The sequence below is a fragment of the Platalea leucorodia genome, assembly GCF_965183815.1.
Source record: "Platalea leucorodia genome assembly, contig: HAP1_HAP1_SCAFFOLD_136, whole genome shotgun sequence".
In the NCBI taxonomy this organism is placed as follows: domain Eukaryota; kingdom Metazoa; phylum Chordata; class Aves; order Pelecaniformes; family Threskiornithidae; genus Platalea; species Platalea leucorodia.
Genome location: NW_028121404.1, coordinates 145,114 through 267,137, shown reverse-complemented (window position 1 = coordinate 267,137; position 122,024 = coordinate 145,114). Strand labels below are relative to the sequence as shown.

At 52.1% G+C, this 122,024-nt stretch overlaps 1 pseudogene across 1 annotated transcript; it reads right to left on the bottom strand.

Moving 5' to 3' along the window:
* Positions 1-58,541: 58,541 nt before the first annotated feature.
* LOC309603586 lies at positions 58,542-119,516 on the bottom strand (annotated as a pseudogene). Its single transcript has 8 exons — positions 119,452-119,516; positions 70,848-70,979; positions 70,633-70,700; positions 70,382-70,452; positions 69,844-69,918; positions 65,981-65,987; positions 60,687-60,774; positions 58,542-60,045 (listed from the first exon to the last, which is right to left on the bottom strand). The product of its transcript is annotated as an uncharacterized misc_RNA (transcript).
* Positions 119,517-122,024: the final 2,508 nt, after the last annotated feature.

Genomic DNA, 122,024 nt, shown 5'->3' with positions numbered 1-122,024 from the left:
AATCTGCAGAGGGTCCAGGTGATTAGAAATCAGAAGTTAAGTTAGATTAGGATCCAGGTCATTAGAAATCATAAGTTAAGTTGTATTATAAATTCTGTATTACGCTACTTATAAATTGTACTACATTGATTCTGCTCGTAGAAATCCTGTGCTATTCTAATCATAAGTTTGGTGCTATGCTAATCAAAGTATCCTGTTAAGAAAATAAAGCTGAATTTTAACTACAATTTAGTGCCGTAAGCATTCTGCCAAATATCCCTAAAAGAACCTGGCTGTCCCGTTGCTCTCAGGTGACACTCTTGCACACAGGTATCCACAACAGGCCACGGGAAGGAGGTGGCTCATGATCGTAGCTTGTAGTTCAGCGGCTCCACCTTGACATCATCTGCAAGGAGGAGGAACGTCATCACTGCCACAGCAGGCCAAATTTCCATGCAAGATTCATAGCAAAATTCTAGCGAAAAGGTCGTTTATAGAATCAGCTCTTGGGGAGTCATTTGTGTTGGGGGAGCTCAAGCTGTCCCCTGACCTTTGGCAGCAAATGTCTACTTCTCCCAGCCCTTTGCAAGGAACAGGGGGCATGCAACCCATGATCCCCTAGAGCTGGAGGGGAAAGCGGAGGGTGGCTGTTGCCTTCTCACCAGGGATAATCCCTGTGGGGAACACAAGCTCCCGCAGCCATAACTCGTCAATGTCCAGCTGGAAGATGGATCTGCAAGCAGCAAACACCACTCCTTTGCTGTGGAATCACTCTTGGACCATAGCAAAGGTCCTGAGTCCTGCAACCAGGACACCCCGCCCAGGGAAAAGACAAAAGGGCTGATGAATGACTACTTTAGAGAGAGGAAAAGTGAAAGCTTTGGTAAAAAAACCCCATGTTCTCCATTTTTTTACTTCCCCTCCTCAAAACATTTGCAACCGTCTCTTGGCTAGAGATGATCCCAGGCATTTCCAGCACAAGGAATACCCCTGGGATTTATTCCCAGGGATTATCCGTGGCACAGACCCAGGACAGAATCACAGAATCATAGAATCGTCAAGGTTAGAAAAGACCCTTAAGACCATCGAGTCCAACCGTTAACCTAACACTGCCAAGTCCATCTGTACCATGTCCTTGAGCACCGTATCTATCTGTTCTTGAAGTACCTCCAGAGATGGAGACTCAACCACTTCCCTGGGCAGCCTGTTCCAATGCTTGACCACCCTTTCGGTGAAGAAGTTTTTCCTAATGTCTAACCTAAACCTCCCCTGGCGCAGCTTGAGGCTGTTTCCTCTCATCCTATGGCTTGTTACTAGGGAGAAGAGACCAACCCCCACCTCACTACAACCTCCTTTCAGGTAGTTGTAGAGAGCAGTAAGGTCTCCCCTCAGCCTCCTCTTCTCCAGACTAAACAACCCCAGTTCCCTCAGCCGCTCCTCAGAAGAGGACCTTGTTCTCTAAACCCTTCACCAGCTTCATTGCCCTTCTTTGGACACTCTCCAGCACCTCGATGTCCTTCTTGTAGTGAGGGGCTGTCCCGATCCAATGTCGGGAGAGGTTTCGATACGATCCCAAGGACGAGATTAAGACGCAAACGAGGTCAAATGCCGTACAACCTTTTGACTTTATTTTGGCAAACGAAGGGGTGAGGACCGGGTAGGGAGATGGGGGGGAAAAAAAAGAAAAAAGAAAAAAAAGAGAGAGAGGAAAAGAGAGAAAAATAGAAAGAGCGTGCTCAGGTGGGTGAGAAAAGAGCCACGTAGGGGAACTAGCTACCGCCACTCCGAGTCCGGCGTTGTCCCGTCGATCAAAGGTCCAGTCGGTCCAGTCTCTGTGTCCGCAGGAGCAGCTTCCAAGGAGGTGCGCGGTGAAGGATGAGAAGAGAAAAAGAGGGGGAGAGCACCTCAAAAGGTGCACGCGGTCCTTTTATAGGGCCATGCACATGCGCAGAACAGGTCTGCATACATGCAGTTTGCGCTTCTGCTTTTCGCGCCCTGGTCTCTGCGCAGGCGTGCGTGCAGTCCATGGCCCCGCCTTCCGCGCCCTGGCCTCTGCCTTTCACGCCCTGGTCTCTGTGCAGGCGTGCGTGCAAGTTCATGGTCCTGGCTTTCCTGTCCTGGTCTCTGCATGGGCATCCATCCTGTGGTGGTTTCGTCGGGGGCTGGATGTCGGACCCAGAAGATGGCGGTAGAACGGCAGTGTCGAGACAATACTGGTTAGTCCTCGACACCACCCCGTGGCTCGACATTGCAGTCTTCACAGTGGTAGGAGAGGTGGGAAGGGAAAAAGGGAGAGAGAGAGAGCGAGAGGACAGAGCAGAGGTGGAGACAGAAGCAGAGAAAAAGGGGAGCTGTAGAGGAGAAAGGTGACATGGGACATGGCAAGAGCGTTCAATTGCAAACAAACAGGAACATTGTCTAATGTAAACACTCTTTTTCCTTAATCTTTCTAAGTTTAACAATGTTCAACTTTATAGAACAACCCTGAGAAATCCATTGCGCGAGGTAGTTCACCATTATAAGAAGTATAGAACAACTAGTGAGTATGACATGGGTAGGAATATGCAATTTTTATTGTTTGAGGTCTAAACAATGGTTATTGTGGTGGGTTCTACCCGGTGAACGGCACGGATTTGTTTTATGCCCTCGGGTGAGGTGGTAGGTACGAACTGCATATTAGATACCACATGTCGTATTAGCTGAACAAAACAGGGGATTATAAAGGGTAAAAACATTAAAGTGGCAAACGCACGTAGCAAATATAACAGCAGCTGTTTCATCCAGGGTGCCCCCGGCAGCCAGGACCATAAATTACCATTCCAACCGTTCCATGTCTGGACGGGGACGTGGGCTATTTTTCTAATGTCTTTGCTTAATTGGAGGACTACTTCGCCTATGTCGTCTATTTCTAAACAACAGTTAGAGACATTTAATTTCCCACATACCCCTCCTTCTTCAGCCAGTAAATAATCTAAAACCATATGGTGTTGAAGGATTGCCGTGCGCATTTGTTGAGACTGTTGAGTTAAAAGATCTATAGCATTGGCGGTTTTATTGGTAACAATTTCTAAAACCGCTTGTAATCGGATTATACGGTTCAAATTATAGATTGGTTCCCTTGCCCCTGATATCGGTTCACTGGGGTTCCAGGTGGCAGGCCCGTAATGTTGGATTATTCTTTCAGGAGGCCACTCATTTTCCTCCCATTTTTGTGTTCCACCTATGTTCACCTCAACAGCTCGCTTGCGGCGGGCAATCTTTCCATCTTCCAGATTATCGTACAATCTTATCCCCAACTGAGAGCCACCTGTTTGTGGAAGAAGGAAGAATAAAGGCCGGATAATTCCCACATAACAGACCCCTGACCAATGCGCTGGCAGTCGTTTATAGGCAGTATGTCCACAAATCCAATAATGGCCCCTTTTAGCTGTGGCCCCGTTGGCGAATGGTCCCGCTGCATCCCCGGGGAACTGGAAATACATTGTTTTGTCGTTGCCCACAGGGCTAAAAAAGACGGTTGGGTTATTATTCATCCGGCCGGTGCAATACCAGGCCCCAAAGCTGCTTTTCCATTCACAGGTTTGCTTGTAAGCGTGGTCCCTAGATTGTTGGAAAATTAAAGTTTCATTTTTATTTGCCCAGTACCCTTTGAACCCTCGACTGCGTCCGGCACTATCAAGCCATGCCCATATGGAGATACCCCTATCTGCATTTACCAACTTGTTCGTAAGTGTCCATTGGCACTTGCTTTCTCCCACATAGACCCCTCCCTTTTGAGTACGATTTAAACAATATTGCCCCACAGCAGGAAATTGAACTGGCCATGTTCCACTATCACCCCAAGTGTCATTCGTGGTTTCACTATAATTACTCACAATTCGGGCTGGGGTGAGGGGTGTGGACGTCCACGGCCAACTCGACAGCCCCAGAGGTCCCCCGCAAACCCAGCAATGACTTAAATTAAAAGCTCGGCTTATAGCTTTGGCTAATACTACAAATTCATTGTCCTTGAAGGGATCAAACAGGTCAGGGGAGGGTGAAGGAATTAGCTCTCCGCCACTGTTATAGGTACATTTCCAAACTAGTACAGCCACCAGTAACGCGCGCATCCTGATTAAGCAGCATTCGGCGTCTGTCTAGTCTCCGTCGGGTGGTGCGTGTCCAGGTCAGCTGCTTCCTCCTGGAAAACAAAAATAGAAGCAAACTCGCTTCTCGGGTCAGAAGGAAGGGACAATCCATTTAGCATGAATTTTGTGGATCTTTCCACAAGCGCCTTTTGCCTTCCACGTGTATTTATTCACTGGGGTGTCTAATGTTAGTGGTACTGCTCCCACGGTGGGGAGTTCAACTAAGACGGGTTGTCCGGGGAAACAGGATGGGTTAACGGAGTGGTCAGGGCCAGGTGAGGTGGGCATGATTGTCGGCGCTAGTGGGCAAAACGCCGTAATTTTTGGGCATCCGTTTGTTCCCCAACGGCTATTGACGCTAGTCACTGCATCTCCTACCCGCTCAGCCCACCCCGGTTTGTGTGGTTTCAGGAAGCGCTTCAGCAAGCCGTTGGTTCTCTCCACAATCCCATTTGCTTGAGGGTAGTATGGAGTGTGGAATACCCATGAAATCCCCTCCCGAGCCGCCCATTCCTGGACCATCTTGGCTGTGCAGTGTGCACCATTGTCAGATTGAAGCAACTGCGGTTTAGGGAAGGTCCCAAACCATTCTTTCAGGGCCTTCACCGTATTCTCCCCTGTTGCCTTAGCGCAGGCTTTAGCCTGTGCTAGGCCAGATACTATTTCAACACCCACTAATACATAGCACTTCCCTTCTGATTTACGGAACGGACCAATGTAATCAACCTGCCAGGCCTCCCACAAACCTTTTCCCTCTCTCAAATGTAGGGGACTGTCTTCCAGGGGGTGCCTGTCTAAGCGGATGCGACATTGCTCACAGGCCGAAATGCAAGTTTTGCAATTTTCTCGGGTAACCGGCCAGCCTCTGGCCTGAGCCTCTCGGTAGAGGTCTTGGGCTCCAGTGTGTCCTCTCTTAAGGTGCAACCATTCCAGGAGTCGCTCCCAATCCTCCGCTACTGGATCACTTTGCAAGGGGGCGAGGCGGGCCAGCTCATCAACCCTATTGTTCCAATGACCAGACAGATCTTCTCCCGTCTGATGGGAGGCTACCCATCCTACCGCAAAGTTCCCCTGTCTGGCAATGGTTAAAATATCTTGCCACTTTTCCTTTTGCCGTACAGGTATTCTGTTAACCTCCCACCCATTTTGTTCCCAAAAGGGGAGCCACTCTGTACACCCCTTAAAGACAGCAAAGGAGTCAGTGTAGATATAGATTGGAGAGGCAGATTGGGCTTCATGTTGAAAGACACTCCATACAGCCACTAATTCCCCTACTTGAGCGCTGCCTTCTCCTTCGGTAATTATTTTTTGGTCGGTCCTTATCTGTAGGGTGACAGCACGGTATTTCCAAGTTCTGCCCTCTCGTTTAGCAGAGGCATCAGTGAACCAAGCGTTCTGTAATTGTTCTGAAAATGGGGGGGCTACCTGCACAGCAGAAGGGGGCACGTCACCTTCCCGGTCTGGGGCCACTCCCTCTTGGATAACTAAATTTTTGGCAGCGCCCTCAGAAACTTCAAAAATACCACAATAATGTTCTATTTGCGCATACCATTTCCGCACCGAAGCTCTTTGTGCCACCCCGTCAGGGGGAGGTGTCCCAGTTAAAACTGGCTTAATCACTTTGAAAGGACCTCTGAGCACTATTGGTTGCTGGCGAATGGTGCGCTCTGCTTCTCGTAAAGCCAGGCTGACTACAAACAGCCCCTTTTCCCACGTGGTGTACCGTTTTTCTGCATCCTTGAAACTCCGAGAATAAAAGCCAATGGGCCGGATGGGCCCTGCCGGCCCCCGTTGCCACAAATGAATCGATAGCCCGGTTGCGGCAAACCCCCACTCGATCTGCACCGGGTCTGTCGGGTGGATAGGCCCCAGGGCTTGGTATGCATTTGCCTCGAACACCAACAGCCGTAGCACCTCATCGTGGACTGGGGTCCACTCCCATTGCGCCCTTTTCCGTAGTAAATCATATAGGGGTCTCGTGATAATTGAGAAATCAGGGATATGCTTTCTCCAGAACACAAGCAGCCCTAACGCATGCTGTAAGTCTTTTTTTGATTCTGGTATCTTAATTTGGTCGAGGGAGGAAAGGGTGTCTGGTGGGATACATGTCATCCCTCCCTTCCACCTAAATTCCTAAAAATTTCACCTCACTTGAAGGGGTTTGTATTTTCTCAGGTGGGATTGTCAATCCTATGCTCTCTAGATGGGTGATGATGTCCTTCTGGACTTCCCCAACCTCTTCCACCTGATTTCCCCCTATGAGTAATCGTCTATATATTGGTAAACTTTCACCCCCGCCCTTATGGGAATTGCTTCCAGCTCCTGTGCTAGAGCGTGGTGGGCTAAGGTGGGGGAGGGCTTGTATCCCTGAGGGAGCCGTGTAAAGGTGTACTGTTGCCCCGCCCAGGTAAAAGCAAAGCGGTCCTGGTCCTGCGGCTGCAGGGGGACCATAAAGAACATGTCTTTAACGTCAATAGTCGCCATAATAGGGTGTGATTGCTCTTGAATGGTGGCTATAAGCTCGGCAATGTTCGGTACGGCAGCTGTTAATGGGCCTGTGTTGGCATTCAGCCTCCGGTAATCTACTGTCAACCTCCACTTGCCGTTTGGTTTTCGGACAGGCCATACCGGGGAGTTACAGGGGGAGTGGGTAGGGACTATAATCCCCCTCCCCTTTAAGTCCTCCAGCACCGGCACGATTCCATCTCTTGCTCCTATCGGTAGCGGGTAGGGTTTCACGTTTGTCAGTTTGGAAGGGGGGAGGGCAGGCGCCGCTTGCAACAGGCGCACCCCCACGCCGGGGGCTTCGGCCAGCCGCCTGATCTGCGGGACGCCAAAAGACCACGAATTTCCCTGGGCGTCGCGCCACTGTCTGCCCTTTAAAACGTCTATGCCCAAGAGGTTCATTTGAAAGGGTCCTATGGCTGCCATGGTGTTCACCGGACTCTCATCTCCTGGTAGCCATAAGGTTACCGGGGTCATGGGCACAGATTGGGTTTTCCCTAGGGCGTTTAATACTATCAGGCGCTTAGAAGGAGTTGAGATGCCACACCGTTCTGCCTCGCTTTGTTTTATTGCTGTAATTTGGGCCCCTGTATCAATTAAAAAGGTCATGGGCCTCTTCCTCGGCCCTACTGCGACGGTAATGAGGAGGTCCCCTTTATAGTTGCAGGTGAGTTGTCTAATAAACATCCACCCCCCACTTCCCCCCTCACCCTGAGGGGGCGGAGGTCTTAGTTTCCCGCCACCCTTTCATCCCCCTTGAACCCCTCCTCCTTATCCAGTGCCGGCACGGAGGGCGCGTTTGGTTTGGGAGAGGGTCCTTGCCCGGACCACCTCCGCACCAGGAGCTCTAATTTTTTGGTGGGGAGCCCATCCATTAGGTCTCGGGGCACCCCCTTTTGCAGTCCCTTCTGCCACAATTCTTGTCGGAGCAGGGGTTTTTCCCTTTTGGTTGGGTCGGGGCTTGTCCCCGAAAAAGCCAGTGGTTTATTTGCCGGCTCCGCTGCCCGCACGGCCCTAGTTTCCACCTTGTGGTAAGTTCTGCCTACTGGCCCGTATTTCCTCCCATAGTTTATCAGTTCCTGAGCTATCTCCCCCTAGGTCCACACCTTCCTCCCCCGCTGCCGCTGTTCGGGGGTTACCGTTCCCTCCAGGGCAGCTGCAATTCGCTCTTCACGAGGCACATTTTGGATTCTCCCCTGTAATTGGATCCCGATAGGTTTTAACGAGTCGGGGAGTCCTCTTATTAGCGGCGTCAGCCGCTCGGGGTCTACCGGTAACAACATCGGAGAGCTTAAATTTGGTTTAAGTTCCCGGTCATACATCATTTGCAGGCATGCTGCCTTTTGTACGTTTTCTAGCAGTGGCTCAACCGAACCAGTTATAGCTAGGGGATCCCCCCTTTCTAATGGGTTCAGCCCCCCCCGCCCAATATGCTGCCCTCTGGGTCAGAGACCATGGGGCTCGGCGATCGCCCGTGGTGAGGAAGACGCCGGGGCCCCAATACCCCTCTGCTTCTTTTTCCGATAGCATGATCCCGTCCCCCCCCGACAGGGATATCCTCCACACATATTCGGTTTCGGACTCCCTTGCCGTCCTAGCAAAATCCTTTCGGAGTTTAGCCAGTTCGGTGGTGGTAAAAGGGATTTCTTTGGTTACAACTTGGGGACGGTTGTCGCTATCGTCCTCATATATGTATTCCGTCTTTACCAGCGGGCACATATGGGGGGGGTTATCCACAGTCTCCCTTAATTGCTTTAAATCTTTCTGGGGGTAGATTTGGCGTACCCCTTTCTCCTCCAGCATTACCTCCGCCTCAGCGAGGGTGTCTGCCTCCCTCAGGAGCTGAACCCTCAGCTCCTCCTTCAAAATCATATTTTGGCGCTTCTCCTCCTCTAGCGCCCGTTTGGTCTCTAGTAGTTGCTCTCGCAGCGGCGCTATCACTGCTTGCAACGCAGCGGCCACAGCCTCTGATTGGCAGGGCGCTCGTTTCTTGTCCTCCACCGCCGCTGCCAGACACGCTCCTAACACAGCACAAACAATAGCCTTCCCTTTCCCCTTCTTCGCTCTAGCTTCTTTATGCAAAACCGCTATTCGGTCCATAACACTTTGCAGTTGGAACCAGTGGTCCCGTGCCCAATCTCGTCCCGGGGGTGAGGGGTGAGAGCAGTATGTTTCTAAAAACTCATATAATTTCTTTGTCTCTTCACAAAAATCGCCTGCCTTTTGGGCGGCCATATCCTACAAAGGGGAGTTCGTCCTGGGAGGGTCAAACCTTAGAAAAACCACGTTTCCCCTATACGCTCCCGGGAGGCCAGTCCGCACACTACTACAAGACAGAGACGAGCCTACAAAGGGGATATCGTCCTGAGGGGGTCACACCGTACAATCCAAGCTTCCCCTATACTCCCCCAGGAGGCCAGACCATAAACTAGTGTGAGACAGAGCAGAGCCTACAAAGGGGATATCCTCCTGAGGGGGTCATGCCATCAATTCAAGTTTCCCCTATACACCCTCAGGAGCTCAAATCACAAACTGCTACGCGCGTTTCAGTGCAAAGGTCTCAACACCCACTCCGTCCTTGCGCTTCGTTCGTCTCCGGCTGCTTCCCTCACGGGACAGCAGAACCGCGGATCGGAACTCCGCACTCGCTTCGTACTTATTTGTACGTCTCGTTCACACACACTCGCTCAGCACACCGTAAGGTTGTATGACACTCTCGTCTCAAGGGATCCTGTCCGTGACGCCAATTAAATGTCCCGATCCAATGTCGGGGGAGGTTTCGATACGATCCCAAGGACGAGATTAAGACGCTGGAATCGGTCAGATGTCGTACAACCTTTCACTTTTATTGGAGGGGAGAAGAGAACGGAGAGAGGAGGGAGGGCAGGGGAGGAGAGGAAAAGAACAGGGGAGAGAGAGTTAGAAAGAGAAGGAGAAGGAGGAGTTTGTCACCACCACTTCGAGTCCGGTGATCTTCCGCAGGGTCTTCGGTGGCCTCAGGCTTCGTCGGGGACCGAAGCGGGGGGAGGGGTGGTGAGCCTTGAGGGTGCAGGAACGGAAGGAGTGGTCTCGCGCGTGCCGCCGCCCCCGCCGAGGGGCACGTGTGCTCCTTATATAGGGGCTCCCACGCATGCGCAGATCACAAATGTGTACGTGCAGTTCGCCACGGACGTGCTGCCCCCGCCTCTGCTCTTTTCACGCCTTTTTGTTCCCGCCTCAGCTCTTTTCACGCCTTTAGTCCCTGCGCAGGCGCACGAGGTTGTTTTTCTCAAAACTGTGGAGAAGATGGTCTTTTCGAAGCGCGACGCTGGATGGTGCTACAGCGGCAATGTCGAGACAAAACCACATTTGGTACTGGTTCTCTACAACACCATTGCAGGTGCAGACGCCATTGCAGGTGCAGATACCACTGTAGGAGCAATTCCAGAAGCTCTTAGCAATGTGTATGCCGTTGCACATTCCATTACAGACGCAGATACCACAGCAGGTGCAGATGCCATTGCAGATGGCATTGCAGAATGAATTAGCATTGCAGACACCCTTGCAGATGGCATTGCTGAGGCACAATGCATTCCTCAGAACATCACAGATGGAGATAGCAATGCAAATGGCATCGCAGAGGCACATGCCATTGCAGACAGTGTTGCAGATGCAGCTAGAGTGGCAGAAGAACATCTGATTGCACGAGGATACCATCGAAGACACCATTGCAGATGCTACTGCAGGCGCAGATATGACCACAGATGCCATTGCGGATGCATGCAAAAATTCAGAGAGAAATGCCATTCCACATGCAGACACCATTGCAGATGCTGTTGCAGATGCAGATACCATTGCAGATCCAATACTGCATTCCAGGTGGCACTGAAGAATTGCAGGCACCATTGCAGATGCAGTAACGGGCCGAAGGACAGGCACAGCTACAGACGCCATTCGAGACACGCATGCTGGCACCATTAGAAATGCAGGTACCAGTACCACCACAGCGACCGACAGAATTACAGACACAGATTCACACTGAACTGCCGATACAATTGCAAATACAGGCACAGAACAGACACCATTCCAGATAAAGGTACAATTACACACACAACTGACGATACAAGGACGGTCTCACATGCAAGTGCACATTCAGTTACACCAACAAGAGCAGCTACAGCAAGTGATGCCACTGCCGACAGAGGTACCGTGACAGACAAAGGAACCCTTACACATAAAGACACTGGTACAACTGCAGCTGCCGTTACACACAGATGTGCTGTTACGGGCCGAGGTACAGAGAAATATACAGATAACTACACAGCCAGTCACCGACAGGGAGGTGGATGAGGATGCTGACATGGATACAAATACAATGATGGACACGGGTGCAGTTACAGAGACGGACACCAATACCCACAGAGGTACAAGCAGAGAGAACTCCAGCTCCAGACTCCGCAACGCACACAGACACAATTGCTGATCCAGAGACAGCTGGAGGTACGGATACAATTACACTTACAGACAGCATTACACATGCAGCTACCACTACACGTACCGATAGACAGAGAGAAGGTGCCACTGAACATACCACTGCAGGTGGCACTGCAGGTTCCAACACCAGGGCAGGCACCATTTCAGATGCACGTACCGCTGCTGATAACCCTGCAGATGCCATTGGCAAATAACGCTTCAGGTGCAGGTGCCACTGGCATTGAAGAAACCATTGCTGGTGCCACTGCAGATGCAGAGGCCATTGCAGATACAAGTGCACATTCAATTGCTCAAAAAAAAGCAGATACAGAAGTGACACCATTGCCCACTGAGAATCCACAACAGACCAGGAGGAACCATTACACGTGAAGACATTGACAGAAACACAGCTACCTGTCGTGGTTTAACCCCAGCCAGCAACTAAGCACCACACAGCCGCTCGCTCACTCCCCACCAGTGGGATGGGGGAGAGAATCAGAAGGGTAAAAGGCAGAAAACTCGTGGGTTGAGATAAGAACAGTTTAATAATCGAAGTAAAAAACTAGAACAGTTAAATAGGCAAAGCAAAAACCGTGCACGCAAACAAAGCAAAGCAAGGAATTCATTCACTCCTTCCCATGGGCAGGCAGGTGTTCAGCCATCTCCAGGAAAGCAGGGCTCCACCACGTGTAACGGTTACTTGGGAAGACATCATGCCCAATGTCCCCCCCCTTCCTTGTTCTTCCCCCAGCATATATACTGAGCGTGACGTCATATGGTATGGAATAGCCCTTGGGCCAGTCTGGGTCAGCACTCCCCCTGGCTGTGCCCCCTCCCAGCTTCTTGTGCACCCAGCAGAGCAGGGGAAGCTGAAAAGTCCTTGACCAGTGTGAACGCCACTTAGCACCTATTTAGCAACAGCTTAGCACTACTTAGCAAGAACCAAAGCATCAGTGTATCATCGACATTGTTCTCATCCTAAACCCAAAACACAGCCCCATACCAGCTACCAAGACGAAAATTAACTCTATCCCAGCTGAAACCAGGACACTACCAACAGCAGCCCCGGGGACCCCGAGGCTGGTCGGCCTCACCTTGCTCCCTGGGAGAATCAAGAACCATGTCCTCCACTGTCACCTTCCTGGGCACATTTCTGAGAAGGGGACTGAGAAAAAGAGAGCACGGACTGACCACCAAAGATGCCACTGAAGACGCAGCAGCCCAGGCAGAGGCAGATCCCATTGCAGAGACCATTCCAGAGAACACTGCAGGCGTAGATGAAATTTCCGATGGAACTGCAGATGGAGATGCCATTGAAGATGCTGGTGCCATTGTAGGTGCTACTGCAAATGCAGATCTCTTGGAGAGTGCTGATAGCCAAGAGCAATGCGAATCCCATGGCAGAGTCCATTTCAGACGCAGCTGCCATAGCAGATGCAGAGACCATTGCCTACGGCATTGCAGAATGAATTGGCATTGCAGAGGCCACGGCAGATGCCTTTGCAGATGCAGATGCTGTTCCACAACTAAATACTTCTGAAGAAGCCGACACCACTGCAAATGCAGGTACCATGGCAGACACCTTTCAAGGTGGCGGCGCCGTTGCAGGCAGCCTTGCAGATGCAGTGTCATTGCAGATACCCCTGCAGATGAATATAGCATTGCGGGTACCGCTTTATACTCAAGTACCATTGCTTGCACCGCTGCAGATAGCGGTGCAGAGAGCTGCAGGTAGCATAATCTCAGCACACATCACCACCTCCACTGATGCCATTGCAGATGCTCACATCGTAGCACAAGCAGATGCAGTATCAACGCAGATGCTGTGGCAGATAGCATTGCAGATGCAGGGACCGAGGCAGATGCAAAGGACATTACAGATGCTGTTGCATTTCACCTACCTGCACATAGACCATTGCAGATGCCATTCCAGGTGCAAATACGATTGCAGATAGCATTGCAGGTGAACATACGATTGCAGATGGAGATGCAGATGCCATTGCAGCAGAAGGTATCATTGCAAAGGCTATTGATGATGCAGGGAGCACTGCTGATGCCAGAGCAGTTACAGATACCATTGCAGATGTAGGTACCATTTCAGATGCAGATACCATTGCAAATGGCATTGCAGATTAAAATACCATTGCAGAAACCATTGCATAGACCTTTGCAGATGCACATCACATTCCTGATAATGCGGCAGGTGCAGACACCAAAGCAAACACCATTGCAGATGCAGACGCCATTTCAGATGCAGATACCACTGTAGAAACCATTGCAGAAACCATTGCTGATGCAAAGTCAGGTGAAGACAAAAGAGGGGATGCCGACGCCGTTGCAGATGCAGGTATCGCTGAAGATGCAGAGGCTACAGCAGACACTCACAGCATTACAAATGCCGTTGCAGCTGCAGATACCTTTGCAGCTGCAGATAGCATTGCAGATGCAGAGGCCGTTGCAGATGCCGTTGCAGGTGACACTGCAGATACCATCGACAATGCCATTTCGGATACACCTACAGATACCAATACCATTAGAAAGGTACTGATGCAATTACAGATACAATTGCCGATACAGTGGCACATACAGACAGAACTGCACATGCGATCACAGATGCAAGATGAGCCACAGACACAAGTACACATTCAGTTACACCTATAGATACACGTACAGCCACTGATCTCATTCCTGGTAGGGGTACCGTTACACATACAGAAACCAAATACACAGACACCTACAGAAACCATTGCGAGTCCACGTGCAGGTACAGGTACCATTCCCTATGCAGGTACACTTACAGGCACAGTTACAGGCACAGACAGAGATAGCATCAGAGGCACAGATACTACTGGCACCATCACCACCACAGGTACCAGCACCATCACCCATACCACTGCATAAAGCAGTATAATTACAGATACAGATGCCCATGGAATTTCAGATACAATTGCAGATACAGGCACAAAGTCCATAAAGTTCCAGATACAACGGCAGATAAAGATATAATTAAACAGTACAGGAGTGCACTCCCGGGCACCATTACACGAATACCACCGCAGATGCAAGTACAAGTACAGATACAGTTACACACAGAAGTACAGATACAATGAGAGTCCATTCTCCAAGGGACAGAGTTACCATTCCAAGTTAAGCTATTGATACAAATACAGTTGTAGACATTGAGACAAAGACAATTGTAGATTCAGATACAGGTACTATTACACAGGCAGGTACTCGTACAGTTACCATTACAGACACCGGTACTAACACAGAGACACCAATACCCACACCTGCAATTGCATCTGAAATGGTATCTGCATCTGCCATTGTAACTGCAATGGAATCTGCATCTCTTCTGGCATCTGCAACAGCACCTGCAGTTGTCCCTGCATCTGCAGTGCTTCCTGCAATGGCACCCGCTTCTGAAATACTACCTGCATCTGCAATGTTATCTGCAAGGACATCCGAACCTTCGATCGTATCTGCATCTGCAACGCTATCTGCAATGGTATCTGCACCTGCAACGCCATCTGCACTGGAGAGTTGCAGACAACAGTACGGTTGCACACACAGCATTCCAGATGCAGATACCTTCGTAGATGCCATGGCAGATTCAAATACCATTGCAGATGCAGAGGCCGTTGCAGATACTGATCCCGTTGCAGATATCGACAGCATTCCACACGCCGATGCAGATACCAACACCATTACAGATACACACACAGCACACCGGGGCATTATCCCCCTGCTCAGCACTGCTCAGACGACATATGTGACACCGTGCCACATACGGGGCTTCCTCCCTCCACACCCACACGTCCCCCCCATCCCGATACAGGACAGACATCCACCAGCTGCAGCCAGGACGCGGGAGCACTCCCCACCCAGGGAGAGGCCGAGGGCACGGGGCAGCTCAGCCCGGGCAGGAGAGGGCTCCAGGGCTCGTCACAGCCCGCCAGGACCTTCAGCCAGGCTCTTCGTCCTGCTAGGGGGCAGGAGGAGAAGACACCACGGCCACAGTGGAGAGGAGAGACCCGGCAATGCCCCTGCAGCCTGCTGCCGGCCTAGCAGCAGCTCCAGCTGAAGGGACCTCACAAACACCCACCCAGCCACAAGCCGGCTGCTGGCCTATCACCTGCAGGGACAGAAGTGACCTCATAAGCAACTTCCAAGCCACGGGCCTGCTCCTACCCTATCAGCATGTCCGGCAGAAGTGACCTCACCAGCCCCTGCCCCAGCCCTCCCCTCGCTGCTGGCCCCTTGCCTGCCCCCCAACCGGCCTCTCCTCTGCCCCCCAGCTCCCTCCTCTCTGCGCTGTCACTGGCAGGCACTGAGCACCTCACTGCCACCTGCTGCTCCTGACCAATCAGCTTCCTCCCACGCAAGTGACCTCACCGCACCCCAGCAATGTCACCTTCCACCCCGCTCCCCCATCCCCTCTCCTGGCCTCTGCCTCCGGCTCTCACAGTCCCTGCCCTCCTCCTGCCTCCCCAGGGGCCCAGGAGCTCAGAGCTGGGGGAAGGGGGCACAGCGCTGCTCAAGAAACCTTCTGCTGGGCATTCGCAGGTTGGGTCCTGCTCGTACAGGAGGCACGCTCGTCTCTGTGAGGAAGAAAACACCCTCCTGACCACTGCAACACTCTTACTCCCAGCCCACACTGCCTTTGTTGGGGAGGGACCAAAGAAATCCCTTCATTGCCTCCGACACTCAAATGGCTCCAACACGGACCCGACTAGAGTTGCCCCAACCCTGTTGCAGAAGCGGGTAAGGAGCCACCAACAACCGCAGCGTCTGTATCTCCAGACCCCGCTGCAGAACACGCTCTGCCCTGGCTCTTTGCAGAGACGCCGCTTCCTCAGCAGCGGGGGACGGGCGTGAGCCAGGCAACGCAGAAAACAGTAAAAGCAGGGGCAGGCCAGTGCTATTGGTCAGCATGCTCCCGCTGCCCCAGCGGCTGGGAAATGGAGCAGCCAGAGCATACAGGTGTGTCTGATTGCAAAAATCAAAAGTAAAAAGAAAAAAAGCCCAACTTTGGCAATCTGAAGTTCTGGTGAAAATGACACCTTCTCTCTTAATCCAAAATAACCCCGTCCATTTTTGCTGTCTTCCAAAAAGGCCAAATAAAATATGAAAAATAAATAACTAAAAAGAAGCCAAGAATATTATGCAGTGCAGGTTATATTCCAAGATTTAGTACCTTGTAACTTGTAGGCAGATGCAGATGCCACTGCAGATGCAGATACCATTGCAGCTACCATTGGAGATGTAGATACCATCTGAGACGCCATTTCAGCTGCAGATACCATTACAGATTAAGGTTACGCGGCAGAGGTAAATGCCACTGCAGGTGCAGATACAATTGCAGAGGCAGGTAATAATGAAAACGGCCAGGCTAACTGCTTGACTTGCGACCGCACCAGGTACAGAAGGAAAGTGCTGCCAGGTTTGTCCTCTTCACCAGACATCTAACCACGCAGGGTGACCAGAGCAGGACTGCTTCCAGGAAAGATACCTGGGGTTTGCTGCTCACCTGGATGCTATTGCTGCTCACATCCCCCTTCCCAACTCCTCTCCGGCTGCATCCTACTTCGATAGGGCACAGCATTGCTCAACATGGTCATTTTGAGCTGAAAGAGGCACAAGCCATGCCTAAAAAGAAGCAGCCTTGCTAGTTTCACAGGTAATGTCACAGCAGACTGCGGAGCAGTTCCTATGTGCGTCTACCCTGGTTTTGCATCAGAAAGTGATTTTGCACACGCGATGCCTTGCAACAGGGCTTTGGAGCCTGGCTTTGCCTCATACCTCTCCTTCTGCTTGCTGGCCAGGGCTCCTCCTGACTCTGCCAGGGTGGAGAGTAAAGCAGGGGTCTCTTAGGAGGAGCATCTGTCTGGCATCCACCTCTACTCCACACTCTCCAAGCTCTTCTGAGTGCAGCTATGGAAAGCAAAAGCACGAGGAATGACACGTGTTGGGGTTGGCTGAGCTTTAAAAGTCATGCCTACACCTGATGATTCAGTGGGGTAAACTTGATCCAAAGGATGTGCAGCAACATGGGGACTTCTGTGAAGTAAACAAGGAAAAACTACACCCCAACAGAAAATGGACATCGGTTGTCTCCATTGGCCCTCTGAGGTCATGTGCTCTGCGACCCCTGCTGCCCTCCTTGGGAAGGACTCCTAAAATGGCATGCCCCTCAGAAGATGTCAGACCACCAGGTCTCCACATGAAGAAGAACAAACGGTTCCTGGTTGAGTCAGTGGTGACAAGGCAAATGCAATAGAAAGACACTGCCAGCCTAGCTGCCAGCCATCCATGATGAAAACACGTCTCTTTCTTCATCACCTGATCCTCCTCAGAGGGAAAACCACAAGAGGGAACACAGAATCTCCTGGGTCAGGATAACCATGGTCTCTTTCTACCCCTGCCAGAAGTGCCCTTGAAGAAACAGCGCATCTGAAACACAGCTACTTGATTTGCATTGTACCCATCTCCTGCAGCAGAGCTAAGAAACCTTCCTCAGAAAAATCACAGAACCATAAAGCAAGGGCTACTGAGTACACAAGGTGATCTGCACTTGTCAGTGGGAAGGGCATGAGACCGAGACTTCCACACCAGACGAGGTCCAGTGCTATGTCAGTGCCGTGGAGAAAAGCCTCTGTGCAGCTGGGCAGCAGCGTGGGAATGCTCACAAACCTCAGGTCATGTCTGATGAGCATCTAAAAGGAGTAAAGCAGCTCTGGCTTGTCTCCCAAACTGTGTGCTGAAACCTGAGGAAAAGTCACTGAACCCCTAGAAAAAGGTCACCCTCCTCAGCCACGTTTATTAGTGTTCAAAGTGACAAATTAGAGGGTGTTATAAGGGCAAGGATTAGAGGACTTTAACCAGAGGTGATGCTCCAAACTGCATCAGAAATTGAAGGTAGTAGGTGCGGCTGCATCCACGAGTTACTGATTGTAGATGCAATTAAAACCTCTTCAGCATCCTACCTGTCTGCACATCATAGAATCATAGAAGACCTTGATATGGAAGGGACCCATAAGGATCATTGAGTCCAAATCCCTGCTCCTGTACCTGCAAGGTACAGAGCATGGACCTGCCTCCAGCATTGATATAACTCCTCGGGTGGATTCCCTGGAGGACGCTGGGGCTGCCCCCTGTGACATTCTGTGGTCTCCAGGGGAGGCCAAAACATTGCAGATCTGCCTGCAAGAGGTGCAGAAGAGCTACCAGGCATGGACCTGCCCCCAACATACACAATGCTCTTCAGGTAGCTACTCTAGAAAAGTCTGGGGCTACTGCCTGGGACTTCATCTTTCTGCAGAGCAAACCAAAATGCTCCTGAGCTGCCTGGGAGGAGTATCGGGCAGCTACCAGGCATGGACCTGCCTCCAACGTTGACAAAACGCCTCAGGGAGCTTCCTTGGAGGAGTCGGGGGTTGCTACCTGGGAATTCCTCCTTCTCCAGAGGAGGCCAAGACACCCCTGGAGAATCATAGAATCGTTTAGGTTGGAAAAGACCTTTAAGATCATCAAGTCCAACCATTGACCTACCACTGCCAAGTCCACCACCATCCAGGAGATGCCTGGGAAGAGTCCTGGGGAGCTACTGGGCATGGACTTTCCCCCAACATACACACTGCTGTTCAGGTAGCTACCTTAGAATAGTCTGGGGCTGCTACCAGGGAATTCTCTGGTCTCCAGAAGAAACCAAAGTGCTCCTGGAGATGCCGGAAAGGAGTCCTGGGGAGCTGCAGGGCATGGACCTGCCTTCAATGTGAAGAAAGCTCTTCAAGTAACTAACCAGGAGGACTCAGGGGCTGCTACAGAGCATGACCGGCCTCCAACATACACAATGCTCAGTAGCATAGCTACCTTTGAAGAGTCTCGGGCTCCTGCTGGAGAATTCATCCATCTCCAGAGGAGGCCAAAACACTTGTGCAGATGCCTGGGAGGAGTCCCGGGGAGCTACCAGGCACGCACCCGAGTCCTACATGAAGAAAACTTTTCAGGTAACTATTGAGGAGGAGTCTGTGGCTGCTACCCAGAAAATTCAGCCATCTCTAGGGAACGAAAAAACACTCCCAGGCTGCTTCGCAGGAGTCTCAGCAAGGTACAGAGCATGGACCTGCCTCCAACATTGAGAAAACTCCTCGAGTGGATTCCCTGGAGGAGTCTGGGGCTGCTACCAGCGAAATTCCCCAGCCTGCAGGGGAGGCCAAAACATTCCGGAGCTGCCTGAGAGGAGTCCGAAGGAGCTGCGGGGCATGGACCTTCCCCCAGCATACACAGTGCTCTTTGGGTAGCTACTTGCAGAAGAGTCTGGGGCTGCTACCTGGGAATTCAGCTTTCTCCAGCACAGGCCAACACAATCCTGGAGATACCTGGGTGGAGTCACAGGGAGCTACCAGACACGGACCTGCCTTCACCAGGAACAAGACTATTCAACAAAATACCTAGGAGGGTTACTGGGCTACTACTCAAGACTTCAGCCATCTCCAGAGGAAGTGAACACAGTCTTGGTGATGCCTAGGAGGAATCCTGGGGAGCTGCCAGGCATGGACCTGCCTCCAACATGGACAAAAAATTGAATTAGCAGCCTAGGAGGAGTTTGGGGCTACTACCCATGACTTCAGCTGGCTCCAGATGAAGCCAAAACACTCTTGGAGATGCCTGGGAGGAGTTCCAGAGAGATATCGGCCATTGACCTGCCTTCAATATGAAGAAAGCTCTTGGCGTAAGTAACCAGGAGGACTCGAGCTGCTACCCGAGACTTCAGCTATATGCAGGGAAGGCCAAAAAACTCCTAAGCTGCCTGGGAGGACTCCCAGAAAGCTACAGGGTGTGGACCATCCCTCAACAGTGAAAACACCCCTTGAGTGGATTCCTTGGAGGAGTCAGGGGCTGCTACCTGTGAAATTCAGCTCTCTCCAAGGAAGACCAACAAATTCTGCAGCTGCCTGGGAGGAGTCCCAGGGAGCTACCGGGCTTGCACCTGCCTCCAACATGGACAAAACGCTTCGGGTAGCTACCGTGCAGGAGTCTGGGGCTGCTGCCTGGGACTTCAGCTTTCCCCAGAGGAGGCCAAGACAATCCTGAACGTGCCTGGGAGAATTCCCACGCAGCTACTGAGCACAGACCTTGCCCCAACATACACAATGCTCTTTGCGTAGCTACCTTCAAAGAGCCTGGGGCTGCTGCAGGGAATTCACCTGTCTCCAGACGAAGCTAAAACAGTCTTAGGTTTTCCTGGAAGGGGTCTCAGGGAGCTTCTGGGAATGGACCTTCCTCACACATGAAGAAAACTCTTCAGGTAACTACCTAGGGCGAGGCTGCGGCTGTTACTGAGGACTTCAGCTGTCTCCAGGTAAAGTCCAAACACTCCAAAGCTGCCTGGGAGGAGTCTCAGAGAGCTATAGGGCATGGAACTGCCTCCATCAGAGGCAAAACTCTTTGTGTAGCTTCCTTGGGGGAGTCTGGGGCTGCTACCTTCAAAATTCTGCCATCTCCAGGGGAGGCCAAAACATTGCAGAGCTGCTTGGGAGTCCCTGGGAAGCTACCAGGCATGGACCTGCCTTCAAGTCTAAGAAAACTCCTCAACTAACAACCTTGCAGCGTCTGGGTCTGCTACTTGCAAAATTCAGCTGTCCCCAGGGAGGCCAACACAGTCCTAGAGATGACTGGGAGAATTCCCAGGGAGCTACCAGGCACGGGCCTGCCCCCAACATGAACAAAACCTTTCAGGCGTCATATGCGTCTTCTATCCAGGACTTCAGCTGGCTCCACGGAAAGGCAAAACACTCCCATGCTGCCTTGGAGGAGTCCCAGAGGTCTACCGAGCATGGACCTGCCTCCAGCATACACAAAACACCTTGGGGAGCTACCTTGGACAAGTCTGGGACGGCTACCTGCTAAATTCAGCTGTCTCCAGGGGAGGCCAAAACATTCTGGAGATTCCTCCGAGGATTCCTGAGGAGCTATCGGGCATGGCCTGCCTCCAAGACAAAGAAAACTCTGCCACTAACTAGGAAAATTGTGGTGCATCTACCTGGGACTTCAGCTGTGTGTAAAGAAAATGAAAACACTCCCTTAGATATATGGGAAAAGTCCTGAAGTAAAAACAGGAATGGACCTGCCCCCAAGATGCACAATGCTCTTTGGGTAGCCACCTTAGAAGATTCTGGGGCGGCTACCTGGGAATTCACTTGTCTCCAGAGGAAACCAAAAGACTCCGGGAAATCCCTGCGAGGAGTTCCAGAGTGCCTCCGACATGCACCAAACTCTTCAGGTATCTCCCCTGGTGCAGTCTGGGGCTGCTACCCAGGACTTCAGCTCCCTCCACAGCAGGACAAAACACTGGGGCAGATGCCTGGGAGGAGTCCTGGGGAGCTCCAGGGCATGGACCTGCTTCCCATTCCTATCGGCAATCAATGGCAGAGCATCAATCAATAGGATGGCAGCAGTCAGTAAAAGCAGCAAGCAATCGTATAGCAACAACCAATCCTTTAGGAATAAGCAACAGAACAGCAACAACCAGGTTACTACAAAGCTGTCACTCGGGAGGGAACTTATCCTCCAAACATCAGCAGATATACTGATGATGGATTACTTGTATGGAGATCTAATACTGGTATAAAGTGAATTAGATTTCAGAAAGGGCCAAAGCACCCCAGAGGGGAGGACAAAGCGATCCCAGAGGGGACCCAGCCATCCCAGAGGTGGGTGGATAAACCTAACCGACTCCAAAAGTGAGCCCAAAGGGGGAACAATAACGTAACAGACAGAGTCTCACTTCTGAGATGATCTGGAGGTGCCTGGATTCTCGGTCCCCAGCTGTGCTGCAAAGCGCCCAGCTGCACGTTTCAGGGATGCTTCTGATCGCCAGGATCACAGCTCCCGGCCTCGCAGGAACGTTCTTCTGCTCGGGCATTTCCCTTTCTAAGCAGTCACCTTTATGGCTGCTCACACCTGCACAAGCTCCTGCCCTATCAGCTCCTCAGGCACCAGTGACCTCACTAGCAGCTGCACAAGCCAGGGGCCTGCTCCTGCCCTATCAGCTCCTCAGGCACCAGTGACATCACAAGCACCTGCACAGCAGAAGCGTCCTCACTGCCAACGCCCTGGCTTTTTCCCTCCATCTCCATCTCTGTCTCCCATCTCCCCCTGCTCTCCCCTCTCCCAGGCACCTTCCTCCCCCACTCCACCACCTCCCACTGCCTCTGCCTGCCTCTGGGTTCGGGGGGCAGATGTTACCTCGCAAGCATTGTCCCAGACGGGTCACCTGCATCTCCTTCTCATCTCCTTCTGCTCTCATCATCACTGCACCAGTTGTTTGATGCGCTTTTGGACATCATGGGCCCTTTCGTCCTGCCTCCCTCCTGCTGTTAAATGTTGTTCCTGCAAGAGAAGTGACCATCAGTCCATGTCCCCTCTCTGCCATCTTACCTGCATCTCTCTGACCTGGACAGCTGCTGGGAGCTGTCACCATCAGCCCCGGCTCTGCTTCAAGGCTTCTCCTGGCACAGGCGCAGCTCTGGCTGTGCTTGGTGCGGGCCATGCTTCTGGAGGGAGAACAGCAACCCTCACAGTTACTCCTGGGCAATGTCCTGCTGGGAAGAGCTGATCTGAAGGCTGGTTTGCCACAGGTCCTGAGGCTGGTTCAGGGGTGCTCCCTGTCCCCCAGCTCGGCCACAGGTCCCACATCTGGCTCCTTCCAGCAGGATTTTGGAAAGCCCATTCCCAGCTGGCAGCACCAGGCCAAGGGCACGGGGCAGAAACAGCTCCCAGCCCCAAGGGCCCCAGTCCCCAACTGGCCTCTGCCCCCAAACTACTAAAACTACCAAACAGGCTCTGCCTTTAACCGAATTCTCTCCAGTTTTAGGAAGAAAACCCTGTATACTTCCACATTCAGTAGTGTAAGACTTCTAGAGGGCAACTTGGGCTTCAATTCCAGAACAAAAGAATTTCCATCACAGAATCTCAGCCACCACCTCCACGATCGTCTTGTCAGTGACCCACAAATGCTGCCTTGCCAAAAGTGACACCACCGGCTCAGCCAGAATGACTGTCAGTGGCACAAGAGGCCTTGTGTCCAAAAACACTCGGCACGTCCCTGATCCCATGAGATCAAAGATTCTTTCCTTTTTCCTTCCTTAATCAGTTGAGGCCCTTCTAGGCATCTTTAAAAGATCCTGACCTTAAAATGGCAACAATTCGGGCACAGCAGATGATGGGTCAGGTCATTTGTTTTAGTGTTCTCATAAAACCTGAGGCATGTGTTTTAGCTATTCCTCAACTCTTTTTCTCTTTTCTTCATATTCCTCCCCAAAAAGAGAAGAAAAAGCCAAGGAGTAACAGCATCCGGACATTTGGAATGCTCTGCTAATACAGGAGGTTTCCAACAAGCGTGCCAGGGGAATAGGCGCAGCCAGCTGCAAGCTGCAAGGCACACACCAGCAGTGTGCAACGAGGCATGGCCAGTGCCCATGGGCACCCTTGTTCTGACAGATGGCCATCACTGAAGACAAGGCTGCTCAGTCAGAGCAAAAAATGACAGGCCGGATCCTAAAAATGCCACTTTGGAGGCTGAAAATGAGGCTTTGGAAAGTAAAAATGTGTCTTTGGACTCCAAAAAGGAGACTTCGCAAACTAAAACTGAGCCTCTGGACCACAGAAATGAGGCTTTCCGCCCTAAAAATGAGGCTTTCTGCCCTAAAAATCATAGAATCATAGAATGCTTTGGGATGGAAGGGACCTTTAAAGGTCATCTAGTCCATCCCCCCTGCAATGGGCAGGGACATCTTCAACTAGATGAGGTTGCTCAGAGCCCCATCCAGCCCGTCCTTGAACGTTTCCAAGGATGGGGCATCTACCACCTCTCTGGGCAACCTGTTCCAGTGTTTCACCACCCTCATCATGAAAAATTTGTTTCTGGTCTTTAGTCTAAATCTACCCTCCTTTAGTTTAAAACCGTTCCCCCTTGTCCTCTCGCAGCAGACCTTTCTAAAAAGACCATCCCCATCTTACTTGCAGGCCCCCCTTAAGTATTGAAAGGCTGCTATAAGGTCTCCCCACAGCCTTCTCTTTGCCAGGCTGAACAGCCCCAGCTCTTTCAGCCTTTCCTCATAGCAGAGGTGTTCCGCTCTCTGATCAGTTTTGGGGCCTCCTCTGGACCCGCTCCAACAGGTCCATGTCCTTCCCGTGCTGAGGACTCCAGAGCTGGATGCAGTAAAAAATGAGGCTTTAGACCCTCAAAATTGAACTGTGAGCCCTGAAGAAAGCCTATGGGTAAGGAAAGAGAGGTTTGGACCCTAAACAAGGAGGATTTGGGCCCTCAAAATGAGGCTTTGGGGACCATAAGGGGCTCAAAGCGTTACAGTAAATGGGCTTACATCAGGCTGGTGGACAGTCACCAGTGGGGTTCCCCAGGGCTCCATTTTAGGGCCAGCGCTCTTTCATGTTTTTAGCAATGATCCAGACACAGGAGTTGAATGTACATGAAGTAAATTTGCTGACGATCCTAAAGTAGGAGGAGCTGTGGACTCCCTCGAGGCTAGAGAGGCCTTCCAGAGAGATCTGGATAGACTCAAGAGCTGGGCAATCACCAACCATGGGAAGTTTATCAAGAGCAAGTGCTGGATTCTCCCCTGGGACGGGGTAATCCTGGTTATCCATACAAACGGGGGGACGAGAGGCTGGCGAGCAGCCCTGTGGAAAGAGATCTGGGGGTTTGGGTTGATGGCAAGTTGAACAGGAGTCAACAGTGTGCCCTGGCAGCCAAAGGGGCCAGCCGTGTCCTGGGGTGCATCAAGCACAGCACCGCTAGCCGGTCGAGGGAGGCGAGTGTCCCACTCTACACTGCCCTGGTGCGGCCCCACCTCCAGCGCTGGGTGCAGTTTTGGGCGCCTCAATATAAGAAGGACATCAAACTAGGAGTGTGTCCAGAGGAGGGCAACCAAGATGGTGAAGGGTCTCGGGGGCAAGACTTACGAGGAGCGGCTGAGGTCGCTTGGTGTGTTCAGCTTGGAGAAGAGAAGGCTGAGGGGTGACCTCATTGCAGTCTACAGCTTCCTGGGGGGGAGCAGCGGAGCGGGAGGTGCTGATCTCCTCTCTCTGGTGACCAGCGACAGGACATGAGGCAACGGAATGAATGGAATGCGTCAGGGGAAGTTCAGATTGGACATTAGGAAAAGGTTCTTCACTGAGAGGGTGGTCGGTCCCTGCAACAGGCTCCCCAGGGAAGTGCTCACAGCACCAAGCCTGTCAGAGTTCAAGGAGCGTCTGGACGACGCCCTTAGTCATATGGTTTAGTGTTAGGTAGACCGGGGAGGAGCAGGGAGTTGGACTCGATGATCCTCAGGGCTCCCTTCCAACCTGACATATTCTGTGGTGCTGTCATTCTAAGGCAGCGGCCTGCTCCTGCTCTGAAACCTCCGCAAGCACCTGTGGAAGCCACCTGCATGCTCCTGCCCTAATGCCTAGAGAAACACCACTTACCCCACAAGGACCCTCGCAGGCCAGGTGAATTCTCCTGCCCTATCAGCTCCTTGGCCACCAGTGACAACGTAAGCAGCAGCACAAACCAGGTGCCTGCTTGTTCAGCCACCAGTGACATCACAAGCACCTGCAGAAGCCAGGCGCATACTCCCACCCTAAGAGCTGCAGAGCCACCCCTGACATCACAAGCACCTGCACCAGCCAGGTGTCTGTTCATACCCAATCAGCTACTTAGGCACCAGTGACATCACAACCAGCTGTACAAGCCAGGTGCCAGTTCCTAACCTATCACCTACTCAACCACATATGACGTCACAAGCACCTGCACAAGCCAACTGCCTCCTCCTGCCCTATCCCATAGGCAGGGAACTATGACAGCACAAGCACCGTTACAAACCAGGCGTCCCTTCGTTCCCAGTCCCATACTCAGACAACAGCTACCTCACAAGCACCTGCACCAGCTTTACAGTATTAATTCAGCTCCCTTTCTGCCTTCTATTTCTTCTTTTAGGTCCTCCTCCTTTTTATTGTTATTCTTCCTATCCTGAGGCTTCTAAACAGGTACCTAGCATTTTGCAAATAATTCCTTTCCCTTTTCCATCCCGTTGGGCCAAGGGGTTCAGAGTGGACCCCCGTGCTTTCTAAACTCCCTTTGGAGCCTAGGACTGGATGGATCCAGTCTTAGTCTCAGATTTGGTAAACGGTTGATGTCTAACAGAATTATTTATACAAAGTTTATAAAAAGATTGAGTAGCTCCATGGATTAGTAATGTTTCATAGTATTAATTCATCATGCTGTCAGTCACTTACTGAGGATCTGTCACAGATAAGGGATCTCTCCACCTTGGGTAAGGAAGGATCTCTTAGTCTCAGGTAAGTGAAGTAGTTGGCTGCTAGTCAATAGTACACACAAGATAGATAGATGTCTTTGGTTTAGCTTTGGTATCTTGTTCAGTACTTTGGTCAGCTTGCACTTTTGGGTGTCAAAACCAACTTTTGAAATATTTTTCAAGACACCTTCACTCACTTGTACGTGAGTCAGGGCCATTGCAGCTTGCAAGGTCACCCCAAGGACGTAAGGCCTGCTGCTCCTTAGTCAGCCTGAACCAAAGTACAGCTAGGAGTCACTTTTACCTGTCCCACCTGTTCTGTGGAAGGACAGTTGTGAACAATTAAAAAAGTCAACACCCTTTTGCAGCTTCTCCTTTGTGCTTTTATTCATCTCTTTCCCAAGCTCCTGGGGTCCCAAAGACAGATGGGTTTCTGCAAAAGAAGACAGACTCTTGTAAAACAATCCCGCAGGTTTTGGGAGCTCCTTGCCCACACGCAGACCCCCTGGATGGCTTCAGGTCAGCACACTGAGGGGAGGGCAGCTGTTTCTCTCCCTCCCTTTACCCCTTCTCTGCAGCCTCCCCAGCAGCAGCGCTTTGCTCCCAAGCTGTGCCAGACCCACCCAAAAAGCCTTTCTCTTCCCACCGGGCATCTAAAGGAGCAACGAGCTAGGAAGAAACAGTCCGCTGCTCCGGCCTAGAGCAGCCTTGCCGTCAGTTAGGCCTTCCTAACATGGCCAAAGAACATGGCCTTGTGTGTTTCCTGAGGCTAGAGAAGAGAGGCCACCCCTGGAAAAGGAGTACCTCGCCCCCGGGGATGGAAGAGCCCAAGGTGGCAGCTTAGCCATGACGTCCGGCAGAACCAAGGGCTCTTTGAAGAGTCCCCACAGTCCCTCTAGCTCTGCATTTCGACAAGGAAATAGCACCCGAGAACGACGCAGATTCGAATCACGTACCTCTTTTGCCACCTCGCGTGGTGCTGCCTCTGCTCCGGGCACCCCAAGCCCTGATCACTCTGGCCTGGGCCACTCCGTCCTGGGCAGCCCTGATCTTCCCTTCTGGTAGTAGCATCGCATTGACCCCTCGTCCATCGGTGGCATCAGAAAGGAGGTGTCATAGAGGGGCTCCTCTACTGGGCTGGCCTCCGAGCTTGATGGTGAAAGCAGGGATATTAGGGGTGGTAGAGGCAGGGTCTGGGCTCCGCAGCTGTGGAAGGTCTTGCCTTTGGCCATCTTCAGCACTCCATCTTCATGGGTCTCCTTCTCCTCTCCTTCTCCCTTTCTCCTGCACCTCCCAGGTTTTGCTGCCTGTGCTCGGCCCGGCTCTGGTGCTCGGCTGTTGGCCATGGATTTGCCCTTGGGTTGGGCGGTCACAGGCTGCTTTTTGGCAAAGGAGGTCCCTGGCATTGCTGGCAGCCGCCTGGAAGGACAGAGTGGGAGGAGTCTGCCTGAGGACGCGATGGGTTTGGGGCCACATCCCATCCCACATGCCACGTGCCCCTTTGCACAGCCACCGGCAGCTCAGCCGAAGGCTGCGCTCAGCTCGGGAGAGGAAACCCCCTGAGCCGGGACCCTCGGCTGACACACGGCTGTCCCTATGCACAGCTCAGGAGGCCACGCAGGGGCTCTCCTGAAGGGCCGGAGAGGAAGCAGCCCTGGGAAATGGGGGCTCCCAGCAGCCCCATCCCGCCCCTCCGGGCTCTGCCTTCACCACTGTTGGGCAGTGATGAACGGCAAGTGTTTGGGGCTGGGGAATGGGTTCTTGCAGGCTCAGAAAATGACCCCATGCAGATGCCAGCCCCCAACGTCCAGCCTCACCTGACACGAGAGTTGTTCCTTATCTCCATCGCCTTCTTATCCCAGAGCTGCTCGCGGTCGTTATTAGTCAAGCTCGAATGAGCAGGCAAGGGCACTTCAGGAAACCTCACTGGAAGCAGGAAGGAGAGAGCTTGTCAGAAGAGCATCGTTCTGACGCTGCTGACCCCAGTGACACACAGGGGTGCTCAGGCCTCTTCCCAAAACATCCAAGAGGCTGTTCTGCTCCCCTCGCAGCTGCCAGAGGCCTCGCACCCTCCCCATCACGAGCTCTTTCCCAACTTCTCATTTCCTGCGGCGCAATGTGGTTTTGCCACCACGCTGTCGGTGGCAGATTTGGGAAAGAGGAGCTGGTGCTCTTGAGGTGACAGTCTCTTTTGGAGATCTAAGTCCTCAAGGGGGGGACAGGGCCTTGGATTGCATCACCCCACCCTACCCTTGGACACATCCCACCCCAGGGCTCTGTTTTGATGAAGCCAACCAGTCGTTAGGAGACAAGGCTCTGCCGAGCTGGCGTGAAGCTTTAACGCAAGGCAGAGCCTTTTGACAATCCTCACCAGGGATTTTCCCAGCAGGTCACAGAAGCTGGTTGCCCGCACTATGGAAACGAGCTGGGAGCTGCTTTACCTTCCATGTCTCGCCCGAGAGGTGGCAAACCCCCTTTTTTCTTCCACTTGTCCTCACCAGGGACTTTTCTCAAGGCCTTCAGAGGGTGCCTGGCCCTTGGTTTGGGCACAACCTCCAGTTCAAAGCTGGAGACAAAGAGACAGCACCGGCATGAGCCACGGCACCACCAGCCCTTGCCACTTGCTCACAGGCAGATTTTGATACTGTTGTAAAGGCCGTTGCTTTCTCAAGTCAACTATCCCCCACCCCTGAGGACCGTCCTAGTAAATGGGGTCACCTGGCCAAGAAGTCCAGGTCACCTGGCAAATAAGTCCAGGCCCCCTAAATTCCTCTACCTTTCCCATCAGATCTGCCTTCCAGGCTGGGGAGAGGAATGATAATCACTGCCCGTGTCCCCGTGGGAGGACCCCCGTGTTCTCAAGGAGCAAATGCTACCAAAGTGCAGCCGAGCAGCTGCGTCAGCTGCAAACATACTCACTCAGGAAAGATGGTAACACGGCCAGAGAAAGTCAGGGAAGCAATGGGTACCACCGGGGACACCACCGTTTTGAGCAGCTGGGGGGCCTGCAACGGGTGAGCATGAAGATGGCAGGAAATCCTCAACGTGACCGAGGCAGTCAAGTTAGGAGGACTCCAGGGCAGCGAGAGATGTTGATACCAAAGCTCTCACTGGTCACGAGTGGCTGGCCATGTCCTGGCAGGCTGCACGCAAGCAGTGCTGGGGACCCGCTGTGGGTCTGCCCAAGTAGTGGGGAAACCAGAACGCTCACCTTGAATGCAACGCTTTCTAGGATCCTCTTCCCAGTCATCCTCTCCAGGAAGTCATAGTAGAACCTCATTTGCACCCTCCTGCCTTCGATGAGGAGCACCCCCACGTCCCTCAGGACAAGGGCGACGTTCTCCCCCTTCCCCAGGCAGTGAGAGAGGAGGGACGTGGTGCCTAGGATGCAGCCATCCACTTTTTGCCGGGACACAGAGGCATCCATGGCCACCTTGGCATATTTCAGAGGCTCCAGCACCTTATTGCCTGGAAAACCACACGAGAGGGATGGAGGCGCTCACCCACTGGCCTTTCCACAGGCGTTTCCCAAGGGCTGCTTATTGCAGTCGTCGCCCAGAAAGGCCCTGTGTTTGGACCTGCTCCGCAGAGGGGGCAGTTTGCTTTCAGAAAAGGGATGCGATACCCCCCTTCACCGCGACCGTGCAGCCAGCCAGTGTTTAACATGCCGTCTTACCTGGCAGGTCGTCCCTATTCTCCATGAGATTGTGGACAACTGCAAGGTTCCTGGCCAGGCGAAACACGGGCCTCTGGAGAATCACGACCTTGTTCCGAACCTGGGTCCGAGTGGGGAGCACATCGAAGCAGCCGAGGGTGGGAATTCGCACCCCCTGTGAGTGGAAGAGAAGGGAAGAGCTGAAGCAGGAGGACTGGCTGGAGGGAAGAGCTGGGGGTGGCCCTGACCAGGGATGGTGCTTTGGCCCAGCCCCTGCCAGCTCCTGCTCTTCAGAGACATGAGCCAGGCCAGTGGGGAGAGCTTTAAGGAGGAGCTGCTGAGTCCTCTCCCTCTGCCTTCCCCCTCGAAAGGAGCAGTGCTGGAGTCAGGCAAGAGGCAGCCCGTGGGCATCCAGGGGTCTCCAGTGACCGGGATCAGCCCTGTGGTCCAATGCCACCTCCCAGAGGTGATCCCAGCCTTGCCCGAGCCCACTTTCTCCATTGGTGGGGACATTTGGGGTGGGATTCCTGCATTCCAGGGAGGGGAAGAGTAACTGCAGGCCATGCCCCAGGGCCATGGGGACTCCCCACTCCTCTGGGTGGGTGAGGAGGATGCGGGTGTCGCCCCACCTTGTGCAGCAGGAGCTGTTCTTGCACGTAGCCAGCCACCGCGTCCCAGACGGCTGTTTGCTCTGGAAAGCAAAGGAAAATCAGGTCACGCTCTGTGCCTGCCGGCTCTCAACCCACCAGCTTCCCCTGAGCTGTGGCGCAGAGGCAGATGCAAAGCGTCATTGCTGTCCCCAGCCCCACATGGAGACACCCCTGAGATGGCTGCAGTGCTGAGTCTCGCCCACGCAACCCTGCGCCTGTTGGTCCTGACAACGCTCCTGGAGTGCCTGGGGATGCCTGTACCTTCTGCGGTGATGCTGGGCATCATGAAGGTGTGCTCCATGCCATCCCAGAGGTGCATCTTGGTGCGCCTCACACTGGTGAGTTGCTTCTTAGTGGCGACAGCCATGTGGGAGCTCATCCCTGCGTTCGTCCTCTGGACGCTTCGCCAGGGTGCGGGACCCACCGCCCCGCGTCCCCTTTTGTACCCCTGTGCAGCCATGTCACAGACCCAGTGTGACATCACGATGACGTGGCCAGTGCTGACTCTGCTGCCCACTCTGACACAGCAGTGACCTGCTGCCCACTGTGACATGGTCAGAAGTGACCTGCTGCTCTGACATCCATCACCTTCCTCCTGCCGTGACATTGCCACAACTTTAAATGTTCTCCCAACTCCTGTTCAGGTTTTGGCTGGACACGCAGCTCATTCTGAGGCCTGGCGTGCGCTGGGAGCAGGGCCATTAGGTTAATGCCTGGGTGAGACATTCGCAGGACACGATGGACAAGGCAGGGTGATGGCTGTTCTGCAGCCCTTAAAACCTGCAGCTCACTTCAGTCATGGAGAGCCTTTTTGTTTCCCCACTGCTTGCGCAGACCCTCGGCGGATCCCCCAGCACTGCTTGCCTGTGGTTTTGTAGCATTTGCTCCTTGAGAACACGGGGGTCCTCCCACGGGGACGCGGGCAGTGATTATCATTCCTCTCCCCAGCCTGGAAGGCAGATCTGATGGGAAAGGTAGAGGAATTTAGGGGGCCTGGACTTATTTGCCAGGTGACCTGGACTTCTTGGCCAGGTGACCCCATTTACTAGGACGGTCCTCAGGGGTGGGGGATAGTTGACTTGAGAAAGCAACGGCCTTTACAACAGTATCAAAATCTGCCTGTGAGCAAGTGGCAAGGGCTGGTGGTGCCGTGGCTCATGCTGGTGCTGTCTCTTTGTCTCCAGCTTTGAACTGGAGGTTGTGCCCAAAGGGCCAGGCACCCTCTGAAGGCCTTGAGAAAAGTCCCTGGTGAGGACAAGTGGAAGAAAAAAGGGGGTTTGCCACCTCTCGGGCGAGACATGGAAGGTAAAGCAGCTCCCAGCTCTTTTCCATAGTGCGGGCAAGCAGCTTCTGTGACCTGCTGGGAAAATCCCTGGTGTGGATTGTCAAAAGGCTCTGCCTTGCGTTAAAGCTTCACGCCAGCTCCGCAGAGCCTTGTCTCCTAACGACTCGTTGGCTTCATCAAAACAGAGCCCTGGGGTGGGATGTGCCCAAGGGTAGGGTGGGATGATGCAATCCAAGACCCTGTCCCCCCCTTGAGGACTTAGATCTCCAAAAGAGACTGTCACCTCAAGAGCACCAGCTCCTCTTTTCCAAATCTGCCACCGACAGCGTGGTGGCAAAACCACATTGTGTCACAGGAAAGGAGGAGCTGGCAAAGGCCTCATGTTGGGGATAGCACGGGGCCTCTGGCAGCTGCGAGGGGAGCAGAACAGCCTCTCGGATGTTTTGGGAAGAGGCCTGAGCACCCCTGTGTGTCACTGGGGTCAGCAGCGTCTGTGTCATTGCTGTCCCCAGCCCCACATGGAGACACCCCTGAGATGGCTGCAGTGCCGAGTCTCACCCACGCAACCCTGCGCCTGTTGGTCCTGACAACGCTCCTGGAGTGCCTGGGGATGCCTGTACCTTCTGCGGTGATGCTGGGCATCATGAAGTTGTGCTCCATGCCGTCCCAAAGGTGCATCCTGGTGCGCCTCACGCTGGCGGGTTGCTCCTTAGTGGCGACAGCCATGTGGGAGCTCATCCCTGCGTTTGTCCTCTGGACGCTCCGCCAGGGTGCAGGACCCACTGCCCCGTGTCCCCTTTTGTAGCCTCGGGCGGCCGTGTCACCCACTGGGACCCTGCAGTGACACGGCCACTCTGGACTCTGCTGCCCACTATGACACGGCCACCAGCAACCTGCTCCCTGCTGTGACACGGCCACCACTCCCTGGCTGATCCTGGTGACGTGGCACCTACTGACCTGCTGCCCTCTGTGATGGGGCTGCCACCGCCCCGGTGTCAAGTGCCCGGTGGTGACGTGGGGCCCAGCCCATGGCTCCTTCCTCCGTGTCTGGTGTCCAGCTGACGCACACCTGCGCTGGCTCAGCCCCGTCATCCTGTGCATTCTCCTGAAACCAGCAGACAGCACATAGGGAAAATGCGTGCTCTTGTAGATCAGCCCGGCGGCATACGCTCGGCCCTCTCACAAGTGTTGTGCAAAACACTTCTTTTTGTCACAGTTGCCACAAACACCGGTGGCTCGGTCTGCAGACCCTTCGCTCCCACCTGCATGCTCCGAGTGGGATGAGCCGTCGGTGGCTGAATTGCAGTGCTCCCAGCAAGGTCCCCCAGGGCCTCTTCAATACCCAGCAGGGATAAGTTGGGACAGGGCAAATTCTGACTGCATCGAAGGCAAACAAGATGTGTCCTATGAGGATGGTGACATGTTCCGAGAGGACGCGTGATCTCCATGATGGACATGTTGGAGGCGCAGCCAGAGCCAGCCTGTGCCACTGGCTCCAAGCAGAGCAGAGCTGGACTGGAGAGCTCCGGATCGCAGGGATTTTGCTCTTTCCTGTGTCTTTGCTGATAGAAACGGGCGGTCAGGCGTGGGGGTTTTGGAGAAAGAGGCACACATCAGTATTGCCGTCCCAGCCCTGCATCAGCACATCAGTCTTCCTCACGCCTCCTGTGCGAAAACCCTGGCAAACAGGCATTCAGCCCCTCTCTGCCCCCAGAGTTGCCCTGCACAAATCGAGGCTGTTTCTTGCTCAGTGAAGCTTAGTTTCTCTTCTAGTCAAAGTCTTTCTTTCGCTTCTGTTTCTGTTCCTGCAGGGGGAGGAGAGCAGGAGGCCCCTGGGGAGCCCTGGCAGCACCAGAGGGAAACCCTGAAAACGCAATCAAGGCCAATCAAACTCTTTGCTCACACCCAGGGCCTGTGCGTGGCTTCAGCTCCCAGCACTGCAGCAGCAAAAGGAGAACCAGCAACAGCCCTCTCCACATCCCACCTGGTGCAGCAGAAGCTGTTCTTGAACGTAGCCAGCCACTGCGTCCCAGACGGCTGTTTGCTCTGGAAAGCAAAGGAAAACCAGGTCACGCTCTATGTCTGCCGGCTCTCAACCTTCCAGCTTCCCCTGAGCCGTGGTTCAGTAGCAGATGCAAAGTGTCATTGCTGTCCGCAGCCCCAAATGGAAACACCCTGGCAGGAGGCGACAGGAGCTATGGGGCACAGATCTTCCTAGAATGGAGAAGAGACTCCTTGGGCAGCTCCCTTGCAGGAGTCTGGGGCTGCTACCCAGCATTTTTCCTCCCTCCACTGGAGTCCAAAAGTCTCCAGGCAACGCCTGGGAGAAATTCCTGAGGGCTGCCAGGCACAGACCTGCCGTCTACCTATAAAAATCCTCTGGTGGCTTCCTTGGAGGAGTCTTGGGCTGCTACCTGGGACTTCGGTTCCCTCCACAGGAGGCCAGAAGACTCCGGGAGATTGCTGGAAGCAGCCTCGGGGAGCTACCGGGCATGGACCTGATCCATCGTACGCAGAACTCCTCCGGTAGCTGCCTTGGATGAGGCTGGTGCTGCCTACCGAGACTGCAGCTATCTCTACGGGATGATGCCAGAAGACTCCGGGAGAGTCCTGCGAAGAGACCCGGGGAGCTACCGGGCATGGCTCTGCCTCCAGCACATACAAAAGTCCTCGGGTAGCTGCCTTGGGGGGTCTGGGGCTGCTCCTGGGACTTCGGCTCCCTTTGACAGGAGGCCAAAAGTCTCCCGGAGATGCCTGGCAGGAGCCCCGGGCAGCTGCCAGGCATGGGCCTGCCTGCAGCGCCTCCCTCCCCTCAGGGCTTTCCCGCCTCTCTGAGGTGGGAAAATTCCCAGAGTCAGGAAAATTCCCTTCCCGAACTATCCTATCAGCCAGTCTTTATAGTACGAGAGCGTGTTCCCTTTGTGCACATATCTCTTGGTCGACAGCATGGGCTGCAGTGTCGCGAGGCCCTGGAATGTGGCTGCAGGCTCGGGGGTTGTTGGTGCTGAAGGAAAACAAAGGAAAGGCCAGCCCGGCCCTGGAAAGAAGGACTGTGCTTCGTGGAAGCTGAGAGCTGACCAGGAAGGATAAAGGAGAGCCCTGGATGATGCCACCAGCGCCATCCAAAGCACCCGCAGAAGCCAGAGGCCTGACCCTGCCCTCTCAGCTGCGCTGAAAGGCAGGATGCTAACTGCAATCCAACTTGCTTAGGAGCACGAACACGGCCTAAGACGAGGATCAGGCTTCGGACCATCTCAATATGCCCTTGTAGCCTCGGAACAAGTAGTTAGGCTTTAAAAATGAGGATTTAGAGACCCCAAATGAGGCTACGGGCCCTAAAGATGATGGTTTGGACCTGACAAAAGAGGCTTTAAATCCTCACCAATAACGAGCCCCTGCAATGAGGCTTCCAGCCCTTCAAAGTAGGCCTGAGGCCTGAAAGAGTTAAACCCCAAAATGAATATCTGGACCATAAAAATGAGTATTTGGACACTCCAAATGAGGCTCTGGCCCTTAGAAATGTGTCTTTGTACTCTCCAAATAAACCTGGGGGCCCTAAAACTGAGGATTTGCTCTTTCAGGCAGGGCTTAGACTCTCCAAATGAGCATTTAGGCCATCAAAATGAGGCTTGAGACCCTTAAAATGAGGGCAGAGGTCCTAAAAATGAGACTTTGGACCCTCAAAATTTGGGATCTGAAACAAGAAACAAGGATTTGGACAAGAAAATGAGATTTTGGGCTCTCAGAGAAAGATCTGGGTCTTGTCACTGAGGCTTTGGAGCCTCCAGATAAAGCTTTGGACCCTGAAGGCGAGCCTTTGTTCCCTAAAAAGAGGGTTTAGAGCCTACGAATCAGTATTTGGCCCCTCCAAATGAGGTTTGGGGCCTTCAAAATGAGGCTTTGGACCACATCAATGAGACTTTGGTAACGTAATACGAGAGTCTGGATCTAAAAATGAGGATTTGGACTCTGAAAAAGAGAGTTTGGATCGTACAAGGGAGGCTTTGCACAGTCACTTGTGGCTTTGCAGCCTAAAAACGAGGCTTTGTCCTGGGAAATTAGGGTTTGTGTCCTATGAGAAAGATTTAAACCCTGTAAATGCAGCTATGGATCCTAAGCATGAGGGGCTGCGTCATAGAAATGGGAGCTTTGACTCTCAAAACCTGACTTTGTAAACTGAAACTGAGGCTTTGGACCCTAAAAATGAGTCTTGGTAGCCAAACATGAGGGCTGCGACCTTACAAGATGAAGCTTTGGACCCTAGAAAGGAGGGTCCCTCTGAGCCCTGTAACGGAGGGTTTAGAAACTAAATGAGGCTTTGTACTGTGAAATGAGCTTTTGTGTCTTAACAGGATGTTTGGACTCTAAAAATGAGACTTTGCAAACTGAAACTGAGGCTTTGGCCCTGCAACCTCGGTGTCAGGCCGCATTTCAGGCTTTTGACCTAAAATGAAGGTTCAGACCCTAAAAATGAGGCTTTGAAATCTATAAATGAGAGTTCGGGCCCTCAAAATTCAGGTTTGGCAAACAAAAATGAGGCTTTGGACCTTCAAAAGGAGGCTTTGGTCATTAAAAAGTCAATGCCCCAAGCCGGTCAGTGTTTAAGACGCATTTCCACAATGCCCTTAGTAATATGCTTTACCTTGGTCAGCCCTGAATGGGTCAGGCAGTTGGACTAGATGATCGTTGTAGGTCCCTTCCAACTGAAACAGTCTCATCTCGTCTCATCTCTTCCCTTCTCTTCTCTTCTGAAAAAATGAGGCTTTGAGAGCTAAACTGAGGGCTTGGAGCCAAACCTGAGGCTTTGGACCCTAAAAATGAGGCTTTGGACCTTCAAAATGAGACTTGGGGCATTCAAAATGATGCTTTGGCCCCTTTGAGTCTTTGAAGCTTTGAAATGGGGTTTGGAGCTTCTAAATGAGGGTTTGTATGCTAAAAATGAGGGTTTAGACCTTCAAAATGACTATTGGGACCCCCCAATGAAGGCTTTGGGCCCTAAAAATGAGGCTGGCATCTTGAAAATGAGTGTTTGGGCTTTAAAACCGTGTGGTTGGATCTTAAAAATGAGTCTTTTGACACGAAAACGAAGCTTTGGACCCTGACAATGATGATTTAGGCTCTAAAGGGAGGCTTTGGGGCCCTGAAGTAGGTTTCTGTGCCTTCAAGATGCAGCTTTGGACTCTAAGAAATGAGGCTTTGTGCCCTAAACATGGGGGCTGGGACTCCACAAAGAGAATCTGGGCCTTAGAAAGGAGGGCTTTTTCACCCAAAGAGTGGACGGATGTTGTAGCCAGAGGGGCAAGACTTTGGGGGTGTTCATACCTCAGTTGGGCATGTCCTTGAGCGGCCTGATGGGACCTGCTCTGAGCACAGGCTTGGGCTGGAAACCTCTCGATGTCCCCTCCCCGACCAGAACTATTCCATGATTTGATCATTGCCCGCAGCAGAAAGACCTGATTTCACAAGCTCAGCTGGACAGGGTGCCACGCTACAGACTCCCCGGTGAGACACAACTCAGCCCAACACTGAGCTCCTGGTTCTGAGTGGATCTCTCCATTTTGGCCCATCAGCAAGATACTCAAATTCCCAGCCTGGCACCCTCGGATCTCTTGCATACTGCTAAATAATAATAACAACAACAACAATAATAACAATGATGACAAGAACAATAATAATAATGATGATGACGATGCTAAAATAATAGACAAAATAAGTGATGGGCAATGCAATTGCTCACCACCCGCCGACCAATGCCCAGACAGTTCCCAAGCACCGGCCCCTCGGCCAGCTTTCCCCAAGTTTTATGCTGAGCGCGACATCCTACGGCATGGAGTAGCCCTGTGGCCAGTTTGGGTCAGCGGTCCTGCCTGTGCCCCCTCCCAGCTTCTTGGGCATCTCCAGCCTTCTCAGTTGGTAAAGCAGAAGCAGCTGAAAAATCCTGGATTTACTCGAAGCACTACTTAGCAACAACTAACACATCGGTGTGTTATCAACATTATTCTCATCCTAAATCCAAACCACGGCACTATACCAGCTCCCAGGAAGAAAATGCACTCCGTCCCAGCCAAAACCAGGGCAGCCAGATGCTCCCTCCCTTCCGGGGCAGGAACAGACACCTGAGCCCTCAGTGCGGCCTCTGGGAGAGGGAAAGAACCGTGGTTACCACCGCTGGGTGCCTGGAGAGGGACAGGAGCAGGACAGAAGAAGGAGGAGACAGACAGAGGGACAGGAGAGGGACAGAGGGAGGAGGAGAACGGGCTGGGGCTGGGCAGGGAGTGGAGGAAGAAAAAATACTGGTGAGGAGCCTGCAGAGGGATGGAGCGGGAAAGAGCTGGAGGGGAAGGGCCAGTGGGGTGCAGGAGGAAAAACAGGGATAAGCAGCGGGAGAGAGGGACAGAGGGAGAAGAAGGGCAGGAAGGAGGACAGAGGGACGGACAGACAGAGGCAGGGTGAGGGAGCGGGACAGAGGGGCAGAGAGACACAAAAGGCAGCGGGGGAGCGGAGTGACAGAGAAATGGCCTCCAGGGTGGAGACGGAGGAAGAGCAAAAGGGGCTGGGGAGCAGGAGGGAGGCCCAGAGAGAAGCCCAGCCAACAGGCAGGGAAGAGGGGACAGCCTGCAGGAGAGAGAGGAAAACTAAGGCCAGGAAGCAGGACACGGCGACAGAAAAAAGAGAAGGCCAGGGAGCGAGAGAGAGGCGTAGAGAAAGGAACAAATGGCAAGAGGCTACAGGACAGGCAGGGAGGAATTCCAAACTAGAGAGAGGAGGCCAGAGAGAGAAAGAAAGAGAAAGAAAGAAATGGTGATGGGCTAAAGACAGAGAGGGAGGAATGAAAACCTGGGGGCAGGCAGCGCGACAGAGAGCAATGGGGAGAGACCAAACCCAGCAACTGTGGGCAACTGCCCCATTTCTTGAGCCCTCCCCAGGAACTCCGTTACCAGGAGCCTCAAGAAATGGGCTGCCAGCAAAAGCCCTGCCCTGGGCCCAGTGCTGGGCAAACCCGAATCATCACCAAAGCCTCACATTGCTGATGAACGTCACCTTGCAGCTGGCCGAGGGGCCGGTGCTTGGGAACTGTCTGGGCATTGGTCGGCGGGTGGTGAGCAATTGCATTGCCCATCACTTATTTTGTCTATTATTTTAGCATCGTCATCATCAGGTGACCAGGACCAAAGAAAAAAAGCCCAGCTGGGAGGAAAACAATCACCCAGCTGTTTTTTGGTTTGTTTGCTTGCTTTTTGGTTTTGATTTAAAAAAAAAAAAAAAAATCTGTTGAAGCTCTAAATCGAACCTGCAAGGCAAAAGGAACCAGGCGTACCAGGCTGGACACATTTAAAGCCCAAACACATTCAACAGCCGCACAAACCACCGCTCGCTCTCGCTGCGCACGCTCCACCGCCTGCCTGCAGGTACCGGCAGCTGCCCTGTTTCTCGAGCGCTCCCCCAGAGTGGCACCACAAAAAGTGTGCTGCTGGCAAAACCTTGAGCACAGCTGAATTCCAGGCAGCCTTCCCACTTTTTAGGCCTGGGGAGGGGCATGTGTGAGTCACAGGACTCGTCTGTGCTCCAAAGCCTCATCTTTATGCTCCAAAGCCTCATTTTAGGGTACAAACTCCTCACTTAGGGCTCAAAGCCTCATTTTCTTAATGTCCAAAGCCTCATTTTGAGCATCCAAAGCCCCATCTTTAGGGCCCAAAGCCCCGTTTTTAGGGCCCAAATCCTCATTTTTAGAGTCCAAGCCTGTCTTTTAGTAGCCATAGCCTTTTTCTAGGACCCACAGCTTCCCTTTTAGGCTCCAAACCCTCATTGTTCGGGTCCAAAGCCTCATTTATACGTTTCAAGGTTTACGATTTTAGGGTTCAAAGACTCATTTTAAAGGCCCAGAGCACCATTTTTAAGGCTCGAAGCCTGATTTGGAAGGTCCAAAGCCTCGTTTGTGAAGTCCAAAGCCTAATGTATAGGTTCCAAACCCTCATTTTTACTTTCCAAAGTCTTTTTTTTCACCTCTAAAGACTCATGTTAGGCTCCAAAGCCTCATCTAGAGGTGGCCGTGGCCGAGGCAGCTGTGGGAGCCACAAGGGCACCTTGGGCTGCACCGAGGGGAACGCCTTAGGGCAGGAGGACGCAGCAGGCACTGGGGCTCCAGGACACAAGGAGCCCTTCTAACTCTAATGGCTTTTCCCACACTCCTGTCAAACACATACCAGTGACCAAAATACAACATACCAGTGACCCATCGTTTTATGGTTTGTCTCTATGGAAAGGCCCGGCTTGACAACCTCAGCACGACGGGGTGACACTACAGACATCCCACTGAGACACAACTCACCCCAACACTGAGCTCCTGCTTCTGGGGAAGTCCCTCCATTCCGGCACTTCAACACCACGTTCCAATTCCCAGCCTGGCCCCCTCGGATCTCTTGCAAACTGGCGCAGTGCAGAAAGAGCCGCCCCTGCAAAGTGGAATTCAGCTTTCCAGACACTCATCGCTCGCTCGCGCTGTTCTCCTCAGGAACAACCTTTGCTCCAGGTCAGGGCTTGAATGTTTAGGGCGGCATCAGGGTGGCCCCCTCCCCCAGATGCTGGAGGGGGTCCTAAGCAGAAGCTTCCCGTAAGGACGGTTTGCTTCCTGGGTTGAAGAGGATGGATTTGGGCAAGGAGGAAAATGCCAGGTAACAGGAGGCTACCTGAGTGCCATGGTGCTGGGACTGGAGAGGGACCTTGTGGCCCTGGGGGAAAGCTCGGGCGGCCTCCACTGCCCCTGCGTGTCGGGGCCCTCCGTGCCTCCCCAGCTGCACTCGCAGCCTCGCCTTTCCCCTCCAGGGACATTCCCTTCTTCACAACATTGCTCCAAGTGCCTGCTTGCCCTCTCTTGCCCCAGAAAGCAGGTTCCTTTCCATAGCGGCCATGGAAAAGGTCCCTTGCATGGAAAAGTTCCCCAGGGGAGGTCCCGCAGATGGCCCCACGTCCAGGACCATGCTGGGCTGATCTCGGAGCCATCGCCAATGGTAAAAGACCCTTCCCCCCCATTCCGGTGAAGGGCTGTTACGAGCAATTTAAAAAGTCAACACCCTTTTGCAGCTTCTCCTTTGTGCTTTTATTCATCTCTTTCCCGAGCTCCTGGGGTCCCAAAGACAGATGGGTTTCTGCAAAAGAAGACAGACTCTTGTAAAACAATCCCGCAGGTTTTGGGAGCTCCTTGCCCACACGCAGACCCCCTGGATGGCTTCAGGTCAGCACACTGAGGGGAGGGCAGCTGTTTCTCTCCCTCCCTTTACCCCTTCTCTGCAGCCTCCCCAGCAGCAGCGCTTTGCTCCCAGGCTGTGCCAGACCCACCCAAAAAGCCTTTCTCTTCCCACCGGGCATCTAAAAGAGCAACGAGCTAGGAAGAAACAGTCCGCTGTTCTGGCCCAGAGCTGCCTTGCCGTCAGTTAGGCCTTCCCAACATGGCCAAAGAACATGGCCTTGTGTGTTTCCTGAGGCTAGAGAAGAGAGGCCACCCCTGGAAAAGGAGTACCTCGCCCCTGGGGATGGAAGAGCCCAAGGTGGCAGCTTAGCCATGACGTCCGGCAGAACCAAGGGCTCTTTGAAGAGTCCCCATGGTCCCTCTAGCTCTGCATTTCGACAAGGAAATAGCACCCGAGAACAACGCAGATTCGAATCACGTACCTCTTTTGCCACCTCGCGTGGTGCTGCCTCTGCTCCGGGCACCCCAAGCCCTGATCACTCTGGCGGGGGCCACTCCGTCCTGGAGACCACTGATGCATTGGTGGCACCAAAAGGGAGGGCTCAAAGATGTATCCCGCTAATATGGTCTTCTGTGGTTCTTGCAGCACTGACCAGAACATCTCAGGCCTTGATTTTAGCAATTGTGCTGTCTCAGGTCCTGGTGGCTGGGGAATGTAGACCTTGTAGGTGGGCTCCTCAGGCATCCTGGCCTCAGAGCTCCTTGACGGTAATTTGCTTCTGACAGGAAGTTTTTCTCCTCCTTCTTCTCTTCCTCTGCGCCTCCGAGGTTTCGCTGCCTGTGCTCGCCTCTGCTTTGATGCTCGGCCTTTGGGTGCGGGTTTGCCCTTGGGTTGGCTGGTCACAGGCTGCTTTTTTCCAGAGGAGGCCTCAGAGATTGCTGGTAGCCAGCTGAAAGGACACAGTGGGAAGGGTCTGCGTGGGGACACGGTGGGTTTGGGGCTGCCTCCTGCCCCTATGAGCCATGGGCTTGTTTATGCAGCCACCGGCAGCTGACACAAGGGACCCTCGGCTGACACACGGCTGTCCCGATGCACAGCTCAGGAGGCCACGCAGGGGCTCTCCTGAAGGGCCTGAGAGGAAGCAGCCCTGGGAAACGGGGGCTCCCAGCAGCCCCATCCCGCCCCTCCGGGCTCTGCCTTCACCACTGCTGGGCAGTGATGAACGGCAAGTGTTTGGGGCTGGGGAATGGGTTCTTGCAGGCTCAGAAAATGACCCCATGCAGATGCCAGCCCTGAACCTTCAGCCTCACCAGTCCACAGGCTTATTCCTCATTTTCACCTACTTCTGTTCCTGGAGCTCCTCGTGTTCCTCACTGGTCAAACTGGAACGGGCAGGCAAGGGCAGTTCAGCAAACCCCACTGGAAGCAGGAAAGGAGAGACCTTGTCAGAAGAGCATCGCTGTGACGCTGCCGGCCTCAGTGACACACAGGGGTGCTCAGACCTCTGCCCAAAACATCTGAGAGGGCCGTTCTGCTCCCCTCGCAGCCACTATTTACCCTCCCCAACATGGGTGCTTGACGGACTCCTCTGCAAATGCCTTAATAGTGGCAGGATTTGGCAGGAGGAGCTGGGTAATGCCGGTGAGGAGACAGAGGCTCTTTGCGGAGCGAGGACAGCCCCTTGCATCCACACCCCCCTGCTGTACCCAGGGATGGGCGTCATGGGCACATCCCGTCCTAGGGCTCAGTTCTTGTGAAGCCAGCCTTAGAAGAAAAGGCTCTGCCCAGCTGGTGGGAAGCTTTGACGCAAGGCAGAGCCTTCTGACAATCCCCACCAGGGATTTTCCCAGCAGGTCACAGAAGCTGCTTGCCCGTGCTGTGGAAATGAGCTGGGAGCTGCTTTACCTTCCACGTCTTGCCCAAGAGGTGGCAAACCCTCGTTTTTCTTCCACTTGTCCTCACCAGGGACTTTTCTCAAGGCCTTCAGAGGGCGCCTGGCCCTTGGTTTAGGCACAACCTCCAGTTCAAACCTGGAGACAAAGAGACAGCACCAGCATGAGCCACGGCACCACCAGCCCTTGCCACTTGCTCACAGGCAGATTTTGGCACTGTTGTAAAGGCCGTTGTTTTCCCCAACCGACTCTGCCTCATCCCCAAGGACTGTCCGGGGCAATGGGGTCACCCAGAGAAGGAGTCCTGGCCATGACGGGGAAGAAAGTGTTGCCTAAAATCCACCATCTGCCCCATCAGGTCTGCTCACAGGAATGACTCCAGGCCAGACACAACCGACTCACTGCTTGGTGTCCCCGCAGCAGGACTTCCCGTGCTCACAAGGACAAACGCTGCCAAACTGCAGCTGAGCAGCCGCCTTGGCCAGAGGCTAACGCTGCCAATGTACTCACTCACTCGGGAAAGACGATGACGCGGCCAGTGAAAGTCAGGGAAGCAATGGGCACCATCGGAGACAGCACCATGTCCAGCAGCTGGGGAAGCTGCAATGGAAGAACATGGAGACGGCAGGACACGCTCAACGTGACCAAGGCACTCAACAGTGGAGGAGTTCAGGGCAGCAAGAGCTGGGGGAATCGTGCTCTCGCCTGGCCTGAGCAGCAGGCCATGTCGCGGTGGGCCACACGCAAGCAGTGCTGGGGAACCGCTGTGGGTCTGCCCAAGCTGTGGGGAAACCAAAACGCTCACCTTGAATGCAACGCTTTCTAGGACCTTCTTCCCAGTCATCCTCTCCAGGAAGTCATAGTAGAACCTCATTTGCACCCTCCTGCCTTCGATGAGGAGCACCCCCACGTCCCTCAGGACAAGGGCGACGTTCTCCCCCTTCCCCAGGCAGTGAGAGAGGAGGGACGTGGTGCCTAGGATGCAGCCATCCACTTTTTGCCGGGACACAGAGGCATCCATGGCCACCTTGGCATATTTCAGAGGCTCCAGCACCTTATTGCCTGGAAAACCACACGAGAGGGATGGAGGCGCTCACCCACTGGCCTTTCCACAGGCGTTTCCCAAGGGCTGCTTATTGCAGTCGTCGCCCAGAAAGGCCCTGTGTTTGGACCTGCTCCGCAGAGGGGGCAGTTTGCTTTCAGAAAAGGGATGCGATACCCCCCTTCACCGCGACCGTGCAGCCAGCCAGTGTTTAACGTGCCGTCTTACCTGGCAGGTCGTCCCTATTCTCCATGAGATTGTGGACAACTGCAAGGTTCCTGGCCAGGCGAAACACGGGCCTCTGGAGAATCACGACCTTGTTCCGAACCTGGGTCCGAGTGGGGAGCACATCGAAGCAGCCAAGGCTGGGAATTCGCACCCCCTGTGAGTGGAAGAGAAGGGAAGAGCTGAAGCAGGAGGACTGGCTGGAGGGAAGAGCTGGGGGTGGCCCTGACCAGGGACGGTGCTTTGGCCCAGCCCCTGCCAGCTCCTGCTCTTCAGAGACATGAGCCAGGCCAGTGGGGAGAGCTTTAAGGAGGAGCTGCTGAGTCCTCTCCCTCTGCCTTCCCCCTCGAAAGGAGCAGTGCTGGAGTCAGGCAAGAGGCAGCCCACAGGCATGCCGGGGTCTCCAGTGACCGGGATCAGCCCTGTGGTCCAATGCCACCTCCCAGAGGTGATCCCAGCCTTGCCCAAGCCCACTTTCTCCATTGGTGGGGACTTTTGGGGTGGGATTCCTGCATTCCAGGGAGGGGAAGAGTAACTGCAGGCCATGCCCCAGGGCCTTAGGGACTCCCCACTTCTCTGGGTGGGTGAGGAGGATGCGGGTGTCGCCCCACCTTGTGCAGCAGGAGCTGTTCTTGCACGTAGCCAGCCACCGCGTCCCAGACGGCTGTTTGCTCTGGAAAGCAAAGGAAAATCAGGTCACGCTCTGTGCCTGCCGGCTCTCAACCCACCAGCTTCCCCTGAGCTGTGGCACAGAGGCAGATGCAAAGCGTCATTGCTGTCCCCAGCCCCACATGGAGACACCCCTGAGACGGCTGCAGTGCTGAGTCTCGCCCACACAACCCTGCGCCTGTTGGTCCTGACAATGCTCCTGGAGTGCCTGGGGATGCCTGTACCTTCTGCGGTGATGCTGGGCATCATGAAGGTGTGCTCCATGCCGTCCCAGAGGTGCATCTTAGTGCGCCTCACGCTGGTGAGTTGCTCCTTAGTGGCGACAGCCATATGGGAGCTCATCCCTGCGTTCGTCCTCTGGATGCTCCGCCAGGGTGCGGGACCCACCGCCCCGCATCCCCCTTTGTACCCCTGTGCAGCCATGTCACAGACCCAGTGTGACATCACGATGACGTGGCCAGTGCTGACTCTGCTGCCCACTCTGACACAGCAGTGACCTGCTGCCCACTGTGACATGGTCAAAAGTGACCTGCTGCTCTGACATCCATCACCTTCCTCCTGCCGTGACATTGCCACAACTTTAAATGTTCTCCCAACTCCTGTTCAGGTTTTGGCTGGACACGCAGCTCATTCTGAGGCCTGGCGTGCGCTGGGAGCAGGGCCATTAGGTTAATGCCTGGGTGAGACATTCGCAGGACACGATGGACAAGACAGTTGTTTTTGCTCCCTCGAGTTGGGGGCCTGCTGCTTCATTGCAAACATGGTGCACGTTGACAGCGAGCACTTGCAGAGCCTCTGCCCCAGCAGTGCCGGGGTTTCTCCTCCAAACACTCCTCTCCCAACCCTGAGGGAACAGTGGGCCGTGGTGAGCTTGCCACACTGGCCCCAGAGCCCCAAAGTGTTCAGGCTCCCCTCCTCCCCCAGCAGCCCCGGCCAAGCCCCTTCCTCCCATGCCCTCTCCTCACCTCACCGGGTCGCACTGACGCACACCTGGAGCCCAGCAGCCCTTTATCCAGGCCTTGGCGATGAGTCACAGTTTCTGCTGTGACATTGCCACCACCCATCTGCGTGTGCCCCCAGTATGGGCAAGGGCGCCTTTGGCTACCTGTCACCCCCTGTGGCACGGCCACCTCGGCACCCGAGTCAGGGGGGCGGCTGCTCTTGCACCCGTACGGGGCTGCAGTGCTGGCACAGGTCGCCCAGAGAGGCCGTGGGGTCTCCAGCCTTGGAGACAGGCCCAACCCGGCTGGAGAAGGGCCTGGGCAGCCTGCTCCAGGGGACCCTGCTTGAGCAGGCGCTTGCACTAGATGGTCTCCAGAGATACCTAGCAAGAGTTTATCTAAACTAGTTGCCTCATTACAGAAAAGCCCTAGAGACTTCACCCTACCACACGAGATGGAAAAACTCCTGGCCATCCTTGGGGCTGGGATCCCACTGAAGTAGGACTCCTAAAATCCGTAAGAATGAAATCCCACAAACTAAGGAGGGGCCCCCACCTTCACTCACACCATACCCGTTATCGCATGAGGCCACTGAAGGGTTATTGCCCCTAATCCAAAGGTTTTTACTCCAAGGGATATTAAAAGAATACCAATCCCCATGTAACACCCCTATTCTACCCCTTAAAAAAACCTAAACCAGGCCCCCAGGGGAAACCTGTCTGCCGATTTGTACAGGATCTAAGAGCCATCAATGACTGCATAGAAATGCCCCACCCAATAGTGCTCGATCCATCAATTAGTATTACCTTAATCCGCCACATTCCAAATTTCATGCTGCAATTGATTCATGCGCAGCATTTTTTAGCATCCCCATTCATCCGGATTCCCAATCTATTTTTGCCTTTACTTGGATGTCAGGGTAACTCACCTGGAACTGAACTCAACTTTATCCCCAGATCACGTCCAAGCAATCCAAAATATTCCCTGGGCACAAAAAATGAAAAACAGACGCCAGCCTTTTTAGGAGCTGCAGGATTTTGTAGACCATGGGTTGCTGCTGTAGGAGAGTTAGTGAAGCCCCTCCTCAACAGCAGACATCAAGACCAAGCAGAACCTTTGCAATGGAGTGCGGACCAGATGGCTGCCTTGGAAAAACTGAAACGAGCCTTCTTGACAGCCCCTGCTCTTGGCCTCCCAATGATGGTAAACCTTTTACCTTATACATACATGAAAGAGAAGGAACCGCCTCTGCGGTACTGACACAAGACCTGGGGGGCAACAAAGGCCTGCAGCATATTACTCTCTGCAATTAGATCCAGTCCTGTCAGGATCTATCCCTTGCATGCGGGCCGTGGCTGCTGCAGCTGCTTTAACAGACAAAGTGAAAAATACAGTACCAGGACACCCCCTAGACGTTCAAGTACCCTGTGAAGTGGAGACAATCTTGACAAATCACATAAATCAAGCTTTGGCGCCTCAACACCTTCATGAATATGAAGCAACACTCTTAACAGCTGACCACATTCCTCTGAAACATTGCAACGTTCTCAGGAGGGAACAGGACGAGGAGAAGGAGGAGGCAAGAGGAGGCAAGAGAAGAAAGAGGAGGGAGGAGGAGGGAGAAGGGGAAGAGGCAACAGGAGGTAAGAGGAAGAAAGAGGAGAAGGAGCCAACAGGAAACAAAAGGAGGAAGAGGAGGAGGCAGCAGGAGGAGGAGGAGGAAGGAGAGGAGGAAGAGGAGGCAACAGGAGGAAAAGAAGGAGGAGGAGAAAGAGGAGGCAAGAGGATGCAGGAAGAGGCAAGAGGAAGCAAGAAAAGGCTACCGAAGGCAACAGGAGGAGGAGGCAACAAGAAGCAACAGGAGGCATTAGGACGAAACAGGATGAAAGAGGAGGAGGAGAAGGCAAGAGGAGGCAACAGGAGGAGGAGGAGGAGGCCAGAGGAGGGAAGGGGAGGTGTTGGCAACAAGAGGCAACAGGAGGAGGAGGAGGAGGCCAGAGGAGGGAAGGGGAGGTGTTGGCAACAAGAGGCAACAGGAGGAGGAAGAGGAGGGGGAGGCAACAGGAAGCAACAGGAGGAGGCAAGAGGAAGAGGAGGAAGGGGAGAAGGAGCGGGAAACACTCCCCTATTCCTTCTAGATTTTAAGCACATCAAAAGTCAGGGATGGAGCACCTGTCATGTCCGCTTGTCTTCAGCGACTCAGAAAGTCCAAGCCTAGTGCTGAAGTCGTTACTGACAGCAGTCATTCCACATCACGACCATCGCTCCTCTCGGGAACAGAGGGAAACCTCTGGATGACAAAGGACGTCGGGATGCGCTCCAGAAAGAGAAGATCAGTCCAAGAAGATCCCCGCCACCTAACTGCAAAGAAATAATCCTAGCTCAATGAAATGAGGACCCAAAACGAAACACACCCAACAGAGCTGCAGCCTGATGGCCTTGCCGTCACTGTCACAGGGCCCCACTTCACAGCAATTACCAAGGCCCTTTTGAAAGACTCTAATGCGTGTCACCTCCTCTGAAGAGGACCTGCTGCTTACCCATTGCCAGCGTTAGCAGCAGAACCCTCTGGCTCTCCAGCCCACACTTTCCCACCTCGTGTGCAGGAGCTGCTGTCAAACAGGAGCTCTGCCCACAGCCCGTATCTATCCAGCCTACAGCTCTGAAGGTCTAGACCAGCCTATACTTACATCCTCTATTTACCTGCTCTATCATCTCTGCAGAAAGTCAAGTCAAAATGACGTTTCATAGAGTGTGGATCTGGGGGAAGGGGGGAGAAAGCAGAGGTGGAAAAAAGGAGAAGTGTAGGCACGCAAGTAAAAAAGAAAGGAGCTGAGTTATCCCAAAGGCCAGCTCAGCCCACCTTGCTTTCACTGCCAAAAAGCTGTGCAGCTTGGAGGGAAAAAACCTGGCTTTGGTGCTGGGGTGCACACAGATGTCCGAGGTCAGATGTGAAACAGCAGAAAAACCCCGACAGGGCTCCTTTTCACTCTCCTCCTACCTCTGTGCATGCTGGGGCCTCCTCATTTCCCTGAAGTCCTCCCAGACTAACAGGGACGTGCCATCTGTCCAGTCCACGTGCCACGAGGAGAAAGAGGTTTGATCACGAAGCAGGTAGCAAACAACTGCATCTGCAGAAGGAAAGGGGCAGCCGCGCCTCAGCTTCGGAGATATCCAGAGGCGCTCAGAGCCCCAGGAGCCCCTGGCACCTGGATATTTGCATAGCCCTGAAGCCCTGCGGGGCCTGCCAGCGCTGGGGAGCCCAGGGACAGAAGGGAAGGACAGCGGTCAGCCCTGTGGGGAGAGCGACGGGGCTCTGTCCTCCCTTCTGGCCGCAGGAGGATGCCCTGGCCCACACCAGCACAGGGCGTCTCTCCTCCTCACCGCCCGGGGCAAGGCGAGGCCTGAGGGAGGCCCTGGGCGCTGGGCTCAGCACGGGCGCTGGGACCGGGGCAGAGCCCCGTCTCCTGCCAGCTGCCAGCTTGGCCCATGCCAGCGGCTCCCGTCACGCAGCACGGACAGACCCACATTTTGGGAAAGACTTGCCGATCCGGGGCAAATCCAGGGAAGGTCCCTCCTGTCAGCTCCCCTCCCCTCCTGCCCTGGCCCCTGCCCTGCCCTCCCCTCCCTCCCTGCGCAGGCCCAGACCCCCCGAGTGGACCGAGGGACGGCAGAGCTGTGCACACACACACCTTGTGCTGCTGAGAGAGCAGCTCCCGGCGCCATGGCCCTTCTGGAGGCCGTCTCTCCGCAGGCCCCGTGTCCCGGCGGGCTGAGGAGCCGCTGCGCTGCGGGGGCAGCGGGCGCAGGGCGGCTCTGGGAGGAGAGGCCCGGGCTGCCTGAGCCCGCCCGGCAACGGCCGCGCCATTGGCCACGGCTGAGCCAATCAGCGGAGCCGGAGGCAGCCTGTCAGTCACAGCCGGGTGGGGCGGGGCCAGAGGGGGCCGAGGCCCAGGGGCCTGAGGAGAAAGGGGCGAGAGCCGGGCCGGGGGCAGCCGGGGCCCGGGGGGAGCAGGGCCAGGGCCGGGGGAGCTGCAGGAGCAGGAGCAGGAGCAGGAGCAGGAGCAGGAGCAGGTATCTGCCAGTGCGGATGGGCCTGGGGGGAGGGACCTGGAGGCCTCACCGCCCAGGGGCCCTGCCATGGCCCAGTCCCCAGCCCTGGGCCCGAGTGCTCAGCCCAGGGCCAGCCCCAGCAGCAGGGTCAGGGCAGTTTGTGCTGCTGCCCCGAGGGTCGCCAGCCCCAGCCCTGACAGCGGGGGGTTGGTGTTTGATGTCTGCAGGCCAGGGGAAGGCAGAGCGGCCTCCTCTCTCCAGGCGGCTCCAGGCTTTGGAGCAGGCATGCTGTGGTGGGGACAGGCCAGGGGCCTTTGCTGTCCCCAGGCCTTCACGTGGGTCTGGTGCTCATGGACGGCCCCGTCTCTGCTGACAGCCTTTGATAAATGGGGATTTCCAGACATGGAGTTGTTTCTGCCTCCTGGTGGGAGCACGCAGTGGGGCTTTGTTGCCAGAGAAGCAAGCGGGGAATGTTCCTGGCTGGATGCAGCTCCCTTGGCAGATGCCTGTGCCCCTCTCTCGGCCCCGAGGTCTGATACCTGCCTTTCCCCCCACCCAAGCTGTGCTGCCGGCTTTTGGGACATGGGGGTACCGAGGGCGGATGGTTTTACCACAGCCGGGAAGTTCCAGTAACCCGTCAGGGATTTTTTTTCCCGGGTTCTTGCAGTAACAGGTTGTTATTGTTCGTTTTTTTTTTTTTTTTTTTTTAAAAGTAATTTTTCCAAGGAAAGTTCAGGATTTAGCTCTGATTGCTCCCTGTGTGGATTGTGTCTGTCCTCATCCAGGCCCACAGCAGCCTTCAGAGGAGGACTGGGACTATTCCAGGGTGAAGTGAGCAGTGGGGATCCCAAGCCTGTTTTGTTTAAGGCAGTCAGGTGAAAATGTGCAGTTAGAGCTCTCTGCGTTGCTGACCCTTTTGCTTGGTGCTCTCAAGGTGTTTTCTAACCTCTTGCAGTGCTCCTCACCAGAGAGCCGACGGCCCTGGGGGAAGGGCAGCACCCCCTTCTTTGTGCACCCCAGGATCTTGTCGCGCTGCAGAAGCTCCTGCGCAACCACAAGTGGCCAATAGTCGACTTCTTCAAGGAGGCTGGTGTGGGCACAAGGAAGATGCCGGGTGCAGACTTCCTTCAGGTCATCAGAGGGGTACGTAGGGAGCAGAACGGGAGTGAACTGCCGCCACTGCCGTATGTCCTTGCGTGCAGAGCCAGGGTGGTTCCAGTGGAGGCAATGGTGGCGGTTCAGCAAGGGGCACTTTCTCTTGTCTTAGCCTCAGAGGATGACTCCCACAGTCTGGAAAGCTGGAGGGGAAAGGGAGGGCAAGGATGCGAGAAGTGGGATGTCATCTAGAGCGGGTTGTGGGAGTGAGGGCACCCGTTGGTTCACGATCTCCCAAGAGAGTCGCTGCTCAGCTCTGTGGCTGCCCAGATCCTGCTGCAGACACTGAACTGGCATCACGTTTCCCAGTGTCGATACTCGACCTTTCCCCCACCAGTCTCGTATCTATATTCCCATTGTGCTGCCTTCCAGCACATGTCTGTGCAGCAGTGCTCACCCTGAGCCTCACTTCCCACAGGGCACAGCGGTACGGAGCTGTGAGGAGCACGCTCAGGTGTACAAGGGTTCAGCAGTGCAGTGTTAACTGATAGTCTAGTCCAAGCCAAAATAAGCCTTCTCGAAACACAGGGGGCTGGGAAGTTTGGCATGTTAACTGTCAAGAGGTCTGCAGAAGGCAGTGAACGCCCAGTAAAGGCCAGTGAAGTTGTTAATGCCTAAACCTCACCGGGTTTTCTTTGTGCTGTGCTTCCCTGCAGAACACCAGCAAATCTCGTCCCACCTACGTCTGGGGCAAGCCTTGATGTTTTTCTGATCACGCTGCCATTTTCTGTATTGGTTGCCAGACCAAAGTTCCCATGAGAGACAAGGATCAGGAGGACGTGGTCATCTTGTTGATTTACTTGAAACGGGGGAATTTGACAAGAAGTGGAGATCTGGCTGAAGGTCAAAACCAGTGCCTGGAGATGAGGAAAGGACAATGCAGAGAGGGCAGAAGAGGTGAGAGGAGCCCAGTGTGCTGGGAGAGCATCTCTGCATCCTCATTGATGGGAGATGCCAGAGTGGATCCAGAATATGGTTCCCTGAGACCGTATGGCGGCCTATAGCAGAGTGGCCAGGAGGAGACTGCCAGGGACGAGCTTGAGAAGCCAGGGGATGTGCAATACTGCAGTCATCCCAATGGCAGGAGGGAGGTTATTCAGTTGTTGGGGTGGGGCTCAAAATGTGCAGCCTGAGGTGTAACGTCCTGTGCTGGATTTTGGTAGTTAGCACTGATCCTCCAGCTGATCCAAACCAGACCCTTTCTGCAGCTGTTGGCAGCAGCTGGAAAACAGAGGTCCAGAAGAGCTTGCTTTTTAAAACCTAGCCCAGAGCAGGCGGCTTGTCACGGTACCTGTGTTGTCTTTCACTGCAGTTTTCACATCTTTGAGAGAAGAGGCACGTGGCTGCCTGTTTGTTGTAGAGTCATAAAATGCTTTGGGATGGAAGGGACCTTTAGAGGCCATCCAGTCCATCCCCCCTGCAATGGGCAGGGACATCTTCCACGAGATCAGGTTGCTCAGAGCCCCATCCAGCCTGGCCTTGAATGTTTCCAAGGATGGGGCATCTACCACCTCTCCAGGAAACGCGTTCCAGTGTTTCAGTACCCTCATTGTAAAAAATTTCTTCCTTATATCCAGTCTGAATCTCCCCTCTTTTAGTTTCATAATGCTCCTGTGTGGGCACCGTGTATGTGAAGGGCAGGTTTTCTGCCCATTTGTGACTGATCTTTCTTATTGCTTTTAAACAGGAAATTCTTGATATGTTCTCCCCAGGAACTAAAGAAATGCAAAGAGCTGATGAAGAAAGAGGTGCCAGTCAAGGAGGGAGTGTAGGTTAGTTCTGGTTTTCCATTTTCTTGACTGTGTTCTGACCAAAAGCTGTGTCTTGAATAACTGAAGTGAGCTGAACTACTGGGTATTTTTCATCCCTACACAATTCTGTATTGCTATGGACTTTACCAGCCATAGTCCTGGACTCTGAGCCTGTACTGTAGGGAGGTCAAAGCAGGTATTAAAACAAAAAAACAGTGTGCTTTTCCAAACTGCTGACAAGATTGGAAAGAAGCGATGGCTGTGGGCAGGTGGGAATACAGAGCCATGGGCAGTGTCAGTCAGAATGAGGACCAGTGATGTGGGTACAGCCGTAGCGTGACAGTTTTCGTGGCCTTGAGCAGCACAGCAAGGATTGTCAGGCAGCGAGGCCGGCTGCCAGGGGTGTGTGAGCAGCTCCTCCCAAGCATGGAGACGGGCGTGGGAGGAGCCAGCACTGTTGCTGTGGGTGTGTAGCAGGTGAGAGTGGTGGCAGCTGCTCTCAGGACATGTAATTCGGAGCTGTCGTGGTGGTACTGGGTGGGAAATAACATGAGGGAGGAGGCTAAGTCATGAAAGGCCCTATTAACTGTATGTGTGAGGTGAGGGAAAGAACGTGAGGGTGTTAAGGAGACTGTAAGTTGTGATTAAGGCAGTGAGTGAGATGATCCTTGTAGGAGCTTTCTGAGTGGGTGAGAATGGGGCAAGGCTGCACGTAAGGACAGAAAAGGCCGTGGCAGTTGTTGAGCCAATCAGATCTTAATTAAGAGATGACAATTTGGGCAGTATCTGGCAAAGTCAGCATCTTGTACATGTTGCGGAGACTGCGTAAGGCCTGACTGCTGGCGAGGAGAGGAGTGTGAAAGGAGTGTTGGAGTGCCAGGGCATGGGGATGGAAGTGGTGACAGACTCATTCCTCAGTTTTCCATGGGCTGTCCATATAGCCCGTGTAACTCGTCTTGCATTCAGAAAGAAGTGCCACCCTTTTGGAGAAAAGAGAAGGAAAAAAACCCAGGTAACCTGTGGCAGAGCTCCAACTTGGAGTGAGATTACCATGCTTAGTCTTACCATGCTAGAGTATTAAGCACATTTCCTTGAAACACCTTCCCAAAATAGCAAGGCATGACTTTCTGAAGCAGCTGTTTTCCTAGGAGCTGCATCTGAGCTAAGGCAGATGAGAGAGTCTTGCCTGCCGTCAGTCACCGAGGCTGATGACAGGTCACCCAGCACTTTTGGCAAGGACAGAACAAGATAGATACATGTGCTTCTCTGTGCTGATGGTAATTTCTGGAACGTGTCTTGCATAGGTTGGTCTTCAGGTTTTGCAGGCTGTAGGTTTGGCAGGATCTAGTGTGTCATTAAGATGATGGTAATGACAAAAGCCGGTGGGATGGGGTTGAGAATCAGAAAGGTAAAAGTGAGAAACACACACGTGGCTCGAGATAAAACCAGTTTAATAATTGAAAAGACATGTTTTTAAAAAAATTGTAAGGAAATGAAAAAAAAAAAAACAACAGAGGAAAATAAAACGCAAGAAAAACAAGCGATGCAAATGAAAACAATTGCTCACCACCAACCGACTGATGGTCAGCCAGTCCCTGAGCAGTGGTCCCCCACCACCCTCCCCCCAGTTTTATTGCTGAGCACGACGTCATATGGTATGGAACAGCCCTTTGGTCAGCTGGGGTCAGCTGTCCCAGCTGTGTCCCCTCCCAGCTTGCTGTGCACCTCCACCCTACTCGCTGGCGGGGCAGAAAAGGCCTTGGCGCTGTGTCGGTGCTGCTCAGCAGTAGCTAAAACATCGGTGCGTTATCAATGCTGTTTTCAGCACAAATCCCAAACACAGCCCCATGCAAAGTACTCTGAAGAAGTGTAACTATCCCGGCCAAAGCCAGGACAGTAAGGCGTTCTGGATTTCATGTAATTTTCAGGAGTGCTTGGACAATTCAATGCTATGTTGAGGTACGGTAGTTATAATGTCATCAGAAGAGAGGGAAGAGAGAGAAGATGAAGGTGGCAAAGATACTCAGAAGCATTATAACCTTTGAGAGAAGAAACATGGCATTTGCAGTTTATATGAACAGTTTTCCTTCAATGTAGTGTTCTTTTAAAGATTTACAGACGATGTTTTCCTATTTCGGTATCAGAACTCAGTGATTTGACCGTAAAGCTCTACACTGAAATGTGAAAAAAAAAATGACCAATGTATCCTAGAAGGAAGTGTAATGACATAGACTGGAGAGTTTTGCTCTTGTGGTTGAGAGTTCTCCTTCAGACGCAGGTGTGTGGTTTTCACTTGTGCTGTGCAGGGATTTAAAAGGAAAAAATAGCCAAACAGAAAAAACCACCCCTGAAACTTCCTCTGACATTAGAGGGGGGTGAGACATACCACATTTTCTGCTTCTTCCCCTCTCCTGCTTTCTCTTAGGTTTGTTCCTATCACTGTCACGATCACTATTCTTGCTTACTGTCGAGCCAAGACAATGTACGACAGATTTTCGGGCCAGTGTTCTCCTGTCGGACAGAGATATCCATGTAGCCGTGCTCAGTTGCAGAGGAAAAAGGCCTCCCAGGTGGGTGCCTGGTGAGTGATGGTTCTCCCTTATCAGCAGTGCTGTCAGTGGAGGGGTTTCAGATCAGTGGTAATTACAGAAGAATGACGTGATTATTACTGCGGTAGTCTGAGGGTGGGAGAAGAGCAAAGTTTTGGGGAGGAGAGGATAATTCTAATTAGCTGTAAGATTTTTTACAATGCAGCTTTTGTGGGTCAGTGACGACAGTCATGGAGGTGATGGCTGGGATTCTGTAATGGAAGTTCTTTTGCTGGGGAGCTGAAGCCCCAGTTGCCCTTAGTCTTAGTGGGACGAGTGAATCTGGCAGCATGCAACTTGTTTTCTTGAAACTGAAGATGGTTTAGTTAGAGGGCGAGCCTGTTTGGAAGCTTTAGGAGTTTGGGGGCAGAGGCCAGGCGGGGGCTGGGGCCCTCGGGGGAGGGGGCTGTTTCTGCCCTGTGCCCTTGGCCCGGTGCTCGCAGCTGGGAATGGGCTTTCCAAACTCCTGCTGGAAGGAGCCAGACGTGGGACCTGTGGCCGAGCTGGGGGACAGGGAGCACCCCTGGACCAGGGTCAGGACCTGCAGCAAACCTGCCTTCAATTCAGCTCTTCCCAGCAGGACGCTGCCCAGGAGTAACTGTGAGGGTTGCTGTTCTCCCTCGGGAAGCACGGCACGCACCAAGCACAGCCAGAGCTGCGCCTGTGCCGGGAGAAGACTTGAAGCAGAGGCGGGGCTGATGGTGACAGCTCCCAGCAGCTGTCCAGGTCAGGAGGATGCAGGTAAGATGGCAGAGAGGGGCCAGCAAGCGGTTGTCACTTCTCTTGCAGGAACAGGCTTTAACAGCGGAAGGGAGGCAGGACAAAAGGGCCTTTGAGGTCAAAAAGTGCATCAGACAGCTGGCGCGTCGTGATGACAGCAGGGGAGGAAGAGAAGGAGATGCAGGTGACCTGTCTGGGACAGTGCTGTCGAGGTAAGATCTGCCGCACAAACAGAGAGACAGACACTGGGAGGTGGTGGAGGGGGTGAGAAAGGCACCTGGGAGAGAGGAGAGCAGGGGGAGATGGGAGACAGAGATGGAGATGGAGGGGCAAAATCCAGGGTGCTGGAAGTGAGGACGCTTCTGCTGTGCGGGTGCTTGTGAGGTCCCTGGTCTCTGAGTAGCTGTTAGCGTGGGAGCAGGCCCCGGGCTTGTGCAGGTGCTTGTGGTGTCACATGTTCCTGAGTAGCTGCTGGGTGTGAGAAGTCACCTTGCTTGTGACGCTTCTTCTGATGTCGCTGCTTGCTGAGTAGGGCAGGAGCAGCTGGCTTGTGCAGCTGCTTATGTCGTCGTTAACTGCAGTTTTCACATCATTTCGGAGAAGAGGCAGCTAGGTGCTAGTGTATGGTACTAACTGTCTTGCAGATCTTTTGCTTCTCTTCTCTGTGTCCTGCTCTCTGTCCCTGCCTCTCCTTTTCCCTCTCCCCTTCCTTTTCCCTCTCATCCTTTTGCCTCTGTCCGGCTCCCTCGCCCTGCCTGTGTCGGTCCGTCCCTCTGTCCTTCCTCCTGCCCTCCTCTGCTCTCTCTGTCCCTCTGTCCCGCTGCTCATCTCCGTGTTCCTGGCCGCCCCCTGCCCCCTTCTCCCTGTCCCTGTGCCCGCTCCTCACCAGGGGTTTCCTTTCTCTGCTCCCTGCCCAGCTCCCCCTTGTTCCTGCCATCCCTCTGACCTGCTCCCACCCCTCTCTGCCGCTCTGTCCCTCTCTCCTCCTCCTCCCTGCTCCACCGGGGCTCTGGGGCCAGGGCAGCCCCGGGGAGGCGGCCATGGGGCCTGTGGGGGGATGGGGCCCAGGTGGGGTGGGGGACGGTGTCCCCACAGGGTCAGACAGCAGGGCAGGAGCGCCCCGCAGCACAAAGGGAGCCGTAGTCCTGGGACACGGGGCTGCCAGGTGGCCATGTTGGTTCCCAGGGCATGCTGGGAGCTGTAGTCCTGGGGCATGGGGCTGCTGGTCAGCCATGACGGTCTTGGGAACAGCAGTTATGAAGCGAGATGAAATGCCGTGGGACGGCTCTGCCGGGGATTCTGAAATGTCCAGAGTGCTGCAGGGGGGATTTCTGATTTGCAGCGGCAAATCTAATCACTAAAGGGCACCGATCCTCCCTGGGTGGCAGCTTTGCTGGCTCTCCGTCACCCTGTCACTGGCTTTTTGGGGCCCTGGCTGGGGGGACCCATGGGGCACGGTATGAGAATTCCCTTCCCTAACTATTACATCAGCCAGTCTTTAGAGGGTGAAAGTGTATTAACTTTCTTTGTAGAGAGAGATATGATGCATTCACGTGATACACTGTCAAGTGATGAGGTATGGAGGTTTACTGGAGATTTTGGTATTGTTCATGCTAAAGTAAAACAAAGGAAAGAACAGCCCAGCCCTGGAAAGAAGGCCTTTGCTTCTGGGAAGCTTGGAGCTGTCCAGGAAGGATAAAGGACACCCCGGCTCAACCAAGAGGACGCCAGCATCCTAACCCCTCTGACACGTCTTTGAAACCCTCCCGGCATCGTTGGGCGTCATAGAACAGCAACGCTAGCAAGGCTGACTCCAGGGACGTCTGGATCACTAGACAGGCAGCAAGAACGCTGCAGGACTAGAGTTGCTTTGCAAAGTTTGACTGTGATTAGTAATTGGTCGTGTGGGTGGGAGTGATGAGTCAAGTCTTCTGGTACCTGAACGATTGAAGGCTCTAAGAACACTGTGTAAAGGCCGGAATTGGGGTGCCCCAATGGGGCTGGGACACGGTCTCTCCCTGAGACCCACCCTGGTCCCTCCCCTCAAATGGTTGTGTCTGTGTGTGTCCCCCCGTATGCAAATAAAGGGTGCAGAGCAGGAGGGTGGGAGGGATGGGGGGGTGAAGAGGGGCGTGGCCTCCGGCAGAGGGCTGTAAAGCAGCGGCGGGGACGGCGTGACTGCAGCAGAGCCGCGATCGTTTGACAATGTTTATTGGGGGGCAAAGACATCCCAGCCAGATTATGCCTTATAAATAACTTAGAAACAATGAAGAACAGGCCGATGTGAGAAACACCCGGAAAAGAATTAGGAAAAAATTGCTGATCAGGCTGGAGTCCTTGCTTACTTGTAGTCCTTCTCTCGATGTTGATCTTTGGACTTCTTTTTCTCCTTGACCTTCTCTGCATGCTTTCATTCTTTGGTCACCTGTCTTTTGGCATTTCTTTTCTGTTTTGCTTCCGCTTCCTTCTGTGTGAGTATGTTTTCTTTTGCCATTTCTTAGTTTGTCTTTTTCATTTTCCCGGGATGTGTCCTCAAAATTGCAACGAGCTGACACAGGTGGAAGTGCATGCCTTTCACGAGAATATTTTTCACATGGCTGCTGAGGTATTGAACAATGATGGAAGTTTGCTCGGTGGCTGCTAAAGTGATGTACGTCTTCCTCTCCAGAGAGTGCGTTGTGAGGCCATCTGCTTTTGCAGTGATGATCCTTATGTGACCTGTTGTTGTAAGCCTGACTCGGTTTGTCAAAGCCTCTCTCACAATGAGAGGACTTTCTCTCTCTGCCATCCCTTGTTCCAGGAGAGGAGTAATAAGCATTGCAGTATCTGCCTTTTTCCCATCTCTGTGCTTCATCTCGATAGTATCTTTCTCTGCTCCACATTCTCTCTCCCCAATATAATGCCCATTCCCGTCTTGTGCTGTTCTTTCTCTGCTTTGGGATCTAGAACGAGAATATTTGCCTGAGCTTCTGACATTGTTTGGACTGTTTCTTTCATGATGGGGAGATCTACGCTTGCTTTCATTGCAATACTCCTGCTTAGGACGATTTTGCTTATTTGTTTCCACACTGTGAGAGCACCTCCTCTTGTGGGAATGATCCTCTGGTTTGCTTCTGGTTTGCTTCTCCTTCTCCCTCCCTTCAGTGTCCGAGTTTTCTCTCTTCTTTCGGTGGTGCTCTTTGTCAGTTTTTGGAGAGTCCTATCTTTTTTCCTGATCTTTTTTCCTTTGTTTGTCTCCTTCACGTTTTTTATTACCCAGTCCCTCATTTTCTCTAGAAAATTGACTCTCCAAAACTTCATCCAGCTCTGTCATACAAGAGTCCTTAACAGGTGGTACCTCTCCATAGTTATTAGAAATGTCCTTTGTATCTTGGCATTTGTCTGTAATAGCTAGGGATGCAAGTTTTTTAGAAGTACATTCCATGTCAGACTTTATCGAGGAAGTTTGCCCGAATTCCTCTTTGCTCTCAAGAGACCCTTTGAAGTACAAAGGATTTCCTTTTGAAATTAGTTCAGGTTCTTTTGATCCTCTTGGCTCGTCTTTGTCTCTACGGTCTTCAGACTCACACTGCCCAAAGAATTCATCTTCAGCATCCAAGGATTTTTTCCTGACCTTGTGCTGACCATTGATATTGGGATGCGCATTATCAGCTTTCGTTGTAGTACTTTCAGCAACTTCTTCTTTGGCAGAAGTGGTTTCAGAATCTGACTGAGTAAAAAGGTTCTCAGCCTCACAACGAAAGTTGGAAGGAACCTTCCTGGATTCTTTATAGGCAAACAGTGCTGCCATCACTACAGTTGCCATAAGAGCACCATTCTCAGAAGATTTCCGAGGTCCGGTGGCACTGCACAAAAGAAAACCAGGTTTGTCACTTGAAAAAGTCCATCGAAAAGATGAATGTTAGGAGTAAAATCCCCTGAAGTAAAACAATTGGTGGCTGCTGGAAAACTCTGAAAGACATTCCCTTTAGAAGCCTATTCTTACACCTTCCTCAGCTCCCAGAGAAGGTGTTTTTTTCTCTTGAGTCTGCAAGCATCGCATTAAAAATAACACACCCAACGCATCTGTCTCCCTCCACTTGCTGCTCTGAATCACCTCGCTAGCCGAAGCCGCTATATTGGCTCTCCCCCGACTAGAAAAAAGTAAACACATGGATTTCCCTCTCTCCCAAATGGGAGAGCAGGTAGTGGGAATTTACATTCACACATCCTAGGATGGAAAAAAGGGAAAGAGGAGTAGAAAAAGTGTTCCAGACAGTGGCAAAAAATGGAAAACCATTCTACGAAGAAATGAAAGTTTTCCAGGAGGCCTCTGCCTGTATTTAATATCAGAATAATACAGGCTCAGTGCTGGTGTTTGCACCACTAGATGGACAGTGTGGAATTCTCTGTACTGACATCTTTCTATTAAATGGTATTAGTAGACAGGTAAAACAATGATAAGCCTGCATGAAACCTTGTTTGTATCAGAGGGTACTCATTTTACCTTATTCCCTCTGATAAGCTCTTCAGCTGGCTGTATGTGACAGATTCTAGGATTCTCTCTGGAGGAACCAGCGACAAAGCTATAGGACCTACATTTCATAGAATCATAGAATCCCAGGATGGAAGGGACCTCGAGGATCATCTGGTCCAACCTTTCAAGCACAATCTAGACGAGATGGCCCAGCACCGTGTCCAGCTGAGTCTTAAACGTGTTCAGCGTAGCGGAGTCAACCACTTCCCTGGGGAGATTATTGCAATGATTGACTGTTCTCCTTGTGAAAAATGTACCTCTCGTGTCCAGTCGGAATCTCCCTGGGAGTAACTTGTACCCGTTACCCCTTGTCCTCACCAAGTGACTCCTTGTAAAAAGGGAGTCTCCATCTTCTTTGTAGCTCCCCTTTAAGTAGTGGTACATGGGGATGAGATCACCTCGAAGCCTCCTTTTCTCAAGGCTGAGCAAGCCCAGCTCTCTCAGCTCTCTCATCCTCACATGGCGGCTGCCCAGACCCTGGATCATCTTGGTGGCCCTTCTCTGGACCCCCTCCAGCCTGTCCACATCTTTTTTGTATAACGGGGACCAGAACTGTGCACAGTATTCCAGGTGTGGCCTGACAAGCGCCGAGTAGAGTGGGATAATGCCTTCTTTATCTCTGCTGGTGATCCAGATCTTCAGGGTATTTTACATTCTCAAGAGAGACCAAGAAGATTCCAAAATTATCCTGAAATACTTCATGGCATAGCCTGAGAAAAACACTTCCAAAACCACAGACTAGGATTATATGAATGTATTTTTTGATTCATTTAAAAATACCCTTTCTCATAAACAACATTTAATGGTTTAAGTTGCAGAGAACTGTTTTCTGCAGAATTAGCTCCTTAAGAGTAAGGTATATTCTTATGGTCACACAGGAACTTTATTGTTATTGAAAGGGAAACAAGAAGCCATAGTTGTTATATTGACTTTTCTTAGACTGTAGTTATTAGTTCTTGCCTGCAAACATTAACCACTTTTAAATGAGTATTCATCTTTGGGAAATCTCCCATTCCAAGAGGATAAAGTTGCATTACAGCTGTAAATATACCTTCTTGATCTTTCCACCTCTAAGATTTGCAAATCTTTTCAGTGATCTTGTGAGAACGCTGGGAGAACGATGCATCGTATACCTCTTGGACGCAGGAGCCACCTTTTTACACCTTAAAACCAAGCACAGACCAATGTTCGGACATGCCTTTTAACTTCTGGCCATATCAAAATTTCAGGGTGCAACTTCACGCTGACAAAGGCTGTCGAGCCCCGGTGTAGACAATACTAGGAATAAAAGTCTACTGTGAGCTACCGGCCACAATTCGTAGAATATATTTCCAGAGACTCAAAGAGAAACACCAAGATTACTCTCTTTGCAACAAATGTATTCTTTTCCAAGCTTTGAATGGAAAACATGGAGACCATTTACATGGCTTCCGCAGAAGAACAAGGTCCAATCCGCTCCCATCCACCACCGAGTTCTTTTCTTTTAACAGTATATGGGTTGAAATAAAATGAGTTTATTTTAGAAAGCTGTACAAGTCTTTACGCATCGCGACCCATATTCACAAAACATCTTCCCTTTAGATCCAAAGTAATATCCAGGAATGGCTCATGTGTATCAGAAACGGCTTTGCAGTTCAAGCACTTTACTGGCATCAAAATACAAATGCTTAACAATATGTGAAGGAGACTAACCGTGCAAATTTCAATTCTTAATACCTCTTACTTCAATCAAACTACAAATTCCTTTACTACAGACAGACAAAAGACACAGGCCAGTTCAAAGGAGAGTAAGATTTTAAAAAAGTGCCTCGAGATCTTAGACATCCCCCAAATAGTTGATGAATGAGTGCTGGGGCTTGAGAAGGTCTCTCTAATCTGGACATAAATGATCATCAGCCCTCAGAAGATGGAAGGCACAGAGTTAACTCTTCAAAGAGTTTTTCTTTTTATGAAAACCAAAGGCATAGTTTTTAATTTACGATAGTAAATAAAGGAGTAAGAGGGACTAGAGAACATTTAAAAGTTAATTTGTTCATGCTTACTTGGTGCTTCCATTCAAGCAAGCTTTCTGCGAAGCATCACCAGTGAAGCCTAAGAATTCACGGGCATCCTCCTGGCTGCCAAAATTGAAATGTTTTCCTATTCCTAATAAATAGGAAGGTTATATTTATCTCAAATAAAATGAAAGAAACCTCATATTTCTAAAATTGCTCTTCTTCAAAGTATCAAGATAACTTCTATGCACCAAATAATTCTTTGAAAACTTAAGAAATAGAAAAAAATAAAATTAATGGGAGTTTCCATCATGCGCATCATACAGAAGCCTTCTTTGGGACCTGAAGAGTGAAAGAAGAAAGCATCCCAGTCTAGTCAAGTAGACATTGCTACAGAAAAACCTAAAAAATTAATGATCTTGAAGTTATAGGTGTCATGTCCACTCGCCATGCTACATTCTCCTCTCCTAAGGTGTCAATATCCCAACAGTTTGGTGACATTGTATTACGCAGAACGGTATAGAATAAAAATGTCGATTAAGTCTGTATGAAAGTGCGTTTTCCGATGAGAAATCTAAGTAACTATCGCCATGTCATTTTTTTTGGTGGGCTGACAGGAATGTGAACTCCGCAGACTGCAGAATATATGAGGAAACAATGTTGACATTGATGATACAGCACTAAGAGAGAATGCATGTTATTTCCAGCACACTGCTGTGAGGTGAGCTACATGACACAGAGCTAAAATCCTCTGGGAGAAAGGAAAGATTAAAGTGTAGCACGCAATAGTATTTCTGCCCCCCTTTTTTCAACAGGATTCTTTTAACTGAAATCATTTATATATACGGTAAGAAACACAGTTTAACTTTCTAGGAATAAATACTAAGATACCAGACTGGAAAGCATACAGGTGCCTTTGTGAAAATCCACATCGATGGATAGGAAAAGAGGCTCCTATGGACAAGCCGTAGCCTACGCAGCAGGAAGGGATCGGTCAGAGCCTCACGGCGGCACCACTCAGTTTCACGCCTTGCAGGCGCTGGCGAGCTGCAGAGATGGTCCAGAGTCTCTGCTGCCAGTTGTGGTTCAAGCTGAGTCCCAGGGACAGCTGCTGCCCCAGTTCTCCCATTCCTAGCCAGCTCTTCTGGGCAGCCATTGGCATCCAGCTGGCAGGAACTGGCGGTGCATCTTGCATTCAGAAAGAAGTGCCACCCTTTGGTGTAAAGAGAGGGAAAAAATAAAAAAGGTAACCTGTGGCAGAGCTCCAACTTGGAGTGAGATTACCATGCTTAGTCTTACCATGCTAGAGTATTAAGAACATTTCCTTGAAACACCTTCCCAAAATAGCAAGGCATGACTTTCTGAAGCAGCTGTTTTCCTAGGAGCTGCATCTGAGCTAAGGCAGATGAGAGAGTCTTGCCTGCCGTCAGTCACCGAGGCTGATGACAGGTCACCCAGCACTTTTGGCAAGGACAGAACAAGATAGATACATGTGCTTCTCTGTGCTGATGGTAATTTCTGGAACGTGTCTTGCATAGGTTGGTCTTCAGGTTTTGCAGGCTGTAGGTTTGGCAGGATCTAGTGTGTCATTAAGATGATGGTAATGACAAAAGCCGGTGGGATGGGGTTGAGAATCAGAAAGGTAAAAGTGAGAAACACACACGTGGCTTGAGAAAAAACCAGTTTAATAATTGAAAAGACATGTTTTTAAAAAAATTGTAAGGAAAAGGAAAAAAAAAAACCAACAGAGAGAGGAATATAAAACGCAAGAAAAACAAGCGATGCAAATGAAAACAATTGCTCACCACCAACTGACTGATGGTCGGTTTCACTGAGCGTGGGACGCCAGGTCGGCCAGCCTGCCCATCCTGCACCCGGTCGGCACTGCCACGCTCCTCGGGCCGGCGCCGGAGCCGGCGCCGGAGCCGGTGCCGGGCCGCCGGGAGGGTGCTGACAGCCAGGTGAGTGCTGGTGCCAGCCCTGGGGGAGGGAATTGGGGAGGGGGTGGCAGGTTGCAGGATCGCCCTGTAGCCATCCTTGCTGGGAAGATGGGGACATGGGGCAGTGGCATGGCATCTCCTGGATGGGGATGGCCTTGTGTGATGTGGGCTGAAGACCCCCCCAGAGTCCTCAAGAGCTAGATTGGCTCCTGGCTGTGCCGTGCTGGCTGTGCCATGGTGGCGGTGCATCGGCAGTGCCCTGTGCCAGCCATGGCAGCTCAGCCAGTGGCACCAGCCTGGCGGCCGTGCCACATACAGGCTGGCACCAGAGCAAAGGCAGACAGCAGCCCTGGGGGCCCCAGCGGTGGCAGCTGCTTGGTGCCGTCCCGGCCCCAGGGCTCGCCCTGGTCACTGGCCCTCCTCTCGCCATGGTGGCTGGCAGCTGCTGAGCACAGCTGAGCACAGCTTGGTCCTGCCCCATGGACCCTGGCACCAGATAAGGTGTGGGGCTGGGCTGGCTGCCACTCCCCATGGGAGCAGGCTGCCACACTCGTGGGGAGGTGAAAAAATGCATGAGGTGAAAGCACAAGCACACAAGCATTTCACAAGCACACAAGCATTTCACCTCATGAAAAAATCATGAGGTGAAAAAATGCATCGAAGAGCCAGAGCCCAAAGCAGAGGGAGAAGAGAAATAGGGGCAGGTCACGTGGCTTTCGAGGTAACATCTGCCCCAGAAGCAGAATAACAGGAAAAGGCATTGGGAGGTCCTGGAGTGACGGAGCAAAGTGCCTGGCAGAGAGAAGAGGCCAGAGAGACAGGAGACAAGCTAGAGATGGAGGTGAAAAAGGTGGCATGTGGAAAGTGAGGATGCTCCTGCTGTGCAGGTCCTTGTCAAGACCCTGGTGGCTGAGCAGCTGATGGGGAAGGAGCAGGAAGATGGCTTCTGCTGCAGGTGCTCGTGGTGTCACCTGCTGCTGAGGAGCTGATAGGGCAGGAGTTTTTCATTGACTTGTGCGGATGCTGGTGATAGCACTTGCGACGGAGTAGCAGATAGATAGGAAAAGACGCATGGCCTGCTTAGGTGTCAGTGATGTCATTCGTGGCAGGAACTGGCCCGTTGCTTTTTCAGGTGCCTGTGATGTTACTGGTGGCTGAGTAGCTGATAGGGCAGGAGTCTGTCTGTGATTTGTGAGGATGGTTTTTGATGTGCTACGTGCCTGAGAAGATGCTAGGGCAGGCATGGAGAACTGTTTTATGCAGATGCAACATGCATGGCTAAATAAAGAGAATCAATCCCCTTGGTAATTCTCTGCTGAAGTCTCCTTGCCTCTCTCCTAGGCCGGCAAAGAAGTGACTTTTACACAGGTCACCAGAGCAGGACTGCTGCCAAGAAAGATCCCTGCGCTTGGCTGCTCACCTCGACCCTGTTCCTGCTCACTTCCCCATTCCCAACGCCTCTCTCGCTGGATTCAATGTCTAGAGGGCACAGTAGTCCCAAACGCTGGCTTCTGGAGATGAAAGAGGATGCCGATGGAGAAGCACCTTCGCTCCTTTTGCAGTGAGTCTCGCGGTAGGCTTGGGAGCTGAGTGTTTTATACTTTCTGTGAGGAGAAGTGCCTACCTGTTTCTGCCTCGGTTTTGCCTCAGAAACTGATTTCCTATCTAGGACGCCTTGTGACAGGCTCAGAAATGGGCCAGAAGGCGTATGAACTGCAGCTGTTGTGGGACACTGCAGAAGCGTTTTCAAGGTGAAGTGTGGTCTTTTTTACTCAAAGTCCACTGGCCAAGTTTGCCAGGAAACCACCTTCTCAACAAGATGGCCCTGCTGATGGGGACCATCAGTGGCAATGGTTTCCTTGTCTCTCTTGCACCGGATGCTGCACTTGGGAGAAGACAACGTGAATCGCACACAGGCGACCTGAGCCTCTAATGGAGCAGCACTGGAGATGCTCTGTTCCCAGGCATTTTTTTTCCCTGAGATCTCTACCTGCTAATTTCATATGCTCAGCAGCTGTAGAAAACTTCCACCCTTCTGGATCACAAGGGTGCTTTCATAACAGAAGTCCCTAGTTAAAAAATTTCAAAAAACCCCCAAACCCTTCTGTTCTTTCTTGCATGGTCAAACTCTCTACAGAAATGAGAAGCACCACTTTGGACTGGCTTTGGTTATGATGGCAATTTTATTGTTTCAGTCGTAAATGTCAAGTCTGATGGTTAGCATTCTTTTGATAATGTTTGTCTGCGGCCTTTGATGGTAAATTGCAGGTTGTGGTGGCAGGCTCCGTCATAAGTCCTGAACGCTTCTTTCCATAAGCCACGCGCCTGAAACACCTGGCAAAGCATGAGGCAACATTTGCTGGTGATGCTGCAAATGTTGCTCCAGAGTTCTCTTTGGATTTCTTTTTCTTCTTCACTTTCTTGCGTTTCTTTGTCAACTCTGGATCACCAGAATGCTCGCTGCTGTCTTTCGCCGCTTTCTTTCAGGTTCACTTTCACCCCCCCCCTTCACAGGACTGTTTCCTCTTTCTGCATGGTTGTTTTCCATTTGCCTGGCAAGGGCCTGCAGACTCCGGGTGAACTGGCACTGGTGGGAGCGGACGTTGTTGAAGTGAGGATGTGCCCAGCTGCCGCTCACCTACTGACCCAGGATGCGAGTCTGCTCTGTGGCCGCTCGAGCCGTGCACACCTTCCCCTCCTGAGCTTCTGCCGTTATCAGGGCTGTTCCTCTGCCATTGGGAAGAGCTGCACAGGTCCCCACTGCCATGCGGCAGCTGACAGTGAGGGCGCTTCTGCGTTTCCGCGAGGGCAATGCGCCTCCGCTTCGGAGGCGGGCAGTCTGGTTGGCTTCTGTTCAGCTTCTCCTCCTCCTCCTCGGTGTCAGAGCGTGCTCTCTTCCTGCCACGGCGCTGATGGAGAGGTCCTGCAGAGTCCCGTGTTTGTCTCTTCCCTTGGATCCTGGGCCTATTTTCTCTGCCTTCTTGATTTCTCAGTGCCAGGGTGCCTCCAGAAAATGCCCTCTTCAGCACTTGATCCAGCTTTGTCGTGGAAATGCTCTTTGTCTCTTGGCATTCAGTGCCTGCTCCAGGGGTCAAATCATGGTGCCTGGAGAAGCAACAGTGATCTTAGTCTAGGGTTGTTCTTGCAGCCTCCTCATGGCTTCAGTCTCATCCTGTCGCTTTCTGGCAGCACTTGATACGACAGGCAGAAGACTGAAGCAGCGCTAGGAGCTGGAAATGAGATCGTGGTCTTCCAGCCATGTCTGTCCGTCTCAGAGCAGTAACTCATCTTAAACCCTCCTGGACCTCCATTTGGCCTCTTTTTGCAGCTAGCCAGTCTCAGGGAGCAGACCGCTAGCAAGTTACACAAGCGCAACAGTTTAGTGCCAGACAAGGAGGGAGAAGGCAGGAGGTGGGGAACTGCAGAAGAGACAGAACTCAACGGGACAAACAGGCATTCTCTCCTAGGCCAGAAAGCAAAACCCACCGGAGGAGAACACCACCGCCAAGGTCAGTGACAGGAGAAGGAGTGTATTCTGAGCACTGTTGCACACTTGTTATTACCTGGCATAGAAGAGTAAATATGCACGCTGGCAGAGAACCGTCTTGATGTCACAACGATCCACAGAGGCATCATTCATCTTGTACCAGTGTCCATCGCTGGCCTGCAAAGAAAGGCAGCGCTATCTTTAGGTGCACTGCAGGGGTTTTAAAGCAAAACCACAGGCAGAACACCACTGAAGGACACGGACACCATACACCAGTGCAAATCACAGAGTTGTCTGCTACCTTCACGAAGCAGTAATAGTGTCCTGCCTGGCAGCCGGAGCCTTCATGTACCAGGACGGCATACAAGGAATAGAGGAGTGGTTCTCCAGGGGCTTGAGACATGTACGCGGCAAGGTCCAGAGTTTCCGGATACTGCACAACCTAAAGAGAGACCAAGAAGACCCCCAAATTATCCTGAGAGTCTTTAGGGAGCAGCCTGAGAAAACCTTGCCAGCAAACCCAGGCTAGAGGCATAGAAACAGATCTTTGCAGTTCATCAAAACCAGGTGTTGCCATTTCATCACTGCAGTGGCAGAAAACTGTTGTTGGCCAAAGCAGCTCTTGACGAGCGCAGTAAAGTGCTTCTCTTCACACTGGCACTTTCCTCTTCCCACAAGGGAAAGAGCAAGGAATAGCTATTGCATGGATTTTTCTTAGAGGGCCGCACTCGATAGTCGTCGTGTGCAGACATGAACAACTTCCAAAAAAGGGTTCTCCTTCAGGAAAGGTCTCCTTCCAAGCAGACAAAGTTGCAGTGCCCTTGTGTACATACCTTGCTAATCTTTCTGCCAGAGAAAGCATCAAACCTCTTCAAGCAGACTGTCAGGACATTGGAGGAGCGATGTATTGTGAGCCTCTTGGATGCAGTGGCCAGCTGTTCACACCTTGAAACAAGCACAGACCCAACTGTTGCGACCCATCTTCTCCCCACTCTGCCCCCCACCCGTGTAGGGCTGAGTTAGGCTTGTTTTGCCCAGCGATCGTGCGCACAGATTTGCATTTCAGACCCCTTAAGCCCACACACTCTCACCGAAGCTAGCTTCGGTCTGGGGTGCCTCGCTTTGGAGAGCAGCAGTCTGCAGTCTTTACAAGAGCAGACCTAGGCATGACACTGTTCAGAGAGCTGGCAGGGGCTGCTGCTGCTCCAAGGACTGAGGTCTCCTGCACAGAGACGCAAGCATCCAAAAAGCCTTGGCAGTTAAACGGGTTGTTTGGTTTCTTGAGGAAGCTGCTGTTGCCAAATCCCTGCCCAGAGCTCCTCCTTGCTTTGGCTCCCCACTGCACATGGGACCTGTCTTTTCCCTTCTGGCCCGAGGGGTAGTTCAGTGGGCAACTTCCGAGCTAGGAGGGTTGACCACCTCCAGGGCAGACAATGGCAGGAATAAAATTCTCATGAAAGCTTTCCAAATATTCAGGCAGAAGAGAAAAAAATACCCATCTTAGAAATGAATGCATTCTTTTCCAAGTTCCAGATGATTCAGGTGGATTAGTTGTACGGGGAAGAAAAAAAAAGGAAAAAACCCCAAGCTGTCTCATGAGTGGGTTTCTCAATTAAGTCAAAACATAACTGGTGCTCCCAGACATGCAATACCCTAACCCAGTAGCTGCTAGGAAGATGTCATTAGTAATATTCTTACTTGCTACATTTATAGCCATTTTCGCCATCCAGCTGCTCAGGTTTGACAAAGTCTTCCAGAGCTGCAGTGAGAGTTGAGGCTGCCTGGATGAGAAAGAAAGGAGAGCACTAAGCTCCTGGAAACTCAGAATCCCAAGAAATAGCTGCCCGTGTGGGACCAGCGTTATCCCAATAAGCAGCTACCCCTGGGCGGTACCAGAGTTGCCTGTGGTACGCGTGGTCAAGAGTAGCAAAAGCAATCGACCCCATCCGTCCAGCAATCGGACGCGTCTTGAGGGAGTCCAAAGCAGGGTGGCGTGACAGTGCCATCCTGGCTGCAGATACCATCCTTACTCTTTGCCCAGCTGACAGCCAGCACCCAGCGCAGGCAGACCATTTAGAGGGCTTCCAGAGAAGGAGCCCAGAAGCCCAGTTCCTTTCCTGTCCACCACCAAGCTCTGGCGTGGCAACAGCCCACAGTTTTAAGTCAAGGGAGTTAACTGGAGATAACCTCGGCCCCCTGCAGGGGCCTTGAAACCTTTTGCACCACAATTTCCAAACATCTTACCTGGATATCCAAAGCAATATCAAGGAATGCCTCGTAGGTGTCGGAAACGGCTTTGCAGCTCAAGCACGTTACTGGAAGGCAATGAGAAATGCTTCTCAGGTTGGGAAGGAGGCTCACTGTGCCCATTTCAGTGCCCAACACGTACTGCTTTGGAGACACTGGACAGAACTGCTGCGTACTAGAAGCTGTTTACCACGACGAGAGAAAGAGCTGCAGACCAATCTAAGGGCAGTAATATTTCTAAAAAGTACCTCTCGATCTTAGAAAGCCCCCAAATATTTGATGGACGATGGTAGTTGCTTGAGAAGAGATATCCAAGCTGGAAAGAAATGGTAAGGCAGAGAGTTATCTCCTCCAAGAGTTTTGCTTTGTCTGAAAACCCTGGGCATCGGGTTTCCTTGATGGGAGTACACCAAGGAGTCCAAAGGGCTCAGGAGCATGGAAAAGGTAATTTGCTTGTGCTTACTCGCTGCTTCCCCTCGGGCAAGCTCTCTGCATGGCATCGACAGTGTAGCGTAAGAACTCGTGGGCGTCTTCCTGCCTGCCAAGCTGCAAATGTTCTCCTATTCCTAAGAAAGAGGTAGTTAGTAGTTGTCTTCTACAAGAGGGGGAGAAAGCATGTAAAAGCAGCTGAAATGCCTTACGTGTGAGGACACTGAGGACAGCCCTAGGCTGGATGGCCCTTGCTGAAGAATGCAGGACCCCGTTAACGTGCGCTTCCATTATGCACATCATGCAGAAGCCTTGCTGGCGACCTGAAGAGGGAGGGAGGGAGGGAGGGAGGGAAGCTTCTCAGTTTAGCAAAATACCCATAGCAATGGGAAACTTAATGGAGATCTTGAAATTAGAAGATAACAGTCTCCAGTCCCCTTCTCCCAAGGTGCCAATGTCCCAACAAGCCCGGGCCATTTTAGTGCATAGAAAGCTTTCTTCAGGGGGATGCTTAAGTGACAGCAGTTTTCTGTGCAATAAGCAGAGAGAGTTGAACTGGCAGGAACAGGGACCGAGACCCGGGGCCTGAAAGTGGTGCCTTTCTGAAGATGAACACACCTAGATAGGACAAGAGCCTTCTAGGCTTGAGCATTCAAAGAACGCCACTCAGGGGGCTGACAAAGAAGGGCTGCTTTTCTCCTCAATCAGATTCCAGATGCTGGGAATCCTTGGGAAGTGCCCAACAGATGTACAGGGAGATGTTCCTGAAAGTACTCACATGACCGGCTGTGCTCACGCGAGAGCAGGTAGTTGGCCAGAGGGGGTGTGTACGTCAGGCACTGCAGGACGGAGTTGAGGTAGCAGGTATTGCCCAGGTTGTGGAGTCCTGCTCCAGCTCTCTGTCTTTGCTGCCAGTCCATGCAAATCTTCTCCAGGGGAAAGAGGATGCGTTGTGGCAGAGCCATTCCCTTGGCAAGGACTGCAGGGAGATAATGTATGAAAAGAGATGAGACGATGCTGTTGTAAGTGAGCCTATTTTGAGAGTTGACTCCTGTAGAGGAGCACCCAGGTAAACCGGCTCTAACCTCCAACAGAGAAACATCGGGGGAAGCCTAACACTGCCATTGGCATTTCCTGGTTAAGAAACGGTTTTGGAAAAGAGTCTGCTCCCCTGCTTACTTTGCTGAAAGTCCAACAAACCCACACTCTGGTTTCCGTGCCTCGGGCTGCCTTCCTTTCCCTCTCGACTCTTGAACGGGCTTATCAGGTCAAGTCTTCCCTTTTCCTGATTGTAACTTGATGAAATGAAGCAAGTCCCTAGCCCAGAAGGTAACTTTACTGATGTCAGATCTTTCTAGGAGCAATGTCATCTTTCCAAGTCTTGTACATAGTGGCAGAGGACTGACAACACGCGTTTTTCCTGCGTCTAATCGAAAGCACCTGGGTGAGTCTGGCTGCTGTCAGGAAACGCCCCAAATTCCCTCTAGGTTGTCAGCACATCAGCATTCAGGGATGGAGCACCAGCCACGTCCGTTGCCTTTGGGGATTCACAAAGTCCAAGCCTGCTGGTGAAGGCGTTACTCACCAGAGTCGTTCCCCATTGTGGCCATCGCTTCTCTCGGGAACAGAGGGGAAAGCTTTGGGTGACAAAGGATGTCAGGACACGCTCGAGAAAGAGAAGATCAGCGCCAATCCCGTCACCTGACCGCAAAGAAATAATTGTAGCTCAACAAAATGATTCCAAGAACCCCAAATGTAACCCACAGAACAGCATCCGCCATCAAAAGTCTTTCAGTGGTGCTTGTAACTGCTGCAGAGCTGCAGGCTGATGGCCCTGCTGTCCCTGTCGCTGGACTCCAGTTGACAGCAATTGCCAAGGCCCTTTTGCAAGGCTGCATTGCGTGTCACCTTCTCTGAAGAGGACCTGCTGCTTACCTGCTGCTAGCGTTAGCAGCAGAGCCCTCTGGCTCTCCAGCCCACCCTTTCCCACCTTGTACGCAGGTGGGACCGGCTTTCAGCTGCTACTTTAACGGCTGCCTTTGCCGTGCTCCTTTTCTGTCTCCCTTCCTACCGCATCATTCAGGGTGGGCTTCTTGTCATTCTAGGCTGAGCTCAATGCCTCAGACTACACTGCCACCCCGCTACTTAACCTGTGCTCGGATATGGTAAAGAAAGAAGAGTTAGTAACTAGGAACTCTAGCCGTAGCCCTGACCAGCCTATAAAGGTGTAACAGCTCAGCCTACGGCTCAGAAGGTATAGAGCAGCCTATACTTTTATCCCCTATTTACCTACTCTATGATCTGTCCTGAAAGTCAAATCATAAGTACCTTTGAAAGAGGATGGAAGTTGAGGAGAAGTGGGCAGTAAATGATAAATGGTCAGAAAAAAGTAGGCAAGCAAGTAGCAAAGGGAGGAGCCAAGTTATCCCGAAGGCCAGCTCAGCCCAAGTGGCTTTTACTGGCCCACTTTTCAGGATCCCAAGGCCTGGCCAGGTGAGCTCACAAGCACAGGATGGGTGCCGCTTCACTGCCCCTTTGTGACACAGGGCCAGGCGGGGACGTGTCCCCTCGAGGCCACATGGCTGCCATGGCCTGGGCACCCTTGGCCTGGTGCTGCCAGCTGGGAATGGGCTTTCCAAAATCCTGCTGGAAGGAGCCAGATGTGGGACCTGTGGCTGAGCTGGGGGACAGGGAGCACCCCCGGACCAGCCGCAGGACCTGCTGCCAACCTGCCTTCAGATCAGCTCTTCCCAGCAGGACGCTGCCCAGGAGTAACTGTGAGGGTTGCTGTTCTCCCTCCGGAAGCACGGCCTGCACCAAGCACAGCCAGAGCTGCCCCTGTGCCAGGAGACGCCTTGAAGCAGAGCCGGGGCTGATGGTGAGAGCTCCCAGCAGCTGTCCAGCTCAGAGAGATGCAGGTAAGATGGCAGAGAGGGGACACGGACTGATGGTCACTTCTCTTGCAGGAAGAGCATTTAACAGCAGGAGGGAGGCAGGACGAAAGGGCCCATGATGTCCAAAAGCGCATCAAACAACTGGTGCAGTGATGATGAGAGCAGAAGGAGATGAGAAGGAGATGCAGGTGACCCGTCTGGGACCATGCTTGCGAGGTAACATCTGCCCCCCGAACCCAGAGGCAGCCAGAGGCAGTGGGAGGTGGTGGAGTGGGGGAGAAAGGTGCCTGGGAGAGGGGAGAGCAGGGGGAGATGGGCGACAGAGATGGGGATGGAGGGAAAAAGCCAGGGCGTTGGCAGTGAGGATGCTTCTGCTGTGCAGGTGCTTGTGATGTCAGTGGTGGCTGAGGAGCTGATAGGGCAGGAGCAGGCCCCTGGCTTGAGCAGGTGCTTGTGAGGTCATAAACACCAGAGTACGTGATAAGTTGTGAACAGGCCCCTGGCTTGAGCAGATGCTTGTGATTTGAGGGGAGAGCTCATCGCGGCCTGCAGCGCCCTCAGACCTAGGGTATGAATTTTGGGGTTGTCCTGTGCAGGGACAGGAGTGGGACTCAATGATCCTTGTGGGTCCCTTCCAGCTCAGGACATGCTCTGATTCTGTGATTTCCCAGGTGGATAAGTAGGTGATAGAGCAGAAAGAATCACCTGCCTTGTTCACGTGCTTGCGATCTCTCCTGTGCCTGAAGAGGTGATAGGGCAGGGGCAGGACCTGCGCTGTCCCTGGCAGCTCTGTAGCTGTCAGGGCAGGAGCATGGCGCTGGGCCGTGCAGGTGTTTGGGATGCCACATGTACGTGAGTAGGGGCTAGGGCTGGAGCAGGCCCCTCCTGTGTGCAAGTGCTTATGGTGTCCGAGGTGCCTGAGTAGGGGATGGGGCAGGAGCAGGCCCCTGGCTGGTGCAGGTGCTTGTGAGGTAGCTGTTGTCTGAGTATGGGACTGGGAACGAAGGGACGCCTGGTTTGTAACGGTGCTTGTGCTGTCATGGTTCCCTGCCTATGGGATAGGGCAGGAGGAGGCAGTTGGCTTGTGCAGGTGCTTGTGACGTCATATGTGCTTGAGTAGGTGATAGGTTAGGAACTGGCACCTGGCTTGTGCAGCTGCTTGTGATGTCACTGGTGCCTAAGTAGCTGATTGGGTATGAACAGACACCTGGCTGGTGCAGGTGCTTGTGATGTCACTGGTGGCTGAACAAGCAGGCACCTGGTTTGTGCTGCTGCTTATGTTGTCACTGGTGGCCAAGGAGCTGATAGGGCAGGAGAATTCACCTGGCCTGTGAAGGTCCTTGTGGGGTAAGTGGTGTTTCTCTAGGCATTAGGGCAGGAGCATGCAGGTGGCTTCCACAGGGACTTGCGGAGGTTTCAGAGCAGGAGCAGGCCGCTGCCTTAGAATGACAGCACCACAGAATATGTCAGGTTGGAAGGGACCCCTGAGGATCATCGAGTCCAACTCCCTGCTCCTCCCCGGTCTACCTAACACTGAACCATAGGACTAAGAGCGTCGTCCAGACGCTCCTTGAACTCTGACAGGCTTGGTGCTGTGAGCACTTCCCTGGGGAGCCTGTTGCAGGGACCGACCACCCTCTCGGTGAAGAACCTTTTCCTAATGTGCAATCTGAACTTCCCCTGACGCAGCTTCATTCCGTTGCCTCATGTCCTGTCGCTGGTCACCAGGGAGAGGAGATCAGCACCTCCCCCTCCGCTGCTCCCCCCACCAGGAAGCTGTAGACTGCAATGAGGTCACCCCTCAGCCTTCTCTTCTCCAAGCTGAACACACCAAGCGACCTCAGCCGCTCCTCGTAAGTCTTGCCCCCGAGACCCTTCACCATCTTGGTTGCCCTCCTCTGGACACACTCCTAGTTTGATGTCCTTCTTATATTGAGGCGCCCAAAACTGCACCCAGCGCTGGAGGTGGGGCCGCACCAGGGCAGTGTAGAGTGGGACACTCGCCTCCCTCGACCGGCTAGCGGTGCTGTGCTTGATGCACCCCAGGACACGGCTGGCCCCTTTGGCTGCCAGGGCACACTGTTGACTCCTGTTCAACTTGCCATCAACCCAAACCCCCAGATCTCTTTCCACAGGGCTGCTCGCCAGCCTCTCGTCCCCCCGTTTGTATGGATAACCAGGATTACCCCGTCCCAGGGGAGAATCCAGCACTTGCTCTTGATAAACTTCCCATGGTTGGTGATTGCCCAGCTCTTGAGTCTATCCAGATCTCTCTGGAAGGCCTCTCTAGCCTCGAGGGAGTCCACAGCTCCTCCTACTTATAGGATCGTCAGCAAATTTACTTCGTGTACCTTCAACTCCTGTGTCTGGATCATTGCTAAAAACATGAAAGAGCGCTGGCCCTAAAATGGAGCCCTGGGGAACCGCACTGGTGACTGTCCACCAGCCTGATGTAAGCCCATTTACTGTAACGCTTTGAGCCCCTTATGGTCCCCAAAGCCTCATTTTGAGGGCCCAAATCCTCCTTGTTAGGGTCCAAACCTCTCTTTTCTTACCCATAGGCTTTCTTCAGGGCTCACAGTTTAATTTTGAGGGTCTAAAGCCTCATTTTTTACTGCGTCCAGCTCTGGAGTCCTCAGCACGGGAAGGACATGGACCTGTTGGAGCGGGTCCAGAGGAGGCCCCAAAACTGATCAGAGAGCGGAACACCTCTGCTACGAGGAAAGGCTGAAAGAGCTGGGGCTGTTCAGCCTGGCAAAGAGAAGGCTGTGGGGAGACCTTATAGCAGCCTTTCAATACTTAAGGGGGGCCTGCAAGTAAGATGGGGATGGTCTTTTTAGAAAGTTCTGCTGCGAGAGGACAAGGGGGAATGGTTTTAAACTAAAGGAGGGTAGATTTAGACTGAACACCAGAAACAAATTTTTCACGATGAGGGTGGTGAAACACTGGGACAGGTTGCCCAGAGAGGTGGGAGATGCCCCATCCTTGGAAACGTTCAAGGACGGGCTGGATGGGGCTCTGAGCAACCTCATCTAGTTGAAGATGACCCTGCCCATTGCAGGGGGGATGGACTAGATGACCTTTAAAGGTCCCTTCCATCCCAAAGCATTCTATGATTCTATGATTTTTAGGGCAGAAAGCCTCATTTTAGGGCAGAAAGCCTCATTTCTGTGGTCCAGAGGCTCAGTTTTAGTTTGCGAAGTCTCCTTTTTGGAGTCCAAAGACACATTTTTACTTTCCAAAGCCTCATTTTCAGCCTCCAAAGTGGCATTTTTAGGATCCGGCCTGTCATTTTTTGCTCTGACTGAGCAGCCTTGTCTTCAGTGATGGCCATCTGTCAGAACAAGGGTGCCCATGGGCACTGGCCATGCCTCGTTGCACACTGCTGGTGTGTGCCTTGCAGCTTCCAGCTGGCTGCACCTATTCCCCTGGCACGCTTGTTGGAAACCTCATGTATTAGCAGAGCATTCCAAATGTCCGGCTGCTGTTACTCCTTGGCTTTTTCTTCTCTTTTTGGGGAGGAATGTGAAGAAAAGAGAAAAAGAGTTGAGGAATAGCTAAAACACATGCCTCAGGTTTTATGAGAACACCAAAACCAATGAGCTGACCCATCATCTGCTGTGCCCGAATTGTTGCCATTTTAAGGTCAGGATCTTTTAAAGATGCCTAGAAGGGCCTCAACAGATTAAAGAAGGAAAAAGGAAAGAATCTTTGATCTCATGGGGTCAGGGACGTGCCGAGTGTTTTTGGACACAAGGCCTCTTGTGCCACTGACAGTCATTCTGGCTGAGCCGGTGGTGTCACTTTTGGCAAGGCAGCATTTGTGGGTCACTGACAAGACGATCGTGGAGGAGGTGGCTGAGATTCTGTGATGGAAATTCTTTTATTCTGGAATTGAAGCCCAAGTTGCCCTCTAGAAGTCTTACACTACTGAATCTGGAAGTATACAGGGTTTTCTTCCTAAAACTGGAGAGAATTCGGTTAGAGGCAGAGCCTGTTTGGCAGTTTTAGTAGTTTGGGGGCAGAGGCCAGCTGGGGGCTGGGGCCCTCGGGGCTGGGAGCTGTTTCTGCCCCGTGCCCTTGGCCTGGCGCTGCCAGCTGGGAATGGGCTTTCCAAAATCCTGCTGGAAGGAGCCAGGTGTGGGACCTGTGGCCGAGCTGGGGGACAGGGAGCACCCCTGAAGCAGCCTCAGGACCTGTGGCAAACCAGCCTTCAGATCAGCTCTTCCCAGCAGGACACTGCCCAGGAGTAACTGTGAGGGTTGCTGTTCTCCCTTGGGAAGCATGGCCCGCACCAAGCACAGCCAGAGCTGCGCCTGTGCCGGGAGAAGCCTTGAAGCAGAGCCGGGGCTGATGGTGACAGCTCCCAGCAGCTGTCCAGGTCAGAGAGATGCAGGTAAGATGGCAGAGAGGGGACATGGACTGATGGTCACTTCTCTTGCAGGAACAACATTTAACAGCAGGAGGGAGGCAGGACGAAAGGGCCCATGATGTCCAAAAGCGCATCAAACAACTGGTGCAGTGATGATGAGAGCAGAAGGAGATGAGAAGGAGATGCAGGTGACCCGTCTGGGACAGTGCTTGCGAGGTAACATCTGCCCCCCGAACCCAGAGGCAGCCAGAGGCAGTGGGAGGTGGTGGAGTGGGGGAGAAAGGTGCCTGGGAGAGGGGAGAGCAGGGGGAGATGGGCGACAGAGATGGGGATGGAGGGAAAAAGCCAGGGCGTTGGCAGTGAGGACGCTTCTGCTGTGGAGGTCCTTGTGATGTCAGTGGTGGCTGAGGAGCTGATAGGGCAGGAGCAGGCCCCTGGCTTGAGCAAGTGCTTCTGAGGTCACAGGTGGCTTAGGAGCTGATAGGGCAGGAGCGGGCAGGTGTGAGCAGCCATAAAGGTGACTGCTTAGAAAGGGAAATGCCCGAGCAGAAGAACGTTCCTGCGAGCCCGGGAGCTGTGGGCCTGGCGATCAGAAGCATCCCTGAAACGTGCAGCTGGGCGCTTTGCAGCAGAGCTGGGGACCGAGAATCCAGGCACCTCCAGATCATCTCAGAAGTGAGACTCTGTCTGTTACGTTATTGTTCCCCCTTTGGGCTCACTTTTGGAGTCGGATAGGTTTATCCACCCACCTCTGGGATGGCTGGGTCCCCTCTGGGATCGCTTTGTCCTCCCCTCTGGGATGCTTTGGCCCTTTCTGAAATCTAATGCACTTTATACCAGTATTAGATCTCCATATAAGTAATCCATCATCAGTATATCTGCTGATGTTTGGAGGATCAGTTCCCTCCCTAGTGACAACTTTGTAGTAACCTGGTTGTTGCTGTTCTGTTGCTTATTCCTAAAGGATTGGTTGTTGCTATACGATTGCTTGCTGCTTTTACTGACTGCTGCCATCCTATTGATTGATGCTCTGCCATTGATTGCTGATAGAAATGGGAAGCAGGTCCATGCCCTGGAGCTCCCCAGGACTCCTCCCAGGCATCTGCCCCAGTGTTTTGTCCTGCTGCGGAGGGAGCTGAAGTCCTGGGTAGCAGCCCCAGACTGCACCAGGGGAGATACCTGAAGAGTTTGGTGCATGTCGGAGGCACTCTGGAACTCCTCGCAGGGATTTCCCAGAGTCTTTTGGTTTCCTCTGGAGACAAGTGAATTCCCAGGTAGCCGCCCCAGAATCTTCTAAGGTAGCTACCCAAAGAGCATTGTGCATCTTGGGGGCAGGTCCATTCCTGTTTTTACTTCAGGACTTTTCCCATACATCTAACGGAGTGTTTTCATTTTCTTTACAGACAGCTAAAGTCCCAGGTGGCTGCACCACAATTTTCCTAGTTAGTGGCAGAGTTTTCTTTGTCTTGGAGGCAGGCCATGCCCGATAGCTCCTCAGGAATCCTCGGAGGAATCTCCAGAATGTTTTGGCCTCCCCTGGAGACAGCTGAATTTAGCAGGTAGCCGTCCCAGACTTTTCCAAGGTAGCTACCCAAGGTGTTTTGTGTATGCTGGAGGCAGGTCCATGCTCGGTAGACCTCTGGGACTCCTCCAAGGCAGCATGGGAGTGTTTTGCCTTTCCCTGGAGCCAGCTGAAGTCCTGGATAGAAGACGCATATGACGCCTGTATAGTTACCTGAAACGTTTTGTTCATGTTGGGGGCAGGTCCATGCCTGGTAGCTCCCTGGGAATTTTCCCAGTCATCTCTAGGACTGTGTTGGCCTCCCTGGGGACAGCTGAATTTTGCAGGTGGCAGACCCAGACGCTACAAGGTTGTTAGTTGAGGAGTTTTCTTGAACTTGAAGGCAGGTCCATGCCTGGTAGCTTCCCAGGGACTGCCAAGCAGCTCTGCAATGTTTTGGCCTCCCCTGGAGATGGTGAAATTTTGAAGGTAGCAGCCCCAGACTCCCCCCCGGAAGTTATGCAAAGAGTTTTGCCTCTATTGGAGGCAGTTCCATGCCCTGTAGCTCTCTGAGACTCCTCCCAGGCAGCTTTGGAGTGTTTGCACTTTGCCTGGAGACAGCTGAAGTCCTCAGTAACAGCCGCAGCCTCGCCCTAGGTAGTTACCTGAAGAGTTTTCTTCATGTGTGAGGCAGGTTTATTCCCAGAAGGTCCCCGAGACTCCTTCCAGGCATCTCCAGTGTCCAGTGTTTTGGCTTCGTCTGGAGACAGGTGAATTCCCTGCAGCAGCCCCAGGCTATTTGAAGGTAGCTACGCAAAGAGCATTGTGTATGTTGGGGGAAGGTCTGTGCTCAGTAGCTGTGTGGGAATTCTCCCAGGCACGTTCAGGATTGTCTTGGCCTCCTCTGGGGAGAGCTGAAGTCCCAGGCAGCAGCCCCAGACTCCTGCACGGTAGCTACCCGAAGCGTTTTGTCCATGTTGGAGGCAGGTGCAAGCCCGGTAGCTCCCTGGGACTCCTCCCAGGCAGCTGCAGAATTTGTTGGTCTTCCTTGGAGAGAGCTGAATTTCACAGGTAGCAGCCCCTGACTCCTCCAAGGAATCCACTCAAGGGGTGTTTTCACTGTTGAGGGATGGTCCACACCCTGTAGCTTTCTGGGAGTCCTCCCAGGCAGCTTAGGAGTTTTTTGGCCTTCCCTGGATATAGCTGAAGTCTCGGGTAGCAGCCCCAGAGTCCTCCTGGTTACTTACTCCAAGAGCTTTCTTCATATTGAAGGCAGGTCAATGGCCGATATCTCTCTGGAACTCCTCCCAGGCATCTCCAAGAGTGTTTTGGCTTCATCTGGAGACAGCTGAAGTCATGGGTAGTAGCCCCAAACTCCTCCTAGGCTGCTAATTTAATTGTTTTGTCCATGTTGGAGGCAGGTCCATGCCTGGCAGCTCCCCAGGATTCCTCCTAGGCATCACCTAGAGTGTGTTCACTTCCTCTGGAGATGGCTGAAGTCTTGGGTAGTAGCCCAGTAACCCTCCTAGGTATTTTGTCGAATGGTCTTGTTCCTGTTGAAGGCAGGTCCGTGTCTGGTAGCTCCCTGTGACTCCACCCAGGTATCTCCAGGATTGTGTTGGCCTGTGCTGGAGAAAGCTGAATTCCCAGGTAGCAGCCCCAGACTCTTCTGCAAGTAGCTACCCAAAGAGCACTGTGTATGCTGGGGGAAGGTCCATGCCCCGCAGCTCCTTCGGACTCCTCTCAGGCAGCTCCGGAATGTTTTGGCCTCCCCTGCAGGCTGGGGAATTTCGCTGGTAGCAGCCCCAGGCTCCTCCAGGGAATCCACTCGAGGAGTTTTCTCAATGTTGGAGGCAGGTCCATGCTCTGTACCTTGCTGGGACTCCTGCGAAGCAGCCTGGGAGTGTTTTTTCGTTCCCTAGAGATGGCTGAATTTTCTGGGTAGCAGCCACAGACTCCTCCTCAATAGTTACCTGAAAAGTTTTCTTCATGTAGGACTCGGGTGCATGCCTGGTAGCTCCCCGGGACTCCTCCCAGGCATCTGCACAAGTGTTTTGGCCTCCTCTGGAGATGGATGAATTCTCCAGCAGGAGCCTGAGACTCTTCAAAGGTAGCTATGCTACTGAGCATTGTGTATGTTGGAGGCTGGTCATGCTCTGTAGCTCCCCGGGACCTCTCCCAGGCAGCTCCAGAATGTTTTGGCCTTTTCAGGAGATGGATGAATTCCTTGGTTAGCAGCCCCAGACTCTTCCGAGGTTGCTAGCACAGGCATTTTGTCAATACTGGAGGCATGTCCGTGCTTTGTACCTTGCTGAGACTCCTCTCAGGCAGCTTGGGAGTGTTTTGCTGTTCCCTGGACACAGCTGAAGTCTCAGGTAGCAGCCCGAGAGTCCTCTCTAGTTACTTGAAGAGCTTTCTTCCCATTGAAGGTAGGTCCATGCCCTGCAGCTCCCCAGGACTCCTCTCCGCCATCTCCAGGAGCACTTTGGTTTCTTCTGGAGACCAGAGAATTCCCTGGTAGCAGCCCCAGACTATTCAAGGTAACTACCTGAACAGCAATGCGTATGCTGGGGGAAAGTCCATGCCCAGTAGCTCCCCAGGACTCTTCCCAGGCATCTCCTGGATGGTGGGGGACTTGGCAGTGCTAGGTCAATGGTTGGACTTGATGATCTTAAAGGTCTTTTCCAACCTAAACGATTCTATGATTCTCCAGGGGTGTCTTGGCCTCCTCTGGAGAAGGAGGAATTCCCAGGTAGCAACCCCCGACTCCTCCAAGGAAGCTCCCTGAGTCGTTTTGTCAACGTTGGAGGCAGGTCCATGCCTGGTAGCTGCCCGATACTCCTCCCAGGCAGCTCAGGAGCATTTTGGTTTCCTCTGCAGACAGATGAAGTCCCAGGCAGTAGCCCCAGACTTTTCTGGAGTAGCTACCCGAAGAGCATTGTGTATGTTGGGGGCAGGTCCATGCCTGGTAGCTCTTCTGCACCTCTTGCAGGCAGATCTGCAATGTTTTGGCCTCCCCTGGAGACCACGGAATGTCACAGGAGGCAGCCCCAGCATCCTCCAGGGAATCCACCCGAGGAGTTTTATCAATGTTGGAGGCAGGTCCATGCTCTGTACCTTGCAGGTACAGGAGCAGAGATTTGGACTCAATGATCCTTATGGGTCCCTTCCACATCGAGATCTTCTATGATTCTATGATGTGCAGACAGGTAGGATGCTGAAGAGGTTTTAATTGCATCTAAAATCAGTAACTTGTGGATGCAGCCGCACCTACTACCTTCAGTTTCTGATGCAGTTTGGAGCTTCACCTCTGGTTAAAGTCCTCTAATCCTTGCCCTTATAACACCCTCTAATTTGTCACTTTGAACACTAATAAACGTGGCTGAGGAGGGTGACCTTTTTCCAGGGGTTCAGTGACTTTTCCTCAGGTTTCAGCACACAGTTTGGGAGACAAGCCAGAGCTGCTTTACTCCTTTCAGATGCTCATCAGACATGACCTGAGGTTTGTGAGCGTTCCCACACTGCTGCCCAGCTTCACAGAGGCTTTTCTCCACGGCACTGACATAGCACTTGACCTCGTCTGGTGTGGAAGTCTCGGTCTCATGCCCTTCCCACTGACAAGTGCAGATCACCTTGTGTACTCAGTAGCCCTTGCTTTATGGTTCTGTGATTTTTCTGAGGAAGGTTTCTTAGCTCTGCTGCAGGAGATGGGTACAATGCAAATGAAGTAGCTGTGTTTCAGATGCGGTGTTTCTTCAAGGGCACTTCTGGCAGGGGTAGAAAGAGACCATGGTTATCCTGACCCAGTAGATTCTGTGTTCCCTGTTGTGGTTTTCCCTCTGAGGAGGATCAGGTGATGAAGAAAGAGACGTGTTTTCATCATGGATGGCTGGCAGCTAGGCTGTCAGTGCCTTTCTATTGCATTTGCCTTGTCACCACTGACTCAACCAGGAACTGTTTGTTCTTCTTCATGTGGAGACCTAGTGGTCCGACATCTTCTGAGGGGCATGCCATTTTAGGAGTCCTTCCCAAGGACGGCAGCAGGGGTCGCAGAGCACATGACCTCAGAGGGCCAATGGAGACAACCGATGTCCATTTTCTGTTGGGGTGTAGTTTTTCCTTGTTTACTTCACAGAAGTCCCCATGTTGCTGCACATCCTTTGGATCAAGTTTATCCTACTGCATCATCAGGTGTAGGCATGGCTTTTAAAGCTCAGCCAACCCCATCACATGTCATTCCTCATGCTTTTGCTTTCCATAGCTGCACTCAGAAGAGCTTGGAGAGCGTGAAATACAGGTGGATGCCAGACAGATGCGCCTCCTGAAAGACCCCCACTTTACTCTCCACCCTGGCAGAGTCAGGAGGAGCCCTGGCCAGCAAGCAGAAGGAGAGGTATGAGGCAAAGCCAGGCTTAAAAGCCCTGTTGCAAGGCATCGCGTGTGCAAAATCACTTTCTGATGCAAAACCAGGGTAGACGCACATAGGAACTGCTCCGCAGTCTGCTCTGACATTACCTGTGAAACTAGCAAGGCTGCTTCTTTTTAGGCATGGCCTGTGCCTCTTTCAGCTCAAAATGACCATGTTGAGCAATGCTGTGCCCTATCGAAGTAGAATGCAGCCGGAGAGGAGTTGGGAAGGGGGATGAGAGCAGCAATAGCATCCAGGTGAGCAGCAAACCCCAGGTATCTTTCCTGGAAGCAGTCCTGCTCTGGTCACCCTGCGTGGTTAGATGTCTGGTGAAGAGGACAAACCTGGCAGCATTTTCCTTCTGTACCTGGTGCGGTCGCAAGTCAAGCAGTTAGCCTGGCCGTTTTCATTATTACCTGCCTCTGCAGTTGTATCTGCACCTGCAGTGGCATTTGCCTCTGCCGTGTAACCTTAATCTGTAATGGTATCTGCAGCTGAAATGGCGTCTCAGATGGTATCTACATCTCCAGTGGTAGCTGCAATGGTGTCTGCATCTGCAGTGGCATCTGCATCTGCCTACAAGTTACAAGTTACTAAATCTTGGAATATAACCTGCACTGCATAATATTCTTGGCTTCTTTTTATTTATTTATTTTTCATATTTTATTTGGCCTTTTTGGAAGACAGCAAAAATGGACGGGGTTATTTTGGATTAAGAGAGAAGGTGTCATTTTCACCAGAGCTTCAGATTGCCAAAGTTGGGCTTTTTTTCTTTTTACTTTTGATTTTTGCAATCAGACACACCTGTATGCTCTGGCTGCTCCATTTCCCAGCCCCTGGGGCAGCGGGAGCATGCTGACCAATAGCACTGGCCTGCCCCTGCTTTTACTGTTTTCTGCGTTGCCTGGCTCATGCCCGTCCCCCGCTGCTGAGGAAGCGGCGTCTCTGCAAAGAGCCAGGGCAGAGCGTGTTCTGCAGCGGGGTCTGGAGATACAGACGCTGCGGTTGTTGGTGGCTCCTTACCCGCTTCTGCAACAGGGTCGGGACAACTCTAGTCGGGTCCGTGTTGGAGCCGTTTGAGTGTCGGAGGCAATGAAGGGATTTCTTTGGTCCCTCCCCAACAAAGGCGGTGTGGGCTGGGAGTAAGAGTGTTGCAGTGGCCAGGAGGGTATTTTCTTCCTCACAGAGACGAGCGTGCCTCCTTTACGAGCAGGACTCAACCTGCAAATCCCCAGCAGAAGGTTTCTTGAGCAGCGCTGTGCCCCCTTCCCCCAGCTCTGAGCTCCTGGGCCCCTGGGGAGGCAGGAGGAGGGCAGGGACTGTGAGAGCCGGAGGCAGAGGCCAGGAGAGGGGATGGGGGAGCGGGGTGGAAGGTGACATTGCTGGGGTGCGGTGAGGTCACTTGCGTGGGAGGAAGCTGATTGGTCAGGAGCAGCAGGTGGCAGTGAGGTGCTCAGTGCCTGCCAGTGACAGCGCAGAGAGGAGGGAGCTGGGGGCCAGAGGAGAGGCCGGTTGGGGGGCAGGCAAGGGGCCAGCAGCGAGGGGAGGGCTGGGGCGGGGCTGGTGAGGTCACTTCTGCCGGAGACGCTGATAGGGTAGGAGCAGGCCCGTGGCTTGGAAGTTGCTTATGAGGTCACTTCTGTCCCTGCAGGTGATAGGCCAGCAGCAGGCTTGTGGCTGGGTGGGTGTTTGTGAGGTCCCTTCAGCTGGAGCTGCCGCTAGGCCGGCAGCAGGCTGGAGGGGCATTGCCGGGTCTCTCCTCTCCACTGTGGCTGTGGTGTCTCCTCCTCCTGCCCCCTACCAGGACGAAGAGCCTGGCTGAAGGTCCTGGCGGGCTGTGACGAGCCCTGGAGCCCTCTCCTGCCCGGGCTGAGCCGCCCCGTGCCCTCGGCCTCTCCCTGGGTGGGGAGTGCTCCCGCATCCTGGCTCCAGCTGGTGGATGTCTGTCCTGTATCGGGATGGGGGGGACGTGTGGGTGTGGAGGGAGGAAGCCCCATATGTGGCACGGTGTCGCATATGTGGTCTGAGCAGTGCTGAGCAGGGGATAATGCCCCGGTGTGCTGTGTGTGTATCTGTAATGGTGTTGGTATCTGCATCGGTGTGTGGAATGCTGTCGATATCTGCAACGGGATCAGTATCTGCAACGGCCTCTGTATCTGCAATGGTATTTGAATGTGCCGTGGCATCTACGAAGGTATCTGCATCTGGAATGCTGTGTGTGCAACCGTACCGTTGTCTGCAACTCTGCAGTGCAGATGGCGTTGCAGGTGCAGATACCATTGCAGATAGCGTTGCAGATGCAGATACGATCGAAGGCTTGGATGCCATTGCAGATAACATTGCAGATGCAGGTAGTATTTCAGAGGCGGGTGTCACTGCAGGAATCACTGCAGATGCAGGGACAACTGCAGGTGCTGTTGCAGATGCCAGAAGAGATGCAGATTCCATTGCAGTTACAATGGCAGATGCAGATACAATTTCAGATGCAATTGCAGGTGTGGGTATTGGTGTCTCTGTGTTAGTACCGGTGTCTGTAATGGTAACTGTACGAGTACCTGCCTGTGTAATAGTACCTGTATCTGAATCTACAATTGTCTTTGTCTCAATGTCTACAACTGTATTTGTATCAATAGCTTAACTTGGAATGGTAACTCTGTCCCTTGGAGAATGGACTCTCATTGTATCTGTACTTCTGTGTGTAACTGTATCTGTACTTGTACTTGCATCTGCGGTGGTATTCGTGTAATGGTGCCCGGGAGTGCACTCCTGTACTGTTTAATTATATCTTTATCTGCCGTTGTATCTGGAACTTTATGGACTTTGTGCCTGTATCTGCAATTGTATCTGAAATTCCATGGGCATCTGTATCTGTAATTATACTGCTTTATGCAGTGGTATGGGTGATGGTGCTGGTACCTGTGGTGGTGATGGTGCCAGTAGTATCTGTGCCTCTGATGCTATCTCTGTCTGTGCCTGTAACTGTGCCTGTAAGTGTACCTGCATAGGGAATGGTACCTGTACCTGCACATGGACTCGCAATGGTTTCTGTAGGTGTCTGTGTATTTGGTTTCTGTATGCGCGTGAGTCCTTCTCTCGCTAGCTGCAATAGTATCAGCACGGCTATCTCTAATGGTCTCTGTACCGCTGACGGTCTGGGTATGGGTGTGACTGTCTGTAATGGTATCGCGGTCTCTGTACTGGTATCAGGAGCTGTAAGAGTAGTGGTAGAGGCATCTGCAATGGTATTGGTACCTGCCTGGGTAAGTGCAATGCTGTCGATACCTGCAATGGGATCAGTATCTGCAGTGGCATCAGCAATGGTTTCCTCAATGCCAGTGATACCTGCACCGGAAACGTTATTTGCCAATGACATCTGCAGGGTTATCAGCAGCGGTACGTGCATCTGAAATGGTGCCTGCCCTGGTGTTTGAACCTGCAATGCCATCTGCCAAGGTATCTGCATCTGGAATGCTGTGGGTGCAACTGTGCTGTCATCTGCAGCTCTCCAATGTAGACACCATTGCAGATGCAGAAACCATTGCTGATAACATTGCCAATGCTATTGCAGATGCAGACGCTGTTGCAGATGCCATTGCAGAAGCAAATACAATTTCGGATGCAATTGCTGATGGAGATGCTGTTGAAGATGCAGGTGCCATTGCAGAAACCGTTGCAGGTGCAGGTACCATTACGGACACCACTGGCTGTTCAGGTGCCATGTCAGACACCACTGCAGATGCCGATGCTGTTGCAGCTGACGTTGAAGATTGCTTTGAAAGATACCGGGATCGATGGCGCTAGAGATAGTGTTGCAGATGCAGATACCTCTGTAGGTGGCCTTGCAGGTACAAGTACAATTTCGGATGCAATTGCCGATGGAGATGCTGTTGAAGATGCAGATGCCTTTGCAGATACCAGTGCAGATGTAGATACTCCCTGTGTCTTCAGTGGTATGTGTATCACTACCTGGATGTGTAATGGTACCCCTACCAGGATTGAGATCAGTGTCTGTACGTGTATCTATAGGTGTAACTGAATGTGTACTTGTGTCTGTGGCTCGTCTTGCATCTGTGATCGCATGCGCAGTTCTGTCTGTATGTGCCACTGTATCGGCAATTGTATCTGTAATTGCATCAGTACCTTTCTAATGGTATTGGTATCTGTAGGTGTATCCGAAATGGCATTGTCGATGGTATCTGCAATGTCACCTGCAACGGCATCTGCAACGGCCTCTGCATCTGCAATGCTATCTGCAGCTGCAAAGGTATCTGCAGCTGCAACGGCATTTGTAATGCTGTGAGTGTCTGCTGTAGCCTCTGCATCTTCAGCGATACCTGCATCTGCAACGGCGTCGGCATCCCCTCTTTTGTCTTCACCTGACTTTGCATCAGCAATGGTTTCTGCAATGGTTTCTACAGTGGTATCTGCATCTGAAATGGCGTCTGCATCTGCAGTGGTGTTTGCTTTGGTGTCTGCACCTGCCGCATTATCAGGAATGTGATGTGCATCTGCAAAGGTCTATGCAATGGTTTCTGCAATGGTATTTTAATCTGCAATGCCATTTGCAATGGTATCTGCATCTGAAATGGTACCTACATCTGCAATGGTATCTGTAACTGCTCTGGCATCAGCACTGCTCCCTGCATCATCAATAGCCTTTGCAATGATACCTTCTGCTGCAATGGCATCTGCATCTCCATCTGCAATCGTATGTTCACCTGCAACACTATCTGCAATCGTATTTGCACCTGGAACGGCACCTGCAATGGTCTATGTGCAGGTAGGTGAAATGCAACAGCATCTGTAATGTCCTCTGCATCTGCCTCAGTCCCTGCATCTGCAATGCTATCTGCCACAGCATCTGCGTTGATACTGCATCTGCTTGTGCTACGATGTGAGCATCTGTGATGGCATCAGTGGAGGCAGTGATGCGTGCTGAGATTATGCTACCTGCAGCTCTCTGCACCGCCATCTGCAGCGGTGCAAGCAATTGTATTTGAGTATAAAGCGGTACCCGCAATGCTATATTCATCTGCAGGGGTATCTGCAATGACACTGCATCTGCAAGGCTGCCTGCAATGGCGCCGCCACCTTGCAAGGTGTCTGCCATGGTACCTGCATTTGCAGTGGTGTCGGCTTCTTCAGAAGTACTTAGTTGTGGAACAGCATCTGCATCTGCAAAGGCATCTGCCGTGGCCTCTGCAATGCCAATTCATTCTGCAATGCCGTAGGCAATGGTCTCTGCATCTGCTGTGGTAGCTGCGTCTGAAATGGACTCTGCCATGGGATTTGCATTGCTCTTGGCTATCAGCACTCTCCAAGAGATCTGCATTTGCAGTAGCACCTACAATGGCACCAGCATCTTCAATGGCATCTCCATCTGCAGTTCCATCGGAAATTTCATCTAGGCCTGCAGCGTTCTCCGGAATGGTCTCTGCAATGGGATCTGCCTCTGCCTGGGCTGCTGCATCTTCAGTGGCATCTTTGGTGGTCAGTCCGTGCTCTCTTTTCTCAGTCCCCTTCTCAGAAATGTGCCCAGGAAGGTGACAGTGGAGGACATGGTCCTTGATTCTCCCAGGGAGCAAGGTGAGGCCGACCAGCCTCGGGGTCCCCGGGGCTGCTGTTGGTAGCTGTGTTTCTATCAATGTCTTTACGTGTAATGGTTCCTCCTGGTCTGTTGTGGATTCTCAGTGGGCAATGGTGTCACTTCTGTATCTGCTTTTTTTTGAGCAATTGAATGTGCACTTGTATCTGCAATGGCCTCTGCATCTGCAGTGGCATCAGCAATGGTTTCTGCAATGCCAGTGGCACCTGCGCCTGAAGCGTTATTTGCCAATGGCTCCTGCAGGGTTATCAGCAGCGGTACGTGCATCTGAAATGGTGCCTGCCCTGGTGTTGGAACCTGCAGTGCCACCTGCAGTGGTATGTTCAGTGGCACCTTCTCTCTGTTTATCGGTACGTGTAGTGGTAGCTGTATGTGTAATGCCGTCTGTAAGTGTAATTGTATCCGTACCTCCAGCTGTCTCTGGATCAGCAATTGTGTCTGTGTGCGTTGCGGAGTCTGGAGCTGGAATTCTGTCTCTGCTTGTACCTCTGTGGGTATTGGTGTCCGTCTCTGTAACTGCACCCGTGTCCGTCATTGTATTTGTATCCATGTCAGCATCCTCATCCACCTCCCTGTCGGTGACTGGCTGTGTAGTTATCTGTATATTTCTCTGTACCTCGGCCCGTAACAGCACATCTGTGTGTAACGGCAGCTGCAGTTGTATCAGTGTCTTTATGTGTAAGGGTTCCTTTGTCTGTCATGGTACCTCCGTCGGCAGTGGCATCACTTGCTGTAGCTGCTCTTGTTGGTGTAACTGAATGTGCACTTGCATGTGAGACCCTCCTTGTATCGTCAGTTGTGTGTGTAATTGTACCTTTATCTGGAATGGTGTCTGTTCTGTGCCTGTATTTGCAATTGTATCGGCAGTTCAATGTGAATCTGTGTCTGTAATTCTGTCGGTCGCTGTGGTGGTACTGGTACCTGCATTTCTAATGGTGCCAGCATGCGTGTCTCGAATGGTGTCTGTAGCTGTGCCTGTCCTTCGGCCCGTTACTGCATCTGCAATGGTGCCTGCAATTCTTCAGTGCCACCTGGAATGCAGTATTGGATCTGCAATGGTATCTGCATCGGCAACAGCATCTGCAATGGTGTCTGCATGTGGAATGGCATTTCTCTCTGAATTTTTGCATGCATCTGCAATGGCATCTGTGGTCATATCTGCGCCTGCAGTAGCATCTGCAATGGTGTCTTCGATGGTATCCTCATGCAATCAGATGTTCTTCTGCCACTCTAGCTGCATCTGCAACACTGTCTGCAATGGCATGTGCCTCTGCAATGCCATTTGCATTGCTATCTCCATCTGTGATGTTCTGAGGAATGCATTGTGCCTCAGCAATGCCATCTGCAAGGGTGTCTGCAATGCTAATTCATTCTGCAATGGCATCTGCACCTGCTGTGGTATCTGCGTCTGTAATGGAATGTGCAATGGCATACATATTGCTAAGAGCTTCTGGAATTGCTCCTACAGTGGTATCTGCATCTGCAATGGCGTCTGCATCTGCAATGCTGTCTGCATCTGCAATGGCATCTGCAGTGGTCTCTGCATCTGGAGTGGTCTCTGCAATGGCATTTGCTGTGGTATCTTCAATGGCACCTTCAATGCTATCGGAGCATGGACTGAAACTGCAATGGCATCTGCATGGTATCTGCATCTGCAATGGCATTTGCCACTATTTCTGCATCTGCTATGGTATCTGCATCTGCAATGGCACCTGCAGTGACATCTGCTTCTGCACTGGTGTCTGCCACTGCAGTTGTATCTCCAATGGTATCTGCCCTGGCACCTGTATCTGCAATGGCATCAGCACCTTCAAATGTTTCCTTTGCAATGGCACCTGCAATGGCATCAGCATCTTCAGTGGCATCTCCATCTGCAGTTCCATCTGAAATCTCATCTGCATCTGCAGTGTGATCTGGAACGGTCTCTGCAATGGTGTCTGCATCTGCCATGGGATCTTCATCTGCAGTCACGTCTGCAATGGTGTGTGCGTCTGCTATGGCATCTGCAATGGAGTCTGTAACGGGATCTCCCATATTTTGTGCCGGTAACTCTCATTGTATCTGCATATTTAATGGGTGTCTGTAATGCTATCGGTATCTGAGATGGTATTTGTGATGCTCTTAATAGCTGTATTTCTGTCCAGCTGTCTCTCGTGTGGGACCAGCAACTGTCTCTTGTGTGCTGGCTGTACCCGTAATTGTACCTGTAACTGTGTCTGTCTTGGCAATGGTATCTGCATCTGCACGTGTACTTGTAATGGCTTCTGTGAGTGGACACGTATCAGTATCTGCAGAGGTATCGCCCTCTGCAATGGTATTTGCAATCTGTGTTGGCACCTGCAATTGTCTCTGCGTCTGCAGTGGTATCTGCGTCCCCAGCGGTGTCTCCACCTGCTATGGAATCTGCACTGATATCTGCATCTGCCGTGCTCTCTGCATCAGGATCTGCAATGGTATCTCCATCTGCAGGTGCCTCTTTAATTTTAACTGCCTCTGCAGCTGGTATGGTGCTCTGTTTTGGATTTGCTCCTACACCAGTGCTGATATCACAGGGGTGTTTTGCTTATTGCTGAACAGTTCTTACTTAGGTAGCAGGGAGGCCTTTTCTGCTTCTCGCAGTGCCCTGCCAGTGAGCAGGCTGGGGGGGCACGAGAAGCTGGGAGGGGACACAGCTGGGACCGCTGACCCCAGCTGACCAAAGGGGTATTCCAGCCCATCGGATGTTGTGCTCAGCGATCAAACGGGGGAGGTGGCAGGGGTGGGTGGGGAGGTGATACTTGGAGGGGGCTGCTGTTTCTCAGGTACTGGCTGGGCATCGATCGGGTTGGTGGTGAGCACTTGGGGTTTTTTGCATCACGTACTTTCCCTGGGTTTGTTTTTCTTTCTTGTTTTATTCTCCTTTTTTTCTTCTTATTAAACTGTCTTTATCTCAACTCCAAAGTTTTTTCACTTTTACCCTGCCGATTCTCTCCCCATCCCACTGTGGGTTGGGAAGTGATCGAGCAGCTGTGTGATGCTCAGCTGCCCACCGGGGTTAAACCCAACGTGGGGGTCGAAGGGTTTGGGGTAACAAAAGATTTGACCAGAGCGTATTAGAGGGAACCTATGATTATTACATCTGCTTAACAGTTGTGGTCGCGATGTTGACTTACCTGTTCTCGACATGGGTTTATCTGATCCGTGTCCTGCTCCCTTTTTTGCTGTGCTGTGTAGCACTGGGTGGTGTTTTGTCTGGAAGGATGATGATAAAAGCAGTGGCCTTGAGCCTGCTTTGGTATTTGTGCCCTGCATTGATGCCTTTCCTGTATTTTGGGAACCATCTTATGGAGACAATGAACAATTCCTTTTCTTCCCTTTTCTCCTCCGAGAGCCAGTCGGTGGAGGAAACAGAGAATGGCACCTTCCCCTTTTTCTCCCGTGGGGCAGGTATTTTCTCCCTTGTTACAATAACTCTTCAGTATCTTGATCATCCTTGGGTAACCAAAATACTCCTGTTGGTGCTTCTCAAGAATATTGTTCCTGCTTTTTCAAAGGTTAACCAAGTAGAAATATCAGCATAGGGATATGACCCAAGGCAGCGTGGTTATAGGTGGGAAGGCATGTGGAAGAATGTGGTCAGGTACCTGGAAGAGTTGTCACCTGCGGTGGTCTGGGACTTCAGCCCCGAACAAGTGTGGGATCCCGATGAAGCGCCAGAAGGTTTGAAAAAAAGGATGTCCTGGCCCTGGCTGTGCCAAAGAGACACAAATTGTCGCACTGTTCTGGGGCCTGGCCTGTGCCTGCTGAGCACTGTTCATTCCCTGTTCAGCAGCCTCAAGGAGAAGAGAGGGTCTCTGCATCTGAAGACATACAAGCAGCCACTGTGGCTAAACCGGAGACCCAAGCCCCAGCTCTATCAGTTTCCCCTACAGTCGGCTCCAGCTGAGCGTGAAGGAAAGGCATCCCTTCAAAGAAGATGGTGCAAATGACCAAGTCAAGTGGACCCCTGCTGAGGGGCGTATGCAGTATCGGAGGGAATTAGCTGGGAAGACAAACATCATAGCCCCAAACATACCACCCCCCTCCTTACTCCTTCTTTCCCCAGCTTTATTGCTGAGCACGATGTCATCTGGTACGGAATATCCCTTTGGTCTGTTGGGGTCAGCTGTCGTGGCTGTGTCCCCTCGCAGCTTCTTGCCCACCCCCAGCCTACTCACGGGTGGGTCAGAGCGAGGAACAGAGAAGCCCTTGATGCTGTGCAAGCACTGTTCAGCAACAGCTGAAACACCCGTGTTTTATCAGGACTGTTTTGGTCACAGATCCAAAACACAGCCCCATCTGGGCTGCCATGAAGAAGATTGAGTCCATCCCAGCCCAAACCAGTGCAGTGAGGCATGTGCTACTCCTACCATGAGAGCGACACAAAGCAGAGAGTGTTCAGTAACACGGGAGGGGCTGTTTTATCCCACAGGCCTTCAATCCCATGTCTTGAAAACAGCCCGACTGCAGCCAACCCCAAAGCCCCGCCTGCCCGGACGGGCTCCCAGTAGCAGAGACGTGTTGGTGCAGGGGGCAGATGCAATTTTTGGCAAAGGACTTGGGAGAAAGGGGGTGCCTGTTTCTCAGGACGAGAGGGAAGATCTCTCGCCTCTCTCCCCTGTTGTGCCATCTCCCTGCTCATGTCATAATGGCCCTTCAGATGATGTGGGCTGATGTCACAGGGGGATGCGCTGCATGACAGGGAGGTCTCCCCGGTGCCACGGCAGTGCCGGCACTTGCCAGCGAGGCCTGGGTGCTGCTGGGCACTGCTCAGGGGCTCCCCACCGCTGCCCTTCAGAGCTGCTCCACGGCGGGGAGCAGGGTCCGGAGGCAGCAGGGATGGGCTGGGGGACCCTCGCTGACAGGCAGGAGAGGAGCAGGTCAGAGAGGAGTTTTGGCTGAGGAGGCGGGAAGAGCGTCCCTTTTCCTGAGCTGAGGGCGAGCAGCAAGCGCGATGGAGGGCTGCTGCACCATGGCCGTCAGCTTGAAGCTGAGCTGCTTGTTCCCCACACTCCTGCAGCTGTGCAGCAAGGGTGAGGGTTTGGGGAGCTCCTTCCTGAGGGGTCGCATCAGGGCTGTCAGCTGTCAAAAGCTGGAATTGCTGGGCTGTGGGGGTGGCTGGAGAGGGCTGGGGGCTGCCACGAGAGCCCTGCCTGAGGATCCCACTGGGCTTGGGACACAATGTGGCTGCCAGGAGTGCAGGTCCTGGTACTGGGGCTGCCCTGAGTATCAAAGCTCCTTTGGGCATGGCTCGGTCCCCTCAAAAGTGGGGCCATGGAGGGCCAGCTTTCTGTGCAAGCTGGCAGTCTGAAAGTGGGGCACAGCCCAGCTCCACAGCCATGGCAGTGTTTTTCTGGGCTCTTTGTGTACAGCAGCATCTGTCGTCGCCTGGGCAAGGAGCTTGCTGAGAGTCTGTGAGCTGGCCAGCCCCGGGCCTGAGACCTCTTTCCCTTGCTTTGCAGAGATCGTGGCTATCTGGGGAGCTGTGTCTGCTGCCATCCTGAGACAGCTGAAGCTGGACAAGAGAGGCTGGTGTCCTGGTCCCTCTCGCCCTGCAGGGGTTCAGTCCTCCTGAGAGCCTGGGCCCCGAGGAACGATCCCTCCCCGAGCATCATAGCAGCACACCAAGAGCACCCCGTGTGCCCAGAGCACCTCTTGGCAAACCGGGAGAGAAACTAAGTCCAGATCCAGCCTGAGAAAGCATGCAGCACGCCCTAGGGCTTCACTCTTCCCAGTGGTCAGAGTGGAGAGACCAAGCAGAGAGAAAGGGGATGATGCTTGACCCGCTTAGTGGATGAGGGGAAGGCTGTGGATGTTGTCTACTTGGACTTCAGTAAGGCCTTTGACACTGTCTCCCACAGCATTCTCCTGGAGAAGCTGGCTGCTCACGGCTTGGATGGGTGCACTCTACGCTGGGTTAAAAACTGGCTGGATGGCCGAGCCCAGAGAGTGGTGGTGAATGGAGTCAAATCCAGTTGGCGGCCAGTCACGAGTGGTGTTCCCCAGGGCTCAGTACTGGGGCCGGTCCTGTTCAACATCTTCATTGATGATCTGGATGAGGGGATTGAGTGCACCCTCGGTAAGTCTGCAGATGACACCAAGTTGGGTGGAAGTGTGGATCTGCTGGAAGGTAGGAAGGCCCTGCAGAGAGACCTGGACAGGCTGGATCGATGGGCCGGGACCAACTGCATGAGATTCAACAAGGCTCAGGGCCGGGTCCTGCACTTGTGTCACAACAACCCCACACAACGCTACAGGCTTGGGGAGGAGTGGCTGGAGAGCTGCCTGGCAGAAAAGGACCTGGGGGTGTTGGTTGACAGCCGCCTGAACATGAGCCAGCAGTGTGCTCAGGTGGCCAAGAGGGCCAATGGCATCCTGGCTTATATCAAGAATAGTGTGGCCAGCAGGAGCAGGGAGGTGATAGTGCCCCTGTACTCGGCACTGGTGAGGCCGCACCTCGAGTACTGTGTTCAGTTTTGGGCCCCTCACTACAAGAAGGACATCGAGGTGCTGGAGTGTGTCCAGAGGAGGGCAACGAAGCTGGTGAAGGGTCTAGAGCACAAGTCTTATGAGGAGCCACTGAGGGAACTGGGGTTGTTTAGTCTGGAGAAAAGGAGGCTGAGGGGAGACCTTATTGCTCTCTACACCTATCTGAAAGGAGGCTGTAGTGAGGTGGGGGTTGGTCTCTTCTCCCTGGTAACGAGTGATAGGACGAGAGGAAATGTCCTCAAGCTGCGCCAGGGGAGGTTTAGGTTAGACATTAGGAAAAACTTCTTCACCAAAAGGGTGGTCAAGCATTGGAACAGGCTGCCCAGGGAAGTGGTTGAGTCTCCATCTCTGGAGGTACTTCAAGAACGGATAGATACGGTGCTCAAAGACATGGTATAGATGGACTTGGCAGTGTTAGGTTAACGGTTGGACTCGATGGTCTTAAGGGTCTTTTCCAACCTTGACGATTCTATGATTCTGTGATTCTATCCTGGGTCTGTGCCACGGATAATCCCTGGGAATAAATCCCAGGGGTATTCCTTGTGCTGGAAATGCCTGGGATCATCTCTAGCCAAGAGACGGTTGCAAATATTTTGAGGAGGGGAAGTAAAAAAATGGAGAACATGGGGTTTTTTTACCAAAGCTTTCACTTTTCCTCTCTCTAAAGTACTCATTCGTCAGCCCTTTTGTCTTTTCCCTGGGCGGGGTGTCCTGGTTGCAGGACTCGGGACCTTTGCTATGGTCCAAGAGTGATTCCACAGCAAAGGAGTGGTGTCTGCTGCTTGCAGATCCATCTTCCAGCTGGACATTGACGAGTTATGGCTGCGGGAGCTTGTGTTCCCCACAGGGATTATCCCTGGTGAGAAGGCAACGGCCACCCTCCGCTTTCCCCTCCAGCTCTAGGGGGTCATGGGTTGCATGCCCCCTGTTCCTTGCCAAGGGCTGGGAGAAGTAGACATTTGCTGCCAAAGGTCGGGGGACAGCTTGAGCTCCCCCAACACAAATGACTCCTGTCGAGGACTAATCAGAATTGTCTCGACATTGCCGTTCTACCGCCATCTTCTGGGTCCGACATCCAGCCCCCGATGAAACCACCACAGCCCATGCAGAGACCAGGACACGAAAGGCGGGACCATGGGCTGCACGCACGCCTGCGCAGACACCAGGGCGCGAAAGGCAGAGGCCAGGACGCGGAAGGCGGGGCCATGGGCTGCACACACGCCTGCGCAGACACCAGGGCGCGAAAAGCAGAAGCGCAAACTGCACGTACGAAGACCTGCTCTGCGCATGTGCATGGCCCTATAAAAGGACCGCATGCGCCTTTTGAGGTCCTCTCTTTTTCTCCTCGTCCTTCACCGTGCACCTCCTTGGAAGCTGCTCCTGTGGACACAGAGGCTGGACCGACTGGACCTTTGATCGACGGGACAACGCCGGACTCGGAGTGGCGGTAGCTAGTTCCCCTACGTGGCTCTTTTCTCACCCGCCTGAGCACGCTCTTTCTATTTTTCTCTCTTTTCCTCTCTTTTTTTTTTTTCTTTCTTTCCTTTTTCTTTTTTTTTTCCCCCCTATCTCCCTACCCGGTCCTCACCCCTTCGTTCGCCAAAATAAAGTCAAAAGGTTGTACGACATTTGACCTCGTTTGCGTCTTAATCTCGTCCTTGGGATCGTATCGAAACCTCTCCCGACATTGGATCGGGACATTTAATTGGCGTCACGGACAGGATCCCTTGAGACGAGAGTGTCATACAACCTTACGGTGTGCTGAGCGAGTGTGTGTGAACGAGACGTACAAACAAGTACGAAGCGAGTGCGGAGTTCCGATCCGCGGTTCTGCTCTCCCGCGAGGGAAGCAGCCGGAGACGAACGATGCGCAAGGAAGGAGTGGGTGTTGAGACCTTTGCACTGAAACGCACGTAGCAGTTTGTGATTTGAGCTCCTGAGGGCGTATAGGGGAGACTTGAATTTTATAGTGTGACCCCCTCAGGATGATATCCCCTTTGTAGGCTCTGCTCTGTCCCGCAGTTTGTGATTTGAGCTCCTGAGGGCGTATAGGGGAAACTTGAATTGGTGGTGTGACCCCCTCAGGAGGATATCCCCTTTGTAGGCTCTGCTCTGTCTTATAGTAGTTTATGGTCTGGCCTCCTGGGGGAGTATAGGGGAAGTTTGGATTGTACGGTGTGACCCCCTCAGGACGATATCCCCTTTGTAGGCTCGTCTTTGTCTTGTAGTAGTGTGCGGATTGGCCTCCTGGGAGCGTATAGGGGAAACGTTTTTTTTTAAGGTTTGACCCTCCCGGGACGAACTCCCCTTTGTAGGATATGGCCGCCCAAAAGGCAGGCGATTTTTGTGAAGAGACAGAGAAATTATATGAGTTTTTAGAAATGTACTGCTCTCGCCCCTCACCTCCGGGACGAGATTGGGCACGGGACCATTGGTTCCAACTGCAAAGTGTTATGGACCGAATAGCGGTTTTGCATAAAGAAGCTAGAGTGAAGAAGGGAAAAGGGAAGGCTGTTGTTTGTGCCGTGTTAGGAGCGTGTCTGGCAGCGGCGGCGGAGGACAAGAAACGAGCGCCCTGCCAATCGGAGGCTGTGGCCGCTGCGTTGCAAGCGGCGATAGCTCCACTGCGAGAGCAACTACTAGAGACCAAACGGGCGCTAGAGGAGGAGAAGCACCAAAATATGATTTTGAAGGAGGAGCTGAGGGTTCAGCTCCTGAGGGAGGCAGACACCCTCGCTGAGGCGGAGGTAATGTTGGAGGAGAAAGGGGTACGCCAAATCTACCCCCAGAAAGACTTAAAGCAATTAAGGGAGACTGTGGATAACCCCCCCCATATGTGCCCGCTGGTAAAAACGGAATATATATATGAGGACGATAGCGACAACCGTCCCCAAGTTGTAACCAAAGAAATCCCTTTTACCGCCACCGAACTGGCTAAACTCCGAAAGGATTTTGCTAGGACGGCAAGGGAGTCCGAAACCGAATATGTGTGGAGGATATCCCTGTCGGGGGGGGACGGGATCATGCTATCGGAAAAAGAAGCAGAGGGGTATTGGGGCCCCGGCGTCTTCCTCACCACGGGCGATCGCCGGGCCCCATGGTCTCTGACCCAGAGGGCAGCATATTGGGCGGGGGGGCTGAACCCCTTAGAAAGGGGGGATCCCCTAGCTATAACTGGTTCGGTTGAGCAACTGCTAGAAAACGTACAAAAGGCAGCATGCCTGCAAATGATGTATGACCGGGAACTTAAACCAAATTTAAGCTCTCCGATGTTGTTACCGGTAGACCCCGAGCGGCTGACACCGCTAATAAGAGGACTCCCCGACTCGTTAAAACCTATCGGGATCCAATTACAGGGGAGAATCCAAAATGTGCCTCGTGAAGAGCGAATTGCAGCTGCCCTGGAGGGAACAGTAACCCCCGAACAGCGGCAGTGGGGGAGGAAGGTGTGGACCTGGGGGGAGATAGCTCAGGAACTGATAAACTATGGAAGGAAATACGGGCCAGTAGGCAGAACTTACCACAAGGTGGAAACTAGGGCCGTGCGGGCAGCGGAGCCGGCAAATAAACCGCTGGCTTTTTCGGGGACAAGCCCCGACCCAACCAAAAGGGAAAAACCCCTGCTCCGACAAGAATTGTGGCAGAAGGGACTGCAAAAGGGGGTGCCCCGAGACCTAATGGATGGGCTCCCCACCAAAAAATTAGAGCTCCTGGTGCGGAGGTGGTCCGGGCAAGGACCCTCTCCCAAACCAAACGCGCCCTCCGTGCCGGCACTGGATAAGGAGGAGGGGTTCAAGGGGGACGAAAGGGTGGCGGAAAACTAAGACCTCCGCCCCCTCAGGGTGAGGGGGGAGGCGGGGGGTGGATGTTTATTAGACAACTCACCTGCAACAATAAAGGGGACCTCCTCATTACCGTCGCAGTAGGGCCCAGGAAGAGGCCCATGATCTTTTTAATTGATACGGGGGCCCAAATTACAGCAATAAAACAAAGCGAGGCAGAACGGTGCGGCATCTCAACTCCTTCTAAGCACCTGATAGTATTAAACGTCCTAGGGAAAACCCAATCTGTGCCCATGACCCCGGTAACCTTATGGCTACCAGGAGATGAGAGTCCGGTGAACACCATGGCAGCCATAGGACCCTTTCAAATGAACCTCTTGGGCATAGACGTTTTAAAGGGCAGACAGTGGCGCGACACCCAGGGAAATTCGTGGTCTTTCGGCGTCCCGCAGATCAGGCGGCTGGCCGAAGCCCCCGGCGTGGGGGTGCGCCTGTTGCAAGCGGCGCCTGCCCTCCCCCCTTCCAAACTGACAAGCGTGAAACCCTACCCGCTACCGATAGGAGCAAGAGATGGAATCGTGCCAGTGCTGGAGGACTTGAAGGGGAGGGGGATTATAGTTCCCACCCACTCCCCCTTTAACTCCCCGGTATGGCCTGTCCGAAAACCAAACGGCAAGTGGAGGTTGACAGTAGATTACCGGAGGCTGAATGCCAACACAGGCCCATTAACAGCTGCTGTACCGAACATTGCCGAGCTTATAGCCGCCATTCAAGAGCAATCACACCCTATTATGGCGACTATTGACGTTAAAGACATGTTCTTTATGGTCCCCCTGCAGCCGCAGGACCAGGACCGCTTTGCTTTTACCTGGGCGGGGCAACAGTACACCTTTACACGGCTCCCTCAGGGATACAAGCCCTCCCCCACCTTAGCCCACCACGCTCTAGCACAGGAGCTGGAAGCAATTCCCATAAGGGCGGGGGTGAAAGTTTACCAATATATAGATGATGTACTCATAGGGGGAAATCAGGTGGAAGAAGTTGGGGAAGTCCAGAAGGACATCATCACCCATCTAGAGAGCATAGGATTGACAATCCCACCTGAGAAAATACAAACCCCTTCAAGTGAGGTGAAATTTTTAGGAATTTGGTGGAAGGGAGGGATGACATGTATCCCACCAGACACCCTTTCCTCCCTCGACCAAATTAAGATACCAGAATCGAAAAAAGACTTACAGCATGCGTTAGGGCTGCTTGTGTTCTGGAGAAAGCATATCCCTGATTTCTCAATTATCGCGAGACCCCTATATGATTTACTACGGAAAAGGGCGCAATGGGAGTGGACCCCGGTCCACGATGAGGCGCTACGGCTGTTGGTGTTCGAGGCAAATGCATACCAAGCCCTGGGGCCTATCCACCCGACAGACCCGGTGCAGATCGAGTGGGGGTTTGCCGCAACTGGGCTATCGATTCATTTGTGGCAACGGGGGCCGGCAGGGCCCATCCGGCCCATTGGCTTTTATTCTCGGAGTTTCAAGGATGCAGAAAAACGGTACACCACGTGGGAAAAGGGGCTGTTTGTAGTCAGCCTGGCTTTACGAGAAGCAGAGCGCACCATTTGCCAGCAACCAATAGTGCTCAGAGGTCCTTTCAAAGTGATTAAACCAGTTTTAACCGGGACACCTCCCCCTGACGGGGTGGCACAAAGAGCTTCGGTGCGGAAATGGTACGCGCAAATAGAACATTATTGTGGTATTTTTGAAGTTTCCGAGGGCGCTGCCAAAAATTTAGTTATCCAAGAGGGAGTGGCCCCAGACCGGGAAGGTGACGTGCCTCCTTCTGCTGTGCAGGTAGCCCCCCCATTTTCAGAACAATTACAGAACACTTGGTTCACTGATGCCTCTGCTAAACGAGAGGGCAGAACTTGGAAATACCGTGCTGTCGCCCTACAGATAAGGACCGACCAAAAAATAATTACCGAAGGAGAAGGCAGCGCTCAAGTAGGGGAATTAGTGGCCGTATGGAGTGTCTTTCAACATGAAGCCCAGTCTGCCTCTCCAATCTATATCTACACTGACTCCTTTGCTGTCTTTAAGGGGTGTACAGAGTGGCTCCCCTTTTGGGAACAAAATGGGTGGGAGGTTAACAGAATACCTGTATGGCAAAAGGAGAAGTGGCAAGATATTTTAACCATTGCCAGACGGGGGAACTTTGCGGTAGGATGGGTAGCCTCCCATCAGACGGGAGAAGATCCGTCCGGTCATTGGAACAATAGGGTTGATGAGCTGGCCCGCCTCGCCCCCTTGCAAAGTGATCCAGTAGCAGAGGATTGGGAGCGACTCCTGGAATGGTTGCACCTTAAGAGAGGGCACACTGGAGCCCAAGACCTCTACCGAGAGGCTCAGGCCAGAGGCTGGCCGGTTACCCGAGAAAATTGCAAAACTTGCATTTCGGCCTGTGAGCAATGTCGTATCCGCTTAGACAGGCACCCCCTGGAAGACAGTCCCCTACATTTGAGAGAGGGAAAAGGTTTGTGGGAGGCCTGGCAGGTTGATTACATTGGTCCGTTCCGTAAATCAGAAGGGAAGTGCTATGTATTAGTGGGTGTTGAAATAGTATCTGGCCTAGCACAGGCTAAAGCCTGCGCTAAGGCAACAGGGGAGAATACGGTGAAGGCCCTGAAAGAATGGTTTGGGACCTTCCCTAAACCGCAGTTGATTCAATCTGACAATGGTACACACTTCACAGCCAAGATGGTCCAGGAATGGGTGGCTCGGGAGGGGATTTCATGGGTATTCCACACTCCATACTACCCTCAAGCAAATGGGATTGCGGAGAGAACCAACGGCTTGCTGAAGCGCTTCCTGAAACCGCACAAACCGGGGTGGGCTGAGCGGGTAGGAGATGCAGTGACTAGCGTCAATAGCCGTTGGGGAACAAACGGATGCCCAAAAATTACGGCGTTTTGCCCACTAGCGCCTACAATCATGCCCACCTCACCTGGCCCTGACCACTCCGTCAACCCATCCTGTTTCCCCGGACAACCCGTCTTAGTTGAACTCCCCACCGTGGGAGCAGTACCACTAACATTAGACACCCCAGTGAATAAATACACGTGGAAGGCAAAAGATGCTTGTGGAAAGATCCACAAAATTCATGCTAAATGGATTGTCCCTTCCTTCTGACCCGAGAAGCGAGTTTGCTTCTATTTTTGTTTTCCAGGAGGAAGCAGCTGACCTGGACACACACCACCCGACGGAGACTAGACAGACGCCGATTGCTGCTTAATCAGGATGCGCGCGTTACTGGTGGCTGTACTAGTTTGGAAATGTACCTGTAACAGTGGCGGAGAGCTAATTCCTTCACCCTCCCCTGACCCGTTTGATCCCTTCAAGGACAATGAATTTGTATTATTAGCCAAAGCTATAAGCCGAGCTTTTAATTTAAGTCATTGCTGGGTTTGTGGGGGACCTCTGGGGCTGTCGAGTTGGCCGTGGACGTCCACACCCCTCACCCCAGCCCAAATTGTGAGTAATTATAGTGAAACCACGAATGACACTTGGGGTGATAGTGGAACATGGCCAGTTCAGTTTCCTGCTGTGGGGCAATATTGTTTAAATCGTACTCAAAAGGGAGGGGTCTATGTGGGAGAAAGCAAGTGCCAATGGACACTTACGAACAAGTTGGTAAATGCAGATAGGGGTATCTCCATATGGGCATGGCTTGATAGTGCCGGACGCAGTCGAGGGTTCAAAGGGTACTGGGCAAATAAAAATGAAACGTTAATTTTCCGACAATCTAGGGACCACGCTTACAAGCAAACCTGTGAATGGAAAAGCAGCTTTGGGGCCTGGTACTGCACCGGCCGGATGAATAATAACCCAACTGTCTTTTTTAGCCCTGTGGGCAATGACAAAACAATGTATTTCCAGTTCCCCGGGGATGCAGCGGGACCATTCGCCAACGGGGCCACAGCTAAAATGGGCCATTATTGGATTTGTGGACATACTGCCTATAAACGACTGCCAGCGCATTGGTCAGGGGTCTGTTATGTGGGAATTATCCGGCCTTTATTCTTCCTTCTGCCACAAACGGGTGGCTCTCAGTTGGGGATAAGATTGTACGATAATCTGGAAGATGGAAAGATTGCCCGCCGCAAGCGAGCTGTTGAGGTGAACATAGGTGGAACACAAAAATGGGGGGAAAATGAGTGGCCTCCTGAAAGAATAATCCAACATTACGGGCCTGCCACCTGGAACCCCAGTGAACCGATATCAGGGTCAAGGGAACCAATCTATAATTTGAACCGTATAATCCGATTCCAAGCGGTTTTAGAAATTGTTACCAATAAAACCGCCAATGCTATAGATCTTTTAACTCAACAGTCTCAACAAATGCGCACGGCAATCCTTCAACACCGTATGGTTTTAGATTATTTACTGGCTGAAGAAGGAGGGGTATGTGGGAAATTAAATGTCTCTAACTGTTGTTTAGAAATAGACGATGTAGGTGAAGTAGTCCTCCAATTAACCAAAGACATTAGGAAAATAGCCCACGTCCCCGTCCAGACCTGGAATGGTTGGAATGGTAATTTATGGTCCTGGCTGCCGGGGGCGCCCTGGGTGAAACAGTTGCTGTTATATTTGCTATGTGCGTTTGCCACTTTAATGTTTTTACCCTGTATAATACCCTGTTTTGTTCAGCTAATACGACATGTGGTATCTAATATGCAGTTCGTACCTACCACCTCACCCGAGGGCATACAACAAATCCGTGCCGTTCACCGGGTAGAACCCACCACAATAACCATTGTTTAGACCTCAAACAAAAAACACACCAAAACAACAACAAGAAAAAAATTGCATATTCCTACCCATGTCATACTCACTAGTTGTTCTATACTTCTTATAATGGTGAACTACCTCGCGCAATGGATTTCTCAGGGTTGTTGAACATTGTTAAAATTAGAAAGATTAAGGAAAAAGGAGTGTTTACATTGGACAATGTTCCTGTTTGTTTGCAATTGAACACTCTTGCCATGTCCCATGTTCCCTTTTTCTCTGCTTCTGTCTCCACCTCTGCTCTGTCCTCTCTCTCTCTCTCTCTCTTTTTCCCTTCCCACCTCTCCTACCACTGTGAAGACTGCAATGTCGAGCCACGGGGTGGTGTCGAGGACTAATCAGAATTGTCTCGACATTGCCGTTCTACCGCCATCTTCTGGGTCCGACATCCAGCCCCCGATGAAACCACCACAGCCCATGCAGAGACCAGGACACGAAAGGCGGGACCATGGGCTGCACGCACGCCTGCGCAGACACCAGGGCGCGAAAGGCAGAGGCCAGGACGCGGAAGGCGGGGCCATGGGCTGCACACACGCCTGCGCAGACACCAGGGCGCGAAAAGCAGAAGCGCAAACTGCATGTACGCAGACCTGCTCTGCGCATGTGCATGGCCCTATAAAAGGACCGCGTGCGCCTTTTGAGGTCCTCTCTTTTTCTCCTCGTCCTTCACCGTGCACCTCCTTGGAAGCTGCTCCTGCGGACACAGAGGCTGGACCGACTGGACCTTTGATCGACGGGACAACGCCGGACTCGGAGTGGCGGTAGCTAGTTCCCCTACGTGGCTCTTTTCTCACCCGCCTGAGCACGCTCTTTCTATTTTTCTCTCTTTTCCTCTCTTTTTTTTTTTTCTTTCTTTCCTTTTTCTTTTTTTTTTCCCCCTATCTCCCCTACCCGGTCCTCACCCCTTCGTTCGCCAAAAATAAAGTCAAAAGGTTGTACGACATTTGACCTCGTTTGCGTCTTAATCTCGTCCTTGGGATCGTATCGAAACCTCTCCCGACATTGGATCGGGACAACTCCCCAAGAGCTGATTCTATAAACGACCTTTTCGCTAGAATTTCGCTATGAATCTTGCATGGAAATTTGGCCTGCTGTGGCAGTGATGACGTTCCTCCTCCTTGCAGATGATGTCAAGATGGAGCTGCTGAACTACAAGCTACGATCATGAGCCACCTCCTTCCCGTGGCCTGTTGTGGATACCTGTGTGCAAGAGTGTCACCTGAGAGCAAGGGGACAGCCAGGTTCTTTTAGGGATATTTCGCAGAATGATTACGGCACTAAATTGTAGTTAAAATTCAGCTTTATTTTCTTAACAGGATACTATGATTAGCATAGCACCAAAATTATGGTTAGAATAGCACAAGATTTCTACGAGCAGAATCAATGTAGTACAATTTATAAGTAATGTAATACAGAATTTATAACACAACTTATCTTCTAATTTCTAATGGCCTGGATCCTAATCTAACTTAACTTCTGATTTCTGATCACCTGGACCCTCTGCAGATTGGGTCAAATCTTAATACATGGTTTGCTGTATCAACATAACAATCATAATCAAGACTCGAAAAGTGTGTAAAAGAACAGGAGTCACTCACTCAGACCTCGGAAGGAGCAGACCATGGTGGAGGCGTCCTTGGCCACTGGAAGGTCACAGGTCTCAGTGTCCTGCAGCAGTTCCAGTGCAAAGTCCCCCCTTAGGACTTGAAAATACTTGATTTGTAAGCAGTGCTCTGTCTCTAAAAACAAGGAAGCAACAAGAGGACACAGGAGGGAAGGGAGAAGGAAGCCACAGGAGGCAAGGAAAACAAAACAGAAAAAGGAGGAGACAACAGGATGAAACAAGAGGGAAGAGGAGGCAAGAAGAGGAGAGGAAGAGGCAGTAGGAGTCCAGAGAAGGAAATAGGAGAAGGAAAAACAGGAGGCAAGAGAAGGACAAAGCAGGACCCAGGAGGTAAGGGAGGAGGAGGCGACAAGAGGACAGAGAAGGAGAAGGAGGAGGAGGCAACAGGAGGTGAAAAAAGAAAACTGAACAAGAGAAGAGAGCAAGAAAACAAGGGGGAAAGAAGCATGAGGAAACGAGGAAACAGGAAGAAAAAGAGGAGGAGGCAAAAGGATGCAACAAGAGAAGGAGGAAAGAGGAGAAAACGAGGAAAGAGGAAGAGGCAGAGGAAAAAATGAAGGGACATAAAAGGAGTCAATGGGAGATAACAGGAGAAGGAGGAGGGAAAAGAGAGCAGGGCATATCAGGAGTAGAGATGAGGAAGAGGAACAGGAGGATGAGAAGGAAAAGGCAAGAGGAGGAGGAGAAGGAGGCAACAGGATCCAAGAGGAGGGAAGAGGAGGCGAGAGGAGGCTGAAGAGGAAGAGAAGGAAAAAGGCGCATGAGGCAACGGGAGGGAAGAGGAGGCAAGAGAGTGCAACAGCAGGCCAGAAAAGGAGTAGGAGATAATGAGGGAGAAGGAGGCAAGAGGAGTCAAAGGGAGGCAAGAGGAAGAAGAAGAAGAGGAGGCAAGAGGAAGACACAGCAGGAAATTGAAGGTAAATGAGGAGTCAAAAGGAAGCAACAGGAAGAAAAAGAGGAGGCAAGAGGATGCCGTAAGGCCCAAAAGAAGGAAAGGGGATGCAAAAGAAAAAGGAATCAGAGGAGTGAGAGGAGGAGGAAGGAGGCAACAGGAGTCAACGGGAGCAATAGGAAAGAACATGGGGGTGGGGGGGAGACAACTGCAGGCAAGAGCAGGCAACAGGAGGCAAAAGGAAATGGCATCTTCCTCCTTCTTGTGCCTCCTCTTGCCTTTTACTGCCTCCAACCCCACGTGCTCCAGTCTGCTGCTCTTGCCTCCTGCTGCCTCCTCTTGCCTTCTCCTCCTCTTCCTCCTCTTCTTCCTTTACGTTGCCTACATTATTCTCCTCCTCCACTTTCCTCCTTTTTTCCTCCTTCCCCTCCTGCTCTTGCAACCTCTTGCCTCCTCCTTCTCCTCTTGCCTCCAGCTCCTTCTCCTCATTTTGCTTCTTTCTTCTCTTGCCTCCTTCCTCTTCCTTTTTCTGCCTCGTTGCCTCCTCCTCCTCTTGCCTCATATTCGCTCCTCCTTCTGTTACCTCCTGTCGCTTCCTCCTCCACCCGTTCCCTCCTCCTCCTCCTCTGGTTGCCTTCTCCTGTGTCCTCTCGCTTTCTTTTCTGCATCCTCTTCTGTCGCCTAGTATTGCCCCTTGTGGCCTCTTCCTCTACTGCCTCCTCTGCCTCCTCCTTCCTCCTAGTGCTTCCTCCTCCTCTTCCTCTCTGCCTTCTCTTTCCTCCTATTGCTTTTTTCTGCTTTTTTTTCCTCCTCCTCCTCCTCCTCTCCTTCCTATTGCCTCCTCTTGCCTCCTGTTGCCTCTGGTTTCTTCCACCTCCTCCTCCTCTTGCCTCCTGTCTCGTCCTCCTCTTCCCTTCTCTTGCCTTTCCTTGCCTGCTGTTCCTTCATTCTCCTCTTACCTCGTTCCCCTCCTGGACGGTAAAGTGAATATGAGGAGGAGGAGGAGGAGGCAAGAGAAAAATACAGGCAGGAACAGGTGGCAAGAAGAGAAAAAAGGAAGAGGGGGAGAAGAAGGAAGAGGAGGAGGAAGCAAAAGGAGATAAGAGGCGGATGAGAAACTGAAGGCAAGAGGAAGCAAGAGAAGACAAAGAGTTGAGGAGAAGAGGCCTACAAGGTGGAGATAAAGACAGTCAAGAGGAGGGAAAAGAAAGCAAGAGGGAGATTAGGAGGCAGAGGTAGCAGGAGGCAAATGTAGGCGGTAGGAAGAGGAGGAGGCAAGAGGAGGCAACGGGGCAGGGAAAAAGTGGAGGCAAGAATAAGACACAGCAGGACACAGGAAGTATAGGAGAGGGAAGCAAGAGGAGGTAAGAGGAAAAGAAGGAGGAGGAGGCAAGAAGAGTCAAGAGGAGGAAAAAAGGAGGAGGGAACAGGATGCCATAGGAGGTAAGAGTAGGAGGAGGCAGCAGTAGGAGGCAATGGGAGACAGCAGGAGAAGGAAAAGGCAAGAGGACATAAGAGGAGGTAGTATGAGGAAGAAGAAGGGGAGCAGGAGAAATGGAAAACTGGATGCAAGAAGAAGAAAGGAGAAGGAGGAAGAGGCAAGAGGAGCCAAGAGATGGGAATAAGGGTCTGTACGAGAATGCAGAGGAAGAGAAGGGAAGGGCAACAGGGGGCAAGGAGAGGGCAAGAGGAGGAGGAGGAAACAGGAGGCAAAAGGAGGCAAGAAAAGGCAAGGTGAGGAGGAGGAGGGAAGGCAAGAGGAGAAAAGAGGAGGGAAGAAGAGGCCAGGATGACACAGAAGTAAAGGAGGGGGAGGCAAAATGAGAGAAGAAAAGAGAAAAAGGAGGAGACAAGAGGATGCCACATGATGTAAGGAGAGTCAATATGAAGAGGAGGTGGCTGAAACATGAGGCGTCAAGCTAATGGTAAAAGAGGAGGTAAGAGGAGGTCACAGTAGGCCAGAAGGCCAAAGAAGGAAGAGGCAGGAGGAGACAAGAAAAAGCGGAAAAGGAGAAGGCAATGGAAGGCAAGAGGAGGCAAGAGTAGAGAAGAGGAGGAAAGAGGAGGAGGAGACAAGAAGAGCAACAGGAGACAAAAGGAGAAGGAGTGGCAGAAGAAAGCATGATGTAACAGCTGGTGAAAGGAAGAAGAGGAATGAGAGGAGAAAAAGGAAAATGCAAGAGGAAGGAGAGAAGTAGGTAAGAGTAGTCAGGAGGAGTGGAGGAGAAGAGAACAGGAGGATGCAGAGGAAGAGAAGGCAAAAGGCACCTGATGCAAAAGGAAGAAAAAGGAGGCAGCAGGATGCCCAAGGAGGCAACAGGAGGTAAGAAGAGGAGGAGAAAAGAGGTGGCAAGAGGAAGCCAGAGAAGGAGCCAGAAGGAAAAGGAAGAGGCAAGAGGAGGCAAGCAAAAGCAAAAAAGGATGAGACAGGAATATGCGAGATAAGGTTGCAGGAGGCAATAGGAGAAGAGGGAAGAGGAAATGGGTGAGAGTAGGCAGGAGGGCAAAAGAGGAGGTGCGAGGAGGTGAGAGCAGACGAGAAGGCCAAAGAAGGAGGAGGCAAGCAAAAGCGGAAAAGGAGGCGGCACGAGGAGGGCAGAAGAGGCGCGAGGAGGCGGAGGCAATAGGAGGCAATGGGAGGCGCGAGGAGGAGGAGGAGAAAAGAGAGCAGGCTTAGAGAGGAGCAAAGAGGAGGAAGAGGTAAGGGAGGCTGAGTAGGAAAAGGCAAGAGGAAGAAGAGAAGTAGGCCCTAGGATGGCAGAGGAGGGAAGAGGAGGCTTGAGGAGGGTGTGGAGGAAGAGAAGGCCAAAGGCCGGTGAGGCAAGGAGAGGCGCGAGGAGGAGGAGGCGAGAGAGAGCAAGAAGGCGTCCGAAGAGGAGTAGGAGGTAAAGAAGGAGAAGGAGACAAGAGGAGGCGGCAGGAGGCAAGAGGAAGAGGAAGAAGAGGAGGCGCGAGGAGGCGAGAGGCGGAGAGAGGAGGTGAAGGAGGAGGAGAGAAGAAGAGGCAAGAAGAAAAGCAGGAGGAGGAGGAGGCGAGAAGATGGCAGAGGAGGGCGAGGAGGCACGAGGAGTAGGCAAAAGAGGAGGCGCAAGGAGGAGAGAGCAGGATCGCAGAGGGAAAGGAGGATGAGGCAAAAGCAGAAGAAGAGAAGGAGGCTACAGGACGCCGTAAGGCGCAAGAGGAGGCAAGAAGATGTCAGAGGAAGAGGAGTGGCAGGAGAAGAGGAGAGGAGGAGGTGGAGTCAAGGGGGATCAAGAGGAAAGAAGCTGAGGAGGGAGGAGGCGAGTGCAGGCAAGAGCAGGCAAGAGGAGGCAGAAGGCAATGGCGTCTTCCTGCTGGCGCCTCCTCTTGCCTTTGATTGCCTCCTGTCCCCTCTTCTGCTCTTTCCTCCAGCTGCCTCCTCTTGCCTTCTCCTTCTCTTCTTCCTCCTCCTCTTGCTTTCCCTTGCCTCCTTTTCTCTCCTCCTCCACTTGCCTCCTTTTGGCCTCCTTCTCCCCCTCCTCCTCCTTCTGCCTCTTGCTTCTCTTGCCTCTTGCCTCTTCTTCCTTCTCACTCCTCGCGCCTCTCCCTCCTCTTGCCTCCTCCTGCCTCCTCCTCCTCTTGCCTTCTCTCTCCTCCTCCTCTTGCCTTCGCTTGCTTTTCCTTGCCTGCTCTTCTGTCCTTCTCCTCTTCCCTCCGCTTTCCTGCTGGAGGAGAAGGAAGAGGAGGAGAAGGAGGCAAGAGTCTAAAAGAGGGAGTAAGAGGAGGCAAGAGGAAGAGGGGGATTGTGGGATACCTGAAAAGCCAAGGACATGTAGTGAGCAACCCAGACTCAGACTATGTGGACTTAATCTGCATTTAACGCAAGAGGAATTCAAGGATGCTGCGGAGGTCGACTGCGGTTTGGAAGACATGAAAGAAGCAGATTAAGAGGAAGAAACTATTGGCTTGCAGTGTTGAAAGCAAGATATGGGAGAAGCGGGCGGTGCATGTGAACTGTTGTTATGAACGAATCAGAATATCGCTAGTAGCGCATGAACAGCACATTGCCAAACATAGTTAACCAAGTAACGGTAAGTTTATGCATGATTAGGAAGGCAAGAAACTGTATCAACTAAGCTGTGTATGTGATAAACTGACATTTTGCTTGATCATATTGATCGTGTGCTGTGTCCGTGACTTCCGCGTGAGCAGGTGGCGCCCGAACAGGGACCCTCAGATCGGAGTTGGATTTTCTGACGAAACCGAGAACGGAGGGGGCAGAAGCCAGCCGAAGGTGAGTGCTGCCCCAGCACTCGGGAGACGCTAGCGCGAAAGGTGGAATCTCACCCTGATCAGGTGAGCGGCCGGGGAGGAGATGGGGGCTACCATGACAAAAGAAGGGTCAGCGGTGGTTAAGCTCCTCCAACATATCCTCTCAACGAGAGGTATAAGTTATGACTCGTCTACTCTGAAAGCATTATTGCTCTGGGCAAAAGGAAAGGATTTGATCCCCACGGTTGGAGCCGCCTTTGATGCTATGACATGGGAGGAAATAGGGGCAGAACTGTGGGAAGAAATAAGTAAAGGATCCAAAGAGGCGAGCAAATTCCCCACTGTGTGGAGACTGATTCATGAAACTTTAAAAAGCATGGGGGAGGAGCGGCAAGTCGCTGCATCGGCATTCGCGGCTTTGACTCCAGGGGGTGGGCCCACCTCTGCAACCAGTATGTTGTTTTCGGGTCCGACAATCCCTGCAGCGACCCCAGCCCGCGTTGCAGGAGGGGTCCGGATCCTAGCAGGGACTGCAACTGCAGCTCCCACCACCACCGAAGTGCAGTCACCAGAAAAAAACGCTGCGGAGGCTACTCCACCATCGCCCGATGTACCACAGTTGGACCGCCCTCCGAGTTACGATGAGGCCGATCCACCAAATCGCCCTCCCTCACCGGTGGCGACCACCTCACTTTACCCTCCTTTGCCACCAGGTGGCGAAGAGGAGGAGGAAAACAATGGTGTTCTAGAGGAGAAAGCTGAATTACAGGAATTGATAAAAAGCCTAGAGACTTTAGAAGCGCGATTGGCGGCCCCGCCAGAAAACCCACCAACGTCACTGTCCGCATTATACCCAGGACGGTCAGCACCCAACGTTTTTGCTCCAACTAGGACACCGGTGGAAACTGGTGCTTTTCCGTCTTTGCCACCACAACAACCGTCGGGGGGGGCGGTATTCGGGCAAGGGATGTTGGTGGGAGGAGTTGGGGATCCGTCAATGCGATGGAAAGGTGTTATCCGAGATGCCATGATAGAGGGACAGGTTTTACCCATGGCTTTTCCTGTTGGAGTTGGTAATAACGGGAGAGGTGTATGGGAAGCACTGGACTGGAAAATATTGAAAGAAGCGAAAAGCGCTGTTACTCAGTATGGTTTAAAATCACCATATACTCAATCTATATTACAGCACGTTTTTTCAGCACAGTTATTAACTCCTTATGATTCTAGAATGATTGTCCAGATGCTATTACCACCATCGCAACAACTACAATTTTTCCAACATTGGCAAACTGCCTGTGATAGGGCAGCTTCAATACCTCGACAACAAGGCGATCCGTTATTCGGAATCCAGGCTCAAATGTTAATGGGCGCAGGGCCTTTTACGCGACCTGATTGGCAAGCGCAGTTTGCTACCGAGGCATTGCAATTGAGTCAGGAGTTAGCTTATAAAGCTCTTATTAACATGCATGATGAGAAAATTAGACCTGCTTTTACCGCTGTAAGGCAGGGACCCACTGAAGCGTACGGCGAGTTTATTGATCGTTTGCACGCTGCAATTATGGCTCATCCAGATATGGATGAGGGAATGAAAGTAAAGTTCTTAGATATGCTTGCTTTTGATAACGCTAACGAAAAAAACAAAAGAGCACTCAGTGTGTTGCCAAGAGGATCCAGCACAGGACAGTTGCTAGAGGCTGCTGAGCGAACGTTAGAACAAGAAAAGGCTGCAGTTATGGCCGCAGCTGTAGGTGCAGCAGTGAAGCCGTTGGTATCAAAAAAGCAAGGGGGGAAAAAAGGACAAGAAGTGCTTTAATTGTGGAAAACTAGGCCATTTTAAAAAAGAAGGTAGGAGTCCAATTAATACTGAGGGTCGGAAAGAAAAATGGTGTACGAATTGTAAAAAAGATAATCACGACACCCAAGAGTGTCGGAAACCGGGAAACACGGCGCGGAGCGCGCCACACCCACGCGTGAAGACACAAGTGCAGGGTGCTTGGACCGCTGCGCAGCCGCCACAGCCGGTAGCGCCGGAGTGGACCTGGCAACAGCAGTAGACATAACCTTAACGACGTCTGAGGTTAAATTAATTGCTTCAGATCAACAAGGACCTCTAGGGCATGGGTTGAGTGCATTGCTCATAGGCCGTTCTTCAATATCACGAAAAGGTGTATTTATAGTACCAGGACTCATCGATGCGGATTTCTGCGGAACCATAAAGAGCATGGTATATACCTTAACGCCACCGCTTACGATACCAGCACAGTCTAAAAATAGCTCAATTAATACCATTTCATGCGTGTGTCCCTAAAGCGCATTCAATTGTACGTGGGCATGGAGGTTTTGGATCCACAGGAGTACCAAATGTGTTATTAGCAATAGATATTGCCAAGGGAAAACCTGAAGAAAGGGTAACATGAAGACATCCTAATGGACAATCTTTAGTACTGTCAATGTTAATTGACACGGGGGCAGATGTACCTATTGTCCCTATCACAAAATGGCCTCGTCATTGGCCACTGGTACCTGCAGCTACCAGTGTTGTGGGAGTCGGGGGGGCACAATGCACGATGATTAGCAAATTCCTGATAGCATTCAATTTTGAAGACGGTACCACTGTTACCACAAGGCCATATGTAATGCACTTGCCTGTAGCTCTTACAGGTCGGGATCTATTATCCCAAATGGGAGCCAAACTTGTAACCCAGCATTTTGAGGAGCGGCCATGGTTGAGCAGCCCATCTTAAAACTCACCTGGACTACGACAATGCCAGTGTGGGTAGACCAGTGGCCGCTGAAACAGGAGAGGCTGCATATTTTACAAAATTTAGTGAAAGAACAACTAGAAGCAGGTCACATTGTGCCTTCCACAAGCCCTTGGAACACACCCGTTTTTACCATCCCGAAAAAATCTGGAAAATGGCGATTGTTGCAGGATTTACGAGCGGTGAATGCTGTAATGCAAAATATGGGGGCATTACAGCCAGGATTACCTTCCCCTGTGATGATCCCAGAAAATTGGGACTTATCATGGATTTGAAGGATTGGCTTTTTACTATTCCTTTGCATCCTGAAGATGCAGAAAAATTTGCATTTACAGTACCATCAATCAATAAACAGGAACCGGCAAAAAGATACCATTGGGTGGTACTATCTCAAGGAATGAAAAACTCACCTACTCTGTGTCAAAATTCTGTAGCATGGGCCTTACAACCATTCCGAATGAAACATCCATTTTTACTAGTTTTTCACTGTATGGATGATATCTTAATTGCTGGAGAAAAAATGGACGTGGAAGGAACTTTACAAAGGTTAATAGAAACCTTAGAACCGAAAGGTCTTAAAATTGCTCCAGAAAAGGTACAACGACAAAATCCATGGCAATCTTTAGGATGGACAATTACTGGGAGCACAGTCAGACCACAGAAGATCATACTCAAAACAGACCTTAAGACACTCTCAGATGTTCAAAAACTAATGGGAGATTTACAGTGGGTAAGGTCAGTTAGTGGAATAACTAATGATGATCTAGCTCCCTTGATGCCTCTGTTGGGAACCTCAACCAGAGCCGATGAACGACGAAGCCTGACGAAGGAACAAGAGCAGGCATTGGATCACATTCTAAAAAAGGTTTTGACAACAGTTGTACAAAGAAAAATCAGTGATTTGCCTTTGCAATTTTTAATTGTTAACTCATCACCCAACCGAAAACACTTAATAGGACTGATAATCCAAATAGATAGCCCACGCATCAACATTTTAGAGGGGGTATCTTGATCCTATCAGCCAAAAAATACCGTCTGTACACGGACTGAACTATTAGCTAATATGATCATCAAAGGTAGAAGAAGGATTTGTGATCTGACAGGACAAGAGCCTGAAACCCTGTTTGCACCTATAGCACAGAATTATTTAGATTGGCTTTTAGCAACATCAGAAATGTTTCAAATCGCTTTAGCTGAATGTCCAGGTACTGTAACCAATAACTATCCTTCCACGACAATTTTGCCGCTTTTACAAAATCAGGACTTTGAAGACATCCCTTATAGATCAGAAGTACCAGTTGAAGGGCGTACGGTATTTACTGATGCTGGAAGAAAATCAAAACGAGCTGCTATTGCTTGGTATGACAATAATCAATGGAATCATCAACTTCTTACAGGTCATACCGCCGACTCTTTACAAACCCTCGAGCTGAGAGCGGTGTTATGGGCCTTTCAACGCTGGCCCGACAAACCTCTAAATGTAATTTCAGATTCGCTCTACGTAGTAGGAACGGTACAGCGCCTGGAAGGCGCTGTGATCAAATCACTGAAGAATAACACCTTATATATGTTATTAATGCAACTTTTATTTTTATTGAATCAACGCACTAAACACTATTTTGTGACACATATTCGTGGCCATCAATTTGATCAAGGCTTGTCGATTGGAAACAACATAGCCGACAAGTTGGTTGCTACCATCTGGAAAAATCAAAATCGTAACCTGTTTGAGCAGGCCCGTTTATCTCATGAATTTTTACATCAATCTGCAAAAGTACTGGCGAAACTAATTGATTTAAAACTATCAGATGCCCGAGGCATCGTCCAATCCTGTCCTGCCTGCCAAAAATCAGGATTCGGTTTAGGTCTTGGGGTCAGCCCTCGAGGTCTGGGAGCCCTACAATTATGGCAAATGGATGTCACCCACATCACAGAGTTTGGACGGCAAAAATATGTACACGTTAGCATTGATACTTATTCGCATGCAATCTGGGCCACTGCTCAAACAGGGGAAACAGCCAAACATGTTGTAAAACATATGTGTGCAGCCATCACTGCTTTGGGGATTCCTCAAGAGATAAAATCAGATAATGGTCCTGCATATATCTCTAAAACATTCGAACATTTCTGCCCCTTGTGGGGCATTCGCAGAATCACAGGCATACCACACTCTCCTACAGGACAGGCGATCGTAGAATGCACACATGCTACGTTAAAATGCTGTTGCAAAAACAAAAGGGGGGAGAAATAGCCCCCGCTGAACGTCTTGAAAAAGCGATTTACGTTTTAAATTATTTACGGTTAACAGGGGACCGTGAATCTCCTCCAATTGTTATACACCATATGTCATTTCAATCGGGAATACAGAAGATCGATTCAGTATCGGTAAAAGTACGATATCGTGACTTAAAAACTGGAGAATGGAAGGGTCCTGCAGAAATTAAGATGAGAGGTCGAGGATATGTTTGTGTTTTGACAGACGAAGGTCCGAGGTGGGTGCCTAGCCGCTGGGTGAAACCACGGAGAGAAGAGTCGGGACCACAACAGGAGTTACCAGGATAGGTTTTCTCACGTCATTCCTCTCCATCATTGGTAGTGGTCACTCATGGATTTCAGTACAACCACGTACAAATGTTTGGGTAACTCTAGCTAATAAAACAGGGCAAGATTCAATCTGTTTAGCGGCAGCAAATGCAGGCAACCCATTTATGACATGTTTAGTGGGGACTCCGATTGGCGGTAAAGAGTGGGAGTATGTTTGTAACTCCTCCACCATCAGGCATGCATGCAGAGATATAGCTAATGACGTCAATGATTCTGAATATTAAAAAACAAACCCACAGATCTTGAAGAAGTATTGAAAAATATTCAAAGGATTGTAAGTCAGATTTAGATTTCTGGAGAGCAGATAACACAATTGTAGAAAGACTAGCTCTTTAGGTTTTAATTCATGGTTAGCTGGGTTAGGCATTTCAGGTGGGGAAAAGATCTAATTATCCATGGGTTTATATTATTATTGGGATTATTATTAACTACACTTATATTAAGATGTTTTTTTAAATATTTCATGAAAGCCGTGGAGCGTATGATGGAGTCTGGATTGCTCAAAAACAAAAAGGGGGATTTGTGGGATATCTGAAAAACCAAGGACATGGAGTGAGCAAGCCAGACTCAGACTATGTGGACTTAATCTGCATTTAACGCAAGAGGAATTCAAGGATGCTGCGAAGGTCGACTGCGGTTTGGAAGACATGAAAGAAGCAGATTAAGAGGAAGAAACTATTGGCTTGCAATGTTGAAAACAAGATATGGGAGAAGCGGGCGGTGCGTGTGAACTGTTGTTATGAACGAATCAGAATATCGCTAGTAGAGCATGAACAGCATATTGCCAAACATAGTTAACCAATTAGCGATAAGTTTATGCATGATCAGGAAGGCAAGAAACTATATTAACTAAGCTGTGTATGTAATAAACCGACATTCTGCCTGATCATATTGATCGTGTGCTGTGTCTGTGACTTCCACGTCAGCAGATGGCCAAGGGCTTTGGTGGGCCTTTGACACCCCAACAGAACTGGGACCCCTGTCCACTCAGCCATGGCTTCTGTCTCTTCCACTGAGACCCACGAGAGGACATGAGGTCCTTACAGCTCCAGCGCCTCGTTGCCTCCTCCTCACCCACCCTCCATAGAGCCTGGCAGGTGTCCTACCACTGACCTGCGCCTGCCATCACACACTCCCACATCACAATGCCCCCAGGCAGAGCCCAGAGCATCACAAGAGGGAAAGGATCCCCCTCTGCAGGGGATGCGGGTCAGGGCTTGGCCATCCTGCTTGGTGAAGCACATCAAGGGCTTTCACAGTGGGAAAACATTTCACATCGAAACGTCCTCCTGTCCCAAGTGTCTCCGACTTCATGTCTCCACCAGCCCCCAGGGACAGGAACCTTGTCTGCTCATTCCCTGCATGGTCTCTTCAGTGATGGCCTTCAGCAGGGCCTGCTAACACCCTCCAAAACCTTCAGCTGTGCTGCTTTTACTGCTCTGGAGGCTTGCTGAGTCTTTCAGGAGCTGCAGTTCAGGAACTCGGCACCAGAGGGCTCATTGCCACACAAAACACCTCAAGGAGCCTATTATGGGCATAACTTTCCTTTAGTCGTCAATTCTCATGAGGCTTATTAAAGAGATTTCAGGCGTGTAGTCAAAGTGAAAAGATGTCAAAGCAAAGAGGCAAAGTGAATCAAATGCTTGATTTTGAATAGCCAGTTCTGCATGAATCCCAGCGTATTTGGGTTATAGGAATGTCTTCAAGTAGAGCCTGCACCATTGAGACCTATGGGGATGGATTGGCATAACCACCCCCAGCAGGGGGGAATCCCCATCTGCTAGGCTGAGGCATGCATTCAAGATGCAAACCTCTGCTGTGCCCACTTGTTCCAGGCCTCCAGGCAGAGTGTGACTCATTCTGTATGAGCTTCTAAGCCTCTGTCAGCTCATTTTGATGCTCATTTTGATGCTCATTTTCCCTGCAACTCTCAAGCCTATGGGAGCTTTGGCTTTGGCATCCTCCCTTCATCCTGGGGCAAGGTTTCTCAATTCATCCTTTGCATCTTCCTCTGCTTCCACCTCCTGGGGGCTGCCTTTTTTCTCGGTTTATACCAGCAGTCTCCTGAGATGAATGTTTCTCTTCAATGGTATTCATGTCCTTGGAGAAGTCTCTCCTGTAAGGCCTGTCAGATTTCCTGAGCTCCTTCACCCTTCAGAGCTGCTTCCCATGGCACCACGTGGATCAGTCTCCCAAGTATGTCAATGTTGTCTTCTCTGGGGTGCACCCATCTGTGCTCCACTGCTGGCCTTCCTCACTCCTCTTTGGCACCTGGGACCCCACTATTTCCTGGTCACGACAGCCAAGGCTGACACTGATGATCACATCCCTGACCAGCTCTTCCTTCTTTGCCAATACCAGGTCCAGGGGAGCATCACCCTTCTTGGCCCATCTGGCAGCTCTGTGAAGACATTGTCCAACGATCCTCCAGACTGTTGGCACCCTGTTGCTTTGCCTGGCCAGCGAATGCCAGGGCAATTACAGCTCCCCATGGGAACACATGCGTTGATCTGGAGATTGCCTCACATTGCTGACAGAAGACTTTCTCCTTTTCGTCTCCTTACACAATGTCACCCTTACTGACTCTTCTGGTGCTCAGTGACAAAAGCTAACCCGACCTGCTGCCTGTCATATGAAGGACCTGCATAAATCTGAGCTGGGCCTTCATACAGGGACATCCCCCCTCCTCAGATTCCCCACCACTCTCTCCAGCAGAGCCTGTATCCCTCCACTGCAGCACCCCAGGTAAGCAAGCTGTCCCACCACATCTCAGTTAAGCCAAAACCACCCCAGTTCTGTGACAAGACATGGGGCTCCAGCTCCTCCTGGCTGGGCTCCAGCTCCTCCTGCCCATGCACATGTTGGCCGCAGCACCTCAGCTGTGGCACCAGGGTGGAGCTCAGACTCCTCCCAGGGAAACCCGAGCGGTCATCCTGACCAGAACACTGCACCTGGAGCAGTCAGTGCTGGGCTGGGCTGGGCTGTGCTGGGCTGCACGTACACTGTAGCCTTCACACCTGGGCTGTGCTGCACAGATCCCTTGGCCGCAGGAGAAGCTCAGCAGCTTGTTGTAACAGAGGAGCGTGCAGGCAGCTCCCACTCGGTACTGGCCATTATGCCCCCTGCGTGGCCTTGCTTGTATCGACCAGGGCAGCAAGAAGTCCTCCTGAGAACATTGCTTCTGTTTGACTGTAGAGATGATAAATAGAGCTGTTTCCTTGTTAGAAAATCCTGCAATAGCTAGAATGACCAAAACAAGAGACTCCCAGCTATGGATGGGGTCTGCATAGTGTGCTGCATTTGGGTTGGAGGCCCATTCGGTGCTGCACAACCCGGGTACCCACCATCTAAAGGGACATAAGATTCTGTATAGGATTCTTTCCTTACAGTGTTAGCTGTCATGCAAAGCATTTTAAAAAATACCTTACGAAGTCTGAGTGCCTTTCTTCCTGGGATCATGTTGGCCCAGCACCTCCTGGTGAAAAACACTCTCAGAACACTTAAGATCATAGAATTGTTTAGGTCGGAAAAGACCTTTAAGGTTATCAAGTCCAACCACTAACCTAACACTGCCTAGTCCATGACTAAACCATGTCCCTAAGCACCACGTCTACCCGTCTTTTCAACACCTCCAGGGATGGGGACTCAACCACTTCCTTGGGCAGCCTGTTCCAGTGCCTGATTACCCTTACAGGGAAGAAATATTTCCTAATATCCAACCTAAACCTTCCCTGGTGAAACTTGAGGCCATTTCCTCTTGCCCTAGTGCTTGTTACTTGGGAGAAGAGACCGACACTCGTGTCGCTACAACCTCCTTTCAGGTAGTTCTAGAGATTGATAAGGTCTCCCCTCAGCCTCCTTTTCTCCGGGCTAAACAACCCCAGCTAACTCAGCCGCTCCTCATAAGACTTGTGCTCTAGACCCTTCACCAGCTTCGTTGCCCTTCTTTGGACACACTCCAGCACTTCAATATCTTTCTTGTAGTGAGGGGCCCAACACTGAAGACTGTATTCAAGGTGCGGCCTCACCAGTGCCGAATACAGGGGGACAATCACCTCCCTGGTCCTGCTGGCCACGCTATTCCTGATACAAGCCAGGATGCCATTGGCCTTCTTGGCCACCTGGGCACACTGCTGGCTCATATTCAGGCGGCTGTCAGCCAACACCCCCAGGTCCTTTTCTGCCAGGCAGCTCTCCAGCCACTCCACCCCCAGCCTGTAGCATTGCATGGAGTTGTTGGCTGACCAAGTGCAGGACCCGGCACTTAGCCTCGTTGAACCTCATACAGTTGCCCTCAGCCCATCGATCCACTCTGTCCAGGTCCCTCTGTAGGGCCTTCCTACCCTCCAGCAGGTCAACACTCCTGCCCAACTTGGTGTCATCCGCAAACTTACTGAGGGTGCACTCAATGCCCTCATCCAGATCATTGATAAAGATATTAAGCAGAAGTGGCCCCCGTACTGAGCCCTGGGGAACACCACTTGTGACTGGCTTCCAACTAGATTTAAATCCATTCACCCCAACTCTTTGGGCACGGCCACCCAGTCAGTTTTTTACCCAGTGAAGAGTATGCCCATCCAAGCCATGAGCTGCTAGTTTCTCCAGGAGAATGCTGTGGGAAATGGTGTCAAAGGCTTTACTAAAATCTAAGTAGACAACAGCCACAGCCTTTCCCTAATCCACTAAGCAGGTCACCTATTCCTGAGTTCCAGCCAAAGCTCCCTATTCAGCCAGACCCGTCTTCTCCCCCGCCGTCTTTCGGCACTTGGGGATGGCTCGCTCCTGCTCCTTTAAGTCTCCTTCTTGAAGAATGTCCAGCCTTCCTGCACTCCTTTGACCTTCAGGACTGCCTCCCAAGGGACTCTGTCAACCAGGATCCTAAACAGGCCAGAGGCTGCCCTCCAGAAATCCAAGGTAACAGTTCTGCTGACCCTACTCCTTACTTCTCCAAGAATCAAAACCTATCATTTCCTGATCACTATGCCCTAGACTGCCTCCAACCATCACATCACCCACCAGGCCTTCTCTGTTTGCAAACAACAGGTCCAGTGGGGCGCGTCCACATAACTGGGGGGAGCCCTCCATTGAGTAGGGGGCAGGGAGGGGAACTGGATGGTGCCCAGAAATATCTCCCACATTGAATTACTCAATCTTTACCTGGAGTTCTCTGTAAAGACAAACGAGGT